The sequence below is a fragment of the Struthio camelus genome, chromosome Z, assembly GCF_040807025.1.
Source record: "Struthio camelus isolate bStrCam1 chromosome Z, bStrCam1.hap1, whole genome shotgun sequence".
In the NCBI taxonomy this organism is placed as follows: Eukaryota; Metazoa; Chordata; class Aves; order Struthioniformes; family Struthionidae; genus Struthio; species Struthio camelus.
In genome coordinates this window covers 40,288,670-40,390,787 of record NC_090982.1, presented here as the reverse complement: position 1 = coordinate 40,390,787, position 102,118 = coordinate 40,288,670, and the positions used below count along the sequence as shown (strand labels likewise).

At 43.3% G+C, this 102,118-nt stretch overlaps 1 protein-coding gene across 1 annotated transcript; it reads left to right on the top strand.

Annotated features, from left to right (window-relative positions):
- The first annotated feature begins 9,553 nt into the window (after window positions 1-9,553).
- On the top strand, window positions 9,554-89,345 carry LOC104150296 (putative histone-lysine N-methyltransferase PRDM6). The gene is made up of 8 exons (XM_068928565.1): window positions 9,554-9,750; window positions 10,095-10,638; window positions 19,663-19,970; window positions 61,847-61,974; window positions 65,695-65,819; window positions 68,903-69,245; window positions 79,258-79,434; window positions 86,563-89,345. The coding sequence occupies exons 1-8, from the start codon at window positions 9,637-9,639 to the stop codon at window positions 86,675-86,677; spliced, it is 1,854 nt and encodes a 617-aa protein (XP_068784666.1). The 5' UTR covers window positions 9,554-9,636; the 3' UTR covers window positions 86,678-89,345.
- Window positions 89,346-102,118: the final 12,773 nt, after the last annotated feature.

The following is a 102,118-nucleotide window of genomic DNA, read 5'->3' as shown; positions in this document are numbered from 1 at the left end:
AGCATAGTAACCCATCTATACTTGAAAAGTGTAATTTGGGGTTGCACATCTGCCGAGAAGCAGCACAAGTAGAGATTAATCTGACTTTGGAAAAAACTCTATTGAACTGACACTGCTTGCCATTTAAAGTCTTGATCGTACATTACATTGGCAACTTGACTTTGACTTTTTTGATATTCCCTGGAAATATATATGTAATAGAATGAAAATATTCATTTTTTTGCAAATAGTCTAGTGGAAGCAATAGCCCCTACCAGAAGCTCTGCAGTAAAGGAATGAGTACATTTGTATGATTAATGAGCTTAAAATAGAGTAGCAATAAGCACATTTTCAAGATCAGCGCTAAGCACATTCTGTGTAGTAGACCTTTTCCAGAGAAAGAAATCCTAAAGTCATCCCAAATGCCTTTCCTGTAGAGTGCGGAAGTTGTTTTACAAGTTCCTCTTGGACCATCTTCTTCTTTAAGTGTGGTTAAGTGATGAAAATATGACACACTGGTACCTTACTACTAACATGTTCTCTCATAAATGGCAGAGTATGTATAAACTGTAAAACCTGTTTTTGGGTGCACTTTCTCATACTATAAATTAAGTAACTAATATAAAAGAACATTAGAAAATCACATTTCATAGTTTGCGAAACAGGAAGGCCTTCCGTCTGTGCTATTGTGAGGGTCTGAACAATATATCTTCCGATCCCTGTAGTAGGCTTCTCTCATTTGAACAAAAGCAGTAATGGTAATCCTTTTTGGGATTATCTGGGAGGAGATACCCACTCGTTTTGCTGGAGGAACTGTTTGCTTACCAGAAGTGGAATGTGGGAGGAACAGAATTCCAAGGTTTGCTCTCGGCTTTGGGGAGGAACCGAAGTCCAGTGATCGCAGTGGCTGCAGGTAATAAATCACGCATATAGATTTGACACTCTTTGCAAGTGAGCGTGGTTTAGCCAGTGACTCTGATATGTGTTAGATTAAAGACGTGAGATGCTGGTGATGCTGGTTGTCAGACAGGAGCTTAAGCTTGTGTTCATGCCATTTCACCCAGTCATCCGCACGGAGCGGTAGTGAATGCCGTCTGAGTCTTCACATTTTGCTCGAGTTCCTTCTGTATATCCATCATAGCTGCTAGCTGTTCTGTCGACAGTTTGCGTGGTAGCAGCAAGGGCCTGGATAGGCAGTGCCTAAGTCCCTGCTGCTCTGTCTTCCAGCATTCCTGCACGCGTTGTTTTGTTGCCAAGAAGTTAGATGGAGTTTTAGAGGTTGTTGTTTGAAGTTTAACCCTTGATTTTTCTCACTGCTTATTCCAAACTGCCAGCACGGATGTTACCTGATCCCAACTGTTATAAGCTAGCTCCACCTTCCTTTTGCTTTGCATTGTCTCTATAAACACTGTAAAGGAGGGGAGTTGTCTGTTTGTGTGGGGTTTTTTTTTTCCTTAATGCAAGATAGTGATTTGAGATACAATTTTTGTTTCTCATTCTTTCAAGATTCAGAAATAGCTAAAGGTGCATTGATGTGCCTAGTACCTTGGAGGATCTCAGTGTTATCTGGCCAAGGCTTTCTTACTTTTCTGAGATAAAACTGACCATTACGTTTTGGTCTAGTGGAACCTTTCCCTGTGGCTATCACTGGACCACTGGAGACGTTTTGATTTCCTCTGTTCTGTGGGAGGCTATTCACTTTCTAAGGTTCCCTGGATGTTTTCACCTGACAAATTCCTTTCCCAGTGCAGAGGCCCATAGCCCTACCGGTGTCCTTGGTCTTTTCAGCTCTTTACCTATGGCACGTTGTATTTGGGAGAATTGTTTCACCTTTTGTACTATAAGTCTCCAGTTTATTACAGTATACTGTTTGGGAGAAGCAGGAGAGGGTAGGGCTCCTACAGCTTGCAGTAGTCAGAAGGGATGTTCTTTTAAATCTTTCTGGACCTAACAGCTGTTTATATAACTGTCTAGAATTGCAGTATACTGAATTCAGTGGCCAAAGCGTTTCCTTCCAGTTCGGAGTTTCTATTTCTTCTTTCTAAACCCAAGAAACAGTACTTGCATCACCAGTGTGGCAGAATAGCTAACCTATTCTAGCTGAAATGTGGAATAGCCCATAAAGTCATGCGTGTCTGAGAGGGTTGCAGGTTGACAGGATACAGAGAACCTGCTTGTTTTCTCCAAACGGGGGAGTTAGCTCCGAGTATAGATTTAGCACACATGCACAAAGTGAAATAATACGGCCTGTCTGGTTGTCAGAAGGGAAACAGAAAACTAGGAAAACTGCTGCTTGGTAGTCAAAATGGAAGAGTGCAGAATTTCACAGTAGGTTTCTAGCCTAAGGCATATGGTTGTTCCACGTATTTGCAATTTACATCAGCCATTTTAGTTTTGGCTTCCTTGCCACGAATAAGTCACTCTGGAAGATGTTAGAAGGTAAGCTCTGCTGTAAAAAGTTGCCAACTGGAATACCATTGCTCTCAGTTGAAAAGCCAGTTGATTTATCTGTGTCATATATTCTTTGAACAACCGAAATTTCTGGACTAGACTCTAGACTTCGGTTCCCATTAACCTATAGTTCTCGATAACGTTACAGGAAATACTTAGTCAAGCAAAGAGCTGAAGCAAAAAATTCATCTGATAAAGCATCAGGAACTGAACCAAAGGAACGGCTGTGGAGTCGAAAGAACTCTCCTGCAATTTTTTCATTCTTTAAATTGCTCATTAGCTACTTCTGCTTGACTGTTCATCTTATGGGCTGTTCAGCTTAATTCATTTACGTAGGGGAATTCTCTTGGTCGTCAGGTACTATTTATTCGTATTGCCCTAGTCGCCCAAGGCTCTGCCTGATGCTAGAGGTGACCAGGCGTTTTCCACAATACGCTTTGCACAGCCATTTTGAATTCAGACGCGCGCGCTGGACACAGATCAACAAAAAGATTACAGCTCACAATTTCCTTGCAGGGTTAGTTGTTCAGTCCGCCGCACACGTATTCTCTTCCAAAAGAGACCAGAGACCTACACATGGAAGTTTACCAAAATAGCTATTCTTGAATAATGATATCAGAATGAGCGCTTGTATTCTGGAATTTGGCTTACTGGAATAAGTCCCATATATGGGCTTATTCTGAATAAACTATTCCACTCTATACTAGTCGTTCTGTGAAACTTCTAACACGAAGGAGCAAAGATCACCTACCTGCAGGAGTCCATCAAAATCAAACAATATTAGCAGGGTAGGTATTTCAGACATGCGTGTGCAGCCTTTTACGACATGGTGCATGAGACAGAGGAAGACATGGTCCCTGCGGTGAAGGCAACTTTGTTCACCAGGGCTGTCATTCTTTTTCCTTTCACTGTCAATATATTCACTGGTGACTTATGAAAATAAAACCACCAGAGTATGGACCTAGAAAAAACTGGTAGAAAAGTGCACATTGTGAAAAAGCAGTTATTATGCTGGAAATCTAAATTGTGAGGTTTTTCTGCTAAAAAAACATTAAGTTGTGATTACAACTCTAAGCCAAAATGGGGGCGGGGGGGGAAAAAAGATTTTTATTTATTTCTATAAACTTTGTGGTAAAACCGTGGCATTCTCATGACAATATCAACCGTTGCAATGCTACTAGTCTTGAGTTTTGTCCAGACCTTATCATTCTAGTGTCATATGCAAACAATCGCATTTAATAGATTCCGTATTTATGAGAACTATTTATAGCTAAAGTACAGGAAAACTTTCTAGACTATGTTTTGCTGTTTGAAATAGCCACCCAGTGCTGCTTAAGCATTCAAAACGTTGAGTGCCTTTGTTTTGGGAAGCCCGACGTTACACGCTGTAAAGGGGGCCTGCTTTTCAGAGCGCTCCTTCGTATCACTTCTGAAACTCAGGTGAAGGAAAGGCATATAAAAATGAGCACTCAGCAATGCAGGAATCCAGAAATCACTAATCATGCTTAAAGATATCAATATTCTTTATGCCTATTAATCTTGTTATGATCCAGAGGATAAGATTTTAAATTGTATAATCCTGTCTGGAAAATCTCCCTGAATTTTCTTCTTAGCAAATATACTGTATTATAGAATAGTATTAGACTGGGTCTTTGGTTTAAAAAAAAAAAAAAAAGAAAAAAAAGAAAGAAAAGCCCCCCAAACAAAGCCTAGATTTGAATGGTTAACCTAATTCTCACCTAACTGAGAATTCTTTCAGAGGGGATGTGAAAAGGAGGAATGAAATTAACCCAAATTTGACATGCTTTAATTCAACTTTTTTTGTTCTCTGACATATTTTTACTTGGTCTTTACAACTGAATGATTCCTTTTCTTTTCCCGTCTGCAGCATGCCTTGCTTGGAGCAGAGTTTGTTTTGTTGATGGACATAAATATTTGAATCTGTCTGTTAGGGGGATGCGGTGGCTCGGGGAATTGGTAATAGACTATAGAGCGCATCACCTCAAAGGTCACTAGTTCACATCCGTATCAGGTCAATAGTGGCAGAAAGTCATTATTTGTCTGGCTGGCATCTGCTTGGTGGCCATTGGCAAATCATTTAATAATCTCAGTCCAGGACCATGCGGGCAGGTGCTTCTTCTCCTCCCCAAAGCAACGGCCTGCAGACTCCTCGGGCAGCCTCTTGCTAGCTGCTCCCAAGGCAGGGTCTCCATCCCGTTCTTGGAGGGACCCTTCATCCCTGGGATACCCCACAGAGAGGGCCCGACCAGGGGCCCAGCGTCTGCATCACGTTAACCCCTGCAGGGAGAGGGCACCAGGGACAGCCCCGCGCTGTCGACGTGGCCCCCTTCTCTTCCCCCACCCGCAGCCGCTTTTCTCCCACAGCCCTCCCCGGGGAAGCTCCGGGCAAGGCGAGAAGGGCCCGTGGGGTGAGCTGGCCGCGCTGAGGTCGGAGCCGGGGGCTCCCCCCGAGGCAGGGAGCGCAGGTTAGGGCGGGGGGCTGCCCTTCCTCCTCCTCGGGCGGGCAGAGGGCGCGAGGTGCGCTGAAGCGCCTCTCTCCAGCCCCCTCGGCTTGGCGTACGGCAGAGGCCGCGTCGGGAGCCACCTCTCGCCCCGCGGGGCGTGGGGCGCCGCGCGTGTCCCGCCCTCCTCCCGTTTCTCTCCCGGGGGTGGTGGGGGGGGGGAGAGCGGTCCGAGCGCACGCCCTGCTGGGGGCCGCGCGCGGTGGAGGCGTGTCGGTGGGCGCGCGGCCGTGGGCCGTACTCCTTCACCTGAGCGCCGTGAGGGTGCAGGAGTCCCACGCAGCCGGCGCGCGAGTCGGGGCTTCTCCCTCGGCCCCGGCGCCGCGACTCTTTTCGTACCAGCCCGCCCGTGTTGCCTGCCACGACGGGCCCAACGCGGCCCTTGCCCGACCGTGGGGACGTGCTGTCAGTGAGTGGGAGGGTGGGCGGGCGTGGGGCAAAACAGCTTTTTTGGTCGGGTTTAGGCGGGCGGGCGGCGGTGTGGTCGCTTTCTGATTTAGGATTTCGTTGGGGAAGGAGAAGGGGGAGGGAAGCGCCTGGCTTCAGTTCAGGAAGCGCTCGGGAGGTGGCGAGTGCCGCCAGGCCGGCCCCGCCGCCGCCGCGGCCCGGGCAGGCCCCGCCGGCGCTGCCCCCGCTCGGCGGCGCGGAGCGGGGCGGGCAGCGCGCCGGCCAGCGGGGCTCTGGCGGGCGGGCTGACCTGCCCCACGCGGGCTCGCCCTGGCGGCACCGCCTGGCAACCGCCCTGTGGAAATGGGTGCACGTATTGTTTAGAGCCTTCCTCCGTGCCTCCTCCTCCTCCCCCCCCCTCTCCTCTTCAAGGGAAACTGAAGCCCAACGATGAGATGTAAGGGAGCGTGAATCTCCGGGAATCCCATCTGAATAAATGTCTATATTAATGAATTATTAACTCAGCTGCTCATGACCTTAAAACCGGAACGAGGAGACGCCTAGGGCGAGAAGGAAAGCTGCTGAATCCTTTATCGGACTCCTGTCAGAGGTAGCCGACCATTTGTCTTCCCCAGATCAGGAGAATTAATTAATATGAAAGGCAAACTTTTTAATTGTGTGTCAAACGAAATCAGATAGGGTGTCCCCGATCCGATCCCTTCCCAAAAGGAGTTTAGCTCCCTTTTCTACTCCCCGCCCAAAATAAAACGCTCAAGTTCTCGAAGAGGCAGACATCCTTCCTAAGGATTATTTACCAAAAAAGAAAAAGAAATCCCAGGGAAAATGATGAATTTGGGTAGTTAATTTATCGATCTTGGCTCCTCTTCCCGCTTGTTTTATTTTAGAGGTCATTAATCAATGAAGAAAAACACCACCGTGTTCCCCCTTTGCATTTAATACACTTACCCTCCTTATTTATTTCTTTTGAACAAATTCCTAGCAAATTTTCACCAATCGATTCGCAGGCGATGGATTTTTATAAAGGTTTGATCGCTTTCTAAACGGTCAATGTGATTTGTTTCAGTGCTCGTCCTCTAAATAATGAAAAAGCCAGGGAGCAGGGGAAGGGGTGGGCAGTAGAAAACTCTTTTTTTTTTTTTTTTCCCTGCATCTTTACCCACAGAAGTCACATCCGGGTGTTGGGGAGGGAGGGGGAGAGAAATAATAATACATAGACCCTAGACAAACCGGGGTGGGGTGGGGGGAGGTAGAGAGGCAGAAGGGACGCGCACAGCCCAGTCTGCCTGGGGAGGCGAGAGCGGAGGTCAGGGCTGGCGGCAGCCGGCGCGGGGCTGGCGGATCCGCTCGCTCCTGCTCTTTCGGCGCGGGTGGAAGGGCCGCGGTGCCGTTACTGTGCTGAGGCCGGAGCAGCGCTCGGTTTTCTGTCCCGCCGAGGCCGAGAGGAGGGCAGGGTCTCTCTCTGCTTCGCCGCCAGCCCTCCGCAGCGGGAGCCGCGCTCTCGCCGCTGCCGCTGGGCGCCGGGGCTGGCCCGTCGCTCCTCCGGCGCCCCCGCGCCCGCGCCCGTCGAGCAAAGCCGGCGCACGGCGGCCGTCGGACCGCGTCCTTCCGACCTGCTCGTCAAAGAGCGAAACCCAACGACGGGGCTCGCCGGGGCTGAGCGACGGGCAGAGGCGGCCGGGGCTGCCGGGCTGCCTCCCCGTCGGGGCCGCGGCCTCGGGGCAGGGCGAGCGGGCTCCCGGCCGCGGCTGCCGCGCTGCCCGCCGGCGCCGGCCGTGGGGGCAGAGCGGGCAGCGCCGCTCGTCCTTTCCCCCGCCTGCCTCCGGAGGGCTTGATCCCAGTGCGGACGTGCTCGCTTAGAGGCTCTATAAATTTCAGGCTGCCACCTTGGTCACCCGAAGTGATACTTTTTTTCTCGCTGTAAAAATCCCAGGCGATTTTTTTTGCAGTCACGGATTAAAGTCCTCCTAATATGAACCCACGTGGAATATTTCTGTTAACAACTCAAGGCAAATGCAGATATTGACAATGCACTTAAGCCCATTAGCTGGGAGCTTTTCCCCACTTCATCACGTTTTTCCAGCGTGAAACGAATTTTTAGAGACTGCTAGCACTAAAAGCAATTTAGTATTTTTTAAAGGTGTCCGGTAATGAAAACGATAATAATTCAGAGGTGCAAATTAAAAAACAAAATAAAAGCAAACGGAGGGGCTGGAATAAAAATATTACCAGGAAAGAACTAGCGCCGAGTGAGATAGTGAATTAATGCAGTGCAAACAGAAAACCTAGAGCCCCCATACGCCGGTCTGTATTTCCACCAGCGTTTTAGACACACGCTAATGAGGGTGCTAAGAAGTCTCCCAACCTACACCGCTGTCCCCCTGCTAAATCGCAGTGTTTCAGAACTTTTTAAAAGTTGATCAGTAGAGCGAGAGGACTGAAAATTCATTATATCTGACACAACAGCATTGATCAAAGACAGTAAGAAGGTTTTTATAGCTAGCTTTACAACCCATAAAAATCAGGGGGTTTTCCTACTTGTGTTTGCCTTTAACTTAGGTGTTATCAATCTATACAGCAGATGACGGATGACCTTGTCCAAGTGACGCCAGTCAAAACATTTTTTGCCTCAGCTCTTGTTCAAATTTGTGTTAAAATGTCCTGCCGTAGACACAGACAAAATCTAAACAGCAGCAGCTTTCCCAGGCTCTGCGAGAATGAAGGGTGGGTGGGAAAGAAATAACTGGAAAGCGGGTGGTGGTGGTGGGGGGAGATGGCATTAATTGTTTAAATGCGCTCACGTTGTGTTTGTAAGCGTGTGTGCGCGTAGTGGCGGTGTGACATCTAACAGCGGAGGCTTTGTTCACACTCGAGAGATGTTTTGACGATATAAACACTTTATGTAAATATTTTGTCTTAAATGTATAGGCTACTATATACATGTGATATATGTAAGACAAATGATAGCGCTTGTCTAGTTTTTCATGCGATGCAGGAAAGAAACTGAAGAACCTGTTAAATGCTCATTGGTATGTGACCTTTCTCAACAGCTGAGTAGAGGGGAGGAAAAAGCCCAATATTAAGCTAAGCGGAGAAAAAAACAAAAAAGTAGTTAGAGATTAAAAGTCTATCGCCGTAGGTTGCATCTCCCTCTGCATAGCTCTTGGTTTGTGCTGTGACTTGAGTATAGCGAGGAGGAGAGAGACTTGCTGGTGCTCGAGAGGACAAGGTTACAGGAGAAGGAGATTCTGGAGCAATGAGTTTCCTCATCCGTGTTGGGAGCTCTTGGGGCAGGTCTTAGGTAGCCGAGGGGAGCGGGAGGTAGGTGAGCCCAGCAACCAAAAGAAGTAAAGTAGGTACGTAGGACCTGTGTGAGAAGCGCGAAACGGACCGGGAAGGGCTCGGCAGCGCACCTTAGCCCCGAAGGAGAAAAGGCAAGGCCGTCCGAGGAGCGGCCGCCGCCGGGAGCAGCGGGCTCCCTCCGGGGCTGCCGCCGCCGCAGAACTGCGAGGCGCTCGGCTCCCCGCCGCCGCCGCCGCGCTCCTCGCACCCGCGGGCCGGCAGCGGCACCGGCGCGGCTCCGCCTCGGGACGGCGCCGGGCCATTGTTCCCCCCTCCGCGCGGGTACAGCCCTGCGCTTGCGGGGAGCGGTGCTGCGAGAGGCTGCGGAGGGAGGGAGGGAGGAATGAAAGGAACACCTTTAAAAACGCAGCAAGGAACAAAGTGGGGGAGGTTACCAAAAAAAAAAAAAAAAAAAAGGGGCTCTATGCTCAGGCTCACTGGTAACTTCCCGCTCCCTCCCCGCCCTCTCGTAGACACCACACACACACTTGTATTTTGTGCTGTCGTAAAACCCACGTGTCTAGCCCGGAGTCTGCCAGAGAGCTGAGCAAAGAGCCCGAGCGCGCCTGCGATGCACAGCCACGGCAGAGGGAGCCCGGCGGCTCGGATCTAAGCGGCTTCGCGGCCCCGCCACCTGGAAGGGGGTAACCCCGCTTCCCCGTGAACAAAGACAAGAAAAGCCCCCTCTCACCACCCTCGCCCGACTTGAAGGCTCCCGGCGCCGCGCCCGCCCCCCGCGCAGCAGCCCGCCCCTGCGCACCCTGCCCAGGTAAGGGAGCCGCGGGCCGGGGCGCCCGGCCGCCCCTGGGGCTGCCGCGGTCAGAGTGGCCCGGGGATGCTGCCGCCGCCGCCGGGCCGTGTCCCCTTTCTATAAAGGCTGGCTTGGAAAGCAGGAGCTGCTGGAGAGAAGAGACTTGCGCGTGTACGGGGCGGAGGGATGAAGTTTCCTCCTTCTCTCTGTTGTGAACTTTGGGAGTTGCTTGTTCCCGGGGAGAGAGGGAGAGGAGCAAGAAGGAGAGGCCGCGCGGGCGGGCAGGTCCGCAGGGACGGGGTGAGCTGGCGCGCCTTTGGGGGCGGCTGGGTCTCAAGTCACTAGCGAAGGGGCTGGCCGGGCCACCTTGCCCCAGCGCAGCGCAGCCCGAGCTGTGGGGAAGGCGGCCGCGGCGAGGCTTTGTCACTTCGCTCACTAAGTGCGTTTCGGGCGCTTGGAGCCGAGCTTTTCTCCTGCCGAGCCTGGCACAGGCGAGGAAGCGGGGCCAGGACGCTGCCGCCCCCGGAGAGCCGGCGCCGGGAGCCCCACGCGTGCGCCGCGGTCTCCAGCATGGGCTTCGCCGGGGCCGCCCGGCCGGGGCGGGGGTCTCACGGCCGCTCTCCCCTTCCCTCCCCGCTCTGCAGGCAGCGGCGATGCTGAAGCCCGGCGATCCCGGCGGATCCGCGTTCCTGAAGGTGGATCCCGCCTATCTGCAGCACTGGCAGCAGCTCTTCCCGCAGAGCGGCCAGCTCAAGAGCAGCGGGGCCCTCGCCCAGCTCCAGCCGCCCGAGCGAGCCGAGCCGCCGGCTGACAGCCTCCGCCAGCGCCCGGCCTCTCTGTCCTCCGCCTCCTCCTCCTCTTCCTCGTCCACCCCGTCCTCCTCCTCCACCTCCTCCTGCGCCGCCGTCGCCGCGGCGGCGGCCGCCTCCCTGGCCGGGCTGGCCTCGCTGCCCGTGGCGCAGATCCCCGTCTTCGCACCGCTGCAGAGCTCCGAGCCCGCGGCCGGGGGGGCGCCCGCTCCCCTGCCGGGCAAGGACTTGTGCGGGGCGGGCGGCGGCGGCAGCAAATGCGGCGAGCGCGCTGCCGCCCGCTTCCGCTGCACGGCGGAGGAGCTGGACTACTACCTGTACGGGCAGCAGCGCATGGAGATCATCCCCCTGAACCAGCACACCAGTGACCCCAACAACCGTACGTATCGTGCCGCCCCCCCCACAGCCCCCCGGCCGGCCCCACTGCGGGCGAGCCGAGGGGACCCTCCGAGCTGGGGCGCTGCGCTCAGCACCCTGGCCGCGCTGCCCCGGAAGCATCCTCTGCCCCGCTCTTCCCACCCTGGAGATGCTTTCGCGTACGGATGCTTTCTGGAGCCGGGTGGTAACCCCTGGGTAACAGCGCCTTTTCTTGCCTGAGCCCCGAGTCCTCCTCTGGAAGGCGGACTTCACCAGGCTGGCTGTTGGGGGTAGATTTCTCTCGGAGGGTCGGCTAGGAGAATGCATTCAGGAACGGGGCGATAGCCGCTTGCTGCAGAACGGGTCCTCTCTCGCCTTGCTTTTCTCGCTCAGTTCCCGCCTGGGAAGCCCGGGATTCGCTCTGTCCCCAACAATCAATTACTCCACTGCGCTGGGCAGGAGAAAAGTTGCAGTTTTCATCAGAAGGGCTAGGGCGAAGTTCGCCTTCCTCTCATCTCGGAGTATCGTTTGCCTTTCAGACCTTGTTAACACCTTGCTAGTTTTATTTTTCATCCCTACTGAAAAGTGTGACACGGTCATTTAAGACGAAAAGCGAACTGGTTTTCGAGAGGAAAAAGCTCGTCTGTCTGACTGTCAGAATTCATTTTGTACGTGGTGGTTAGGAGGCATTTAATCCCGGGGTTGCCAGTTATCGTTTTTTTTGGGGCGGGGGGGGCAACGCCCCGATTATTTAACATCTGTATCGGTTGGGGGGGGGTGATTTTTAGAAATTAGTTCCGCCTGTCTTTTGTTCCTGTCTCTGTAGATAGTACACAGCTGAGGAAAATCTCGGGGTGAAAATAACTAGATTAACTCTATTAATTCATCAAATTTATTACTAACAATGTGAACACACAGCTCTAGCCCTGTTAAAACACTGGAAGACGCCTTTAGCTTGTGCACTTTTTTCCGTTCCTTGAAACACCCTCTCTTATCCTAGAGTTTCCTAAAATTCTTTATTTCTGTTCTCTTCCCCCCCCCCCCGAAATGCCTATTTAAGGAAGGCTGTTGAACGGGCAAACGACACCCAAAACCGTAAGCACACCCCCAAGCAAAACGTAGATTCGTTTAATTTCATTTCAGCGATGGAGTTTGTTTTGAAAGTGTCCATGAAACTCTGTTGTGTAGCAATGAAACTGCGTGGATGCTAGGGTCGCCTTAGCGCTTGTGCATTCATCTTAAAGAGCAAGAGGAAAGTTGACGCAGAGTTTGTTGGGTGTCCCGTCCCCCCCTTCTTCACATTGAAAATCTTTCTGTGTTAGATACCAAGTTTGTTTCGAGCGACTTCTTTATGCTTAATTTTGCCCTGTAATGAAAAGTACTAGTGTATTTTCTCCTCTCGGTGCAGAAAACGTGATCTCATAAATTACATGCCCTTAATGGAATCTGAAATGCACTTTTAATCGCCAACCAAACTGTTCAGACAATACATGTTTTACTTCTCGGAGCAGCTCCGTAAATCTGCGAGATAAAGGTTTTAAAAAGAGAAAGGAAGATAAAAAAGCGGTTGGGGTGGGGGAGCGGGAAGCGTTTTCTAGGGAGTGAGCGGCATAACGGCACGCTGCAGAGTCGCTGGCGAAGTCTGCGCGGTTTCTTCCTCCTCGCCCTGTTAAAGGTGGATTCCGCTGAAGGGCCGCGGCGCTCGCACAAAGGAGGCTTGTGCGCCGGGGCGAGCGGCGCTCGCCGCCGGGGGACGGGGCAGAGCCCGGCCAGGGCGCTCGCTCCTCTTCCCCCCCCCCCTTTTTTTTCATATCTAAAAACTCTTGTCATTGATTTTTGTTTGCTGAGCAACTTTTGCTCTAGCGGGTTTTTTTTTTTTAAGCTATCTTTGAGCAGAACTTTTATCCCGAGCGAGTGTTTCAGCCTTCTGAGATCTAGGCGTGTTTTGCTTCGGGCAACGTGTCCTTAAAAATAAAGGGGGGGGGAACCCGAAGACGAAGTGAGAAAGGAGCGCGGGAATTACAGTCCGTACCGTGCCCCTTCGCTTTCACGGACAGACGCGTAGAAAAGCAAGCTGTTCGGCCCCGGCCTGGTGAGCTGGGCACGGTCTCCGAGCGCCTCGGGAACCACGCAGGGAGTCCTTGGGCAGACGTGGTCTTCAGCCACTTTCCTTCCTGCCTTGCGTGTGCTGCACTGGATGGAGGTGCTTGCTTGAGGGAAAGGAGGCTTGCGCTGTAGATGAGGTGAGAAGTGACGGGCTTTAATCTGCGTTCTGCTTGCTTGCTTTCATCTGAATTTTTAGCTCCGAATAAACGCACCGAAACGCCAAGGCGGGCGAGGAGGCGCTTTACATGCCCGGAGCAGGGCGAGGAGAGCCGCCCAGCCCGGCAGGGCCCGATCCTCTCTGCCCAGCGCGGCGCTGAGGGCTCCCGGCTCGGCCTTAAACTTCGGTAGCCTGCCGATGCGGGAGGGAAAGGCCCTCGCTGCTGCGTGTTTCTCCGGTTTTACTTCTAGATGCACGTCCTTCGCTAAAGAGCGAGACGCTCCCAGGGCAGCGCAGGCTTGCTCGCTTTCCCGGGCGACCCCTAAGCACCCCCATCCTCGGCCAGGGCCGGTCACGTCTGCCCCGCTCCCGAGTGGGAATCCGCCGCCGCGGGAAGACGCTCGCCCGTGGAAGAGGCGCCTTGAAACTTGGCCCTTGACTTGGGGCGCTTTCGGGCGGACGGCCCAGCTCTGCCGGGCCGGGGGCTCCGCCGTGCCTCTGAGCCGGGGCCCGGCAGCCGCCGGCGGCTCCCCCGCCGGCTCGGCCCCGCTGCCGGCTCCGGGCCCGGCGCGGCCGAAAACGGCTGGAGTGGCGGCGGTGTCTCCGCGGAGGAGCGCCTTGGTCGTCGGATATCAGTTAAAACGGCGCGGTCTGGGGGAAAAGAGGGGGGCGAGCCCGCGGAGGAGCTGCGGGTTAAGTGTGATGCCTGCATATAATTGCTCTAAATGGAAAGGGGTTTACTAGGGGGGAAAAAAATACATAGCTAATTAGGGCCTTGCGGTCTTTACTCCCAGGGAAGTGAAAGGGATTACGTTAAATCCCTGGTAATGTGGCAAGGGCTTGGGGACCGTTTGCCTTCCTAGCTCTGAATTTTAGAGGAGGAGGTATTTGTGGGCCGCGGGGGAGGGGCTCTTGCAGGGCGAAGAGGCGAGGTGCTGGGCCGCGGCTGGGGGGCCGCGCCGCGCCGCTCGCCTGCGGGGAGCCCCTCGCTGCTGGGAAGAGGCTTCCAGCAGGACAAGCCTGCGGCTCCCCCGCCTTCGCTACAAAGCACCAACCTGCCACCGTCGTAAATGCGCCGTGTAAAACTAGTGTGTCGCATAAGCAAGCTGTTTGCACGCCCCTTCCCATTCAATTTTCGGGGAGACAGTGTATTTATAACGTGCGGGGAAGCGGGTCGGTGTGGGGAATATTTGGATTTTTTTCTTTTTTTTTTTCCTAGGCTGTTGGTAATTTATATGATTTAGCTATTTTACATCATTAGTTACCCAGCACCCTTAAACATAGCAGATAGCCATATATTAGATTGAGGTTAGAGAAGGTGGTGACTGTTTATTTAGGGTGATAAAATGGTCCATCAGCAGTAATCTCCATCGATACGTGCCACCAGGAGATGAAGGATGAGGGGACAAGCCACAATTAATTGCCCTATAGTTTTGTAGGAGAGAGTGGAGCCAGTGCGGACTGCGCTTCGATCTCCTCTCCCAGAGCCTATTCATCATCTCTACATTGTATATGGGGGTCTCTCAGGGGCAGGGGGTGGCAAGGTTTATCTACACACAATATTCTCCTACCCTTCTCATACCTGACACGGAAATTTAATTCATTCATACGTTCAATCGAAGACAGGAGCGGGGGGGGGGGGAAACCCTCGCTCCTCCACCCTGCCCCCTTTCGCTTCGCGAAAAGAGAGCGAAATAAAGCCCAAAGTTGCTCGGCAGGAGGGACGGTCCCCTCACCCCCGCCGGGGCACGGGGGCAGGCGCTGCCGCCCCGGCTCCCTCCCGGCGGCGGCGGCGGCAGCGGCCAGCGCGGGGCGGGCTCCGCCGGGGCCGGACACCGCGCCGGGGGCAGCCGGCACCCGGCCCGGCCCGCGGCGCCGGCCGTCGCTCGCCGCCCTGCGGGGCCGGTTCGGCGGGCAGCAGGCTCGGCCCGGTCCCCTTGTTAGAAGCGAGGATTTGAGGCAAAAAAAAAAAAAAAAAAAAAAGCAGCCCGTAGGGGAGAGCGTTATCTGCGTGTCCTGCCCAAAGGCGAGGCTGAAAGCTCGCCTCGTTCAAGCAGCCTCCGAGCATGCGGGGAACGGGTTAATTTATCACCTGCGCAGCAATAAGAGATTCATCTCTATTCATCTCTTGAGGAAACTGAGGCACGGGGAGCCCGTGGTCCGTAGGAAAGCACCAGCCCTCAGGCAATCAAAGGGGTACGGTACCGGCCCACCCAAGCCACCCTCCGTTTTGGCTCGCGGGGCCGGCACCGATGATTTATACTGGGTAAGCGGGCAATACCGTGTGAAATGATGGCCGCTTATAGCGGATACCTGCATGCTTGCGGTGAATTATGAGGCGGGGGGTCAGAGGCCACCCTTCTTTAATACCCGTGAACTGCAGGTATCCAGTATAACTGCACCTTTGAAGCGTATTATTGCCGAGGCGAAATGTGTTTCTTTCATTTATTGTTACAGCTGGTTTAAACACGATGTTGGACTCTACCTTTACTGACAAAAGCTTTCTCCTCTCAGATTTCTTTTAAAATATGCAGTAGTGGTATTATTTAGGTTGGAAAGTGTTTAGAAGCTATTATGTTTTGGGGGCAATGACGAGCCCTTTTTGTTTGGCTTAAGTTTAGTACTTTCAAGTGTACTCACGTGGAGTTACAGTGCTGGCATTACGCTGTGTTCATTTTTATGGAGGCAAATAAACGGTAACATATTGTGCTCCTCCCAAAAGAGCCATAGCAAACAGCTCCACTAGGATATCTTTTTTTTTTCCACCTTGCTTTTTCCTTGCCTAAATCCTCCCATCTATAGAGGATGAAGATAGAAAGTGAGAAACTGTGATCTTCCTCCAAAAATCTGGCTGCATTTGGGCCTGCAGTACAGCGTTCCCAGTGACCTTACCTGCTAAGTCTCCTGATTTCGTCAGGAGACGCTCTGCTCTGGCTGCAGTTCTTGCTTTTTCCATTTTCAGCAAATCCCTTACTCTTCTCACATTTCTTGCATCTTCTTCTCCTGATCTGGGGCTTGACTGAATCTGCTACGGTCGGTAGAAGAATTAATTTCGGTGATCCTTGGATGAGAATTGTATTCATCACATAGCTGCTCTTTGAGGCCAGAATAGGAGGGAGGAGACGGCGCGACTCTCCCCGCACGTGTGGCAGCCGTCTGGAAAGTTTGGACTTGCCCCACGACATCCCTTTTACATGAACTTCCCCCCGCCACTGTAGTGGATGCCACCCAGTTTGGCGACTCCGGTAGCGTGATAAACAAGCGCGTCACGTCCACCTTCACAGCGTCCACAGAGATGATCCTGTTGATCCTCCTGGGGAGACAGTATGAGGGCAAGAGAGAGGCTGCTTTTATAAATAAGCTCTCCTCCCTTCGTTACCCATCTGATATCAAGGACTTGCCTCCCTTCTCCTTCGAGGCAAAGGGATCCTCTGTTTACGGTGACTGTCTGTAAATGTGTATGTATTGAAATGTATATGCTTATGTATCTGTAGGTATAACACTGTGGAAAAGTGCTTGGGTAGCCAAGTGTCGTTAGATGAAAGTAAGTCACAGAAAAGGGAAAGGCAGGCACTAACTTTTTTAGTCAAAGCAAGGTAAAACGTGTCTCGTAGGGCTTCCACTCCTTATACCGTGCATGGGGAAATTTGTGTGGGTTTCTGAAAAGTAAACAAAAACTAGAGATAGATGTATTAAGCATGTGACTAGGAAGAGGAATTTCAGTACTAGTTAGTATTAACGACTCCCTCCCTCTCATCCCCAAAGCATAAGCCAAAACAGTTTCAGAAGATGTCCCATTTTCCAAATTTTCGGCTTTGGCAGGACAAAGGGAAAGGAGCACAGCAGGAGATAAGATACTGCTGCTGCCAAGCATTAAAACATTACCAGCGCTTCCAGAGAGTGGAAAATAGTATCACTATGTGCGACTTTCTGTAAACGACAGTGGCCACGGGCTTCGTTTATACTCCTCTTCGATTTCTTCATCTCTTTCCCTTAAAGAGGTCGAACTACAACGATGTGCCCGCGCTCGCGCACACGTATCGTTAGGATGAAGCGAAGAAATCCGCGTTCTGGGCAGGTACTAAAAAGCTGGGCGGGTGAAAAATTATGCCTATCTGGCGGCGGGATGCCCTGCAACTGCCTGGATGGAGCCGTGAAGATGCCTTGGCATGTTTAATTTCAGTGGCTCCAGAGACACGGTGTCTCCAAGCAAGCCATTAATAATCAGGCAGTTGGGAGGAGAGTTACGCATCTAAAAGATCGTCAGGCAGAGTGCAAACAGGTCGCGCTCAAGGGCCTGCCCCGGGGTGCTAATTGAGATCATGGTTAGCCATCCTCTCTTTCAACCCTCACTTTTCCTGTCCAATGTTTTCTTTCGCAGTTGCGCGGCGAGATGCCGGATTTGTTTAAAGCGTACTTGCGTGCCAATTTGTTTCTTTTTTTCCTCTTTGGGATCCTGTCCCGTGTGATGTGCATGCCAAACTCCAGTGCAGCCCATGAGCTCTTTGGATATGCCAAAAACGCAGGGTTTCCTGATCACTGGGTTCGGAGAGGAAAGACAAGACGTTGTGGGGATACTTCACTTTCCAGACTAGCTGCAGAAACAACAACAACAGCAACAGTAACCCCCCCCCCCCCCAAGCAGGTACTTGCTGTCCGTTGTTTCGCCTCACGGCCGTAGGAATATTTGCTGCATCAGAAACGTCTATCAGGACTAGTCAGAAACCTTTCCCCCGGGGTCCCGCAAATCTCCCTCTCTAGCCCCCTCTGATTGACGTGGCTAAGCGAGCGAAACCCCTCCGCGACTCGCGGCTTAACCCAACAAAAGGGCCGTTTTGCGGTGGGGATTATATTGTTCAGGGAAGGCTTTAACCGTGTGCAGCCAACAGGTAGCTTCTTGCCAATGTAAGCAGCGGTCCCCGCTAGGAGCCTTTGTCCGCGGAGCTGCGCCGGTGTTGGGTTGCAGAACTGGCAAAGGGCTCGTCCCTCTGCCCTTGCCCTGCCGCTGCGGGACACCTTAGGGCTCGCATGGGGTGAAAGGGCGTTTCGTGGGCAGCCCTTCTGCTTGGGGGGCACCCATCAGAGCGGCGCGCGCCTCCGGGCTCGCTTGCCGTGCTGCTTTCTAGAGACCGTCAAGAGCGCAGAAGGCGGTGGTGAGGGACGCGGGTGTTCTCCCGAGAGGCATGAGGAAAGGCGGGAGGATTTCTAGGGAAACCAGCCTCTGCGTGGAGCTTCCTAGCTCTCTGCGTATCTCTGAGCTCATCGTTTTCCTATGGTACGATTTCAATGAGAACGGCTGGTGACAGCGCTTAGAAAGCGTGTCCGAAAATTTGAGAATAGAGGCCATGTTTTGGAAATGCAGTTTTTACCATCTGTGCTGAATAGAGAGGCAGGTTTTCTTCTGAAGGCTCCATAGGAAAGAGGCCTACATAATAAATTGCATGGAGCTCCTCAGTACATCTACCTTGGAAAGAGGAAAAGCTGAGTCAGTCCTGCTGAGATTTGAACCTGTGGTTACAGGCAATCTAGCAAGGCTAAATCTGTGGCTTAGACCGCTAAGCTCCAGCCTCTATAGTGAATACTTTGCTTTATTTTTATAAGAATGGGTGTAGGTAGTGTAAAATTATTAGGGGAAAGATCTGTGAATTGCTGCGTGAATACTACGGTATAGTTATTGTTTTTCCTTTGTTTGTATTTCTGGAACAGATTTATATGAAAACCTTTATTGTGGGTCAAGATGTGAAATGTGCAGAAGACAGTAACCTATTTCAATAGATTTATTGTTATATTAACTCAGCCTACCTCCAGAGAAATGGGTTTCCTGAGCGTGAAACATTTTCCTGGAAGTTGCGCATTCATGGTATGTGCAATAGTGTGTAATGGAAACACTCTTCCAATATTTCCTTTGCTCATAAAAGAAAAAGCACAGTTGGATCTTCCCAAAATAGAGAAACATCATCCATTAATAACAGCAGTTAGGGAAATTAACGTTTCTGCACACTGGTCTTTTTCATGGGAGCTGTTCACAAAACCAGACATGCTGTTTTTGTTCTTAGCCTCCGCCACATGTAACAGGCAAAGGACATGTATCCCGGCTCAATAAAAAAAGACATTTCAAAGATGTGCTACAGATGTGGAATATTTGGCACCTAGTTGCAATTTCCAGATTAGATTAGGTTATGAGCAAGCAAACATGCGTAAATGTTCCAATTTGTCAGTCATGAGGGTCTCTCTTATTTATTTTATTTTCTAGATAGACATGCGTGCACACACATGTTAATGTGTAAAGTAGAGTGGATGTTGCTTCAGAATAAGGATCGAATTAAATCCCATTCCAGTTAAACCCTTGGGCTGAGCTGTGGTAAGCCAAATGAGGGAGACTTGTAAGAAATTACGAGTGTGATTTAAAATGCCTCATTGAAACACATTACAAAACCCTTCATCACAAGAGTGAGACGGTTTAAATGGGCTTTTTATTAGTCAAAAAATTAATCTTGAAAACTGTGTCACAATAAATGAGCCTTGGCAGGTCTGTGAACGCACTGGGCTTGCAAAATGTCTGCAGGGTTTCTGCGGAGCCTTTGAGATTTCTTATTAAGGGCTTTGGTAAGGTTAGGAAAAGTGGCCGAAGCGACATAGAAAAGGGCATGGTGTGTACGTGTATCGGGCTGCCATTAAGTGACGGGAAAAGCAGAGGAATCCAGGAGATCTTGCTTGGGGTAGCGATCGTGGTGGTAGCTGGCAGCACCACATTAATAGTGCTTTTTCCTCTTTGCCTGCCAGGATGTGACATGTGTGCCGACAACCGCAACGGCGAGTGCCCCATGCACGGGCCCCTCCACTCCCTGCGCCGTCTCGTGGGCACCAGCAGCGCTGCCGCAGCAGCCCCTCCACCTGAGATCCCTGAGTGGCTCCGCGACCTGCCCCGGGAAGTGTGTCTGTGCACTAGCACGGTGCCCGGCCTGGCCTACGGCATTTGTGCGGCGCAGCGGATCCAGCAGGGCACCTGGATAGGGCCTTTTCAGGGAGTCCTCCTCTTGCCGGAGAAGGTTCAAGCAGGAGCCATCAGGAACACTCAGCATCTCTGGGAAGTAAGTCGTCACCTTTCCTTCCTTGTCACGTTTGATTATTTTGAAGTAGACATCAAATGCAATTGTGTGTAGGACTAACACAGTTTGATCCCAGTGGAAGAAGGATCTGATTAAGTAAAAGCCCACCCAGCAAATTTGGAAGTGTAGTCAATAGCCAGTGCAAGCAGAAAACTGGCCCCACTAAGAGTACCCAGAAAACCAGTGGGCACCTCACAGCTGAACTTGGTTCGCATCAGTAGAGCAGGTTATTGCAGATGCTCTGATATGAAACACGGAGACATTTCCAGAGAAGTCTGTAGGTTACAACAAAAAAAAAATGTTCATATTTTGATCTGAGTAGCCATAGCTCAAGGAGCTGTCAGGTCACAGTATGGGCTTTGTCATCTTAATTTGAGTAGAAGGCATGGGTTACAATGTCATATTGCATCCTGGGACCGTCACTGTGGCCTACAACCAGTCTGATAAAGATGCTGAAACAAGAGCAGGGGCCTAGTCTCCAGGTCTGCCATTCCCACAGTGAAGGTGTAAGCGCATGTTCACAATTTAGTACAGCTCTGGTCATGCGCTGATTATTCATTCGTTCCCTAGTGGTGCCTGCAGTGTTGTTGTGTGAATGCCACTTTTAGCTCTCCGTTGAGATGGTCTTTTGTATTTGTCACCATCTCAGAGAGGACAACACCGATGATTGATATGAAAGCGTGCAGGGTGTGATAGTTTGGTTTATTTCGTGATGAACGCCGGCTGCAGTGTGGCGGAGGAGATCACAGACCCTCTGTTGTATTCCTTTCGCCTTACAGGGACATCCATGGCTATTACTAGTCCTAACGACTTAGACTGGTCTCAAGCGAAGCACCGGAGTTTCATGCTTAGGAATGATTTATACACAAATGCTAGCAACAGTGTCTTGTATTGGTTCAGAAAGAAAAGACAAAATATGCTTATTGTACACGCAGAAGTGATGAGGGATCTTCATCACTTCTTGTTTATAGGAATGGCCTCCTGTCTACCCTGCCTTTCGCCGTTCGTTTCTTCTTTGCTTTGCGCTGGGAGGTGTCAGTTCTTCGTTCTGTAAGCCCTCTGTGGCTGCAGCTCCCGCTGACAGCGAGGGTAGCTCCTATGGAGAGTCAGCAGGACTCTGCCCGTAGAACTGCAGATGATGTTTACAGCTCCACTCGCTTAGACCAAATCATAATCTTCAGAAAATAAGGGGGCATGCTAGCTGATTAGAAACCTGACCAAAAGTCCGTGAAGATGCCAAGAGCGTTCCTGTCGTCTTCAGTGGGTATATATTAAGAGAGAATGGATTTTTGAAAGATATTTGGTGTTACGGAGCCAAGACGATGTGAAAAGCAGTCCTTCACAGAAAACCTGTGAATATTTAGGTTATCAGTGTTCTTTTTTTTGCATAATACCTGATAGGGGTGCCCTGTTTCCATTAGCAGGAGCTCCTAGGCATTTTCTATATGCAGATCAATAATAATCATACATCAAGGGCTTTGTTTTAAAGTATTTACAGAGATGAGTCATTGAGGCAAGAGAGAGAGTTTCACATGAAAGAGAAAAGATCAGTCCCAGAACACACGTAAATCTACTCAGTAAAATACTGGATAACTTGAAGTCATTGAGGGTTTTGTTGCTGCCTTCAGTGGGGTTCGAATTTCTCTTGTATAGCGTTTATTCATAAATTGGACTTAATTCTTTTTCTGCCAGAGCCCACTGCTTATGAAGAGAGCATTTAGGGATATGCTATTAACCAAATATATTTATGCAACACTCTGTGATGATGATGGAGGCTTTATTATCATTTTGAAGAGGGGTTTTGTGGTTTAGACTATATAAATTAACAGAATATCAAGTGATAACAAAAGCAAGCCAGATCCTCAGCTTGCAGAAATCATTGAAATTTAGCTAAAGTAATTGAAATTAGAGCACTTTCCATTAGCCTTAAATATTTACTTATCAGTCTTTTAAAAAATTGATTCGTTGGATATGAATCAGTTTTATGCACATTAAATTACATATATTGATATGCTTTTTTTTTAATAGACCTTTTTTTTTAAGCCTAATTTCAGTTTAGATTAAAAATTGTTTTAAAAGATCAGCTGAGAGATTGGTATTTTTTATGTACCATGATAGAAAACAGATAATGGGAAAGAGAAAAAAATACCCACTGCAAAAATGCCCCACAGGCTAGAGCTGAACTGTGGAAAGGTGCAAGAGAAGCAGAGGGGGAAAGAGCCGAGAGCAAAGAAGAAGAAGATGTTACGGAAAAATAAGACGCAGGACTGATGTATATGCCAAATTCAGGCCACCGACGGGCGTCAGCTGAGTTTTTGTGCGAGTTTGCTCTTTTGCTCTTAACGCACAACACAGATTTCCTGTCGTCTAGGAGCAATGTGTGTGTGTGTGTGTGTGTGTGTGTGTGTGTGTGTGTGTGTGTGTGTGTGTGTGTGTGTGTGTGTGTGCGCGCGTGCGCACACGTGCGTATTTTAAGTGAATCATCTTCAAAATAAGAACTATATTTATTATTTTGGAGAGGAGGTATTGCTGGGGTCTCAGATTATTTCTGTTAATGAGAAAAATTGTTTGCAAGAGTCACATACGCTAAGCTTTAGTTAAACATAAAGTTTTGGCCGTTTCCCATTTATTTTGACTTTCTATTTGGTACATTTTATCTAGCAAAGCACTAATGTTTAATAAAGAAGAAATATAGCCAAGAATGTCATCAGAGAGTGTGCGTGGGTTTACAAAGCTGGTTTAAGAAAATAAATACAGGCTATAGAAAGTATATATTTGAATAGTTTGTATTCTTTTAGTCTATATGGTATAAGAGGGTGGCTTAAAACACTGTAAATATTAAAGGAATGTCTCATCGATGTCCCTTTATAAAACTGTGGCTCTGGTCAATTCTTTTTCACTGATCTTTTCAACATAGCTGTCAACCTGAAAATGCCTACAAACTAGTTATTCGGTGGTAAGTCCTCATGTATCTTACAGAGGAAATGTTATCTTTCTTCGTCCTGTAAATAGATTTCTAATATTTTTTTTTCCCCCTCAGCATCGCAAAGTTAGGTTGATAGATGTATATCTTCGTGTACAGCTGCTTGTTTTCGGTGTGCACCGGCGAAATAGAAGCGCTATGGCAAAGACTTTCAAGGATCGTTTCTGATTTGGCGGCTTCTTTTATTCCCTTTGTTGTGGGAAACATCAGAAGCGTGGCGTCTGATGTATAGCGCAACGCTATGGAAATATGCTTCAGTCTGTCTGCACGAGTGTTCCCACCACGCACTCAGTGTTTGCTTTGTCTGTAATCCATGCAGCATAATGTACAGCGATTCAGAGTGAATTTCATACCATTCCATTACCTCACAACAGGCCTTGACACCTATGGGTGTTCATGGGAAATTAGAGAGTTCTCCAGCAATCAGCCAAGATCATTTTTTATAGCTTACAGAAAGATCGGCCCTTCGGAAAGCCAAAAATATTAGTCATTTTTAGTTGTAGTTCTTTTTTTCCCCTTTGGCCCACTTCTACCCAATCCAGAGTTTGCTTGTATTTTATAAAAATACAATAAACTCTTGATTTGTTTAAAACAAAAACAGGACTGGGTGTATTAAGTAAACACTCTCTTTGGTAATACAGGCATTTGTTCCAGCAGTGCTTGATAATATTCCTGATCTTTTTTTTTTTTTTTTCGTTTTGAAGTAATGAGAACAATCCCTTTCTACTGTTATTGCAAAGAAAACAGAGACTTTCTCAGCAATTAGGTCTTATTGATGAGAATGAGATAATTTTCCCTTAATGTGTTTTCTAATAAAGAAGTGAAAAGGCACGCTTGATTCCAACATATATGAAAACATTATCTCAATTATTAATGTGTCCTTATTCCCTGGAGATAAATTAATCTGGTTGCACATGGTTTCCCCTTTCTGTTTAACATCAACATTTAATAAGAGTAGACTTAAGGAATGTGTACGATACACACTTAAAATTCTATTAGAACGAAATACAGAAGTTTAAAAGGCATATCCATTTTAGTAGTCACAGTTTTTCAGGCTCTGAACTTTAAACCGCACATCTTGGAAACAGCTAAATAGTGAACGGTCTTTTTCCCTGCAAACGCAGCTGAGATGAAGCAAGTTTTACTGAGAGACATATCAAAGGATGGGCTCTTACCGTTTCCTTTTTTGCGTTCCCCTGGTCAACAGTTTGCCGTCTGTCATATTTTTGGCCGGGTTTTTTTTTTTTTTTCTTGCAATAAGCCAAGAATGTCTAATATATCATTTCACTTTGTTTCAACTTGATTTCATTTTAAGTTTTGTTTTTGTGAAAGACCTGATTTTTTCATCGGTTAGGTTTTCTTAAGGGATGAGTAAAACAGACGTGCGGCGGGACGCTCCTTAATATTACAGAGTGCGAAAAGTGGTGCCGATCTTCCTCTGAAACGGGGAGGGTTAACCGGTGCGCCGGTCTTTTGGATGACGTGCCGTTAGGTACTTGCTTGGCCTCTTTGCGCTCCAAGCGAAGGCGAAGGCAACGTTGCCTTGGACTCGATGCGGACGCGGATGAGGCGCGCTGCCGGGCCGTGTGCTGGCCCCAGGGCTGTGCAAGAGGTACCGCGCGCTCCTGCAGCTATTAACCTGCACATGCGATCCTTAGCTTTCCGATGAGGGGCTCCCTGCAGTTACGGTGACAGATTCGTATTCAGCGTCTCAGGGCCGTAGGTTTGGGCGAAATTCACTGTTACAGCAAAGCACTAGGGGATAGAATTAGTGGCATGGCAGGGTTCTGTGAAAGTGAAAATTATGTTTCTCAGCAATCCATCATCTGGTATTCTAGACTGCTTGTCAGCTCTGTTTCAAGTATGTCATGTTCATGAAATGCAAATAATTTTGGCTTGAAAATAGACCTTAGTTCTGTTACTATTATATGTCACATTATGCAGAGTAACAGCTGGTGCCATTCTGTTGTTGGGTTGTTTTGCCTTTTCTGAGGATTTTGTGTGTGTACAAACGCTGCTTTTATTTTCTGTTGAAAGAGCGCGCAGCTTTTTATTTCTACGCGGATTTTGAATTCATGTACGGCCTACAGGAAATGACACCAACGTTGCGCTCAGTAGCTCGCTGAGCTGAAAGTTCACTAAGATCACGTTCAGCGCCACGGCTTCTTTAATTTAGGCACCTTGCAAGAAAATTGCGCCGAGCTGCCCTAAAGCAGCTTGCTCCCGTTAGTGTTTCTGAATCACTTAGTATCACGTTTTTCCGGATGACTTTTGAAAGTTATAGATTCTTTACTGAGGAACACCTAAACTTAGGTTTTTTTCCCCAGATGGAAAAGCTAGTTTATATTTGATAATTCTTATCCTTAGAGCAGCTAAATTAAAACTTGATGTTTCTCTTCGAAACCCTGTGTGTTTGATCAGACTTTTTCATGCCTCTGTCTTTAGTCTGTTTGTTCCATGTACACAAGGTGTCTGTTGTACGCCCGGGCGGATGTAAGCCTAAGAACGTGTGTGACAAAAATAATCTAACTCAGCACGGGGACTACTCCTCCTCTTATCTAAACGAAGGGAAGTTTGGAATAAATTTTGGTGGGGAGTTGCCTAGGTCCCCAGAATCCCAGCGCTGTTACTGAACACAACAATTCTGTGTTTTGCCCAGAACGTGCTCGCGGACACACAGAATTCTCAGATTTTTCCTTTTTTTCCCTCTAAATTCCCCCGTCTTGCAGTGGCTGCCTGTTTTTCCGTGGCACATAATCTCACTTTGGAGATGTGATTATGTAATGCACAAAAATGTTGGAAAGAAACACAAATAAATACCAAAGCGCATTTCTGTCCTTATTTGACCCACTCTCCTTCCATGTTGTTCAAAATGACTGTACGCCAGTCACCAAAATCCTGGAAGCGTTTGCGCGTTTCTTTTTTTTTTTGTGTGTGTGTGTGTGTGTGTTATTGGAATTTGTTAGCAAAGGCCATTTGCACTGTTGGATAAAATCTAGTTTGTAAGGCTTGAAATTGCGCTTAATTTATGATACCATTAACAGTGAATTATTTCTATTGACTTTTGATTAAATGTGGGTGAAGAAAGGCAGTATTTTAAGGAGATATATGGATACCCAAAATATATTGCATACCTGATGCCAATAATATATTAGTGATAGGTACAATAAACCAAAATGCAGCACGCTGTTTTCAGGGTGGAAAAGATGTTCAGTATTTCGCAAAACTGTCTCAGTCACGTCTTTGTGTCTTTTTTTGTCCCCTCAGATTTCATGTCATCAAACCTGTGGTGACTGAAAAATGCAGCCTTTTAAATAGCACAAAAGCTGGCAAATTCAACCTCGCATACACTTTGCGTCTACGCATTTGGCACCTTTTTCAGATAAGTTACAGAATTCCATTATCCAAATTGTTACACATGTGTGACAGAGGTTGACCTTTAGTCATGTCAATCCTTTTTGTGTAGGCCTCAGGCTCCAGCCTAATGGCTCAAAGCCTGATTTACTCACTGTAATAAGGGCAGGAGGTCGAGCAATTGTCAGCTCGCCTGCTCGTACTCGTCTCGGAGCCTGGTTGAAGGCTGTTAACACAAAGCTTTTCAAAGTGAATTTACAACCACCACCACTGACAGAGGCCAATCAGTACACCATAAATGTCAGGTTAGTGAGATTGAGCAGTAAGTAAAGTACTGGCAGCCCACTATTGGCCAAAATCAATTGCTTCAGGTTTAACTGAGAATAGCAATCTATGCATAAGTACGTCTGTGGAGCCGGCGTAAGAGTGGAGAGCAAGCTGGAGCACGGCTTAGCCAGACCTACCTACTAGTCACAGCGGTGCCACCAAGCCCTGCGTCTGTTCTGCTGCGCTATTGATGCTGCCTGTACGTACGTGATTCGTGGTCAAAAAGTTGTGCGTTGGACCTGCCTCTCAGTTCAAGAAATAAGGTGGCTCGTTTCTGTATGGGGAAACTAAGAAAAAAGGTACAACAGTGAGCTATCTCATTTGGACAAAGAGGGCTAGGCCTATTTTTAAGTATATAGGTTTAGTAGCGCTCAGTGGTTTTGAGTCTTCAGTTGCAGAGAAGGGCTCTTGCGTGAGGCAACTGTGGCTTTTCGCTGTTGTTTTGCAACTGGAAACTATCACAGAATTCACTAATGAGTGATTATGTACCTGATGGTCTGAATATCCATGAGATGTAGTTACCCGCAAGACTGAATGTTTTTATCATTTTGTGCAGTGACAGCTTGGACAACAATTCATTCGGCTTTGAAAGCATCAGCATTAAAACGTAAGAATCCATTAAAATGCTGTATGCCAGGATTTATAAATTAGGCAATTTCCTTGATTATTGCAATCATTTACAAAATTGATTGTCCCAGTGTGGTATAGGCAGATTTCAGCAATGATCGTTGACAGGAGGCACCGTCCTCTAATATCTATACTCATTGTTCACTAAAAGAAAAGCCACTCTACTAGGAGGTTGTTCTCCATCTCAAGGTCAATTATGCATTGAAATAAGTCTACTAATGGAAAAGATCACACGTCTTCAAAGGAGAACTACATCAGCTATTTATAGACTGCAATGATAACTGGAAAGCTTTTTTTTTTTTCCCTTTTGTTTCTGATTTGTTTGCTGATGGCCAAGGCATTCGTTTGAGTCTGTAGTGCGCATTCTCTTTGTGATCCGTTATTGAAAGGTAAATAATTTTGGCAAATTGCAGCTCTAAATACTTATTTGATTGAAGATATAAAAGTCAATAATGTGTTTTATTTGTCGCATCTTAAAGGTCTAATTAACCAATAGATATAGTGTATAGTAACTTGATTTGGGTCGATTATTTCTGGAAGAAATAATAAATACATTATGTCAGAAAGCAAATACCCTCTAGAAATTTTCCTGTACCGAAACAAATATGATAAATCCGCAAAGTGCCAGCCATCAACCGCAAAAACCACAGGGCTTCCTACTTGCGTGAAAACTGGCATTATGCATAGGAAAAACCTCTGGATGCTTTTCCCTTGAAACGCAGGTGATGATTGAGGATTCTTTTTGCAAACGGTAGGTGAGCTTCGGTCGTAGCTGGCAAGCAGCTAGTTTGTCGAGCCTCACGCAGATCCTGAGCGTCTAGCACCGATACCCAGCCGTCGTTAATCGGTCCTTGCTCAGACCAGCTTCCCGTCGACGTCACTGGGAACTTTAATGAAGTCTTCGGGCCCGAGTGAGTAGTGCAGTACCACTCTAGTCACAATCCTTGAATCCTTTTTTTCCAAGGTAGGTTGACCTTTCCTTCGGCAGCGCAGAGCCAGCTGCGTGTTGGGTGCCACTGTACATGCAGCCGCAGGAAGGTGCAGTCAACTTAAAGATACTCCGGGACGGATGTGTTAATTTGACCTAGCGCCAATATTTTACGTGGAAAAAAGAAAGGGTTGCGTTGCCAGGGGCTGTGTAATAGCGCTTTGTGTATGGTTGCGTAAGTAGTAGCATCAAATAAATACCTGTTTTTTATCTTTGGAGTCCAGTGAAAAATCTGTTACGCATACATTTAATGTTTGTACTGCCCTGCATATTTGGTGCACGGATTTAGCAAGACGTGCATAAATAATTCCATGTTTTAACAGTAATTCAACCTGGTACTTTTTGTGGAGACACCTACTGGCGTAGAAACGAGGTAATTTAGCGACCTCAGGGCACTTCCAGGGATGTTTCCATTTCAGTTATGGAACTGCAAAGCAGAGAAAAGCCGTTTTATCATCATGAACGCTACCCAGACAGAGGCAACGTGAGGGCTCCGTTCTTTACATCCTTCACCTGTTACGGAGCCCTGAATTTGGAAATGGCAGAGTATGCGTTTCAAGCTTAAACTAAAACAAGTAAATAAATAAATTCCCACATTAAGTGAAGTGTCATTCATAAAGTAAATGAAGTAAGCACATCCAGCGTTCCAGATGTTTATCCAGGCTAACGTTCCAGTCGAGGAAAGATCGGTATTTCTAAAAAGGGTTTATATGTTTTGTTTCTACTTTTTGCCTGATGTCATGCCAACATGCACTATGGAAAGCACAGTGTTAGTTTTTATCGTTTTTGTCAGGAGAACGTTTCTAGCAGGACAGAGTGGGCAGATATTATTTCTTAGGCCACCATTTTACAAAGAAAGCTTAACGTAGGAGTCAAATTCAAAAAAATTCTGGGTTTTTTTTTTTTTTGCAAGGTGGCTTGAATTTTGTCCCCTGTTCTGTTGCTCCGGTAGAAGCAGGGGATAGCAGAGATGTACAGGTTCTTGCAGATAAATGAGAAGGGCTCAGGTATAATTTTTATTTGCATGATCAGTTGCTCATAAAGCACATCTGCATTTCCAATGGGAAAAGTGCAGTTTTGCTGAGCTACTGCTGTTTGCCTGTGATTGTGTGAATTTATTTTATTGTGGCCAGCAGGACTTCAGTGACAGTTAAGGAAGCAAAGTGGCAACATTTATTCACCTCTAGTGTGGAAAACAGCAGGAAATGGGCACTACATATTGCAGAGAAATTTCAGGATAAAATTAGTGTTACTTTGAGCCCTGATGAGCGATGACTCAACACTGTCTGTGGGCATAATCAGCTAAATTTAAGTTTGGCCTAAACGTCGCAGTCACACTAAAAGCCAAAGGCTAGTGTGGCTCTTTTTACCAGACTTAATTTTGGGTGCTTAAATGTGTTGCTTTTGAGATGGTCGTAGGCTGTCTCCAGGTCTCTTGTGACCGCTTTCTGATTTTAGCGCAGTATTGGAGAAAATACTTAATTGGCATTAAGAGACAAGCAGCCTTTTGTCACGTGCCTTTCTTAACGCTCTTACCAGCGCTTCTGTCCACTGAATGCACCTATAGCTTGGTGCTATAGGAAGATATCGCTATCCGTTGCCTACTGCTTTAGGTGGTCTAATAGACAACATCTGTTGTCTGTAAGCCTTGACTCTCTGATATCTGCGCGATTTCTGTGTTGTGTTTTTAGAAACGGCCTGTGACAAAGTGTAACAGCAGGTAAGTTGGAGCGTCAGTCTCCGAGTGAGCATGATGTGTTATGACAGAGAGAGTAATGCCGCTGTCGCTGAGGCTCTTTCAGCTCAGCTGCTGGAACGAGTGAAATCCTGCTGAATGAGACGGCTTCTTCCCTCTCAACAGTACGTCTTGGAAGCGTACAGATTAGACAGGGCCGGCCATCACTGAGTGATGCAGCACCGCTGCTGGAATAGCGCTGCTACGTTAAGGCGGGCAAGCTGTAGCTATCTGTGGGATTTTGGTTCTTTTGAATAGCATGCTGCAGGGAGATTTTTCTAATTGGCCATATTTTAGGCAGGATCTGACTCTCTGCACACTGTGATGAAATCCGTAATGAATATAGTGACAGGACTAAACATACAGCTTTATTTTTTTTCCAAAGTACTAAGTGTTTGCAGTTAATTCAGTTTGAACTATATTGCCTCCATATAAATGACTCATATAGTTATTATACGTTCCATGAAACGGTGAATGAGAACTAATGTCCTACACGCACTTTTAATCCTGTCCTAATAATTTAATCCTAATCCTAACAGTTTTCCTAGGAGGAATGGTTGTTCATATCTTGACCACACCTTGTGTTCGTGTGCTGAAAACCAGGTTCAGAATTAGTAGATGACAGTGAAATAATCTTAACAGAGCATTTGTCAGCGTGGCTGATGGCCTCAGCAGTCGAGTGGACTGACTTTGGAGTGGAAACTGAGCTAGTCCAAAATGGAAATACTGCTTTCTGCTTTCCTAGCGGTTCTGTGGTTTTGCTTTATCCTGGCAAGGAGTGAAAAGGCAAAAAATCGAGTTCTCTTTCAGAGCAAACATTTTGAAAAGAGTTTGACACTTGATGTCAAAATAAAGCGTTTTGTTTTCTTTAATTTGATTCTAATCCAGGACGGAGGAAAATCGGAGCATGAAAAGTGGTTGGTTACGTGCCTCTACATAGTATGCATTTCAGGAAACTCAGAAGGAAACACTAACATGTAATCAAAAGAAATGTGTTTCTTCTTAACTAGTGCAAAATATCGTCAAAATACTTAAGCAAAACTGGTAAGTTCCTGGAGAAATGTTTGGTTTTGAACAAAATGTTTTTTTCAAGGAAAAAAGGGGAGGTTACAGAATAATTCTTGACTGGTAATAAAAATGCAAAAAAAGAGTTGCAGAGACTTACAAATTCCACTTACCGCTACTGTCACTTTTTTGGGGTTGTTGGCAAAGTGTACATTACCAAGACTTCAGCTGTACTTTCAGCAGTGACTTCATTTCCAGCTTTCTTTCAGTCACCTATTCTTCATCTCCCTCTCTTTAGTCCCTGTCCTGCAAATTGTTGAGTACCCTACTCTGGCTCTGGCATTTTGCAGAGAGAGGCACTTACCAATAAACTTGAGGTCTCATTTCTGGGTCGGGAGCACAACTTTACATCTAACTCAGCCCCTTGCATTGTTCATGGTCCAACAGTTTAGTTTGCTAAATCGTTCAGCGTGTTTAAAAGTTAGGCAAGGGGTTTAGGAAGCTCCAAATTCAGTGCAAGTTTCTTGCGAAGATAATTAAAAGGGAGGTGAGTGTTGGCTCACCTTGGACCCCACACTAATTTAGGGAAAAATGAACACCATATTGTTGTTTTAAATCTTTTCGTCGGTGTCGCTCGATCTGAATTTCACTCTCGCTTCTGTCCTGATCAAACCAGGATCACATCCAGGTTTCCTCAGGCAGTATGAGAGATGCAAGAGGAGGTGGTGTTTTAGGAAGACTGATTTTGTTTGCCTGTTTGTGTTGCGTCCCAGGCCTAGGGATTTGGTGTGTTTCTGCCACTGAGCGATCTCCAGCAGAAGCCCTGTGGCCTGGGCTCCGGGATGTCTCCAGCCCACCCTGTGGTGGAGCGTACATTAGAGCAGGCTACGCATCTGAGCCTGGGTGGGCTCAGACAGTAACTCTGGCTGAGCAGCTATTTGACCTTGGGGTCTGCCATTCGCAACAAAAGATGGCTGAGGGTCAGGCTGAGGTCTGCAGCCTCCCTTTCCTCCAAAGACCACATTCATCTGTCTCTTTTCTTAACCTTAGTGTTTTTTGTTTATTTAATAAAATGTTAATCTTTATGCTCTAAATTACCCTGAAGTGACGTGTCCTAGAGGCAAAAGTGTCCCAGGAGTTTCACCTCATTGTGTGAAGCGGATTTTTCCTTATTTCTGAAAAGCTGTTTTGTGTGTAATTTCATTGTTTGCTACTAAGACAAATCAAATGACATCTTTTTAAGGGTATAGCAGCTGTCATGTTGGACCTCTTTAAGGGCTTTGTAGGGTCTTTATCTGCTTAATCCTTCATTCTTAGTTTGTAATTCTTCCATGTTATTAGTTATCGTTTCATCTCTTCCGAAGTCTCATGGGTGCGTATGCTGTACTTTATGCTATTCATCCCCACTCTATGGCCTGCGTGTCATAGTGGCTGTATTTATGATGAGAAATAGCTAGCAATACCTCTCAGGAGTCTATCAATCCCAATTTGAAATGACAAGGGTAGCCACTAAAGAAGAGGCCCTCTTCCCCTCTCTGAAGTTGAGCAGCGCACAGCTTCCATACTGCGCCCAGCTACTGATCAGGAAAATTCAGGTAATTCAGGAAAAATGCTCCTCTCTCTGCTGCATTTGGCTTTCAAGTTATCTGTTTTAAGGGATGTAAGACATCCCGGTTTTAAATTCACTGCTGTACCCATGAAGAAAACAGCAGGCTCTGGTGATAGCTGAGTCAGGACAATTCCATGTCTTGGCAATAATTTACGATCAGCGCAAACCTAGTGAAATTACAGACCACCGTGGTGTTGGTTTAATTGTACTTTTACTGTCTTTCATTAGAAAAGCTTTTTGTGGTTCTTGAAAAGATGTGCATTTCTCTCGGTGATTTGTACAAAGAGGGCACCCTGGCACTTCCTTTTTGCATGGAAGGTGACGATTTATTTGGAGGGTTCACGGTAAGTTTGCTGTTGGGAGCATCCATTTCTAGTTCTAGCTCTGTCATCCCACATTAACTGGGAGGGGAAAAAAAGTGTTTCTCTTTCACAGACAAAATTGGACTAGTTGTGTTTTAATACTTGATCCTTTGATAGTTAGTTTGCTGACTTCATTCAAACGATACCACAGTCAGTCATTGCAACTCAGTATTGATTTATTTGGTAAATCTCTGCAAGAAGTGATGCTAAATTATTTCTGTGTAAGAGATACATTTTAATAAAGAAACATCGAAGGATCAGGCTGCCACAGATTGAAAGTCTGACTGAATTTCTGCTTCCTTCAAACTCTTTGATGGACTCACCATAAAAATCAGAGAGCTAGATATTTATCTTCCACTTTTCCTCAGTAAATTCATATATCTGTGGAGGCAGAAAAAGTGGATCTTTAGATCAGAGGGAAAACTGGGGCGACAAACAGATGCAGGCTGCTAAAACAATCTGTTTGAAAAAGATGATGGAGAATAGTAGCAAGGCAATGTAGTGCCAGTGAGTTGTGAGAAAGAGCAAGGGCATTCAGACCATGTCTCTTGTTGAAGATTACTGCCATTCTTTCTCTTTATTTTCAGAGATCACGGGTAATTTCACTACTCTGTCACAAAATGGGCTAGAAATGTCTCCTGAGCGCTACACTGCTGATCTATGCGTTGGTCGGTTGTTGAGCTGTCGCTCTCTGAGGATGAGTTGTGGCTATTTGAAAGAAAGGCACAGACAAAAAGTTAAGAAATGATGGTGTTCTAAGTTAATCATTTTCTCTCTGTGTTCTCCTGGTTTCCTGCACTGGATTTTTCCTACTCTCTGTTGACTCGTTTAATTAGTTAATCTATTTTTTCTAGTTTATCCCGGTTTCAAAAGTTGCAGGTGCTACAAAAGGTAGCTTTGTGAATGTTCTCAAGCGTGCAGAGCTTTGCTTAGATATCTTTAAGGGTGTCTTTGGTGTTGCGCTTGGAAATATGATATCACACCAAGGATGGGCCATGGGCAGGCGCAAATGGGCACAAGCTTGCTCTGCCTGTGGCCTAAGCTGACCAGATACAAGCCCACTGTGGCCTGGAAGCCCCCTGGGAGCGTGTCTGCTAGCACAGTGCCGTGCCCAAGGAAGCTGGATCGTACCCAGGTGGCTTTTATTATGATTAGAGTGAGCTTGGATTTCTTTGGGCCTTCTGACACAGCTACGTCCAGTGCTTGCTAGGGAAACTTTTAATGACTATTTAACCAATGCCTTACTAGATTTTTGTCAAAACTTAAAGGATAAGATAGGTTTTCACTTATTTAGCTGCAGGAGATTTATCCTAACAGTAACACTGATAGGGCTTGTAAATTGTTCTAAGTCAACCGCGAGCAAATGATGCAATGGCAAGTACTACAGCAGGTCTTACATTGTGTGCTTTTATGATAGGGCAGTTTTGCACGTGCACGCGAGCCAAGTTGCTACTGAAATTTGCTAAACCTACTCAACAACTCATGCTGCTAAAAGTCGGATAGTTTCACGTTACAGATTTGAAAAGTGCTAGTAACTACACTATTTAAGAAAAAATCAATTGCTGTGCCTAGCTCCGATCAATTGTGTAAGAATATTCTTCTCTGGTGTGCATGATGGATATAAATAGTACAAATGGAGGCCTCTTAGACCACAATGTCTCTGTGTGATTCTGAGCTCTCATTTACTCCCTTCAACTTCATTGGGAGCTGGTGGTGTGGAGCAGCTTTCAGAAAGCCTGGAGTGGCTTTCAAGACTAGGACCCGGGCGCCTCGTCCCGATTTCACATTCCAGGCTCGTATCACAGTCTGACTAGAAACAGCAGAGACAGTTTAGGTGAGCATTAGTTTCTGAAATTGTTTGATGCTGCGAACCACAGAACGTGATGTCAGAACCCAGTCTGGAAAAGCCCACACATTTTTCCTGTTGATTTTTAATGTTTCTTAGGCCTTTTTATGCTCTGTTTCGTGGTGATTTGACTTGCTAATGAGTAAAAAGACTCCAGCATTACTCCTAGTTCTAGCAAAGCAAAAATGGTAGGAGTTTCAAAGTGGGAAAATGTTTTCAAATCCCACATTAGTCTGCTAAACTTTCCGTCCTGGAGGAATCTGGTGGAAAGGCGCTAAGGGACGAGCCGAGAGACCTAGGTTCCATTCTTGGCTTTGCTCATGCGTATGGGAGCCGGCGTTTGAGTTCCCCAATGGGCATTACGGCATTTACCCTTAGAAAGTGAAACGGGGTTATGGTAGCTATAGCTATAAATTGTACAAAATGAATAGTATCATTTGGCTGAAATATTTTTGAAGAATTACATCGTGTCTGGAGTCCACAATGAGAGAACCATGGGAAAAAGGAACAGAGTTCAAGGCGGCTATAGAGGTGGTCAGGTTGTGGAGAAAAGCCTTTGGATGGAGGCTGAGTGGAGCTTAGTATAGTGTGTTCATTAAAGAAGAAGTTGAGTGTTGATTTGACGTCTTTATGTAGACACTTGACTTCTTTGTATAGATGCTTAACATATGGGGAAGAAAAGCTGGCAGAAGGGCTTTTCCATTCAGTGGATGAGACTGGTGTAGAGAAAATACAGTGGCTAGAAGCTGAAGTTAGACAAAATGCATCTTGAAAGAAGAAGGTAATTATATTTTGCAGTAGTTAAACATGAGAATATCTTACCAAAAGAGGAAGCTACCTTACTTTGACTCTTTAAAGGGACATTAGATTTTTTCTTTAGAGTTCTGTTGCTTCAGGTGGGATGATCTTAGCCTTTGCCTTCAGTCTGTGAACCTCTGGAGCCTTTGCTTTAGCTGCTGGGCCGTGCATGAGGAGAGCAAGACGGCCTGCATCTCCCTTGTAGCATTTTGCTCAAGGAGTATAATCAGATCTCATAGTACAGGTCTTCAGTGGGTCACTTGTTGGGAATTTCTTCCCTTAGTTACCTCGGTATTTGCTGCTTTCCTTTTGCTTTTCAAGTGGGGCCACAGAGTTTGGGACCAGGGACAGTGGTTTGAGGCTTTACAGGAAATCCTGTCTCTCATCGCGTGACTCGTTCGTTTGTGCCCTGGGCAGACTGCCGTTGACCCTGCAGGTTTGTCAGGCCCTCTGCAGCGTAAGATGTGGCTGTCCTGGCTCCTCTGGCCATTTCTTGCCTTAACAATCCCCTGCCGTTACGGGGCTTCAGGTATTTGTGGCACACTGGTCCTCTCCCTTTTCTGTGCCTTTTCCTGGATGAAATTTAAAGGCCTGTGAAGTACAGTCTAGGCTAGATGATCGAACAGTCCCTTCTGGCTTTACAATCTATAAAGCTCTGAAGTCAACTAAGAAAAGTTACTGTGCCTGTGTAAACCTTATCAAAACTGAGTTCTGCTCAGTCTCCCAAGTAAGAGTTTCTGTGCTTATAAATTCCTCTCCGCCTCCTTTTCTGACAGAGTGCAGCACATCAGAGGAATCGGCTGATAAAGATGGGGAGTGAGGAGAGGGATTATTATAAAAGCCAGCCATGTAGCTTCTACCCGGAAGTCTGCCTATTTCCCTTATACATGAAGTGGCATGTACAGGCTGCAGCTTAACCCAAAGCTCCGAAGAAATAATAATATGGGAAAAAGAGCGACAGTAGCTCCTATTTTTCCTACAGTGATCCCATTGCAACAACACCGTGAATGAGCATGCAGCCATACTCCGCAACCCCCACAGCTGTCACTTTGGCAAACCTTTTGATAAATTGGATCTTGATATTTACAGAATCTATTAAAATACAGCCCATCATGTGTTTGTTTATATGTTGACAAGATGATGTACACCCTGCAGGTCAAGGGTGATGTGAACTGTTTTGGTGTTCTTGTCAAAGCAGCTAAAAAAAGAGCATTTAAATAATTTTTGTGGAATAATTGTCCAAGAGTGTAACAGCAACGTACAGAATTCTTACTTTGAAAAAGATCTCCACTGATCTGACAAAAAATCTGAGCTTGTTATCAATCAAAAAGACTTTCCTACTTCTTCTCTAATATGTTAGAAAATTGGCAGCTCAGATAGAAAAACAAATAGCAAAATTAAACAGAAAGGAATTGATTTAACTACTTGGGTGGTTTATCCAATACCATAACAAATTTTTCATTCTGGCTTGTCACTTATTAATTATATATTTTTTCTCAAAAGAGGCTATGCAGCACATACGAAGTCTTGAACTATTTAGCTCTAAATATTCTAAGTCAGAATCAGCTTTCTGAGGGTATCAGAGGTATTCCTTTGAACATCATTCTTATGTATTTGATTTTTTTTTTAGTGTCGGAAGTTAAATCGTATCAGCCTACTTCTGCCTACAGGTATGCCTTGTAAATCCAACAGGGGCTGTATCAAGGGTGTTACCTGTGAAAAATCGCACCCCAAACCTATAGATTCCATTCTCCCAACTTTATTATATAGCAATTGGATTATATTATCATTAAGTGGGTTGAGAGCTAAGGAGACTTACTGCAGAAGCATCTTCTTTCTATCTCACGTTTTTATTTCATATTTTTTCAACGCTTTGAAGGGAAGTGCCTCAGAAATAAATGAGACCTATTCCTGTCCCCTCATAAAGCTAAAACATGATCATATCAGTGTGGTAAAGGAAATAATAGAAGAGCATGGATAAGAAAGATGAGTTTCGTGGGAACAAATAATTTACAGTTTACTTAGTTGTGTCATGTGCGTGTTATCGAATTATTGAGGTATCCAAATACTTCACCCTACGCTCACAACCGCTATGTTTTAAAAAGGAACCTGTGTATCTGGAGTGCGGAGTGGAGCTAGGATGAAAAGCCTGAGAGAGCAGAAGGCTGTGTGGAAAGTGAGAAAGAAAGAAAGGGCAGGTAAAGTGAGGGAAAGGAAGAGCTGGAGCTAAACCATGCGCAGAAGCGCATGGAAGGAGTGAGGAGCGCTGCGGAAGAGGACCACGGGTGGTGATGAAAAGCCAGTGACGGCTGGACATGAGACGTCCTGGGGCGTTGTGCTGACAAAGTGGTAGCGTGGGCCCTGGTGGCCCAGTGAGAAGAGCAGCTTGCAAGCAGCTCATGTTGGCTTTGGAGCTCCTCTTCCAGAAGGCAGCAGGTTGGACTGATTTTGTTCTAGTGAGAGCTTATGCCACGGCTCTGGTGCCCCTGGGAGAGCTGCCCCCTGGAGCAGGTCTAGGGAAAGGAAAGCAGACTGTCCTTTTATTCATATTACAGAAAGGAGGTTCAGGGCTTTTCTGAGCTGAAATACTGCTAATTTCTGTTCTTTTCCGTTGTTACACATTTCCAAGCCTGTTTTGGCAAGGAAAAGTGCTCATCACTTTGTTTCGAAATGAAAGCCAAGAGCCTCCTTCACATCCTCGGGAACTTCCCTCTTCCTCTTTGCTCCTTCAACTTGCCTTAACCTTGCTCCAGAAGCAGTACTTCAAACATTTTGCTTCTTGTTTGTTGTTTTAGACTTGTTCTGTCTAAAGTGAACCCGTTAGAACCGGTTATGTTATTAGCTATGGTTTACAGACAGTTGCCTTGTAGGAGCAACTGAGTAGTAGAAGCTGAGCGGATACCACCAAAGGCAAAGGCGTAGTCACCACGTGCTAATGCCATTTGGTTCACACTGGATGCGTCTACACTTGCAATGAGGTGTTGGGCTGGGGAGGCTGGACTTATTTTGGGCTGAGCTATTGCGTCTGCGTGGCGCAATGTCGCTAAGCTCTCAGTAGCGTTAGCCTGGCTGCATCGTTGCCACCTGCCCAGGGCGATACGTGGTGCTGCACCGCGTAACGTAGGCAGGCTGGGAGGTCCTGCTCCTGAAGCCGCTGACGTCAGGGACCGGGGCTCTAAGTGGGGCTCAGGGACTGGGGTGAATCCAGTGGATTTGTTCCCTAGGAAGGGGAACAAACGTGTCCCGATTTGCCCGTTGTGCTAAGCTGTTAGTTATAATGGTCTCTAATTAGATGCCACAGATCTTTCAGGTGCGTGATATGTGTGAACTTTAAATAAGAAAACCTGAAATTAGGTGACAGTCTTCTATTTTTTAAACTTCTTTTCAAATTTTAAGCGCGCAGCAGAATCAGAAAGAGGCATGATCAAGCCAACGACAAAACCTATGCTTAGTTTTCTGGAAGCTTATGTGAAGTTTTGATCTGTAAAATGTAAAGCACTTAAGTTGTACAGTGTCAAGTGAAGGAAGAGGATGAACGTGATTTGAAACTGAAGCGATACGCAAAAATCCCCAGTCATTTTATATTATTTTATTTTGTTTCATTTTATTTTTAAACAGCTAATAAAGGTTGCAGTGCAGGTTATATGCCTGTAAACTGAAAAATGTATTACAGGCAAGTATCACCCTTGCGTTACATTTTCCAGATTTTCTAAGTTTGTCAGACTGAATGCTCTTTGGACAGTGTTTCTGGCAGTTTAATTAATTATAATGAAAATATGACAAAACGCGCATGCCTTTAGCTGTATTCTTTGGCAAGTATTACACTTTACGAAGAACTTTGTAACTCTGGAAAGCAAAAAAATCCAATATATTAGTTAAGCTTTTTGATTTTTATTAATGGTCTTTGTTAATGTGCTCCCTTATGTGGGAACAGACTCGCAGACAAGAAGGATGAAAACAAGCAAGAACAAAAGGAAAGTCTCTTTTGGTGTCGGGCTAACGGGCTCGCCCGAGTACTGAGAACAAATTAGCTCCCGTTCAGTGAGTGAGCTGAGAAACACGGAGGAACGGTACAGAGGGCACAGTCGCTGGTTATAGGTACGTGCTCCTCGTCAGTGTTAGGAATCACGTGAAAAACAGCCGAAAACAGTCGAGTTGCCTACTCATAACTGCAGCTGCTTCTGCCCGAGGCTGCAGAGCTGTTGTCCGTGGCTCGCTGGTGGTCTGCAGGACCCTGCAAGCCGCCCTGTAGATTACGCGGGGGGCTGAGTTCAAAAGGGGGTCTCCCTAGGTGGTATGTTCGGGAGCTGTATTTCAGCACCGTCGTGACAGATGCCTCCCCTGACGCAAGGCAGGGCCTGCGCCGTGCCCGGCGTTGGTATCCGCACGGATGTCCGCCGGCGCGCGGCTCAGGACGGCTGCGCGCCGGTCAGGCGCTTGCTTGCAAGCGTCGCTGGTCGGACCCCGTACTGTGTATTCGTATGCGCAGGCGCTCCGTGTGCTTGTGAAACCGGGTGGTAACTGGAAGCGAGTGTCAATGTACAGTATGCGCGTGGCTCGCTTCTGCTGTGTAAAAACTGGCCTTCCTCGTGGTTCGCTGCACTGTCTGGATAATCAGATTATGGCAAGAGTCACTAGATGACACTGTTACATAGTTTCACGCGTTCTTTTTTCTTAGTATCTGCGCTGAGTCTTTGAAGACTCCCGGTCCTGTCCTCTGTGGTTCAGTTCCTGCTACTTTCTACAGTTGCAAGCACCAGGGGGATTTTTGTCTCTGATTAAATCTTTCTGACTAGACCGTGCCGGAGGGCAGAGTTGGTCCTTAGTGTTGGACAAGACTGAAGCCCGAAGACCCAGATTGGACAGCACTGATTGCCCCTCTGATAGGAAAGAAACCTGCAGGGACCCTTTTGGGACCCTTTGGACCCTTTTGGGTGTGCCTTTCGGGGAGCTGAGGAGACATCCGAGCGCGCCGCGAGGCAGAGAGCAGGGCCGTGGTGGCACAGGGGCGGCTGGCTCACCCGCCGGGGTGCCTTTGGAGACAGCAGGGCAGCACAGGGAGCCGCGACTGCTGCTACCGGCGTGGCTGGAGGACACCTGCATGCCCCATCCAGCCTCGCGGTGCCGGGGAGCGAGGGGCTTTGTGGAGTCGCCGTCATCTTTCATATGGAAACTATGCTTTCGCTTGGCCCGTAGCCCTGGGGCAGGGAAACAAGTCTCTGGCCTTAAGTAAAGCCTCGTTTCTCCTCCATCTGATAAGGCTGAAATAGTTAGGCTTGCCAGGCTCTATTATTTTATTCTGTCGTTTGTAATGTCAAGATTTTACAGCAATGCGAGCACTGGTATGCAATTATTGTCAGGCTCCAGACATACTCCTATTCTTGCCACTCGTGTATTATCTCATGGCTTTCAAAGAATGACTTGAGGCATCCCAGCCAGTCAAGTCTTGAAATTAAAGTTGAGTGGAAGTGGCACGCTTTTAGGTTTTTATTCTTTTAAGTATGTGTCTGAGAAGCTTTCCCAACACAGTAGTTTTGTGAGCAACATGACGAAAAGTGTTTCTTTTTGCTTTTGAGTTGCCCTGCTGGAATCATTTATTGGCTAGGAAAGGTCATTTTAGGGAAGCAGCTTTCAGCAGTATTACAACCACAGCTCTCCTAAAAGCTGCTGTTGCTGCTGTGCGCTGTGCAGAGAATAAAAAAAGTGAGAAGGATGTTTTGGAAAGAAAGCCGATATTAAAAATAAAGAACAAAAGAGAAGAGAACGATGTTCCTTGCATCATTTCTCCTGATTAGTTAACCGCAAGCTTACATAGTCCGCTTATAATAGAGGCTACTGAGAATTTTTAAGACTGACATGATGCTATATATTTATTTATAAGTATATTTATTTGTTCAAAGAGGTTATTCTTGCTTTGCTGGTCCAAAAAAAGCACTACCATAGTCACAACCAGATTTTAAGATGAAAAAAAAGATGAAAAGTTATTTCCACCAATCTTGTTCTTCAAAAACATGTGCAGATGCAACCAACAACAGAAAAGTGGCTGATTTATTTGAGAACTAGTCTCAATGCACTCCAGGGGGTGGCATCTGAGATCGTATATGCGCTCTTTCAGTCACTAGTACTCAGCATCTGTAAGTTAAGTGTGTAGTCTAAGTCAGTTAGCCTTGCTTATGACGAATTGCCCCCTGGAGGTGCCTGTTTCTCTCCACTGTCTCTAAGAGCAGATTAGGCAACAGGGTTAGGTTTTACGCTTAACCCCGGGGGGTTGATGTTGTGTCAGAAGGATCCTACCCTTCAGTCACTAACAATCTGCATTTTGAACTGCCTGCGAATAAAGGATGTGATCAACTGTGGCCCAATATTTATTATCAGTTTGCCCTATTGTAAGATCACCGTCAGGAGGGCCATGTTACCTGGCAGCCAAAGATGTGGGCACATCTCCGTGTAGCTACAAACCGACTAGCCTTAACCAAAGTAGCTATTTCAGCCGTTACAACTAAGGTATTTTCAGCGATACTGAGCTTGTCGTGGGAGACAAAACTCACCTTAGAAGCTTGGTGAATAGCCGTAAGTGCATCCCACGCAGCTGTGGTTGCTCTGCTCTCGCTCCTGATGTACACCCACAGAACAAAGATTGCCTGCATCAGTCCCAGTGACTTTGACTGCAGTGCAGACATGCTTTAAATCCGTGGGACTTTAACTCTGTGGTTATGCTTGATGTGTATGAAAGCAGAATTAGGCTGGTCTCTTTTCGCGTGCAATGCATCTCATACATCTACTAGAGCCAAGGCGGCCTGATTTAAGCATTGTCTGTTTTGCAAATACAGAGCCACCAATATTTTTCTTGCAGAACATTTGTTCCCAGTTGTAGCCATCAGAAGGTCAGAAGAAGTTCAAAATGACATGATGGAGTTTATCTATTTGTTTGGAAGAATGATCTGATCATTGCCATAGCAAGTTATATTAAATTCCTTTGGTTGTATGATATAGGATTTTTATATTAATACTATATTTTAGGTATATTTATAAAACAGTTGAGCTTTGACTGTTATAGCTCAGATCTGTGCAGTTTTATAATTGAGACATTTGCAAATTTACAGTTAAAATTATTTTGTCAGGGACCAAATATAGATGCGTTTTAAAAGAAAAACTTTGGATAATTGCATCATGATGGATCTTTCGAGTCCTGTTCATTTCTGCTCTCAAAGATATTAAATCAATACAACTCTCAGGATTGACTGTATGTAATAAGTGAATGATGTATGTGAAGAGGTTTGGATTTTTTTCTCATTTATATGCACCTTATATGAATATGTGCCATTAAAGTTGACAGAGCATTTAGGCAGAATTGCAGTGTTAATGGCATGGCTTACCTTAGCTGTAAAATCGGAATTACAACACACATCGTTTATAATATTACAGGTGAAAAGCGCTACGATCATCTGTTGCAAGTGAGGAAGAGTTTTCTTACCCTTTCTCTCCCATCACCACAACTACTTGAAAAATGGCCAACTCTCTGCTTGCTGCATGGTTATTCTTCTCCCGACTTTTAGCGGACTTGCTCCCTAACTAACAGACTGAAGCAGGCACCCTGCCTGCATTGGGGAAAATGATACCTTCTGACACTATTTGCAGTCCTTGCCTGGCATTTTGTGTATTGAGTTGCTCATATCAGTATGATTTGGCGTCTGATTCAGATCCTATTTGCAACTTGAAATATTTTTTTAGAGGCCAAGGGTTTTTTTTGTTTTTTTTTTGAGTGTGTCTGTTGATTTTGAACATTTGTGGTGAATTCATATTTTAGATGGAGAAAAAAGTCACAAAAGCAGCATTTTAAAATTGGTGACTGGGAAACGTAACTACAAGTCAACTGCATTTTAAAAGTTGTACTGGTTTGTAAATCAGTACAAACTCGTCCGATTTGCCTGTAATGATTAGAACTGATTTAATCAATTTAACTACAGTTCTATAAAGACAGTAATCTCGCTTTCATTTTCACAAAGTGTGATGCAGTGGGTATTTCAGGTGAAGTTAAACCTTCTGAAATGTGAAAAAGGTAGCAAAAAGCAAGTGACAACAGGAAATGTCATTTGCTTCTTTCAGGACTGCCAGACATTCTGTATAATACAGGATATCCTGTATATATAGTCAAGTCAAATATGAAAAGCATACAGGGCACGCTCTCTTATGTATTGTCATGGCAACTGATGCTTTTCCAAACACCCGACAGCTTAAACTTCCCGAGATTTAGGAAAGCAGCAACTGCATCTGGGCCTATTGCATGTGCAATTGATCCAACACATGAGGTTTGCTGAGCGGGTGCAAAATGTACCCTGTGATTTTGCTGTCCAGCGCTGTGCCAGACTTCAGTGTTTAAAACTGGGCGACCTGACCGTCGTGTCACTTCACGTTCCGTGATGTGGCTTCTAAAAGTAGCTGTGTGCTTGTGGGATGCTGTGGGGAAGAGCGCTGTAGATGCAGGTAGGTGTTAACGGGGATGAGCAAATGTCACCAACCCATCCATATCTGACTGTTGGGCAGAAGTCAGTGGTTTTTGTGAGCCTCTATTGTCATTACCATACCTCTTCTCTGCTAATCCATGACGAGGCCAGATATGCTAGGACACTGTTCATCGTGCTTTCGCAGTGAGAGACTCTACTGTACGTTTTTGCTCCTCCTTGTGCTGAACTCCCAACGACATCTGTCGCAGTGCTGAGTACGTCATAAGTGAAAAATATTTGGATATGGTGTTACATGCTGGAATAGTTGTAGACAGGGAGAGAGCTGAGATTCTTACAGCAGGGAGAGTTTTGGGGACAAAGGACACAAATCCGTGGCAAAGCCAGGCTTCATGAGTTCGGCTCCCTGAACAACTAGCTTTTAAATTATGGAATGCTTCTGAACGTACCTCATTATTAAGCTTCTGGTAAGTGTCTTTTCCTCTCAGTCAGTTTGTTTATTCATCCTTGATTCCAAGGATTTGCTCAATTTTCTAGTAAGTATAATATATTTCCTATCCAGATGCCACATGGGATTACTAGACAATTTACTTATCTGGACAAAATAAATGTCTTTCCTTTGAAGCCTGGAGTAACTCACATCCTTCTCTGCTCTCCACTGGAGAGTGAAAAGTCTTTGAGGAAAAAGAAGCAAAATCTGCCTCGGTGAAATACTGTTGTATTCTGTTGGACGGTCCTTAGTATTTTTGGCAGGATGAGTCAGCAGAGGCTAAAATCATAGTGCATTAACCTCTCCCGTCTCGCTCTTCCCGTACTCCCAGTTTCTTGGAGGGTTTTTAGACACATTTGAGCAGGCTAGGATGACAGTCCTGGGACTGCAGCAGCTGTTGTAGGCTGTCTCAGCGCAGTGTCTTATCTAAAGTTGGCCGTGACTCTGTAATATCAGTGACTCCCTAATGCTAGAGTACTTTTTCATCGTCTCCTCTCACCTTGTACTTTGATTTTTGGCTGAAGACATTGGGCTCCTTAGTTTACTGTTGTTAGGTGGAGTGAGTTCAAGATACTAAGCAACCGAGGGGTTTGAGTTTAGGAATGTTTTCAAAATAACTATAAAATATGAAATTTATGTTATCCACAATATGTTGGAGGTCAGTTCGCCCTCAAAACATAATGTCTGACAATTGTGCTTTCTTAGTGTGGGTTAGAAAAAGAATATAGTAGACTTAGGAAAACATCATAATTTAAGAAGTGACACGTTTCAACAAAGACATAAAACTGTAGGCAGTAGAGAAAAGAAGTAAAACCTTAGGAAACCATTACTTCATTAGGACAAATATTTTATGTCTTTTAAAAGACTCCTTATTAAAAAGGGTGAGCTCTAGGACATTCGTGTTTGTATGAAATCATAAATCTGCCATTTGAGAACCAGACGTGCTTCTTTCTATGGATAGAACTGATTTTTGCTACAGCTTCATCAAACTCTTTGAAAATAGTTTGTCTGAGTAAATGGCTAAGAGGAGGCCCACAGATAGATAGTTATTTTTGATACTTCCCTCTTCCCTCTTACAAGTGTCGTGCTAGAGCCAGTTACAAAAGTCAGCACCATCCAGAGTCAATAAGCAGTCTGTGAGGCACAAAAAAGCAGCTGAGGGAAGACTGATCTGCTTGCTCTTACCAGGAACACGTTCATTTATGATGAGCCCCTTACATCGAATATACCTATTTGCTGTTGTGTTGGCCACGTTGCTTGGCCTCTCCGGCCCTTTCTCCGGTATGCCTTCTCTTTCCCTTCGCCCTCCGATGTTTAGGCTAATATATGCCGATGACTTACAGTTGCTCACCTTCCCGATGGCCTGGCAGGCCGCAGAGAGTGGTTGGCCCAGAAAGGGCTTAGGTTTTAACCTGTCCCCGTGGAGAGTCAGGCTTTATTTTCTCCTTGAAGGGGAGGGAGTTGGTAGAGCTCTGTACCCCACTGGGAAGCCCAAGGCTTTCCTTTTCTGGCAGAGGGGAAGTGGAGCAAGTTCGGAAAACTAGAAACTCGCCTTCCCTGTTAATCTCATTGTATTTAAGCGGAGGCTTTTGTGATCGTGCATGAGGGAGAAAGAGACAGAAAGTGGGTAGGAAAAGGTTACATTTTCAACGCGTTTTCTGCATTTCCCAATTCATTTAGCCTAGCTGTGTCTTTTAGACCGCAAGCTCTTAGGGACTGTGACTGTTTTTGTATGTGCCTCTAATAGCCTCTCACCGGTGTGCAGCACATAACTAGTTACAAATAGTTGGCATTTTCCAAGCAAACTTATTTTTTCAGTGAATGCAGAGAAACTGAAACTGTGTGCAGAAAAATGTCAGTTTCTGGGAAACTTCTGAAGAATAAAATTTGGGGGAAGACAGTTCAGACTCATCTAAACATGCTCTGCTGACATTTTCTAACCAGAAAGTTCATTTTTCAGGTCAGAATTGCTTTCATTTGAAACTTCAATGAACTTATAATGAAACGTTTGATTACAGTTTATAAAGTCTTGAAATTATCCAACTGAAATTTTTCCCAAAAAAACCTTGCTTCAGAACATTTTGTTAATGTTATTGCTTTTTGACCATTGTGACGTTTTGGCTATAGCCAGTGAGATTATTTTGCATGCAAATCTGCTAACCAGTGATTAATCCCCTCCCTGTGTTAAACTTCGAGAATGATGGGAGAATAGTTAAGAGAAGGTTTGTTTTGCTTTTTTTTTTTTCAAAATTTAGACTTGGGGGAAAAATAAGACTGGTTTTGCATGCCTCATTTTATTGCTGAAATTGTTAGCGTAGATTGTAATCACTGGTTCTACTGTTTTTCAATTGATTCATCTGCTCTTGAGTTCCTTTGTGCAAAAATCATCATTTAAGGCAAGTACAGTTGCTGCTCAAACTCCTGGCTTACCTGCTGTCTCTGTGCTAGCTGGTGTAAGCAATCCAAATTATTTTCACCTATAGCTGTTTGGGACACAAAAAATACCTTATTGCCTACAATTATTTTGGCACAGAGAGCAGAGCTGAGAAAGACTAGAAGGAAGCTGGATGGTGTGGAAGATGCAGAACTGAAAAGGAAAATTGCAGAATGGAATAGAGAAAATATGAACGTCACAAGCCTTTGTAGTCAGTCCTCAGTTCTCAGGCTAATGAAGCATTCTCAGGTGTTTTTCTGCCACCTTGATGAAGTGAGGGATAAAAAAATAGGAGCGTGTTAAGACAGTGGCTGATGGGAGAGTAGAGGCAAGTAAGGAGAATTTTGGATAGCACTGGTTAGATATAGAAGAGGAAGCTGGAACTGATGGTAAGAAGAGTGTTTCTTAGTTTGCTTAGAGCTAAGAACAGAGAAGAATCACGATGGCATAAATGATATTCTTGTAACAAGACAAGCTAGTCATGGAATAGCATACCGCATAGCTCCAGAAGTAACCGTTAATAGCGCATCCGTATGTGTTGTATGTAATTTTAGGAGTGGCAATGAGTGACTCAGTCCGGGCACAAGGAAAAGTGCCCCCTGCTGAACCGCCAGCACTGTTTCTGTCAGCATCTCAGCGTTGCTCGGAGGTCTCCCATGCCAGTACCGACATGGCTAGGTACCACGTAGCTGCTGAGAACCGATTGAACCCCTGTGGAATGTAGCTCGGCTCCATGCAGGTGCAGGCTATCCTGCGGTGCTGTACTCTTCTTTTAAGCGATAATTTATATTTATTCATAAATCTGTGTGATTCTACAACTATAACAATGGAGTTCATGAATGTAGTGCTAATGAAGAGCAGGCTACAGCATTACTGTTTATTTTTAGACCAAATCTTTTTTGGCCCGTTGTTTTTTTTGGCATGAAGCTAGAGTGTGGACGCCTAGTAGGGAAAATGCTTCGTTCCTGTTAACCGTCCAGGTAATTTTCCAAAATAGATCCTTCCTTCCTCACCTAGAGAGGGAGGAAGTCAAGTTGGTCAAGTTTTAATTTGCACAGCGCGTTGATGTGGTGAGTACAAGAGCAACTACTCGTACCTGCTGTTCATAGCCCGAGATGAATTGCGAGACATAGGTTTGCAACGAGTAGTTTACCAGCATCTATCAAGCGCTGATCCCTTTCCATGTCAGCAAATGTGGAAAGGAAAAGGATGAGGGAAAACTTGAGCTGAAGAGAAGTTGGAACCTGTTGTGTTTCATCCACCTCAATAGATAGGAAAAACGCTGTAATGATGTGTCCACCCTTTATTTACAGTATACACAATTCGTGACAGCGGTTTTTATAACTCTAAAAATTACACTTAATAAATATGAGAAGATACAGGTTTTCTTGATTACTTAAACCTAAATGTTTATTCAAGCTTTCATGAGAAGTTTGTCTTAATTTAAACAGAGCTAGGGCTGCTGAACGGGTGCCATTTTTTTGATGTGGGCTCAGTACACATGAAACGAATCTTAACAACATACACAGTCATTTAATTGGTAAATGTATCCTACAGAGGCTTTGCTTCATGGTTTGCCTACTGTAATCAGAATGAAACTGAAGTCGACATTTCATAGGTAGATTATATTTATAGGTTTTATACTTCATTTCATGTAATGAAATGATTGCTGGTTTTAATTTAAAAAATTCAGAAGAAATGTGTAAATATTGCTGCAGTAGTTCAGAGCAATGAGGTATTACTTGTATTTTCCCTTTTGGTGTTGATGTTATGTAGAAGTTGGAGACACTAACACATTGTGGATATTGTTGCTGAGAAGGGGAAGGGAAAAAAAATAGGTTTGAAACACAGCCTGTGAGGTGGCACAAAGCCAACACACTGAAAAATGGCAAACGTCACATTTAACAGCTGGATGCAGAAATATTTCTCTTTAATTTGGAAGGAGAAAATTTTTTTCACAGCAGGGCACTCTCAAAAGAGCACAACATCAAAGAGGGTGGGTCTCCCCAGTCAAATATCATCTGGCTCCAGTGATGGAGCAAAATGAATGAACTGTCAGGACTTTTTTCCAGTGTGTATGTTTTTGCCAAGTGAAAAGTAAAAGGTTCAGTGGCTTGTTCTGATCACAGACCAAATCCTGATAATGGAAAGCTGATTCCTTAAAGTCTTCCTCTGATCAGCTGACAGGCCATGTCTGAAGAAGACCCCAGATTGATTGATGGTCCACTTTGTATTGATGGCCCCTGCCACCCTTAGAGATAAGTGAGATATGCCAAATGCTTAACGGCTCTGGAGGGCTCCTGTGACTGTGACTCAAGCAACGTTCTAATCTAATGTTATAATCCTCACAGGAACGAACTCGCTTCCAAAGAAACTTAACATGATACTTACCAATACCAGACCCGCGCTCTGGCAAGAAAAAAAATCATTTCTCATTCTCCAACATGTGCCCACTAGAAATACCAGCGTTGCTCTTTAATGCATTCTTTTCATCTGCTTTTTGACTCTGACTTCAGCCCTGAAGTAGTTGCAAACTAAACATCACCATGCTGGTTTTCTAAGAATTCTATAATCTAACAAATTTGAAGAAATAATACAGTGCAGGCATTTTTCAGTATTAAAACATGGCAACACAGTTTGTACAGCCATTACTCATTTGTTTTATGAGGAATCTCAGGCATAGTTTATCATATACTTTATTACTTGACCTTTTAATCATCATCTGGGGAACTTAGCATTCCAGACATTCCAAAATATTCCAAACTAAAAATAACAGTGCGCCTCGTTATTGAAAACTCACACAAACGAGCTAAGTATGTTTTCTGAAATATGTCATTTGTATTGAGAACCCTCACGTATGGCGAGTCTTAATGGTTCTCTCAACAATGATACGTTTTAAAAGGACTGAAACAATTATTTACTAATACAGTAGTTGACTCCCTAGATCAGTGCTCTGCTGAGATGTGTGCTTTACATAATGTAAAGACAGTCCCTACCCGTATTTACCTACAATCTCAGAGGGAAGATAAACAAAGGATTCCCAAAAAGAGTATCAAAACCCGTGTTTTCTGTAGCTGAGGGGTCAAGAGACAGAGTTTAAATACTTGGGTTAAGTCAGATGACAAACCTATTTAGAGCAAGACCTGAACCCAGATATCTGAGGAGTGATTCCAGTATCTAAACCGAGGTGTTTCACACTGTTTTAGATCCCACCAAGTTATCTAAGATATCCAGACACTACGGACAGGTAAGGTACAGGACTTAGAGAGAGCTGCTTACCTTCTGGAGCAGTAGCTGGAGGTGCAGAGTAGCATATGCAGGGGCATCAGAAATAGCAGTAGAAACTTAAGTTTAGATGGCTGAATTTAACTCTTTATACCCTAGTCCATTTCCAAACGCTTAGCCATGGGTCACAACTATTACACTAGGCAGCAATGCTTTTGTCAGAAGAAAGTAATGTTCCTGACATTACTTGAAAGTGAGGTTACCTGTGCAAGGGCTTTTATAGAAGGTTTTGTTTTGTTTTGCTTTTTGTAAGTAATGCATTCTTTAGTTAGGATTTTTTTTTCAGTTTTAGTTCTTTTTTTTCTTAGAATGCCCATGAAGCATGAGTCAGGAATTTTGAAGTAAAGATGGTGGAGGTCTTCACTATCTTGTGAGATTCTCATTTTTGAATTCTTGAGACTGCAGGCCTTGAATGCATTTATGATGGAGGCCAAGACAGTTTGGGGGATCATTGCTAACCCTTATGTTCCCCATGTCTAGAGCCCCACGCCTTCACGCTTCAGAATAGAGGGACAACAAACTACAGAGGAACGAGTTGACTCTCACATCAGCCTGCCTGTTTCATGGCTTATGTCCTGACCCAGAAATCACTGCAGTGAATGTTTCTGTGTTTTTTTCACTGATTAAAATGAATTTTCGATCCGGCATATCTTGTAGGCCCCGCAGATCGTTGTGTTAGGTCGGATGCTCCTAATGCAGAACGAACACGTGCACCGAAGAGAGAGACATGCTGCCCTGCCTGGACGTACAGACTGTAAAGGAAAATTCCGTTCCCTTCACCCAGTCTCGTTCTGTGTGGAGCTAGTGACTCCTTTCAGTGGGAATAACCTGTGAAATCTATTTATTTGAAAATGAAATGTAATTGCTTTGGGGATTTCTGGGCTTCCTGTTCTTGCTGATGATGGCCGTCATCTTATTGGAAGTGACAATATTTGATTGGGCAGAGTAGGATCCTGAAGTAAAAAACTGTAAACAACTTTCAGTCTGCAGTGAAGCAAAGAGATACTGAATGGTTGTCATTCAGCATTTCTGTAGCTCTGCTGGTGTAAAGTACTCTTTTTACATTACTCTTGTTTTTAAGTTTCAAAAATATCTCTGTAGTTGTCCTACATCACTTTCTCTCTGGACTATTCTGCTTCAAATCCATTTACACTGTCAGTCTAGGTTATGCACACAATTTCCTTTTGAGTACTTCATCCTCTGCCTCTTCTGCAGAGCAGTCTTAGGGCCAATTCATTGCATCTGTGGTTACGAGGAGACTGTGAACAGTAATGGCTTTGGGCTCTGTGACCCTTTTTCACAGGGAGATGTTTGCTTTTCCTTTTATTCACGCCTAATCACAGTCTTTTTACATTCAACCCTCTTCCTGATCTCAGCACTTGTCATCCCTGGAAATACTCAAAACTCAACTGGACAAGATCCTGGGCAACCTGCTGTAGCTGACCCTGCTTTGAGCAGGAGGATTGGACTAGATGACCTTCAGAGGTCCTCTTCAACCTCAGCTACTGCATGGTTCCGTCAAATGCTCCGATTCCAAATGAAGCTGTAGCCTCTCGCAGTACAGGCGAAGCCAACAGAGGAATTTCCAGTCCTAAGGCTCTCTAAGTCCTAATCTTGCTTAGAAAGTTAGAGCAAATTATAGCAGCATTTACATGCCTAAAAAGCAGACAGGCATGTAGGCAGCTTTCCAAAGAGTCCCAATAGGAGCTTGAGCCCCATTGATTTCAGTGACGGTTTTAAGCCTAACTTGCTAGAGGACTTTTGCCAGTTCTGCTATAAGATTGAGAGTGTCCCTAGGAGCTCTATGCTTGAGAAGTTAAGTACCTTTCTAAATCTGGTCCTTAAAAAGCCTATGGGGATATATTGTTGGAGCTCTAAAACATCCTAAAGGTAAAGAAAAGAATGAAAAACTCCAAATATTTCCAAGTGAAAACAAACAGAATCCTTCATCTAGCAAGCTCCGTAGTTTTTAAATGATAGCTATGCACTATATGCTACGTGCCATGCTTTTAGTATGTCTTAAAGTATCACTAAGCATCGAGGCGGGAATTGTAAGTCTAAATCTACTACCTGCTAGGAAATGCTAACTTGCCCGTATTACATGCACAAAGCTCTGAGAACACACTTTGGAACCATGTTTTGAAAATGTGCTTGACAGAAATTGTGGGAGTGATGGCTCAAAAGGTGTTTTCTCCTTGTGCTATCAACCTGCTCTTTGTCCGTAAAGAACAGTAAAGAAAAGCCCCGAGTAACATTCAAGAACAAGTCTTCCTCACTCTCTCTGCAGCTTCCTTCCTTCTTGCACACTAGAGTCAAGGCAGTTTAGAAATTTCCATTTATGATTGTCTTTTCATCCTGAGTGATTTCTTTAAGGTCATTGAATGAGTCCACTGGGGAGCTAGGTAGCCACTCACCTGCTTCGGCTGCATTGCCTAGCTTGATGAGGAGTGATGACATCTGCTAAAACTTGTGTTTTGTACATACTGCTTAGGAGTGCTGTCCTCTGTCACATTATACTTGTAGTTCGATATTTTACCTTTTTAATTCTTCGCCCAACTGGGTGGGTGTGTCGACCATGTGGAAATAGGCTGAAAGAACGTCTCAGCTGAATGACTGGGAACCCTTCTGGAGGTGAGTACTTGGTTGTTCGTAAAAGAATGAGAAATGATGTAACAAACGTTTTTCTTTTTTTTTCACTTTGGCATTTCTAATTGTTTTGAGAAGCACCGGGATACGGGCGAAAGGCCTATCATTACCTAGCAAAGGCACGGGTCACATCTTCAGAGGCACTGAGGCAACAAATATCAGCATAAATGTCGATCCTCTGGCTCAGAGTATCTTCTTAGGAAGCGCATTCCTGAGCAAGTTCAGTGGGGCTTCCCAAACTTGTGTGGGTTTTCAGCATCAGACCCTTACATGCTTTTTGAAACCCCTTCCCTGATACGCGTGTTGGGATCTGCTTCTACCAGCCAACTGGTGTGAGATTCTTCTGTTTGAGTTATTTCAGCTTTGATTATTTGCTTCCCTCTTTTTAAACCATCTTTTTGTTTTTAATTTTTTTTCTCCTGGCCTCTCTGTATGCTGAGCCTAGATTGGCAGTACTTTTTCTTTTCATGCTCCATGTCCCATAGAAATGAGACTGCAGAGGACAGTCTGTTGCCTCCCCATGTGCCTTCTGCTCTCAAGGCTGCATGGAGACGCGGTGCAGTAAGCGGTGTGGAAATACCGATCCCAAGCCAAAATCTCATCAGCTTTGAGCGACGTGTGCCCGGAGTACCGCTGCTTTACCTGTCATATCACTGGAACTGGTAAAAGAGTGCAAAAACACACACTGAGAAGGCCGTGTTATGCCTCAGGGTACCCAAGGGGCACCGGTCCCTAACAGACGTGTTTGGATGTGTGTATCTCTTTCTGACTTGACATGCATTTTTTCCGCCTTGTGTCTTCCCCTTTTTGCCCTGATGTAGAGTAACACCGACTTGTGGTGGTGTGTGTAATTCTCCCCTGTTCCAGGACCTCCACGGGTTACTGTCAAAACAAACTGTTGAGATTTTACTTTAAAAAATAACTTAACGAAGTTTGCGTAATCAGCTGTGCATTGCTCTCGTGACACCCTCTGGAATAAGGCCTCAGTCCTCCTACCACTTGCCCAGATGCTTGATTTCACACACGAGTAGTCCCATGGAGATCAATGGGACTACAACATGTGTGCAAGTGTTTGCTGGACTGGGCTCTAAGTGAGACATGAAGCCTTTCACCTAGCACAGACAGTTCAAAACAATGTTTATAGTTTCATATGCTATAATCCTTTGAGAAACATTAAATCTAAATAGCTTTTAATATTAGTTGGCAAGTATTCTCTTTTTTTAAAATTTGCTAGATGATGCCTGCTAGATTAAAGAGCAGGAACGTTAAGCAGATATTACAAGATGTGCAGGCCATATCAGATGCGGCTAATTGTAGAAAATTGCTTTGAATAGTGTGAGCAGTTAAAGATCATTGGCTGTCAGGATACGTTTCTGTGCGTTTTCACAGGGGTGTTGCATCTCAGGGAGAGTAGTGCCACCAAATATCGGAGAATGTTTTAGTCTGACTTTATCCAGTGAGGCCTCCTGATGTTTCCTCCTAGCTCACTTATTTCAAATCTCTCTTCTCAGGGCGAAGCAGCTCACGGTGTTTCAGTGTAGCAAAATCATTTAGAAATCTTCATGTTAATGTATAGAGTATAAAAAAATTGACATCATTTTGCATGTAATATAAAAATTGCAAAAGCAAAAATTGTTGTTTAAGTAAACTGTTCCATCTTCTAAATGAAAGCAAAATAATTATCCAGTTATTTACCAAACCGAAGCACTTCAAAGTAAGTAAGTAGTTATTGGCGTGGTTTTAGTTGACATATGAATACGGTCCATAGTAACTAGCTTTCACTATCTACATAATAGTAAAAACAAATATATTGTTCTTATTTCATCATAAGCCAACAAGCTTAGATGTTATCTGTAGTGTCAATGTATATTTTTTATTCTGATAGCTGTCCATAAATATTCGGAAGGCATATTTTAAGTGGAAAAGCAAATCAGTTAATCTTACCAAGGAACGGTAGGATGTATGAGAAGCATTTGCAACTAATATTTTTCTGAAATAGTGTCTGTATAGATGAACAGGGAACTGGCCCAACTGGTTCAGCTTAGAGTAAAATGATGTTGTTGACATGTAAACTACTGTTTTTTCATACCAGTTTTATATTCGTACTTGAATATTATAGATTCAATAATAATATTTATTATGCATTGGAGTTAGAGTTATTACAATGTGATGTGTTCTTTATACTGGCTAAGAATAATTTGCTTGTTTACTGTCTAGGTAATATAAAATACAGTACACCATTAATAAAGTATTCCTTTATAAAGGATGTGATTATATAATAACTTTATTAGTATCTCTCAACATCAGTGTTTCTTTTTAGGTAAGCTATATTAGGAGAATTTTCTATGTTTTGGAGTGTGCTTCTGACTTTCCTTATATTTCACATTTTCTTTTGTAAAGGCAGACTAAGAGCTGTTTTTGAGATACTTGCTAAATGGACTGGTTTGGCTACCAAATTAGTGAAAGAAAGAAGAAAGATAGGCTGGCTAAATGCATAATTATTTCTACACAGCTTTCTCATTCAGTGAGTATCAGTGAGCAGATGCATATTCAGAGAGGCCCATCTCCACTATAGCAGATGCCCTAACATTTAAAATGTTTCAAGTCAAAAAGCATTCATTGTTTACGCGGTTGTTAGCATCAAGCATGAACCCAGCTGTAGTTTGGTTTTCAGCCTAAACTGATCTCCTTAAATGTAATCTATTGAGGGAATTTGTCAGTTGTCTCTTCTCTTTCAGTCCCTGCAACATCTCCCTATGAACTTTGCAGGCTTTCCAGGTACGAGCTCCTTTGACCACGTGCTGATTTCAAAGGGAGCAAGGCACCAATATACTACGCCGAATCCAACCTAAACCACTAAGTTAGCAAGTGATGCACACAGTCCAATTTGCTTTCAGTTTGACACGAGTAGAAACGCTAGCAAATAAACAATGAATGCGTGTCGTCATAAACACTAGAGCCCATGGGCATTTTGCTCAACAATCCCTACCGTAGGCAAGGCAAATCACTGAATTTTACTGTGCGCTTTCATGTGTGCATCTCTGAGCTTTCCAGAAAAGTGGCTGTTTGCTATTTCTTCTCTTTTAGAAAAGAACTGATCTTCCTCACCACGTGTAAGATACCCGTAGAGCTCTGTTCTGCCAATAATGCTGCTGAACTCTCTCCACCCAGTCTATCAAAGCGTACATGTATTCAACTTTATATACATTAATAGGCTGTTCCAGGGGATCAATACAATGCTGCAAAGCAGATTAAAAAAATAAATGATACGGAAATGGCAGCTTCCTTCAAAAGAAATAATCCAATATAGAAATCAGCTCCTGGTCTCTTTGCTCATAGCTTCATTTTTGAAAAACCTAAATGAAAATCTAGACAGAGTGGTTGGACAGTTGTGGATCCTAAGGAGGAGGCTGGACTCCAAAGTTTAGGAGGAGTCAGAAAGGAAGTGCTTCAGGCAGTGCGGGGTCCAGTGAGGCAGTGAGCTCTCTGGGCCCTAACAAGGGGATTCCAGCAGGGACGCTGTCTCTCCTATGGAGAATAGGGGCTTTATAGGTCCGGTCCCTCAGTGTAGTCTTCCAAAATTGCGCACCTCCTAAAAAATGGCGGTTATGTACCTCTGGAGTGCCATGCTGCTTCTCAAGCAGATTGCTCTTTTTGGCATTGTTTTAGCTTCTGTGGAGGATACAGCCACCTGTAGAGGATGCTGCAGTGGCGTTACCTCAAAGGCATGGGCTCCCAGTGGTGAGGTTTGCACAGTGTAAAGTTTACCCAGTTTTGATGCCCAGGCGAGCAAAGACAGACGGCTTGTGGTGCTCCTGTGGCCTATAAGTTCATACATAGTTACAGAAAGAATATAATTTGTGTGCATGCTACCGCACGTGACATGTCCCTGTGTTTCATCACAACCTACTTCTCTATCTCTCCAGTAGAGTTTAGAGAACAGCCACGGTTTTTAACTGCGTGACTAATGATTTGTGAAAGGTTTGTGGAATCGCCAGAAGTCCTCAGTGCTATCCTGAGTCTTTCCATTGAAATCAAGGGTAGCACTTCTTGTGGGAGAAGAAGGTTAATGCTGAGTACTTTTGAAAATCCTGTGACCTTATTCATGTAGATGTCATTGAGAATAGCGCTGAACAGCAAAAAGTAAGATACTCTACTAATGGTTAGAAATAGTTCTTGCACGTGTTGTGGTTTTCTTCACATCTCTTCTGATGTCTTGAAACATAAAAACGATTCGAATAGTTACTTTCAGAATACAAACGTACAGCAGTCTAAGTTTTCTCTTGAAACAAAAAACCACTTTGACGACGAGTCTTTTTCCCTTCTGCCTGCAAGGAAAACAAGAGGTCAATTAAGTTGCACGCTAATACCTTTTTTATTTGACCAAATGGAAAAATAAAATGCAGGCAGAATTTCAAAAGACACAATCCTTCACCAGGCCATGGAAAGAGAACAAAGGAAAGCAACAGATAGAGAGGAAAGAACTCCAATGAACTAACCATTTTTCCTCTCCCTGGCTCTTCTGTTAAATTGTTTTTAATCGCTTCACAGCTTGGCTTTCGCTGTGGCTGTGCTAGTGTGTTCTGGCTCCTTCCTAACTTTCTAAATTCCTGTGGCACCAGTGCCAGTAACTTGCACCATAATCTTTAGCCTGAGAATTAAATTTTGCCCTCATCTATCCGAGTCGGGCAAGAGCAAAGAAAACCGTGTCAGTATTGAAAAAATTCAGAGTTCTCAGAAGGTCCTTTAATGATCTGCTTTATCTTTTATATTACTTAAATCTTATATGGTCCTTCCTAGGTGTGTTGCCAGTGTGGCAGATGTTCTAGCAAGTGCTGTTTATTTTATTAAGTAATAATTGTTCGTAGATTTTAGAGTATCGCTTATGCGAGATGTTGCCTGCTTTAGAAATGATATTATTATTGTGGCCGTTATGCATTGCTACCGTCATCATCATAAGTTTCAGTATCTGCAGCCTCCAACTAATTATCAATAATCAATCCGATAAATAATAAATCCAGTCCTTCGTATTGGGTTTATATTTGCATGCCATTACAAGGTGAACCTGACCAGTGGCAGTACACTGGCTCCCTAAGCGTTGTTTCTTGCGTTGCCCAGCTGAACTCATACGTACTTCCTGAGGAGCAGCAGTGGCACCAGGTAAGAAATTACATCACCTACCTCATCTACCTCTGTATCTGTGTCTTGAATACTGAATAAGCTGGTGTTTGTGAGGAGAGGAATCAAAAAAAATGGAAAAGAGAAGACTTGCATTATGTTGTACTGGTTACGCTTTGGACTTACTCTCTTGGCAAACGAAGCTGTTTCTGTTGTGTTCTGAAGTCAAAGAATGAAAATTTTAAGAGAATAGTGTTTTACATTCTGAGTCTCTTGATCTGTAAAATATCAGTAACCTACTAGTAATAATTCACAACCTCTTAATAAATTGATCCCATGGGAATTATTAAGGAGGAAAAAACCCCATGTCTAATGAGAAGGTGAGTGCAATCATCTCTTGTCAGATTCTGGTCTCTGCCTGTAGGCTGGTGCACTACTTAATGCTGAAACAGTCAACAAACAGCAAATCTCAAAACTTCGAAAAAGTTGAAGCATAAGCAAAAAAAAAAACTCAGCAAAAACAATAGTTAACAAGTATTTTGGGTCAGAAGAGGGAAAAGATACAGTAAGCAGCTTAGATGGCACTCTCAGGTACCGTCAAAGTAGAAAGAACCAGTAACTAAGTTTGCTTCCACCACTTAGATCAAGGGTATGTGTGAGATACAAAAAAAAATACGTACATACTCCAAATGGAGTTGGGGAAATGATATTTTGTCATGAGGGTTTTGCAATTTGTTAAAATTTGCAACAGAGTAGATGGATGCACTGATTTCATGAGGTAGTCAAAGATTTTCAGTAAATTCAGTTTATCGCAGAATGCTGCAGTAGCTATTTAAAGAGCTGCTATATGTGTGATTTGCCTGTGAGTGCTTAAGTACATACGCATGTGTAACACAGGTGCCAGTGCATATGTGAATCCTTATAGTTGCTATACTGTCTGGGTTCACAGCTTGTGCTGCAGGTTTACTTTCATATGGCAGGTCATGGTTTGCTCCCTCATAATTGTTTCTTTAGGCAAATATATATGGTTGCCAAATTTAGACGAGTGTATAGTTCCTGAGACCTGGTGCACTATGGTAATACGAATACCATATCGGTTAAGTTTTTCCAGATTTCACTGGGGGTTATGTGGTTTAACGAGTAAACAGATACGATGTAGCGTTGCTCTTTTCCTTTTACTGTTATGGTCTCTGCCTTATTGCAGCTGGGTTTTCATTCCTGTAAGGACAGGGCTAAGAATGCAGTGGGATGGATTCTGCCTTTGTGGCTTTGTGTGCGATGTCAGTAATACCCTCTTAGGAAAGGGAGCACAATGTCAGTGATGCAAGAGTAGTTGCAAGAGTAAATAATTTGGAAACATTTAGACTTGCAAGATATTTAGATGAAGAGCTACTCAGCAGTATTTGGAACATCTTATATCTCTTTTCTTGCTGCTGCTTCCATTGATTCAATGTGATAGAGAAGGTGATAATGTCTCCCAGTTGTAGAAAGCAGAATTATGAACTGCTCCCTGCTTCGGTGTTTCTATCTGCTTCCGCAGACGTTGCTGCTGCAATAAGGGATGATACAGAGACTGACAGCAAGCTCAACCGTTAATACCAAATAGAAAGAGAAGACAAAATGATGTTCTCGAACCTGCCCTAGGCCCAGCAACGCCTGTAGAGCAGTCGTTCCTACTCCCGGCCAAAGCCGGAAAGAGCCCAGATTCTGCGTTTTCGTGGCAGGTTTTCACTTCTCATGTCAATTTGTGGCTGCTCATGCTCAGAAAGTGCTGAACAAGTCCCTGTGTGTCCGGATTTGGCTGTCAGTGCCATTTATTGTGAACTTCTTCCTCTTTCTCCTTGCTATTTCACAGCGTTTGGGGATTAGGAAGTTATCAGCTCTTCATTTACGGGAATTGGTTTTGCCTCATGTTAAGCCATGTAGTCATGTTAATAAGCACTATATAAATGAATAAATAATAAACGCTGTCCTGAAACTGTTTGGACACATTTTGCCAAAATGATTCCAGCCACTGTTAGTCATAAAAGTTTTCCTTCTCTCCCTTTATGTGGGCTAATTTCCTGTGTAAGTTTTCCCTTTACATTACAGATTTTTATTCGGTTTAGCGTATTTTGCTCACGTATTCAGAATGCGCTAACATATTTACCTAAGAAGAGGTCCATGCTGATTAGCAACAAGATGCTGTATATGAAAAATGAAACAACGCCCCAGTATTGGGGTATTTATTTGCCTCTGAGGATTCCTCTTGTTTTTTCCCCCGACTTTATTTCACCTGCCAGTGCGTGCTGGAGTAGGTGCTCCTCCAGCCCAGGAGCATCAGGCAAGGTTTCACCTGGTGCTCACCTCAGGCACTTGGGAACCAACGGCAGCAACCTGTTTGAGCATTTGATTTCCCTGCGTTTTACGCCCTAGCGATGAACATATTGCTCCCGAGTACTCCCAGTCTCTCTTGGTCAAGAGCAAAAGCAAGGTCAGCTCCTAAACTTGAGACTCTCCTGTGGCAGACTGTGATCCTGGCGTATGCTTTTGTGTGCGTTGTAGGAAACACCTTTTCGGTAATTCAGAAATGTCGAGTATGTTCACATACAATCTGAGATGATTCTCTTGATACTGAAAGAGAATCGCAGAATTGTTAATACGCTTGTTTTGCATCTGCTCGGTTCAATGTGATAAATGTGTTTCCTCTTCAATTAGCAGAAGTAGTACTTTTAAGAGGGCAGATCAAGTTAGGCTCATACAGTTTCAAAAGGAAAAACCTTTGTGGGCAGGATTATTAAAGCAGAAGGGATCTGGGGAGGAGCAAAAGATTTGAAGGTCGGGTTTGCTTTAGATAAGCACCTAATTGTTCAAATACAACTCTGAAGTTTAACAAAGAAATTGCGTAACTGGTAAGAAGCCTGTGAGGCCATGCTTTTACTAGCAGACTACTGCTTTTGCTAGCAGTAGTACTTCCTAGATACCATTTTTAATGCAGTCAGACCTGAGAAGGGCAGGTGTGTAGGAAACATGTAACTTAACATTTCAGAGCCTCCAGAGCAACTTTATTCTTTGGCCTCGGAGAGGGAGGGCCCAGTGCAGAGCAGAGACATGATACTGCTTTTTGCTTTTTTTTTTTTTTAAATTACCCTAGCTGTCTCTCATGTCTTTAGCAGGGATGTCATATTTAAGAAAACTATGATTCTCTCAGGACTGATTTCTCATTCACTGAATCAGAAAATTATACTTCTCAAGGGAGCTTGTAAAGGAGTCTTGAACTGCTCTTTTTCCTTCCAGTCCCATTTGTTTTGGTACTAAGAGTCCTACGGCTATGAATCTCTACTGCTTAGTATGTGCCGTATGAGATTGCAGAAGTACATGCTCTTGCTGCGGCTGAGATGTGAAAGAAGGGATACTCATTTAGGGACTATTCCTACCCCTTGCTCAGATGTTCAGGCCATTTCAATGCAGGCTTTACATCCAGATTTTCTTGTTTATCTGGCAGTTCATTATTTAAGGCCAGCCTGTCAAAATAGGTTAAATATTCTTTGGGAAACATGGTCACATCTTTGAGACGCCACAAATATGTTTAATATAAAAAAGATTGGCTTGATAAGAGAAACACGATAAACTTGCATCCCCCAAAATACTTCTCTGTTGTTCCATTTAGATTTGTAAGAGCATCAGTACGCAATGACAAATCTCATGGCAATAAATTCCTGGAAAAGGCACAGAGAGACACCAGCAAAGCGGCGAAAATGATTGCTGATGATTTGTTCTAACTACTTGACCTTGTGCCCTCTTCCCCAGATATATGACCAAGATGGGACACTGCAGCACTTTATTGATGGTGGAGAACCCAGCAAGTCAAGCTGGATGAGGTATATCCGATGTGCAAGGCACTGTGGGGAGCAGAACTTAACAGTAGTTCAGTACAGGTAAAGTATATTTCAATTTACTCAGTGCAAGGAGAAGAAAAAGCTTTCAGTGAAAAGTCAGCCTGTGACCGTCACCAGTACTATTGCCTTTGAATGCAAAGACAATAGTAGGGCTTGAGTGAACACGTCCATTCAGGTAGTACAAGTACTGGAGCGTGTAGTTAAGATGGGTTTAGCTTTGGTTACCCCGGAGCTGAGGCCGTCGTAGCAAGCGCGTTTGACCTGATGCTCGTGGGAGCGAGTACAGCTCTGTGTCCCGCGCGTGCAGGTCACGCTGCACAAAACACCGTGCACATTTTTAAACAGTCTGATCCGAAGGAAGCCAGAGGAAAGGGGAAAGGAAAGAGCCTCGCTTGAAACGAAAGAAGCGGCGTTTTGAATCCAAAGGCTGTTTGAGAGAGCCTTGGGACAAACGTGCACCTAGATGTTATACGCCGAGCGCACCTGCCAGCCAGAATTGTCTTAGCGCTTATGCCTGTGACGTCACTAGCTAGAGAAGATCAAAATGTGAAAAAAGTGTAAAGAAATTACACTACATTTGACTTTATACCCGCGAACAGATCCAGAAAAGCTAGACAACGCATTGTATAAATACATGATCTCAGCTCTAAACAAACCTTTTGCCTCAGAATCAGAAGCAACTGCTTGGCCTTATTAAACATGATAGGAAGTACATCAAAGACTGCCCTGTGTTTGGCGATCACAGTGAGCAGCCCTGATTTTTGGCTGGTTGTTTTGGAGAGGGGAATTTCTTTTCTTTAGGAAGAATCTTAAACTTATTTAAAGGATCTTTAAAATTAAAAATAAAACATGCAAAAGCAAGCTAAAATGAAATATATATATAAAGTTTGATTCTCCCATAGGGTTCCAATTTACCAACGGTAAAATTGTTTGATTGGATTTTTAACTTTTTTTATTCTATGGCCAGTTGACTAAATAATGCCACAATTAAAAAAATAACAATGCTGCCTATGCACTGCACATCTTTTATTATACCCTAAAATGCTGGATATTTATAGCTAAAATCCTGTCGGATTATAAATAAACACAGTGGATAAATGAATAAAGTTGCTGGGATGAAAGAGTATTTTTGTAGGTATCTTGTGAACAATTTCTCAGTGTCGTTGTGTGTGTGTGCACGCATATATATAGATATATACGTGTGTGTGTGTACGTATATGTGGATGACAAGCCCAAATGAAACGTGAGCATGAGAAAGTCGTTACACATCTGTCAATATGAAGTGGATTTTACAACTCTCCTTTCATGATGGAGTTTTTACTTAGAGTTCCCTCTGTTGATCTGTTTTCGATTACTTCAGATCTTTATAAAATGAACTGTAAAAACACAATTTAAAAAACTGGCATCCATCACCAGTGACTGCATCCAAGTGCAGGAAAATAGAAAAGTTTGGACACCGAAAAACCGGCCTAATTTTTATTGTACGTGGACGTCCTCCTCACAGAAAGTCAGCTGGTTTAAATTCGCTCTGTTATGATTTGTAATATCTAAATGGAATTTTCTTCAAAGCGCTCGTGATTGATTGACCCTTAGCTGAACGTTTTGTTTTTATTTTGAGGCTGACAATAATGTTTGTTGGCATGTGTTCTGCTTCAACTGCGTTGGGACGCCGTGCAGCTATCTTTATGAGTCATCCAACCGCAATACTAAATACATGTCAGCAAAGGAAATATTATCCGAAAAGGGAAAAATCCCTTTGATGTACTTCAGCATGCAGAGATTTCTGCGAGTTTTGGAAGCTCTGTACGCTTGTAAGGAGCGGTGTACGCTTACACATTTTTTTTCCGGCCTACTCCGAGCCTCACAGACCACCCATTGCTCCAAAACAGTTCTGCTCTTTCAGCGGCAAAGTGTGTCATTCGGTTTTAGCACGTTCATTTGCTGGGCTGCTGTGTTTATGCTAGGGGAAGCCAAACTGAGAGATGAAATGTTACAAGGGTGAAGTACAAAGTAGACTCAATTTTTCTCAAGTTAGGAGATGCCGGTGATTTATAGCACGGCTCCGATTTTGATTTTTTGTGTAGCGGTGCAGAGAACTAACGACATGCGCCGCTCGGGTAAGGAAGGGAGGGAGAAGAAGAGAGGAGGAGGAGGAGGAAGGACAGGGAGAAGACACAAAGGGGAGAGTTTTTGTCAGATGATATTCATAGAGCGGTCGGAAAACCGTTCTGCTTAGCTAGCAGTGCCCTCCTGAGACAGGGTGGCAGCAAGCGAGGAAAATAACAAGATAAATGAAATTTTTGCAGCTGCTAGTAAAATATTGAGAATCTGCACTTTTTTATTGATCTTTATGATCCTGTTGCCAAGAGCCACTTTGCGGTGACAAAATATGTTGACAAGTGCATATCTCACCGCCGTGAAAAATGTGGTAAAGGATTCTCCTTATGTCTGCAGTGTTATACAAGGAACAAATTGCATTGCTACAGCCAATTCTTTACAGAAAGTCTAAATTTAAGGCCTACCAACCCTAAACACTTTTATCTTGAACTTCAGGCTAACGTTTGTAGCAATTCTTCACTGAGAAAACCGGTTGAGGCCTAACATTTTTTTTTGGTCTATAGATATTTTTCTGCCTTACACAAGCTGTTATAAAAAATGGTCATTTCTTGGTCCTTTGACTGTATCATTTTGGTACGTAATCCTTCAGCCAGAGTGGAGTGCTCTTCTTGTATATATTGAATTTCTATCCATCTCACATAAGGGTGTTTTACTGTTCCGTACACAGCGTAAAGCGAAAAGCCACTGCAGACTGATAACATTTTTATTTCACCTCCTAGGCGCCTGATTCTGATCTTTCGCAATGGTTGTCCTTAGGTAAATCCGCTGACTGTAGACGTATCGCTCTGACACTATTTACTTCAATGCGTGATCAGGAGAAGCCTCTAGTTTTCACCCTACAAAACTCTAGGCTTTTTCTTTTTCCCCCTCGACTCCCAGTTCCACGGTTTTGGAATATCCAGAGTCGTTTCCTACAGAGCAAGGCAGAGAGAAGACATCACGTTTATGGTCATGGTAATTTATACTTACTGAAGGGTCATCAGTCTTATTCTCATGTTTCATACAGGGGAAGATTTTTGTGAGTGTGTGTTCAGATTAACCCCTTTTTTTGATTTTTACTAAGCCAAAGTCTATCTTACTCGATAAGCCAAGGTCCCTCTTTTTGGTGATAGAGCACCGTAGTGAAAGGACACGTGTACTGAAGAACTTCTCAACCTCTGTCATTAAAAGCAGTTATTCAAATGAAAAGAATCGTTGCCTATTTACCCCTGTGTGGTAACGTCAGCCTAGATAATAAATGCACAGCTATTTCAATGGCTTAACTTCCTGAATTGTATGCAGCAGCACAACGCTCTTATGCCTGTACAAAATGAGCAAAACGTATCATTTCTAAAATCCCTTTAGAAGGTACATTGCAAGAAAATATCAGTCTTTTTATAAAATCTTGATGTTTGTAAAATCTTTGTGTTTAAAATATTTTAGTTGTAGAGTACCTGTAAGCTCCTTGTTACCTTATGCTACAGGTCGTAACTAGAGTCCTTCACAGGTTATGGATTCAGTTTCAAAATAATCGGTAGGACATTGTTTTTGTTATCTGCAGAAATGCTTCGAAACCAGTGGATTTTTACTCTAATACTGTGTATGCTAAGAGGAGTATGTTCTATTCCTAAACTAGGCTTTCTTTCTTCTTCTTTTGATTAGGTCAAACATATTCTACCGGGCTTGTATAGATATTCCCAGGGGCACCGAGCTGTTGGTGTGGTACAATGACAGCTACACATCTTTCTTTGGAATCCCTCTGCAGTGCATTGCACAGGATGAAAATTGTAAGTTTTTCATTGTATTTCTACCTGTGTAGCCAGAGTTCCAGTTTTACAGCAAATTAGTTGTATTCCTCGATTTCTTTAAGACATGCTAAGTGAACGTGGATATATATTTAAGGTAAGCTTGACGTATCCAAAATAAAACCCTGAAGCTGATATACTTAAGCTATGTAACACCATGGTATGATTACCTAAACAAACTCAGGTGTCTGAGAATGTGTAGCGCACTGCAACCACACAGCAGATCTCCCGCCATAGCAGCCCCACATAGCTTGGTAGCATGTGCAGTCATTCTTCCTTATAAGTGATTAGTTATTATTTTATTCTTAATTAATTTGCTTAGCCCTTTCCATTGTTATCAGACCTATCACAGGAGACCACCTAGCCAAAACAGTAATGCGTTGCAGATCCATCAGGCCTTTGTTAACGATTCTTCATTCTGTTACCACTGGGTATGTAGAGAAAAGCTTTGACTGGTTGTAGAGATGAGGTCCTTGTGGTTAAAAGGCAAGAGCTAGCTCCTCTAAATAAAGGCTAAGTATAAGTAGCCTGAAATAACAATAAGCCTCAATTCCATCATGGCCATCCCCATTTCCATTTATTTTTCTGCCCCGCTCAATATTTCATTTTTATTTTACTAGAAGTAAGTACCAAATTAAACATATAACAGAGACCTGGTGCAACCAAGCACTGGATACTGCTGTCTGTAGTGGGAGTAGGAGAGCCAAGCACACTCTTTGGTTTCACTATTTGTGTGTGGAGCTCGATTAGAGCTTGCATCAAAGACCTCTTCTCCATTTTGACAGCTATGTGTGCCTATGTGGTGGAAGAAACCAACAATAGATGCTTGATTGACTTTGGTCTAAAGTCACCCTGTGGCTGCCCACGCATAATCAATTATATATGAGATATGTTTTTTCAGTCAAGTACTTGGATATTTAAACAGCTATACTGAGATGAACTTGTGTCTCGTAGCAACTTAAATGCTGAACCGTGCAGCAATAAAACAGTAAGGTCCTGGGGATTAAACTGTCAAAAATAAACACCCTTTTTCATCTTGAGTTTTCAAATCCTTTGGACTTGAGAAGAGTTGAAAAGAAATTAAGTTACTGGCAGTAATGTTTGGTGATAAAACTCATGCTCTGCAGTGTACAATAGAGAAATATTATTTTTACTTTCATGAGCTGTAGCTTACCAAATCTTTACTTAAAAAGCAGTGCATCGTAGTTAAAATCTCTAAATAATGTCACCTGCTATTTTGCTGTGACAGAAACCAGAGTTTCGTCCACAGAGGGACTAACGGAGCAGATGAAATTCATCTCTGAGCGTGGAGCCGGCCCCAAGCTGATACATGACTTAAGTGCCGCTTAAACCCTCAGAGTAGCCCTTCAGCTCATCTTCTGCAGAGGGGTATTTTCTACCTGTATTCTTTAGGTCTTCAGCATCCTGATTGCATTGCTTGAGTGGATTCTATGAATACAAAAAAAAAAAAAAAAGTGATCTGCTTCCTGTGTCAGGGCGTTGGGGGAAAAATGAAAGTGCAGAAATTACCCCTCATGCTGAACGTTTGTAGAGAATTGAAAGATGTATTATACGTCTGGAAACCTGTGATAGACAGCCTCATGGATGTAATTGTACTAAGAAGGAAGGTTCTCAGATACTCCGGAGAAGAACACCTCAGGAAAAACCTAAAAAAATGAGATGGCGTACAATATTATAATATTAGGGTTGTTCTGATTGAGGAAACATATTTAAACATAAATCTGTGAAGTGAAAATTCATATTATTCAAGGTATTACTAGAACATGAGTTTATATTACATGTTTTATTTTATATTAAACCATGTCGGATCATTTATTCCCCTATTCAGTCTTAGAAATCTGTCATAATCACTTACCTGGAGACAATGGCAGTTTCAAATCACCTGTTTAAGTAGGTTATTTCTACCTGTGTATCAATATATACATATACACACACACTCTATGAATGTAGCTAAATGTGTGTGAACATATGCAGACTTAGACATGTACACATGTACATATTCAGTTTAAAAATCTACATTAAAATATTATGTCATGAAGCTGAACATGCCAAAATTAGAAAGCATGAGACTGTAGTCGGTGCAGGTAGCCTAAATTCTGTTTCTTTTGCATTGTGATACAGTCTTTCAGTACCTAATTCCATGCCTTTTGTTCCATAGGACCCTTGCTTTATTCACTGCATGGTCTAGATGGTACTCAAGGAATGAGGCAGCTGTTCAGCTTCCTTCTATATGTTTGACCGCCTGCCTTTCCTTATCACGCAACATCCAAGTGCAGCACTGAGTCATGTCTTTCTGAGAACAGTATATTGCGTTTGTTGCTGAAATATCTAAGTGCCTCATAAGCTGTAGTTAACGGATGATCACAAGACCTTCATGCAACTAGAAACTATTTTCAGTCCTGTTTTGTGGGTGGGAAATTGAGGCACAAAGATATCTCTGCCTATATTTTGCACTGTCTCGTGGTGATCTAACTGCCACTAGCCTTAATCATACAAGTCACAGTGAAATCCCTGGCTTTGCATTGTGTTGGCTGGGTGACTGTGTGAGATGTAATAATAATACCCTTAGTGGCTGCCTTTTGATAGGATGAGGGAACTCCTGCTGCAGCAGATAATCAAGCTCAAGGAGTGTCTGAGCACAGGATTTTTTTCCCCCTGTGCTCTCAAAATTCATGCTTGTCTGTGATACAGCAATTACACATGCTGAGTGCAACATGTAGAGCCAGTATATCGTAAGTGCCGCAGCATTTTCTTTCAGATGACAATCCTGTTGTGTAATAAAGGTATGTCACAGTCAGGCTTCTCTGAGTCCTTCCAAACTCTCACATGAGTGATGAGTGTTCGTTTCAGGGTCACTGAATCACCATCATCCATTCAGATCACTGTCTCATCCAAGCCCTTTTTCTGTGCATTGTTAAAATGAAAGTGTTTAATTTTAGTGACAAGAAAATGGATATTTATATTTTTTTTAGTGTCTCCCAAGACTGTATGAGTTTTAAGAAGGCATAAAAAGGATCTTATTTACTTTTTTTGTTTTCTCCCAGTGAATGTCCCTTCGACTGTAATGGAGGCCATGTCCAGACAAGACACCCTACAACCATTTAATAAAAGTAGCAAACTGTCCCCTGCCACTCCACAACGATCCATAGTATTTCCACAGACTCCGTGTAGCAGAAATTTTTCTCTCCTGGATAAGTCTGGGTCCATCGAGTCAGGATTTAACCAGATCAGTGTCAAAAACCAACGAGTTCTTGCAAGCCCAACTTCAACGAGCCAACTAAATTCTGAGTTCAGTGACTGGCATCTTTGGAAATGTGGGCAATGCTTTAAGACTTTCACCCAGCGGATCCTCTTACAGATGCATGTGTGTACGCAGAACCCTGACAGGTAAAACCCAGGCTCTCTTTATTTCTGTATCTACTGATAGCCAGATCCACTGCTTTCTCCTTTTATCAGGCTGTTATCATTTCCAAAACCAGACCATTATTAGGAGGAGTTTGTACGACATAATTCATCTGCAGCTGTGCGAAGTAAGCCGATAAAAGCCATTGCTTGACTTCCCTATTTGTAAAAACATTTGGTGCCTAAATGTACAGATAAAAGGAAATAGCTAAGGATATAATCTTGTTTTCAGAATGGTTTGGTACATCTGTTGGAGGGAACAAAACAGAAGGAAAATTTATGAATAACATAGATGGAAAAATGAGGTCAAGATAATTAAAAGTCTCTCTGTCTTCCAAAGATAATCTGAGTTGCTGCTCAGTGGCTGCCATAGTCATTTCAGGGTTCACCTATAGTGTGCAATGTGTATGAACTTAATTAAGTACTAAGAGGTAATGAATTGGAATTTTTTGCTTAGTACTATTTTTCTTCAGAGCATGCAAACCCATAAATCGTGCAGAGCTGTCAAAAGGAAATACCTACTCCACTAGTGATGTGGAGGAAAACAGATGCCACTTATTCAATAAACTAATATCCACACAGAAGAAAAATGTTGACTAGATACCTCAGAGTCAAAGTTGGTTTGAAAGTTTGTCAATAAAGAATTTTATGGCCATGAACTGAGGATGAAATTTAGCTGAACAAGTGAATTAAAATTACAGGTACTCTGACCGGTGGCACAGTATATATAATGGAACCATTATTTATGAATCAAAGCTGGTTTCTTTGACAATTTTGATAGCTGGCAGGACAAAAGACAAAAATCAAATTAATTCAATAAAAAAGGCTGCCCGTGTTTTGTCTCTTCTTCAGCTATGAAGAAGGTTTCAGCAGAACAGCTGAATCCCTGGAAAGTCATTCTAGCAGCAGCATATGAATGTGAATTACATGTAACCAATATGCTATAAAAAATAGTCAACAGTGACCCTGGGTATGCACGAGTATCCATGTCTCTGTGTGTATGTTACTGTCTGCGTGTACATATATGCCTGTGTGATTCTGTGGGTGTGGAAATACTGGAGCAGAAATCGTGTTTTCCAGCATGAAATTTCAAGGATGCTTGGGGCAAGCTGAATTCCATGCAAATCTACATGGCATCTAAAGAGTTGATAATATTTTGAATGCAACAAAAGCCTTTCACGTTCTTTCAGCATTTTCTGGTTTTTGTGCTGGCCTTAGCAGAGTAAGGCCACGCTAGGGAAACCTATAAGATACAATTGCAAGTTTAAGTGTAGAACATAGGTCCAAAAAGGCTCACTCTCCCAAGTTGCTTGGGCTCTTCTGTTTCTGATATAAAAGCATCCTGAACACTTAGAGCATGATCTTCTGCACTGGAAGATAAAGAAGAGGTATATGAAGATGCTCCACCGCATATTTTTTCACTGATTCACCTGATCAGGTGTGTGGCCTAGATTTCATCCTTTCCTTTGCTTGAACCTGTGTCTCCCTTTTAATAGAACCAAGCTGCAGCTGGCTGTTATTGCAAGAGAAGTTTCTCCTTAATGGGGCTGTTCCACACTCTTAAGGGGTAGTTAAATATTCATTTTGCCAGAGAGAGGAAATGAGGCTGTCTATCCTACAACTGAGGCTGTCATCCTAGAGGTGAGAGCTTTGCTTTTCTATTTTATTGTCTTCTAAGTATTTTGTATTAAATATTCCCTGAAGCGCAAGCTGGAATTTAGGTCTTTCCCCTCAGAGGTCAATGCCCTCGTTGGTAGGTTACTGATTTGTGATGTCTTATGTTTTTCTCTCTCTCTTCAATGAATATTTAATTTGTCCATGCAGTGCAGAACAGCTTCACCTAGAGAGTTTAGAGCAGCTTTACCTCAGAATAATCTATAGTATAGTAGGTTCAAATTACCTGTGTCAGAGAAGAGAGTTGGTTATTTCCCTCTGGTGAAGAGAGGAAAGGATGGTTAGAGAAAGGACTCAGCAGATTTGGGGAGGCTTGAGTGCAGGGGTGGTTAACTAGTAAGTAAAGACTGAGTTGTGGCTGCTGAATCTCAGAATAGCATTCAGGAAAACTTGAAACGTAATAGTTGACACCTCTATGTCAGTATTTGTACTGGCTAATTTAGCTGATTTCCTCTTTGGCCGGAAGGGTTTTGTGAATCCCATTCTCAAGCACCTTTTTCTCTTGTGTGACACAGAGTGCCTAAAACCTAACTGAGCTGACGCAAGATACGTTTAGGATCAAGCTTGCATAAGTACTGGATGCTGGTGTGCTCTGTTTTGTGATACCTGCGCTCCCTCTGTACTGAAAAATGGTTTACATCTCTATTTATGATATCATTAAATAAAACTGTGTAGACACCACGTGGAGGCCAGTTTTATAATGGCTCCTTTGTTCCTGTGAGATGTGCTGTGAACAAAACTGTCATAAAAAAACACTTCCCAGTAGCTCTTCTTCAGAGCGCCGTGTGGGGCTTCAGTCACACGACTCCTGTTAAGCTCCATGCAAATCACTCAATGCTTGAAACTATGAGAGTAATGGTTACTGTAGATCGTAACTGTCCTAGGCTCTGGGTTCTCGTATACCCAGTTAGAAGTCGTCGTAGGTTGAACTTACGTCACGGTCAGTCTTTTGTCCTCTAGCCAGCACCAGCAGATCCGCTGTTTAGTGATACAGTGGCTGGAAAAGAGTTGTCTTTGATTTCTTGAATATGTCTCACTTCCCTGTATGAAAAATTCTTGGTGTACAAAAACTTCCTGGAGTCAGCTAACAAAGATATAATTTGTGAAAGAATACCCGCCTGCCAGCCTAAAGTACTGGACGCAACTCTGGTTTGGGTCTTCTCACCCGTATCTGCAGCGCTGCTCCAGCTGCTAAGCAGCTCCCTGTTCATTGTGGGCAATTTGTGGGCACGCCGGCTGTTCCATCTTTGCTGTGACTGCAGCAGCAGGAGCTGCCTCCTCTAGGAAATGACTCTTGGCTCTGTCTTCTGGCGCTGCACTTGTTCTTCAACAATGCTGATTGCCTACAGCGTGAGGTACAGGGAAAACATCTTTGAATCTGTTCAGGAGTCCACTTTAAAGCCACTCTGACTCAGAGAACGTCTGCCAGAGCACACAAAGGTGGACAGATATTTAAAAAGCCCAAAATATTTTCTTTCTCACTGCCTATCTGAAAGAAGTATAACTCATTTAAAAGGCAAATGGTTTAAAAAAAAAAAAAAAGAGAGACTTTCCAAGATCATCTACTGCATTTATTGTTTTATACTGAGAGGAAAATTTTAATTTCAGTTAAAATTATCTTTAATTTACTAGTTTAGCTGCAATTTACTTCTCCCTATACACTGAGGGGGTGTGTTTTTTTTCTTTTTTCTTCTTCTTTTTTTTTTTTTTTGCCTCTTAAATTTTGTACTCCTTCTCTTGGAAGCTAATGGTAGATGGGGCTGGAGTAGAGTGAAGATTCAAATCTGCCTAGATTTGAACCCAGAGACTTTCTGAGTCTTTGGGAGATTTTTTGAAGCCTTGCCCAGGTAGAGGCACTTTGAGTAAGTATTCCTTGAAGCAGGAGTCAGAAATTCATTTTCTAGTTTTTGTTTGTTTGTTTTTCCTGCTGCAGAAATTCCCAACAGTCCTATTTGGGGGGGTTCCAGAAAGGGGTAAGCAAAAGTCTTTGATCACAATGAATCATTTTTAGAACAATATATTTTTTTAATTATTTTCGGTGTTATGTTTTGGTGTAATCATTTTTTCAACAGCAACTGTTTTCCTAATAACAACTCTTTTTTTAATGACGTCTTTCTTCTTTCTCGCTTTGATCGTCCTATTCTGTATGTATTGGTGTTAAGGGAAGGCAGATGCTTGCAATTTCCAGGGGCTGTCTGTGGCATATTTTCATATATAATGTGTACATCTGTGTGATTTTTATTCTCATTGATTGTCATGTATTTAAGCAGATAATTTGAGAGAAGATCCTCATGTATGTGTGTCCATGGCTGGCGGATTGTGGATGTTATCTGGCCTGCGTGCTCCTTGTGTTTTGCTATTACACTTCAACCTTAAATGTGTAGGCTTTTTTAAGAGTAAGAGCTTTAAGGTTGAAGCTGTCAATTTAATAGATCCTTTTCTCTAAGATCGTGGCTTAGCCCATTTTGCGTTTTCCTTTTCTTTATAGGTTCTGTGTCTTTGACCTTGATGCTGTCCCCAAGTCCGTTAATTAATTTAAACATCTCCCATTACAGACAAACAAAAAATAAATGTTGTGAACAAGAGTTGTCTCCTTCTGTTTAAAGAGTGGCTGTGGAATACTGCTCAATTACAGTAAACCTCCTGCTGAATTTCCTGGTTGTTCTTGCATAATCTCTTCACAAAAGTTTGCAAACTACCGACACCTGTAGTGATTAACACTGAAGGGCGCATAGGCTAGCGCGCCTGCCCTACGGCTTCGAAAGCTCCACAACGCTTACGTGAGCTAACTTTCTGGCTTATTAGTTCCTCTACAAGCATTTGGAAGAAAGCCCCCAAATCGCCAGTGGGCTCTGCTCTCCCGTCGGCGCCGAGGCTTGGTGCGTGCTGTGCCCAGGCTTGCTCTTGCTGGCGAGTTGCATTGGTGGAAGTCCACGGCAGGAGGGCCGCAGGGCTGGCTCTGGAGTCGGTGCGTGCATGCAGCCCACTCGTCGTCACACTGATGCTAGGGAGGCTTCGGTGCCCGAGCTAGCAACGTCCTTGAATGTCATCTTGCTCTTGGGCCTCCTAGCTCAGCTTGCTAGAAGAAGACCAAAGCACATGCAGAAATCCCTTGGTACATGCTTGTGATCAGTAGGTTCAGGCTCTTAATTTGGTAGAGTGTCTTATTGGTCCTTTTCCTTGGCTAAGGCATCTGCGGAGACTTCCTCACCCATGTGCTTCCTGAACGGGGCCTAGGCCAGCAAGAGTGCCTTTCTGAGGCAGTTGCTGTGGGCTACTACATTGCTACTGGCATGTTTGACAGATGCTTTCCCTGCAGGTTGTATCACTGCCTCTCTTCTTCACCCTATAAAGATGATTTGTGCACAGGACCCTGTTCCATCCTGCAAAATGTTGTATCCTTTTTGTTAGGAAAACTACGACCTAGCACCTGTTGACTTCAGCTGTCTCCTAAACCGCCGATTAGCATGTTGTACGCAGATTCACAAAGGCCTGGTCCTGGAAGCTGATGATGGCAGCTTTTCAACATGCCCCACTTTCATCTCTTCTAGCGGCTGTGGTATGGCAGCTGCCCCCCATAACGCTGTGAAACGCTGCCCGAGGTGCAGTGGTCTGCTCTGTTCTCGGCTGTGTCCCACCCTGATGCTTTGACATCAACCAGATTGTTTGGCTTGCTCTCCTTAGCCCTCAACAGTGGGAAAAGTGCTTTCAGCTGTGTGTCAGTCTCTTCTTTCAGCTGGTGCTTTTCTAGCTTTTTCTAAGCGGGGGGGGAAAGAAAAAGAGAACAACGTGCCATTTTGTCTCCCTGATTTGACGGTGTTTCAGTGATAGTGTTACAGGTACGAGCAACTCATCTCCTAAAGTTTGCGCTGGGATGCCACCTGACCCCTGAAGATAGCGAATGCGTTTCTGAAGAGGCCTCACTACAAAACCAGCTCACTGTAAAACAAAGAATTTGAAAATTCAGTGGAATATAATTCCCAGATTTTTCAGGACTGTCATGATTCAGCCCCCTTCAAGCATTCTTCTCCACTTTATGATGTAGGCAATAGTTTATAGTGGCTGGATTTACGTAGGACTTTGAGGTTGGAAAGTACATTGTACCAGCAGAGGAATAGTAAACGATAAATAGATAAAGGGCTATGGCTATCTTGCTAAATGCAAATCTAAAAAGAATCAATCCAAATGTACAGTTGTCTGTCAGCAGTATTTCCAGCTGCGAAGGAATGGGTTTATCTGTTATCTCCTAATGTGTTACCTACCTGCCGCCACCGAAAGCGTGGGTATCGGTGATACTCAGTTAAGCACCGTAGGGGAACATGGGCTTTTCCCTGGTGACCTACATGATGCAATTTTACCCAGAAGAAATTGGCTACGAACGTGGGGAAATCATATAATCGGGAAAGAAATCACCAAACAGCAAAGTCATTTAAGAGATTATCTAAATTGGGCAGCCAAAAACATTCTTGATCGGTTTCTGAGACTTTGGAAACGCAACTTGAGGAACTTGCAAGATGTAAAACTCCCAAGTAATCACAAAACCTGAAAACTACTGTGTTACATGTACTTCTTTCTGAGGTTTCCCTTGAAATAGCCTATGTGCCTATAGCAGTGCTCATATAGCCAGGAACCGTGAGACTAGGATCTCTGGAAGAAGCTGGTGGACGCCACACGTTGACAAGCTAATGCTGTAAGTCTGTCTGCAGAAGTTAGTAAAGCTGCGTAATTGATTGATGCTGCATGGGGCCAATGACAACATGGTCATTTTTCTGACGTTAGAATTTGCTTCTGGGTAAGTAGCTGTCCTTCCTTTAAGCCCCATCAGGAAGACAGAGAACCAGGAAAATATGTAGCTAGGTGTTAAAAGCATTAGAACTGCTTTTAATGACTGTCAGCACATCCCTGTATGAACATCACTTTAGCTGCTCTTAAATGTAACTTCCTTTGAAGAATAAAATACTGTCTCATAAGAAGTTTGATCCGGCTGAATTAACAACTGGAAGGCACTGCAAGATCCTTCATGGTAAATGCTATGAAGCAGAGATTCAAAGCTCTGCTATTTCAGGTGGATGCAGATAACAGATGTTTATAGAAAGACGTACTTCTCCAGATAGTCGGCACGTGCTTTCAAGCCCTGGTGCGCCTGTTTCATTGCATTTATGCTTGCAAATCTGCATGTACTTGTGCAAAGGCGTAATGTAGATATGTAGGCTTTCACAAATGAAGTAGCTGACATTCATTTTGACTGAACACTTATTTTCTGGAGCACCAACCTGCATCTGGGCTTATATTCATGTCGATACCACGGAGCGCAAGGTGTGAAAATACGTTCTCAGCTGTTCCAGCAGCAATGCGCTTTTTAGGGGGCTGGGGCCACATTCAGCCTAGCTGCAGCTCTTTGCAAATACAGTCTGTGAAGAGCACTGGTTTTGTTTCTCTTTTCCTGCACCTTCTGTCTGCACCCCTCAGGACACGGAGGGTGAAGTCATCACCTGAATTTGGTGTCCCCGTGCCAAGCAAAGTAGCACCAGAGAGAAGACTCTTACATCAAAGAGAGCCCTGCTCTGCCGGTGTCGCTGTACTCGCCGAACCGAGCATCGCTCTGCACCGCCTTTTTTTTTTTTTTTTTTCCCCCAGAAGCAGCATATTGATTTTATCTTCTGCCAAGAGAAATTTCTGAGCGCAATAAAATAGTTACCAGAAAACAAAATGATAACTTCTCAACTTATTGAATGCCTTTTTTTTTTTTTTTGCTCTTGGAAAAATATTGTTGTGTCTGAAAGTTCCCGCAGTTCTGAGTATTTGAAGCAGCCCACAGCGCAAATTAGATGCGATGTTTATAAATTGTTAGTGTGCCTGAATGCGTATATTGGTTTTCCCTTTAAAATGAGCTTTGCTTAATTTGTGTCATGTATCTAACTTGGAAAAAATTACTTACTCTGCCCATTTTGGAATTAATCAGATTCACCTACGTGTAAACTGTAGAAATGCATCCCTAAAAAGGGGGTGGAGGCAGCAGTCCTTTAATAGCTCTTCTGCCCAGATTTTTATGAATGGAAAAAATACATTTTAAGCAAGCTAATAATAGGTGGTTTTTTTTCTTTTTTTTAAACAAAGCTGTTTATCTTGTGCATCAGCCAGTGAAATGTATTTTGGGTGCATATATTAATATGCTTTGTAAACAAGTCTGTTCTGAGCCAGTGTAGGAGGTAGAAACATTTTATTTGGCATCTGAAGGCTCAGTTATTACAGATTTGGAATTTTGACTGTTTACGTACAAATAATGGTGTGAATTTTCACAGTAGGAAATTAATCACATTGTTTAAAAAAAAAAAAGATTGATTGGTTTTATTTAGTGTGTATATCGTTTATTGCGGTAGCTGTTAAAAATAGATAACCAGAGGCTAATAGATGTTAATGGTCCCTTTCACCATTAAAAAAATCAATGTTTCTTGGATAGAGAATATCTTAATATGTTCTTTTTGCTTAAAAGTGCTTAATTTGGAAATAACCAAACAATTTTTTTAAGTCTGCATTCACAAATCATCTTTGTTTTACCAGCACTTGAATTTTCATGTCAGGTTTGATAAATGTTTCCCGTGTAAACTAACCATGCGCTTGAAGAAAGGAGAAGGCTGAAAAAAACCATGTTACTACCTGTCTTTCGATAATAGAAGCAGATATTCAGAAGTTGTTGTTGTTGTTGTTCATGTAAAATAGTGTTTTGCGTGCGCTTCCGCAATTTTTAATCCAGGTTAAGTAACGTTTCCACAGCTTTTTGTATGTGTCTTTCAAACTTGTTGGAGAGCAGTTAGATTTCTCAAATGTGAGTAATTAAAACTGCACGCTATTGCGTTATTGACCAATCCTGAGCTATTAATCAAGCTAAAAAATTCTACAATCAGTGTTCAGTGCTCTGAAGCGCTGTAAAATAATAGTGTTTGTGAGCAGTGGTGCAAGTAGCCACAATTAAGCAGCTCGCTTGACAAATGAGATAGTTCGCTTTATTTTGCACTTAATTGAATTGTTGTACGTGCTCGGTCACCATTGTCTCCTTCTCTTAAGTTTTGATTTCTAGCCATTTTAACGTACACGTTTCTTAAAGAGCAATTAAGTTGGTGTTGGCCATTGCTTCTAGAAATGCAGACGTCAAGAGCTGTGCTTTTAAATTAGTGAGCACTGTAATAAAAAAAAAAAAAACAAAATCCTTCCAGAAAAATTCTTATTTTTCCTAACAAAAGGTCTCGTGAACACTTAGGGCTCTGCCACTAACTTAAGTCAGATATGATAAGGCAAAACACTGTTGATATCAAATCTCTTTTACAACCAGAAGTGTATATTCATGGTTTCTTCACACTTTACCACTTTTCAGTTAGTGATGGTGTTTGCGTTTTGGCCATAGTCTTGTCTCATCTTGCTGTCTCGCATCCTTTTCTTTCTATGTTTGCAGTATGTTTGTTATGATTCTGAATTTGTAGCATCACAATCTGTGGTGTTTTGGTTGTTTTGTTTGTTTTTTAACTGACTATGAAGGCAGAGAAACAAAGTTATGGGTTTCATTTCAGGATCACAAAAAAGGCATTTTCCATCTGGGATGGGGAAACCTGTTAATTAAATGCAAACATTTTCACTAGCAGCAAGAAAACGGAAAAAATAATAGACGTGTTGGTTGGTTGTTTTTTCCCCAATGTCTCCCGTTGCAAAAGGTGATCTTTATTTAAAAAAAAAAAAAAAAAAAAAAAAGAAAGCCTAGATTTCTCATTCTGTCCAAAGCAATGGGAAAAACTTTCTTGGGAGCAGTCACCGAATCCAAGTGGAATATACTTACAAAAATCGGACATGCGTTTATAGGCAGGTCGGTGGCTGGCACCAATAGATGGAGGATTCCTGGAGGCCGTTAACTCAAATGAGCGAGGTTTTTGTTTGTTTGTTTTTTTGTTTTTGGTTTGTTTGGGTTTTTTTTGTGAGTAGGAAGTGCCATGTTAACTTTGGGAGAAATAAGGAAGGAATATGAAGTACAGTGCAGGATTGTTACCTTGCTGAATCATGGTTTGTTTTAGGGGTGGGGAGCGGTGATTTGTTTCTTAATGCCCTGTTTTGCGGTGCGTAGTGCCCGTAGACTCTCGGGTTTCTGCGTGGGGACTTTGCGTTTGCTTAGAAGGTCCTGCAGAGTTGCCCTGGGTCTCCCAGAAAAGTCCCAGGGAGCTGCGCCCGCCGTTCTCTTTGGAAATCACTGGGAAGAGTAGATGTTCCTACCCGCGTGGCTTCCCGCTGGCTACCGCAGACAGCGCTGACGGCGTGGTGTTTCTGTGTCCCGTTGCAGGCCCTACCAGTGCGGCCACTGCTCCCAGTCCTTCTCGCAGCCCTCGGAGCTGAGGAACCACGTGGTCACGCACTCCAGCGACAGGCCTTTCAAGTGCGGCTACTGCGGTCGTGCCTTTGCCGGTGCTACGACGCTCAACAATCACATCCGGACGCACACCGGGGAAAAACCCTTCAAGTAAGTACAGCAGCGTCTGCCAACCGCGAGCCGAGAGGGAAAGGCGTAGCTGCCGTTCGCCGGTCCCTACCGGCACGTAGCAGAGGTTCCCCTGAAAGCCGAGGTCAGAGCACCAGACAAACCCATTAGTGGTGTGACTAAAATCAGAATTAAACGGGGCTTGTTTTCACGTAGCTTGCGCGCCCAGAGCAATTTCCTGTCCTCTGATGAGAGCTTGATTGTTTCAATTAAATGACAGCTAAGCTACCGTCAGGGAACCGTAGCTGAAAACGGACTCAAGGCTGGGACAGCCTGCGCTGTAAAAAGATTGATATGATTCTTTGATGTCAATATGCTGAGGTAGATGCAGCTTCACGTAGCAGCTAATTTGGATCTGGTTACATATTTGGGGGGAGGGGGCACATCCTTTTTTAGTCTCCTTTTTTAGACAAAAAACACAACTCTGTCTTGTGGTATAAGTCTGGTAAGCTCATAATAATAAATTGCAAATGTTTAGCTGTTCGAATGATTAAAAAAAGAAATACGTCTCCTGGTCCAGATGTTTTTTAATTAAACAGACTCTGCCGACTTTTGCAGTTCCTGTTTATTGAAAATAAAGCCAAGAACAAATTTCAGTCTCAGAAACTTTCTCTCTTCCGTTGTCACCTCCAGCCACAGCACAGCTGAACCAGGTAGATGTTCCTTTAAGTTGTGCAAAGCTCTGCCTACCTAACAGAAGGTGCGCTCAGAGGCAGAACGCTTTTGGTTTTGTTTTTTTTTTTTTTTTTAAACCATATTCATGTCTGCGTCTTTGCTAACTGACAGACACAGATTCATGTGCATATGGTACCTGGAACCGATCCCGCTGCGGAAGAAAGATAATGTAACGAAACCTAGCTCTCTCGGAAACCCCCCGATGTTCCTAGGAGGAAAGGGAATAAGGGTTGAAGAAGGTGTGTGACTTTTCCCCCTTCACCGGAGGACGGTGCGTCCTCAGTGTACTTTTTGACGTTTGTCTTCGTATTCCCCTTTTGCCTCCCCGTACTCTATGTCTGGTTAATGTAAGAGAGCTGAGCCCCGGGGGGCTGTCAGGACCTCTCCCTCAGTACAAGCACAGCAGAGATACCGCTAGAGATGCTTTACCTCCATATATGGCTGAAAGGATGCGTGGCCTCCATACATGTGTCTGCTGGGGGCAGGAGGACAGAGCCGGGCACCAAATGCTGCGTATCCTGTGCGGGAGAGTTTGCATACCAGCAATCACGGCTGGGGTAGCGCTGTAGGTGGCGAAGCATGGAAACGCAGAGTGTCTTGACGACGACTCCACCAGAGCCGGTCTGGTGCGTGCTGAGAGCCCGTAGAAAGCGAAGCCAAAAATAGTGCGAGCAGTCAGATTGATTTTATCTAGTTGCTGTGTAAATAGATTTTAGTAATTAATGGAAGAGGTTTCCAGGTCAAAATGGAGAATAGATTTCTTTTAATGTTAAGGTGTTACTTATGTGTAACCTTGTTGACTCCACTTAATTTTTTTCCTTAACATCCTGTTTTTGTCATGTTTCCAATAGATCTGCTATTTTGCCCCATTTAGAGTCATTATTTTTCCCCTTTGGTGTGGTAATTTTTTCCCCTTCTCCAAAATGGTCTTGAGGACAGCACAGTTTCATTTGTGAAAGAGAGGGCTTAACGTACATACTACAATTAACCAATGCTCTGGGATGTGTTTATTTTTCACTGCTTCTACGAAGGCGTTTGTGCCCTTTCTAAAGGCGCAGTGCAGAGCAACAAAAAAATATGCATGCTTTGTGCTGCTTCTTTATCATGTAAGGGAGAATTTGTCATTCTCATAGGGTTTTATTTAGTTCCTTCCTTAAATACAAGAAACAGCAGTTCCAGTTGCTCTCCAGACGACTCAGTGAGGTCTTTGGAGGAGGCCGACTGGTAATTTCACATGGAGCTAAAACTGGAGCTGTGGTTTCTCCCATCCCTGCTAGTCAGATAAGGAGACACACATGCCCTGGTCCTGCCGGCTGTTGACGAAGGCAGAGCTGTCTTCTGTGCAGGACTACTCGCGTTCGAGGGAGGAGGGGCAGACAGCTTATCCAGAAATCAATTCACCCTCTTCGCTAGAGCAAAATAAAGATAGCTGCAGCTCATCTCGATGTCTCATCACCATTTAGATCCTCCTTTGAAAAGGAGGGGTCCAAGACCTAATACTGCGTAAACTAAGAAAAATGTAGCAGTAGTTTCCAGGAAAAAAGAGCCATAAGCAGGACAGATAATATTTTTGTGGCTTGACGGTGCAATTTAGATTTGAAGTGTATTTTTGCAAAGGGGTTCTGAGTGTATGCTTTCTTAAAAAGTGCAAAACCAAAAAGTCCGTTGAGATAAACGTTCTGTACCTCAAGAAGGTCTATATTTCTGGCAATGTACGTACTTCTGTTGAATAATATTTTTACTGCTAACAAGAGAGATCCTGTAGAAGTGCTTGGAAAGCGTAGAATTATTTAAATTCTAGCTAAGTTATATTAAAAAGGCATCGTTTTAAGGTATTACTAAGTTCGATTTCATAGGTGAAAATTAGGCACTCAGCTGCACAGTTAACTTGCATGAACCCTGAATTTCTCATCAATAACTCATGAATTTCCAGTGCAGTAAGCCAGTTATTCTTGTAACTGGTATTTGGACAAATTGTGGTGTGTATGGATTAGGCAGGCAATGTCAAACATTATTTGTGTGCATGTTATTTTCAGAAGGTGGTTTTAAAAAATGGTGAACACGTGGTGAAAGTAGTCTAAAACATTTCAAATTAATTGTTATTTAAGAGGAAATCTCTGATTGGTTAAAAGGCTTCCTATGTGAGAAGGCCTTTTTTTAATAGGTCTTAGGTAACTTTGGCTATATGGTGGAAGACTTTTCTATTTGCTTTTCCTTATAGATAACCTCACTTAGCATCGTTATCTGTAGTCAAAGCTTTAGCTACATTGCCCGGACAGCAGGTCCAGTTGGAAGGGATTTCTTTTCATGTCATCACAAGCTATCAAGTCAGCCTCACCATTGTAATGATTTTGTGTATCCTTATCTTACTGAAGTCTCCACTATGGCTGCTAGTCTGGGAACAAAGCTCTTGAGCAAGTTAAAAGGTAGGAGAAACTGGAAAACTATTGGCCAGCCCCATTTTCTCAAATTCTTCTGCTGTGATCTTTCCCATTTCAGCAAAATTAGAGGCTAGTTAAAAGAACTAATATCACTGCTTGCAGTATCAGCACTGTGGAAACATCTAATTTCCCATAGCCAGCCCAAAAAAACAAGAGAAAAGATTCTTTTAGATTGGAATAAGCCAGGTGTTTTTTCTTCATTTTTCTTACTGAAATGCAAAGCTGGGAAGCATTCATTTCAGGTTGAATATAGACATTGTACCTGCACTGGCATCTCAGATTTGTTCTGTTTTGTTTTGTTGTAAGATTTTCAAATTAGCTTCAAATTTAATGTTAAATATAATTTTGAATGAAATCTTAAAATTTTTGTTTATTTTGAAAATATCAAACAAAAATATTTTTTTCCTAAAGTGGACCCTCAATATTTTCTTCAGCTGAAGCTGTGCACTGAAGTTGTTGACATCGACTTGGTAGTTAAACTGATCCTGATTATAATTCTTAATGTCAGTATTTTGAAGGCAACACAAACAGACCAATGACAATGAGGGCTGTCTAGCCAAACTGTAGTGAAAACCCAGCAGAACCATTGCTGTCAACGTTGTTTCTGAAATTCAGAAGCACAAAAGTTGCCTTTTGTTTACCTCCCCTCCAACCAAGCAAACCACGTGAAGAGAGAAATCTGATTGTAAAAGTCAGTCTTGCGAATGATGGAGCTGAATGTTGTAGTACCACAGTACTCCTTACAATTAAAATAAAGGCCCATGTGCTATAAAAAAGAGGGGAAGGATACAGCTTTCAGTGATGGCATCTAATTTAATAAGGAGTCTTAAATTACTTAAATCGAATCTGGTATTGTGTCCAGGGACTGTTCAAATTACTCTCAAATACCATCAGATGGCCTAAGTGGAAATTAAGTGGCAGCTCAGCTGGTAGGAAGCAATATGGCTCAACTGCTCTGCAGTTGAGGCTTATCCAAAAATTTGTCTGAAGTCTAATAGCCAGGCTTCAGGTTGAGTCCCAAGTGTTTACGTTGTGAGTGATCAAGGGAGAGATGGACTGTTTTTCCTTTTTAATTGTTTTGGCTACTATTAAACATTCCAACACGTTATAAGCTACATGTGTTTAATTTATAAACACACACATGCACGCACTCACGCTCACCAGGCTCGTAGATATGGGTAACTGCAGCAGTTATTCTGCTGTGATGGGCTGGGAGGGATGGTTGTTACAGAGAAAGTCTACAGCATAGTTCAGAAGAAAAAAAAGTGTTCCTGTTTTTCCTCGCATTCCCATTTACCAGGAGATGTTATGCTGACTGCTGTGACGCTATTATCCTCAACTTTCCTATCAGTTCGTATCTGACAACGACTTCTTTGGGCCAAATTGAAAAGAGGAATTGGGGGCTTAACACAGGTCCCTTTCTGTAATCCAGGTACTATAATAATATATATCCCAACCTGTAATCCAGAAAATGCCACTCACACTCTATCAAAATGCCTAGAAAACGCTAGGCACCTTGGGTACTACCTGAGGGTTACCTACGGGCATTAGGTGCCTCGTCAAAGGCTTTATTCTGACTTTTGCCCAAGGGCTGCATAGCGCAGACAGTACAGCCAGACCAGCCAGGCTTGGCGCTCACGTCCCTCCTGTCCAAAGGGCAGATGCTCTTAGCACCAGATTAATTCTTTGCTCTCTCTCTCTCTCTAGCAGCATGATACAGCCTTCTTTTGTGCATCTGTATGAAAGTGTCCCAGAGTAGACCATAGCTCGGAAGGCAGGGCGCTCTCCAGGGAGAAGCAGCTAGTGGCTGAAAGGTGGGAAATCTCATTTAAAAGGAGTACAGTGAGCCTTGCTCCATTCTTCTGAGGGCAGTGTAAGGTGCTGAGTGGTGCAGAGTCCCAGGCAAGCTCCAGAAAGGGTAAGGAGGTCTGCCCCAGCTCCATGGCCAGCTTATACAGAGTACCTGTAAGTGTTCCAATCACCTTATAGGCTTTCTCTGGTTCCCATGTGGCACCTGAGTCTCCTGACTGAGTATATGCCACTTCTTGGGCCAGATGCTTAGAAGTCTGCTGTTGCCACACCTGGTTTGCAGGTGGCTGTTTTTCTTGTAGCTGTGTCTCTTACAGCTTGGTTATCCAAGGAGCTAAACCTCCTATTCCTCAGCAAGCACAACGCTTGTCTTTGTAGATGTCAAAATAACAAAACTGTCAAGTTCAAGTAGATGGCAATATCTCACATAGACTAAGTTAACCCCCCCAGCCTTAAAATTGATTCTAATTCCTCTGTGATATATATATATATATACACACATATATAAATATATATGTATGTTTATAAAAAAAATGTAAAAATTTGAAAGTTTGTCAGGCAACGAAAGGTAGTATATTTTGACACACTAATCCAGTAACTAATCAGTTTTCTAATAAACAATCAGCAGCACACTAATGTGTCATCAGCACTTCAGGAGCTCTGGAGAGTGGATGATCTGCACACAGACGTTAATGAATACACCAAAAATCATTAAGTAATCAATACTTCTGAGTTATTTTCATTGAGCTGATAGGTCTGATACATTAAAGCTGACATTTTACATTTGTCAAGATCACAGTGCAGTTTTTAGCAGTGGAACAGACTGCTAAAAATATTCCCTGAAAGACAATCAAAGAAACACAACTTAAAAGTGTTGACATTTTAGATTGGTACAGTAGCTTGGATGAATGACTCTGTTATGTCTGTGCTCAATGTTCCTGAAGCAAAAATTACTTACTAAAACATGCCACAGTTGTGCACATGTGTAAATATCTTAAATATCTTTCTTTCCTCTCTCTGTTGCTCTCTTTTTTCCCTTTTTTTTTTTTTTTGGTAAACAGCTAGCTCAGTGACAGTTCACTTTCTATCATTCATATCAGTGACGAGAGAAAGATGAATATGAATTAGCTGAGGCCATTGTCTTCCTCACTTCTGCTTTGAAGGTGAAGAATTCATCATGGCGATGCTTTTATGATAATCTTCTTTGAAGATAAAACATCACACAGCACCATTAAATCAAAGGTGGCCTTTGGAGCGAGTGCCTTACAAGGAGAATCTGCTGTATCCATACTTGCTACTCATCAAACACCTCTATCTGGTGTTCAGAATGCAAATTAAGAGGCTAGTATTTGGGAGATTAGATACAATAAAGTCCCTTTTAGAGCAGGGGTAGAGGATTCGCTCCAAGCTAGCAACATCCCCATCCTATCCCCTTAGAAATGCAGTAGCTTTGTTCATTCATTCACACGTTATTTTCGTTGCAGATTATAGCTCTCTAAAGACAGGACAGGGAAGGGAGAGAGAAGACATAAAGGACGGAGAAGCAAACACTGGTGACTGTTACGAGTTCTTTCTTGCTCGACCCACAAATTTGTCAAACGCTATGGATGTTTTCAGATAATTAAGTAATCGCTAACTCTGTGTGCCTGTTTAAAATGAACCCCCGTGCATAGCCAGATCAGATAAACAAAGAGTTTTCTCTTGTTCTAACGCTGAACGATTATTGCTGTGTGATTTCTCTTCCTCCGATAGGCAATTGTGGATTTTAAATTAGCAGAAGGTGAAATTCTATTTGTCATCAATTTCTCCTAGAGGTTACAGAGCAGAAAACTGCAGACAAGCCGCTTCTTTGATGGCTCACTCCTGAAAATCTCTTTTTGTTCTTTATCTATTTGAACTGACAGTGATCAGAGCTCCAGCAGGACAGGCCTCTCTGGAGAAATCACCTTCCCCCTGCCTATTGACAGATTCCTGTGTTCTGAATCAGACAGGCCTTGTCCCATCATAGGCATCAAGGCCTTGGAAGTAGCCACCAATTAAACCTCTTGAGCCAGTAAAATCTGAAGCCACTTTTGAGTGTCTGTTCCGATTAGGCAGGATGAGACGAAGCCCATTGCTCGCCCCCCCCTCCCCCCCCCCCCAAGAGCAGCTCCCCGGTCTCAATTTTCTCTCTTGCCTTCACCAGGTGCGAGAGGTGTGAGAGGAGCTTCACACAAGCCACCCAGCTGAGTCGACACCAGAGGATGCCCAATGAGTGCAAGCCAATAACAGAGAGCACAGAATCAATTGAAGTGGATTAACTGATTGACTGGTTGGAATTAAACTGCAAGGAAAGTCATGATTAAATGTCACGGACACTTAAGCAAAACCAAAGATTTCCTCTGAGCAACTTTCAATCAGTCCCAGAAAACCAAAAGCAGTAATAAAATAAGTAAGATGTTAAGAGATATTGATCCTGGCATGAAAGTGAGACCAGGAAAGAGATTATTTATTTATGACTAGGGATGAGTCTTATTTCAATGGACAAGTTACTTGGGACTGTTAACATTTCGAGTCCCACCATGTATTGCTTTATTTCTCAAAGCCTTTATAATTGTTATTTAATACCAAAGTGAGGAATCTCAAGGGTTCTTCTGCCCATAGTTATGACTGAGAATGCACATGGACTTGTTTATTGTTGCACCTTTTTTTGTAGCATGACTCAAAGGACCCAGATGTAATCCTTAGATTTGGCTGGACTGGGCTAAGTTGATCTCAACATGGCTGTAATAGAAATTGTGTGGGATGGAAAGCGATCAAGAACTGTATCTGGGTCAGTGTCAGCCTCCTCAGACCAAAGGGCATTTCATTTCCATAGTCTCATGCCTCACACTGTGTGCACTTTTTCATGCAAGTAGTTTCATTTGACAGCATTGCAATTGGCACAGATATTCTGGCAAAACAAAGAACACGCAAAAAACAAACAAGAAGTGTTGTGTATCTGCAAATATACATTATGGAAATAAGCCAGTAGGGAAAACTATGTTAAACTAACAGCACTCTTGAATTCAATATTATGGGCTTAAAAGACAGAGGTGGTTAGACATATTTTAAACAAAATTGCAGTCTATTTACAAATCCTATTGTAAGGAGCGACACAAAAAGATAATATTTATTCGTTAGGGTATTTGATTTAATAGCTTGCTGGTTTCTGGAAAAACTAATCAGAAGTCCAAGTTACAGTCCATTGATATTTTTGATCTGTTGGCTTGGCTCCAGTTGAAAATGCTCCTCTACTAGATGAAATTTTCAACGTTCTTGGAATGAGCTTCAAAACCAAAAGTAAATCTGAACCCAGGTGCTATATAATGGTTTGGAGGCTTCGTAGCACTCACTGTGGAGGTGTCCCTGGTGCAATCATGAAGGGAAGGGAACCAAAATATTCCCAGTATCAATAAAAAAAAAAAAAGCTCAGATATCATATACGTTGGTTCAGTATAACAATTCCATTTTCAATTACAATGGCTTTTTTCAAGCTTTTATCCTTGGTATACTTCAGATTTCATAATTTTGTCTACCAATAATGTTTTTCACTTTTAGAGACCAGCAGTGTTTGTATGTTGATTGTCTCAGCATATGCTAGAACTGTAATTTGAAAAAAAATGAAAAATACAAAAAAACAAAAACTTAAACAGTTTTAAGGTCATGTTGTGTCATGAAGTAAAATGGCAAAACAAATTTGGCGAGATTTTGGGAAATAGAACAGATTCATTCGCTTTTGCACGAAAGCTGAAGCATTGGGTGGCTTATAAGGGCTCTGTTCAGTATATCACATATTTTTAAAACATTTGTGGGGAGGATTTTACACGTATAGAGATTTAAGTGTCCAATTCTGTAAAGGGCTAGACCAGATCAGCTACAAATTTACTCACAAGTTTAGACCATTTATGATTTTGCAAAGAGATCAAGCAGAAAAAGAGCATACGGTAAAATACAAATGAAGTCAGAAATGAATTAAAAATCTAGGATATCCTTACCTCAGATACATTTGCTTTATTATATTGCATAAACTACATTGTAGAGTCTAGAGTTTCCAAAGCTTTGCAGGGAATAACTTCAGGAGTTACTGTTTTTGTGTTTGGCCATTAACAACCTAAAACGCTGTGGGGGAAAAAAAAGTGATTTTTAATATTGTTCTCGCAAGTAGCAGATTATCTCATAAAGAGCCTTCTACCTTGTGAGTTGTCAGCCGTTTCTCAATGCAGAGATATGGGGAGTGAACAATTCTGTAGTCACTTGCCCAATTTTTTCCTCCAAGCTGTGAGAGGTTCTTAGCTACTATATAAATGTGTTTTTTTTCTTTTAGGTTCAAAGAAGCGTGGGAAGCTGGGTAGGAAGAATTGTAACTTAAAGGTGACTATTTGAACATCATTCTGTTCCTAGCAAGGCTAATTAAGCAGAGAAGCCAAAAACTGATCCTAAACCTTTCCAACCCTCTCTCCTGGTAATTCACACCTTCCCTTATTTTAGAGACTTAATGTAAAATAAGCTCGGGGCAAGGGGGAGGGCGCCAGGTTTTAGTTAACAGCTGAACAGCAGCCTTGTGCCGTTTCTGGAAGCAAATGAGACGTTGCCGCAAAAAATAGAGGAATTTGCAAACACGGGAGTTGGGAATGAGATATGAGAAGCAAACGGGAGCTATCTGCTAGATCAGTGACTTGGGCTGCTGCGCTATCTAACTGTGCTCTCCTCATCAGGGAGGTGCTTAGTGGTAGTTCAAAGCACTCAGCCTCGCGCACAGAGGGATTTATATTTGAGCTTGTGATGCAAATAGCATGTAAGTATGTGCTTACAGATACGCCACGCTCCCTGGTGAATAGAGACAGGCTTATTCATATGTTTCTAATTAAACTTGTGTCTAAGTAGTAGTCTCCTGAACGGGCTTAAAATAAAGATCAATTATTTCAAGATTTTACTGTTTTTTTTTTTTTTAAAAATGCACCAGGGTGGGATTTCTGCAGGTCTTACTTTTTTCTTCCAAATAATTCTTTCTTGTGTAAATCACTCTGTTGTGCCAGATACCTAAGCACAGTTTCATGTATTGTATTATTTTATATATGGCACTTTCATAACAGATTTGGCAGCATACAAAAGCAATTCAATGAAAAACCATGATTTCCTAGTGGATTTTTCTCAAATACAACATTTGGCATTCTGTTACAATATAGCAAACGTAAGACTAACATGGGCAAGCTAAAATACATCCTCGATTTGGACTAAACAGAATCTAGTTTCTCTCTGCTCTTTCTGAATTCTGAGCGAGTTTCTGTTCATGTATCGACAGACCAGTTATACATTTAGGTCTTTTACGAATACACTATGTGCTTGCACCCAGTAAACTAAAGCAGTAAGTATAGTACGATTGTCTTTAAATGTAGTGATTATGTGCCTGCCATTTCAGAATTTCTGAAGCACTTGGGATCTCTGTTTGGTAGTTTGGTAAATAAATACAGCGGATTGTCTTTTCTTTTGTTTTTTGTCCAACCCTGAACAAGTTGGAAGTCACATTTAAAAACTGTGCCTAGTTCTAATTTTGTTTGGTGTGTGGAATGAAAGTTTATACATCCATAGGGATATTCCTTTTGGAAAGATGTTAGGTGCGTTATGAATCTGCAGTTACATACCCCAAGTGTTGACTTTTTTCCTTTTTTGGACACAAGCTGATTGTCTTCCCCTGAAAGAAAGCTGAGTTGAGAATAATAATTTAGCACATTACATACTAGAAACTTACAGGCAATGATGTGTGTATCTGTTATTTTCTTTTGGTAACATCATCTCTCCTTTTAATTACTATTTATTATTTGTATGATGCCATTAGGTTATGTGGTGCTGTCGTATAGATGACAAAATGATGTGGTTTCAAAAGAATAAATAGGTGAAAGTCCAAAAGTAAGTCCTCATTGCATTTGAAAGGCATCAGTTGCTATGGTTTATTTTAAATTTACCATTAGTGCACTCTTCTGTTCCATCCAAGTCCTTTCTGTGGGTGAGTTTCCAGAAAATAAAATGTTCTGGAGCAGCATGAAGTCTTTTTTTCTATATTTTTTCTAGTTTTTGGAAGTTTAGACATGATCAAACCAATCCAAGAAAGGGCAAAAAAAACCCACACAGTAGATGTAGAGTATGCTGGAGGGGTCCTCTGTTGTAATAAAAATAATAATGACACTGTAATTAGAAAGGTAAACAGCTTGCTTGCATTTTTTTAAACTTCATAAAATTGCATCTTTTTTTACTGCAAAGGACCAATTAAGTCATGCATGTAGCTGTATTCTTGTGATATAAACTGTAAAGATTTGTGTTTAAATGAAAATAACAGGCACACATTTAAAAAAAAGACAAAGAAATGTAAATATATTTGATTAATAAAACATTTCTATTACTGTATCTTAAGCCTTTGTTTTATATTCAGGTTACAAGGAGAATTTTGTGCATGGTATGGAAAAAAACAAATACGCTTAAATGCACGCGCAGTGAAGGCAGCCTCAAATGATCAGATGATCAGAGGGGCTTGCTGTAGTTTTCATTGAATTTCCAAAAGGGGTTTGCGGCTTGGATGGTGCAGCCAGGTTTGTGGTAAGAGGAGGGTTGTGATCAAGCTCAGCGTTCTTGGTGACTGGTGGGTTGTTCTCGTATGTGTATTGACGTAATGCTGAGGGTGTCCTACAGCCATGCGCTCCAGCAATTTCTCAAATATATTTTGGAATGTGTATAGTTTTTATGTCACAAATCATGTCAGTCTGTAACCAAGTTTTTCTCTTCTGCACAGTGTATTCTTTTTTTTTTTTTTTAATGTTTAAGGGCCTGCATCTTCTTTCTTTACCTGAATCCTGATTTACAAGGATCACCATCTAGTGGACTAAGACAGAATTTCAAAACTCCAGCTGATTTGATATTTGAGCTCCTTCTTTTAAATCATTCTAAAACCCAAGCTAAAAGTATTGACCGTGCTCCCCGTGCAAGGGACCTTCAGTGCCTTTTGTAACATTATTTCATGGCTGTCGTATGTGTCAAAGAGCAGTGATTAGTTCACTAGGTCACCCCTTGTTCCACTTGGAAAAATACCACTTGAGTATGAGAAAAATATGTCCGTTTCTGTTGTTTTTCATGGTATATGACCTTTTATATAAGCACCAGAACCACCACGGTAGAACAATTGTGCAAAACTACTGTACTTGAGAAAATACTCAGGTGATTGGCCAGCAGACTGCCTGCTGGTTTGCAAGTAGCATGGATAGTCAATCATTCGAGGCAAGCTGCTATACGTGCAAGGAAAATTCTTTATAACAAAAAATTGTATTGAGTCATGCTGTATGAGATTATATCGCCAAACCCATGTAATTTGTCATGAGCTAATGAGACGCAAATGTCTAAAGGGGACAGCGGGTGGAGAAGTCCTTTGGCTGATGGCCCAATCTACGATAGAAAAGAGTCCTGGGGTCCACCTTCTTGCAACCATTCTGGTGCATGATTTAGAGGGGGTGAGGCTCAGGTCTGCTATTGTTTTTCTTTTAAATCATTTACTGAACTTCTTTAGCTGGGCAGAGGGCTGAGGAGTTTGGTGCCTTCTTACTTCCCTCTCTGTCTGCATTCACAAGATCTAGGGAAGGACCAAACCCTGGTTCAAAGTGCAGGAGGCCAGTAGAGCAAGGTAGTGTCAGTTTTGTTGTTCGTTAGTTAGCTTTTTAATGAAGCAGACACTTGCTCCCAAAGAAATATATAGAGATCAGCAGCTTCTAAGCCAATGCACACGTTATTTGGATAGCTTCTTTGGCACCACATCGATTAATTCAAATCCAATGACTTCCAATCAGCACAAATCCAAGCTAGACTTGAACTGGTGACACGGAGATGTTGGAAGTGCTGCGCTCCAATTTCCATGTATTGAGTGTCTCATCTTCCAACCTGACTCCCTTTTCCTGACTGATGAAGGACCAGCTGCACAACATTTTGCCTGAGAGTTTGGTCAATCCCATCTGCCATGGTTGTAGGGGATTTGATAGCTGTTTGGACTAGACTGACAGTGTCGGGGAGTTAACATATCCAGCTGGCTGCTGAAGTTAGAGATATAGACCATCCAATGCCCAGCAGTACAGGCGCCTGCGAACAGGCTGTGCACAAGGCAGTGTACTGAGTGGGGGCTTTGCCTTTCTCCGCAGTATTTCCTAGTGGCCAACCTGAGGTAGCCCCATGAGCAGTTAGTCAGGAGATAGCCCTAGGTAGCCTGTTTGCTCTAACTCTGAATCGTTCTCACAGGCGTAACACCAAGAAAGCTTTTGATAGCTCTAGACACAGCAACAGCTGGTTTCCTTTTTGTGTCAGTAAGGCCAAGAATAAACTTGGGCTGTAGAGGACCTGGGTCTCTAAGCACAATCGCAATCAGCCAAAAGACGTGAGGAGGGAAGAGGGATGTATAATCTGTCATAGGAAGGGAGATCTGTCTTCTGGGATCAAAATCTTTGCGTTCCACCCAGTAGGTTTCACCTTTGAAGGCTGCATTGACAAACCTTGATTTATTTTTATTTTATTATTACAAAATAACTTAGCTTTAAAGACTCCCACATTCACTGCTGGAAGAGCCATATCGGTGAATCCTAGGCCATCCTTCGTAGCCATAGCTGGATCACTCTAGCTTTCTCCCGAAGGTCCTCTTCTCCACCAACCAAGGCAGATGAGTTTTAGCAGTACTTCCCAATGGATTTAATTTTTTTTCTATTCTTTAGGTTTCTCCCACTTCCATCTTGGCTCTCATTGTTTCCATCTATTACACTTCTATTTTTCTCTTCAAGAGTCCCTCACCCCCTCTGCGACATTGCTACATTCAATCAGTCTCCCCCTCTCTTGAGTTTCTCCAAATGAGCTTGCAAATGACTAAGGAAAGAACTTGCATTTGTTTATCTTGGCACAACAAGTTACAGAAGTACATTTTTCTTCTCTATACTCTAGCCCTCAATAGAATGAGTCAATCTAGAGTTTGACTAGCGCCCTTGACCTGGATTTTTTTTCTTTCTTTCTTTCATTCCTTTTTTTTTTTTTTTAGGGAGCCAAGAATACTTTGTCTTACAGGAGACACACTGCTAGTGATCAAATATTCTTCTGGAAGCTATTTAGAATTATTTTTTCTAACCTTTCATGAGGGCAATTGTTTTCTGGTTTTCCCATGGCATAAAAGGTAATTAGATAGCCAGTAAATTAAAAGTTTCATTTAGAAAATACTTTTTAGCAAACAAAAAGCACAATTAAATGCATGCACAGAACCATACTTGTACTGTCTGTCTGTTTGTCTATCTGTGTCTTTTTTCTCTTTTCATGTTCACTTTTTTTTTTCTTTAAAAGGTAAAAAGTCAATTTCTTCTGCTTACAGGTTAGACCTTCAAGAAAAGGGATTATATATTGCTGTAACACTGCACAATAGTCCTGCACAGTGAAATGCTGCGGTAGTGTCTGATCAGTCAGTGATAAAAACACCATGTAGCTCCCATCTCTATTTTTGAAATTACTTATGTGATGAAGATATGTGTTCCTTGAAGGTGAGCATCTTCTAGCTTTTCTTTGCTCTGTGCAAATAGTAGAGCTCCTAGGAGAGGATTTGCTTCCATGTGTACATTTTCAATGAAGACTGTTTTTCATTTTTCGCTCCCAGAATTTAGTCTCTAAAAGAGTAAAGGGCTTGCTTGAAATGCAGAAAACAAAAAAGACTTGGCCCAGAAAAAAAGTCACAATTTTTCTTTTGTAATTTGCAGAAAAAATTGAAAATGTCTGCATAAAAAGGACTGTTTTGTGTGTGATTCCTCTTCTTCAGGAAGCCCTTTCCAGCCAAAAGGTATTTTGAGCAAAGCCTCCTGCCCAGATCTAATTACTAGAGCAAAAAATTATGACTCTCTGTGTACTTCAAACATGGCTCTCCATAGTTGTTAATGGCTCGTCGTTCTGTGGAATCTCCTTCATGACATTCTTGATTATTATTATTAGGGGTTTTTTTTTTTTTTTTGCTGTGTCTGCAAAGGTCTCCTTCAGCCTTGCGTGGTCATATGGTCTTAATTCACCTCAAGTCAAGTCCTAATGAAGGTACTGCGTTGTACAGTTTGTCATAGGTATTAACAAGCCATATTATAGATTACCGAAGAATTTTAAGTGACGTGGCACTTCTCTCTTCTCTCCCTTTGGTTTGCAGTACCTCTGTGGTTTGGGGTTTTCCTGTGTTGAATCAGGTTGCTCTGAGGGCGACTGAACAACAGAGGAGGGTTTTGCAAGTGGCCTGAGTACCACAGGTCTTGGCCCGTAAAATCTCACAGCAAACTCATGGCGACGTCAGTGTGTTTCTAGACCTCCATTGGGGTGCAGCTTCCCAGATTTGCTTCGCTCCCATTAAAGAACAGCAGAGCCTCCTTTGTATCATTAGCTCTTTAGGGAAAAAGGGGTTTAGCAACCCCATGGGAACGAATTAGAAGCTGTTTGCAGTTGTATCTGCCTCATTCTTGCTTGCTGTCATTTTGGTTACTGTTACCTAAAACGTATTTCAGGAATTGCAGAGGAGCGAGAAAGAATCTGCATCGCTGTTTACATACGGTTAATCTTCACTTCTTTATACAATAATTTGTTCTGTATCCTGCTCATCTTTGGATGTGTCATTGACAGAACAGGTAAAACTACACGTACCAATACAAATTACCCGACTGAATTAGGATAATAGCCTTATTATTAGTAGCACATTGAGTATATGTTAATATAGTAATGCTATTAAAAATTATCATTCAGTTATGTTTGGCCAAAAGCGGAGTCGTCACAGCACTGGACAATTTTTTTTTAACCTATGCAAGCTTTTACCTAAGTAGTAAATCACGTATGTGTCAATATGTTTGCTAATGTGTACCTCAGAGTGATGGCTTCATTTTAAAAGATTTGGAGGGGTGGTTTTTCACAAAATGCTCAACCTATTCAGCCTACTTAGTGAGTGGCTGAGAAGATGAAATCTATCCCCAAATCTGTCACAAGCAGAGCTGTAGTCATTTAAAATAACCAATCCAATCATCCAACTCTTGATTGTTTGATGTTCGTTCTGGCTTTACACTGTTGATTAAGAGGCTCTGCAAAGAGGTGAAGTTGCAGAATAGCAAAGGGGGCCTTGACCTAAAGAACTTGAAGTCAGCAGGTCACTTATAGTGACTGTGATTTATTGATCAATAAACACAGCCTCTCCAAACCCATTTCTTTCCTCACTGGCCTATTTTTGCAGGCATCGTATTCTCATTCAGAGGACGTGCGCAGGGAACTTTCTAAAAGATTGTGCAGCCTCACATATAAAAATAGAAGGTATCCGTTATCATGCCTGACCTTAACAATATATTTTTAATAAGCTTTATTCTCGGAAATGGGATGAACTAACAATCCTTGAATTTTACAGATGTTATTGAAGATTTTTAGCATACTGTACCGAAAGAAAGGAAAACGCTAGATCTCACTTCATTAAAAAATACAGCTTCAGCCAGGAGGCACCTCTGGAGTGAACCACATGCAAAATTTTGGTGAGAAAGTAAAGGGCGTTTTTCTTGTGTAACGTTTTGTTACTGAGGTCTTGTGTGTAGCACAAGGACAACAGTTTGTAACAAGGAAAGAGACGTGAGCTTTTTCAAGCTAAAATATCCTTTTTTAAAAAGGACATAAAAAAGAAAATAATTGAAAGAGAAAGAGAAAGCAACAGGAAAAAAAAATTATGATTGCAAGGAAATGAATGTTTTCACTACCTTCATTCTTGGAAATGTAGTATGATTTATAACAATTCAAAGAGATGGTTTTGAAGTGCAAGAAAATAAATCACACTTTACTAAAGATCTAGGCCAGATTTAGGAAATCAAAACATATGATGATTTTAATACTATTTTTATCTGACACATTTTTCTTAATAAGTGTTGTCTCCTACAGCTTATAGTCTCGCTGAGTTATGTAACTCATAGGTTACAAGTATAAGCTCTCCCTATATAGGTATATGTACACATGCACACGTATAGTCTCATTTTCTGTCTCTCTAATCTTTATTAAGTCTTTCTTCTTCCAAAGATCTAAACTTTCTGTAAGTGAAAAGAAAATGAAAATGGAGAGGAGGAGAGTAATAAAGTTGAGCGTTCATAAAAACAAGGAAAAAACTTTTTACCAGGAAACCTTACAGTCTAACTTTAATAAGCTTCACCAGAAGAGCATGTATATATCACACACAATTTTTAAATGAAAATTACTTTTCAGATAAGTCCTTCATTTGTCTCTAGGTTCAACATACTACATTTTGCCTTGCATTAAATCAAGATAATCTGCCACATGATGGATCATCTGGCTGCTGTTCTTACACACAGTAGTACTTGGGGACTTTTTGACAATCTTTACCCTGTGTTTAAAATTAAATGCTCCGTGAAGGAATAAAAGGAATAAGCTTCTTCTAACCAAAACCTTTCCGAGAGAGATGGATCATTTCTGTTCTGCTTCTAGAGATTCAGTCCAACCCACGTTGCCTCCGAGAAGGTTATTACCCTCTCTCGCTGCTCTACTTCTCTCATTTGGGGGTTCTGCTCCCCCTCAGCAAGCCCCGATCCCTAACGGGAGACCAAGCTGACAGAATTCTTTCCTAAACCCAAAACTTGCGGAGGAACTAAAAATCCAGGAAGAGAAAGCCCACATGCTGCATTCCATCCCAAACTGAACCACATTACAAATAGGCTTCTATATAGAAAAACAACGGATGCCTTTAAACGCCAATCATCTCACAGGGACAATCGCGTTTTCAGCCTGCTACTATAGCGTTTGGCAGCTGAAGCGTTCTGTTTATTCGCTTGCTGGCCATAATGTTTTAGATGCATTTGGCCTGGTGCAGAAAGCTGGTGACCTGGGGGCTGGCCCCACGTTTCATGATATCTGGCCCATCCGGGGGCTGTTTGGTGTCCGTACCCACCCGTGTCGCTAAGATCTGCCATGTCTGAGAGGAGATGTACCCGCCACCAGTACTGAGCCCATGTGTGACATAATTTATGTTCTTAATGCTCTTCCATGGTACCCCTGTGCTTCTAAACGCTTAATGCTGCTAGGAGTAAATGATTTCTTTCCACTACTGCTCAAAGTGCCAGAAGGCAGAAGAAATTTAAACACAACTAAGATCAACACTGTGAGTTTACTTGGCCTCCACATCTAGCAACACTGCCATAAATTTCTTAGGCTTCTTATTTGAGAATTTAAAAGGCCCTATAGACTTGGCAAGGTTTATATAACAATGTTTCTTCTATATGGATTATAAACGTTGGAAATCCCAAGAGCTCACGTTGTATTGTATTTGGTCAGAAGGTCAGAGTGCAACCAAGCCTTTCCTATTCAGATGCTCTTTCACCATTGACCGTTGCAAGGGTGACAACATCCAAATGGCACTAGCAGCCAGGAGTGCCAGCATTTCACTTTCCAATGGGCTTCTTTCAGATATTGCTCCTGCTTGGCAGAAATAGTTTTTATATTTAAACTTCTGATCTTTCAGGTTTGGAGTCATTTGCGCTTGTTGTCTCTGCCAGATACACACGTCTCAGAGCCTTATACTGACCTCACAACACTTAAAAATCCAATAAGTGGCCCATAGTGACTGGGCCTTGTTCCTGGTGGGGTCACCTGGCGCGATGAGGATCATGAGATTCATGTCGCGTTTGTGTCGGCAGACGCCAACTGCAGCAGTCACCGCTGCATCAGCGGCAGCCTGGAGCTCCAGCCGTCCAAGCCCCGCTGGCTACCTCGCAGCCACCACGCTGCAAGTCAGCCCAGTCCGCGCTGCGGCACATCACATAACTAATGGTGTTGTTCTGTGGCGTCTGTGGTAACAGGCAGCCTTCGGATGGCCAACAAATAACACCAGTTTAAGTCTATCAAAGAGCCCTTTATTGCAGTAAGTCTATGTGAGCTCCTTTACCCCCAGTTGGATTACGTTTTCCTCCTTAAGAAATATACTGTGGTTGAAGTCAGTGAAGCGTTTTTTCCCAAGTTGCATATTATGCAATATGGAAAGTATTTCTCGAAGGATCTACTATTGTTTGCTGTGAGTGACTGAGCCCCCAAAGGGCAGATAATGCCAGGCGTTCGCGCAGTGCGAAGACTGCCTTAGCAGCGCTATCAACGCGTGCAATAACGGCAACGGGTCTTCCTCCCCCTTCCAGGAGACAAAGGGCAAGCATGTATTAAATTCAGGCCACCTTATTGTGGTCACTGCTGTAAGTTTACAACTACCCTAGCTAGCAGTATCTCAGTTTTCCCCCAAGGAGTGCAGTCCTGCTGGCTCTGGGCCAGCATCATGTAGTTACCTGAGGAACATGGACGTTTTAAAAACTGACCATGTGTCTTGGTCTCTCTCCTTTCCTCATCCCCTGCACGTTACTGAGGTGTTAGCGAATTCCAGGGCATAGAGAGATTTTTTGTGATCGCGTCCCCCCAGACTTCCTGAGGCCCGTGTGCAACGAAAGGTTCAAACAACAGGCACAGAGAAGCACAAAGACCGTCCAACGGCATCCATTAATTTCTTCCACCCCCTATGGCATTGACTTCAGCCTCAGCTTCATGAGTCATCATTTATGATCTCAGTAATTTACTGCAATGGGCATGAGATATACCACAAAATCAATGACAACGAAGGCAAATTCAGAACCGAGAGCAGGACCTGTAAGTCACTACTGTTTGAAAATGCTACAGTGAGAATTATTACATGGGCTCTTTCTGCCTCAGCTGTCCATGGTATAACACACGTGAGGACAGCAGGCAGAGACCGGCCATTGCAGAGGAATCGAGCTGCCAGCTCCGCTGAACCTCCCAGGCTCCTTAGCACTTAAAGATGAACTGCAAATCAATTATGAAAATAGAGTTTAGTCCATATTTATGGGCTGAATGTCCCCACTAGCCAGGCTCTAGGGGACATTCAGAGCAGAAATACATTTCAGCTGCTCTTTTAAATAATTCTTCTCCCTCTGTGAAATCCTCTTGCTAATTCCTGGTTCCCTGCAGATATTTCAGAATGCATCAGCCTGCAATACCACAAATAAAATGGGCTGCAGGGGAACACGGATGGCTCTTAAATGCATTATGTCCCTGAAGAGCATGTTCAGGAAATGCCGAGTGTCACTGCGGCACGCAGACTCTGCACTGGATGCTCCTACTCGTCACTCTGGGAGGGAAGTCTGGAAAGACATTTGGGCTTCAACGGTGTTCATATTTCTTTTTCAGCTAAACTGAATAGCATTAAGAAGTGTTTGCCTCTCTATTAGAGCAAACTGGTGATCAAGATAGACAAGTCCTGAATGCGTCGTTAGAAAAGGTAAATCACCCAGCCGTGAGGCCAGGGAATAGCACAGCTGAATCCCGACAGCGTTATTTGTCCTTGCCAGGAAAGCTGTTTTCAAATAACCCCACTCCCTAATAGGGTTATTCTAAATATTAACGCTCATCTTCAGTAAGGAAGACAGAAGCAGAAGAATTAATTAGGAAGATATAGCTCCTATTTTTGTAGCATTCTTATTGTTTCTTCTGCTTAACCTATTTGCTTTCCAAATTGCACAAAGCACATTCAGATATCCTCCACAGTTTGAAAGACTGTGTCAGTCATTCTCTCCCTCTCCTAATCTCAAGGTTTAGTTTGGGTCCTGCTTGCAGAACAAAATATAGTAGCAAGGCAGTGAAGAGGAGCTCGTGGAAGTGTGAATTTAATACAGGAGAAATGCTTTTCCAGAAAGGGAGAAATAAGAAATAGAAGATGGAAAAAGAAATGGAAATAGAGAAAGTTCAGAGAACAGCAATGAAAAGTGTAGGCAGTGGGCTAGGAGGAAGCTGTTGCATATGTGGAAAGAGTAGAAAAGATATATAGGTAGAAAGGCGATTATTTTTAAAGCTAATGTGACAGAAGTAAATCATTTAAAACCTGGTCCAAAGCTTTCATTAACTTACTAGAGCTTGAATTCATCCTTCAGGCTGTGCCCCTGACATGGCGCAGGCCACAATTCCAGCCCCGTTCTTCATCCGGATGTGGAAAACCTGAAGAAGAGGGATGATGAAGGGTAAAATGGGCTGCTTGTGCCTGAACCAAACTACAGTTTGGGGTCAGAAACAGCACTAGTGCAGACACCTGGCATGCGAGCTGGGCAGCGGTCCCAGGTCCTACGAGTTACACCCAGGCTTATCTTTGAAAGGGCCTTTTTTTTTTTTTCCTACAATACTGGAGAACCAAAGGTATTAAAAACAATTAATTCCAAGTGGAAAGTAACATAAAGCCAGTATTTTAAAATCAAAACTTTTTTCCCAATCAACTGATTGCCAGTTCTGTTAGAAGAGTTAATTAGATCCTTAAATCTGCTGTAGTTTAAATAAAAACAGAGAAAATAGGGGACAACTGGATAACAAGTCCAGCGCAGAGCAGTTACTGAAAGTCTGAGGACAGAACTTCCCTCACCCGTTCATTTTCCTTTATAGGTCTTCTTTGAGGAAGGCAAGTAATTCCCACTGACTTCATCAAGTTTAATATATGCTCAGAGTTACGCATCTGCGTTCGTTTCTCTGTGACAAAAGAACTTTTCCTGACTCAGGGCCTTTAGCCTGTTTTACTGAAAGCTATGCGCATGCCTCAAAAAAATCATCTCATAACCCCAAAGCAACATTAGATTGGTTCATAATGCTGTAGGACTCTGAGGGATGCTTAGATTTATAATTTGTGTCCTAACTGTAAGATCTCTATCCAGCACTTTGAGATTATTACAGGATTTTTGTAAGGGAAAACATGCTTTTGGCAAAGCCACAGCAAAACATACCCTTTTGTCTTCATTCAAGGTTACTTTTCATATAAATTTGTTTGCTACAGAAACTAAGGAAAACTGAAAGAAAAATACTTTTGGATATTTTCTTCCAAGTTTTGAATAAAAAAGATAAAAGGGAGTAGAAACAAATTATAATCAATACATTTCATTTTGTACTGCAGAAAGGAAAATGACTCTGCTAAGAGACTATGCATAACCTTAAGCAATACCAGATGTGGTATGGAGAGAAACATTAACTACTAATCACAGTTTGGAGTTTCTTTCAAGGCAGCTATGAACAGGTAAATTTACTGGGTGAAAGCGTGATACCAGAAGAAGCAGCCAGGTAATTAAGCAGAATCAGAACTTCTGTTAAAAAAAAACAGAGAGGGAGAGAAAAACTAAAATACCCTACAAGGCTCATGCAAGTTGTAAAGCAGTATGTTACTTTTTTGGAATGATGCTTCCATACAAGATCAATATAATGTTATTCTCACACTTCTTCCAAGCTTTGATTTAGCAAAAGGGAAGTTTCATACACATCACAGCTGTTGACAAGCTCACCTTTTCCCCCTCCCCTTCTGCCCCCAATGAGGCCACAGGTGCATGCTGGTTTGTAGCCCAGCCATTTGGCAGGTAGGTTTCAAAGGGCTGAGCCTGCCAACCAGGTGCTGCTGGGGAAAGCAGGGAGTGAGCAGCCACCTGAGCCTGGTTCTCACAAGGATTTTTGCCTCCTGAACTGCCCCCTCTTTTGGGGTGGCCACCGAGAGAGCCCAGTCACCATGCCTGTTGCAGTCCTGTGGAGCCCACGTGATCTTCTAGGAGCAGCCAAGCTGGACACCTCTGGATGCACTTTTGTAAGTCATTGTATGTGTTTTTTGGGTTTTTTTCCCTAGGTTGTGCTATCTGATG

Excerpts from the sequence above, each read along its gene's own strand:
- LOC104150296 (XM_068928565.1), top strand. The coding sequence starts at position 9,637 with ATGAAGTTTCCTCCTTCTCTCTGTTGTGAACTTTGGGAGTTGCTTGTT. Across the intron at positions 9,751-10,094 it reads GGCAGGTCCGCAGGGACGGG|GCAGCGGCGATGCTGAAGCC; the intron begins GTGAGCTGGCGC and ends CCCGCTCTGCAG. Across the intron at positions 10,639-19,662 it reads CACCAGTGACCCCAACAACC|GATGTGACATGTGTGCCGAC; the intron begins GTACGTATCGTG and ends TTTGCCTGCCAG.